At 36.5% G+C, this 144,179-nt stretch overlaps 8 protein-coding genes, 2 long non-coding RNA genes, 1 other non-coding gene and 4 pseudogenes across 13 annotated transcripts in view; 7 read left to right on the plus strand and 8 right to left on the minus strand.

Annotated features, from left to right (window-relative positions):
• Window positions 1–3,804, minus strand: part of LOC135687205 (BOS complex subunit ncln) — a 17,497-nt gene extending 13,693 nt beyond the window's left edge. The window contains exons 1-4 of the mRNA XM_065203710.2: window positions 3,523–3,804; window positions 1,232–1,422; window positions 881–1,025; window positions 434–528 (exon numbers count right to left, since the gene is read on the minus strand). Of these exons, the coding sequence (XP_065059782.2) occupies window positions 434–528; window positions 881–1,025; window positions 1,232–1,422; window positions 3,523–3,697 (606 nt within the window). The 5' untranslated portion in view covers window positions 3,698–3,804. The remainder of the gene's footprint in view (window positions 1–433; window positions 529–880; window positions 1,026–1,231; window positions 1,423–3,522) is intronic.
• Window positions 3,805–17,435: 13,631 nt separating this feature from the next.
• LOC135687506 (uncharacterized) lies at window positions 17,436–24,570 on the plus strand (annotated as a pseudogene).
• A 6,474-nt stretch (window positions 24,571–31,044) lies between these two features.
• Window positions 31,045–36,038, minus strand: LOC135687442 (uncharacterized). The gene is made up of 2 exons (XM_065203998.2): window positions 35,353–36,038; window positions 31,045–34,973 (listed from the first exon to the last, which is right to left on the minus strand). The coding sequence occupies exons 1-2, from the start codon at window positions 35,411–35,413 to the stop codon at window positions 31,504–31,506; spliced, it is 3,531 nt and encodes a 1,176-aa protein (XP_065060070.2). The 5' UTR covers window positions 35,414–36,038; the 3' UTR covers window positions 31,045–31,503.
• A 1,081-nt stretch (window positions 36,039–37,119) lies between these two features.
• Window positions 37,120–45,495, plus strand: LOC135687243 (myeloid-derived growth factor). Its single transcript, XM_065203757.2, has 6 exons — window positions 37,120–37,326; window positions 39,412–39,462; window positions 41,633–41,688; window positions 42,283–42,364; window positions 44,692–44,746; window positions 45,314–45,495. The coding sequence occupies exons 1-6, from the start codon at window positions 37,126–37,128 to the stop codon at window positions 45,376–45,378; spliced, it is 510 nt and encodes a 169-aa protein (XP_065059829.2). The 5' UTR covers window positions 37,120–37,125; the 3' UTR covers window positions 45,379–45,495.
• On the minus strand, window positions 44,656–57,168 carry LOC135687242 (mucosa-associated lymphoid tissue lymphoma translocation protein 1). 2 transcript variants are annotated; one of them, XM_065203756.2, is made up of 15 exons: window positions 57,060–57,168; window positions 55,718–55,876; window positions 55,245–55,398; window positions 54,611–54,874; window positions 53,459–53,512; window positions 52,228–52,488; window positions 51,687–51,716; window positions 50,353–50,752; window positions 49,866–49,952; window positions 49,406–49,527; window positions 48,594–48,740; window positions 47,631–47,785; window positions 46,768–46,818; window positions 46,415–46,513; window positions 44,656–46,285 (listed from the first exon to the last, which is right to left on the minus strand). In XM_065203756.2, exons 2-15 carry the CDS (start codon window positions 55,871–55,873, stop codon window positions 46,166–46,168), a joined length of 2,100 nt encoding a protein of 699 aa, XP_065059828.1. In that variant the 5' UTR covers window positions 55,874–55,876; window positions 57,060–57,168; the 3' UTR covers window positions 44,656–46,165. The 2 variants fall into 2 exon arrangements, with proteins under 2 accessions (XP_065059828.1, XP_065059827.1); XM_065203755.2 differs by lacking the exon at window positions 57,060–57,168 and adding an exon at window positions 56,886–57,045.
• A 15,653-nt stretch (window positions 57,169–72,821) lies between these two features.
• Window positions 72,822–82,637, minus strand: LOC135687410 (uncharacterized; annotated as a pseudogene).
• LOC148957735 (uncharacterized) lies at window positions 74,245–75,545 on the plus strand. Its single transcript, XM_089114581.1, has 2 exons — window positions 74,245–74,571; window positions 75,162–75,545. Exons 1-2 carry the CDS (start codon window positions 74,245–74,247, stop codon window positions 75,543–75,545), a joined length of 711 nt encoding a protein of 236 aa, XP_088970707.1.
• A 1,072-nt stretch (window positions 82,638–83,709) lies between the features above and the next one.
• On the plus strand, window positions 83,710–84,574 carry LOC148957736 (uncharacterized). Its single transcript, XR_016145129.1, has 3 exons — window positions 83,710–83,839; window positions 84,072–84,210; window positions 84,442–84,574. It is a non-coding gene; the product is annotated as an uncharacterized LOC148957736 (long non-coding RNA).
• LOC148957737 (uncharacterized) lies at window positions 84,525–85,902 on the plus strand (annotated as a pseudogene). Its single transcript, XR_016145154.1, has 4 exons — window positions 84,525–84,604; window positions 84,709–85,191; window positions 85,333–85,531; window positions 85,785–85,902. The product of XR_016145154.1 is annotated as an uncharacterized LOC148957737 (transcript).
• A 5,796-nt stretch (window positions 85,903–91,698) lies between these two features.
• Window positions 91,699–101,640, minus strand: LOC148957738 (uncharacterized). Its single transcript, XR_016145126.1, has 2 exons — window positions 95,161–101,640; window positions 91,699–94,726 (listed from the first exon to the last, which is right to left on the minus strand). It is a non-coding gene; the product is annotated as an uncharacterized LOC148957738 (long non-coding RNA).
• Window positions 101,641–105,118: 3,478 nt separating this feature from the next.
• On the minus strand, window positions 105,119–109,152 carry LOC148957739 (uncharacterized; annotated as a pseudogene).
• Trnac-aca (transfer RNA cysteine (anticodon ACA)) lies at window positions 105,667–105,739 on the minus strand. Its single transcript has one exon. It is a non-coding gene; the product is annotated as a tRNA-Cys (tRNA).
• Window positions 108,654–109,476, plus strand: LOC148957741 (uncharacterized; the record flags this gene model as incomplete). The annotated part of the gene is made up of 2 exons (XM_089114691.1): window positions 108,654–108,720; window positions 109,142–109,476. Coding segments are annotated over 2 exons (402 nt in total), but the record flags the coding sequence as incomplete, so codon positions are not given.
• Window positions 109,477–133,509: 24,033 nt separating this feature from the next.
• On the plus strand, window positions 133,510–134,841 carry LOC135688633 (uncharacterized). Its single transcript, XM_089114582.1, has 3 exons — window positions 133,510–133,748; window positions 133,840–134,085; window positions 134,616–134,841. Exons 1-3 carry the CDS (start codon window positions 133,510–133,512, stop codon window positions 134,776–134,778), a joined length of 648 nt encoding a protein of 215 aa, XP_088970708.1. The 3' UTR covers window positions 134,779–134,841.
• A 9-nt stretch (window positions 134,842–134,850) lies between these two features.
• On the minus strand, window positions 134,851–139,557 carry LOC135692760 (uncharacterized). Its single transcript, XM_089114577.1, has 9 exons — window positions 139,147–139,557; window positions 138,588–138,989; window positions 138,101–138,297; window positions 137,381–137,924; window positions 136,500–136,938; window positions 136,099–136,270; window positions 135,561–135,709; window positions 135,137–135,325; window positions 134,851–134,996 (listed from the first exon to the last, which is right to left on the minus strand). Exons 1-9 carry the CDS (start codon window positions 139,555–139,557, stop codon window positions 134,851–134,853), a joined length of 2,649 nt encoding a protein of 882 aa, XP_088970703.1.
• Window positions 139,558–144,179: the final 4,622 nt, after the last annotated feature.

Below are 144,179 nucleotides of genomic sequence, written 5' to 3' on the forward strand. Positions count from 1 at the left end.
CCTCAAACTCTTTTTCAAACAGTGATACACCCTTTCAAATACAAACATGACATTTGAAATGCTATCAGGTCTTCGTAAAAATCATAAGGTCATTTCATTTCATTTCATTTCATGGATCAAACGCCATCGCACACCATAACATGCCTAAACTTTTCATGGAAGTAAGTTACCAGCACACCGCCAAATATCATATTTCCAGGACTGTCTGTGACTGTTAAAGAAAGCATTAACATCTTCATGGTTTCAATCATAATTACAGTGGAGGCTAACAATGACTCTTTGTAAAATGCTTTAATATTGATTGCAACATTTAGATGCAAATGATTAAGACCTCATATATATATAAGACTTTATATATATATACTTTAACAATGCTGTCAAGAAACAACTAATTTAACAAGACTAGCAGAAACCAAGAGGCACTGAGGCCTACCTGCAAACTGATGATTGGAAAATCTGGAAGCTGCTTTGACTCTGATGCTGAAGACACCAAATGATATGCACTGGCTGATGCGATGGTTGTGAGAGCTAACAAAAATAAATTATCTCAGTAGTTTGTTACTGATAAAACCAGTAAACAATCTGAAACCCAGCCACTGAATTGTGCAATTTAATCTGTTTTAATTTTTGTGAACACAAGGTTGTACAAAAAATAAATTGCCTCCACCATCATAAATTCTCAATCAGAATTAATAAACATGATGTAACATTCACTTACTGTTCTATTTAGTTATTCCAAAGGTCCAACTCATTACTTGATTGAGAAAGAGAGCTATACATATTTTATGAAGAACAGTATATATCCAAGAGATAGAAAATAGTTGGCAATAAGAAGTCAAAGGAGTAAAAGCACTTTTGGAAGAACTTGGTGGTAACTAACCTTTCAATGCAGAAGTGGCGGCATCGCTTGTGATTGACGCAGTCACCTTCTCATAGAGTTCCAGCAAGTCTTTGCTTTCATGTGCAAAGTACACAGGGATGGGCACATCTGTTTCCAGAAACTGAATCTCTAGTTGCTGATAATACTATGAAAAGAAAAAAGAGTAATACAAGAATGATGTTCTGTGTAAATAAAAATGAAAAGTAAACTGTCCATGACAGGTATTCCTGGAAAATACACTTATCAACTTCATTTGGCATAGTACTCCAATTCCTGCTCATATCTCGATGTATCTCTGTACAATGTTAATTTCAGAATGTTAAAACGCTGGAAATCAACTTTGATACTCACAATTCTGTCATCTTCAGAAATGTCAGGATATTTGCTTGGCAGCAGTACAAGAAGAGCCGAGAGGCCATCATTTATCTTTGATTTCAACCTGTCTATAGTGACTTCTGATAGCTTTGCAACAGCACAACGTCTTGCTAGGTTATTTGATGAAAATGGTCTTGCTTCCAGATTGACTAAAGCACTTCTTGATCCTAGGTAGGACAAAGAGAATGATGCACTTAATCTTAAATGAATTAACACGTTGAGTAGAGTTTGAAGGGAATTTACAAGAATTTGCAAAATAGCAATTTGCCCCTACATATCTCTTCATCTATAAATGTTGCCTATTCTCCAGCTGGAAAAACTTGCATATGCTTCCAGGCACGCTGGTTTTTTTGCACGTGCACCTGGCCCACCATGTATATAATACTAGGGCCAAGTCATCATTGCTTGCAGTTCCCCAGGGGGTCACTTGAACTACTTTACAAAGGGGTACATCCAGACTTACTCACCGTTCTCAGGTGAGAACGTCATTTTTTCTCGAAAAATGAAATTGCAAAAATCAAGGTTTAATTATTCAATTTTACACCCAAGAAAACCATTTACTTCTTGTTTGTCTTGTGAATTACAGAGAGTCAGAGAGTTAATTGGTACAAGTATTATTACAGAATTTTAAAAATCCCTCAATTTTTTAAAGCTGCATGTTATTGTCTGTTAAATGGCAAAATATTGGCTGTCCACATTTTCCTGAGAATTATGCCACTGAAATTCAAAAATAAATTGAAATACGCCAGTTTAACAATAGTAGTATGACTAGCCACTGACACACCAAAAATTTGCCAGATGCAACTTATTTTGTTTCAGTTCGAAAATATACACACACACAGAAGGCCTAGATTTTCTAAGGTATTCTTCTTTCATTTTCAAAGTAGAAATGCTTGAAGCTTCTCATGGTAGCAATTGATTAAACATTTTCAGCCTTTTCCTTTCTTAAGACAATCAGAGTTATCAATTGTTTGTTCTTATTTGGTATTGGTTAGTGAAAAGGCTCTGATTTTATTTCATGTTGCAGACCAATCAATACTATTATTTACATGTTTTCATTTCCAATGAACACTTCTGTTCTTCTTCCATGTTGGCGTTGAAAACATTCATTGCCTTTGCTTGGTCTGAAGTATGCTCCATTTGATGTAGCTTATACCCTCTTTAGCAACAAATACTGTCCTTCTGCCACAGAATTCTTTGTTGAATTCAATAAATTTGATTCAATTTCAAAGTACTCACAAAATGTTCCAACTTGCTTAATTAATCTTTGTTCCAACTTGTCAAAGTACTCACAAAATGTTCCTTGTCAAAATGTTTAATGTGCTTTTAATCTTTTTTATGGTACACTGTTTCATTTACTAGAAATACTCTTTGAAAAAGTAAGAACCTGGGCAACCGACTAGCTAAAACCTCTCAGCCAGTAGTAAACCTTAATTTCAAGTGGAAAACATGCACTGTGCAATTAGAAAAGATGAGAGCATGCATGAAAATACTACTCCAGTTTGTGCTTTTCTGAGCAAAAATCCTTAGATGTGTTTTCTGCTATTCTAAAAAATTTGAAAAAATAAATTCTCGATTCTGGATTCTGATTTGAGTGCTGAATTCTGTGAAAAATTAAGAAACTTCTAGTACTGAAAAATTTTAAAAGTCTTTTTATGTTAATAAAAGTGTAGTGGATATGATCCACTTTTTGTGAAAGGAAGCTTCTCGGACATTTGAAAGGGCATGGTCCCTTCTTTCTTGGTGAGAACATCACCAAGACCATCTGCACCTGGGTCCATCTGATAATTATATGGGTAAAAATGTTCCCTGTGATCAGATATATAATATTGGGACCTGATTTACTGTATGCTATTAACAATATGCCTTTTTGACACTGATGGGTTCAACAAACACGTAACAATATCAAAAACAGGAACAAAAGAACAGATAGGTTTAAACTGATTAGACAACATAGCAATTTAATATGACTAGTGGTATCTAATGTGCTCAACAACAAGATTTTGTATTTTGATATTTTGGGATCTTATCGACACTTTTAAGCTAATAATTATGGATCTGCTAAATTTGTTTTTGATTGTTTTAGGTAAACTTTGATAATCGGGGATGGACCTCCCCGTATATAAAAAGTCTGAGTAACTCCCCTGGTCTTCTTCTTGGAGTTTAATTGCTAGCATGGGCATCATTAAATATTTCTGAAGAAGTAAAAATGTCAACATGCAAAGAAATGCTTTCCAGGCGCCAAAGAAAGTCGTTTAAATACTCACCGTATTTTGTGCCGTGCAAATCATACTGGTGCATTCTGAACACTGGAAACTCCTGAATGCCATAGACGGGGGATATTTGTGATGTGAATAGAACGAAGGGTAAAAACAGGAGGAGACACACTGGAGCTGGCAGCCCTCTTAAAAACTCTACTATGTCAGGAGTTTCACCCAACATTTTGCTGTTATTTCTCTTGTTCTCGAGCGAAAAGGTTGAGATCCAGGTGAAAAGAGAGCCACTGACCTCTTCAGCGCGTGGTGAGTGAACGAGAAGGAGGTACTTCATAAACCTTGCACAAAATAAAAAAGTCCGAAGGCATTCACAGGGCTGCAAAGCTAAGAGGACAGTCCAGACCAGAGGCTAGAATTTACGACACCAACTTTTTCTGATGTAGTTTTCGGCGTAGATTGCGAATTTGAATGTTGATCAAGTGCATGAGGGGGCGTTTCCGAGAAACAGGGGCTCAAACCCCAAAAACTAGGAGTGATTGTTTTCTCAGGTACTGACTTCTTGTGGTGATTTTAATGCCAGTTAAAACATGATTGGCTCTTTATTAGTGAATTTTGTCACTATGTAGTGATTTTAATATTGTAAATTAGGCCATATTCCTACATCATGCCATCACCATGACATCCACCTACGTCATTCATAGCATCACCTAGCACAGGACATTCCCTTCACCATTGATCACACGTTCACACATCTATGTCATGCTGATTTCTTCCCAAGTCTAGACCTTTCCTTCTCCATTGCATCATCATTACATCATCACAACACATCATTACTCAGCACATTTATTTTGTATATAAGTTAGTTAATTTGTATGTAAGTTAGTTCAGTTCAGTTCACATCAGAGTTCAGGGGCGAAACTACTGGGGGGGTATAGGGGGGTGCTGCACCCCCCAATCTTTAAAATAGCAGATTTTGTCGGGCAAATTTATTGCTGCCAGTGTATCTGTCCGGCAAATCTGGAAATTTTCTTTATGTCACACTTTTATTGCTACTTTTTGCCCTAGCTTGGTTTTTTAATTCATGGTCTTTTCCCCCATCTTTTTTTCAATCTCCTCCCAGTTGGGAAAACAAAACAGAAACGAGGCTAGGAACAGCAACATATATACATTTCTGTTTTTTTGTCCACCGATCAGCGCTTTCGTCTCGAGCTCGACACGCACATGTTTATCTTCGCCTTGAGATGAAGTCTGAAGTATTGATCGACAGCGAAAGTATAGACGGAAAGTAAAGTGTGTTTGATGCGAGAAAGAAATGAACACTGTGCATACCCCTCCCCCTACTATTTGCAAACCAAGAGAGCTTTTTTCAAAATTCTTTGTTGTGATTTCTAAATTTTCCCTTGACAAGCCCCCGCCCCCCTTTCCATTCTGCCTCGGAGCCCATGGAACACTGACAGTTTTAGAAGCATCATAAATCAAAGCATGAAGGATATACCACCTCGGAATACGATGATGAGAAAAATCAAGCAATACTTTCTTTTCCAAATGTATGAAATTTTTATCATACATTCATAAGGAGTTACACTTAGAGTTCGAAAGTATTGCACCCTTCGCAAAAACACAAAAATTGAGCTTTAATGTTAGGTGTACCTGTAAAATACCTCTAATAAAAAACTTTCCTTTGCTTGAGGGATTTTGTTATGGTGAATTTAGAGATACGTACTTTGTGTTTGGGTGTCTAAAAATGTTGAAATTACTTCCGGAGCAACCGAAAATTGAAAATGAAACTCAGAAAATGCTCTTTTTTGTTGAAACAATGTAATCTGCGTAGCTGTTTCTAAATTCCGAAATTTCCTAGCTGTGTTTTGGTGTTCCACTTTGATTACATTGAGACCCTACTTCAATCCCCTTTTTGAATTGCTTTCTTAATAGCTATGTGATTTAGAAAGTGAAAATCTTTATAGCCAACACCAGAAAAACTAGAGGCATATTTCTTGACTTTAAACAAACAGCTTGAGTCTAAAGACCCTCTCTCGGGCTTCCCGATGATTCCAGCCCTTGAGGCGATGTGCTCTAAAAATGAAGTTCATGTATGACACGCCCTGTCATCAAGCATGCCACGCCCTTTCGTCGGGCATCTAAGCTTCATACCCCCCTAATGAAAATAGTGAGGTTTCGCCCCTGTCAGCGTTACACAGGCAACACACTGTCTCTCTCACTGGCTCCGTGTTCTCTGCACGTTAAATAAGATTCGAAGTAGCATCAACGGTGGAAAGTTACAGCAGACAAGATAGGAACCAAGGCAATTCTTGCCACATAATAACGTTCCTATAACTATAAACCTAGTTTTGATGGGCCTATAAAGGGGGCCTATTATAGGAGGACCAAAAGCCGCAGAACCGTGCAAAAGTCAACCAAATGCCGCAATCCGCAATGAAATTAAGCGCGAAGACGCGGCCGCGATAGCAAAAGAGGCCCTATAAGGGGTTATTGAAATATGAAGTAATTAAAGTTTTCGGGGAGAAAATATGACTATTTAGATGTTTTGGTTTTGAAATATGAAATAACTTTGGTTCCCAATATGAAATAACAAAATAACTGAATACATCTTTGAATGTTGTGTTAGAGTTATCTATTTGATAACAGCATTGACTCAAGTGAATTTTGATATGTAGAGCTGTTAGGATACCATATTACGCCTGGGTTGCTCTTTTAAATTTCTCAAACCTTTTTTGGGTCATTTTCTCACAGGAGGCGCCTAAAAGAAGAGGCGGCTTTTCATACTTCATGATTAGTAAAAATGCCAATAGCATAGAATCTACCGCAAATAGTTTTGGCTTATTATCTCATCAAAATAGACAAAAATACCAGATAGCTTCATAGTGTTTTTATCTACATTAATTGTTCCACAACTTTATACTATGAATTCTTTCTAATACAACTAAACAACAGTTTTTTAAACCATTTAAGTTGCAGGATTGATTTGCTGATAAAATCTGTCTTCTAAATTTTCAAATCTCCAAACAGATATTGTTCATTTTTCAATATTTTTTATCTGAGGCTAGACATGTTTCCCACGAGGTTATTCTTATTTTAAACAAAATAGACGAAGACTAGCCCCTTCAGGTTGTACCCTCCACGCAAAAAACTTTAGACTATCAGTTTTGATACGTGTATGTTTTTCGAGTTTCTTTAGTTGTTCCCCAAAAACAAGTTGAGCAAAACAAAGATGGATTTCTCATCCAGTGTCCTTAGATTCCCCTCAAAAGTACCAAAGGATCACCAAAGTTCCAAAAAGAATCAATTCCCTATTTTTACCTTAGTACGGGGCCCTTTGGCTATTCCTGAACATATTCTTTACACATTTTCAATATTTTATCTGCAAAGTTTGGTTTTGAAGACTCGGTCCATTATTTATGTGAGTCGGTCCCATGTGTCCTGACATCTCCTAAAAACTTTCTACTTTGGGGGTAGAAGGGAACATTTGACAATTTCGAAATACTTAACTTTGGTAATTTGAAATATGAATTAATTGTAAGATATCATCATGAATTATGAAATAATGTCGTCCCCTCTCATCGGGCCTCGCAAAACATCACGAGACACCAAAAGCCATCTAATTGAAAAGGGGGATAAGAAGTTACTGTTTCTAATGGTCCTCACTATATTTCGCAGCAAGCTATCGTTGTATCAATACAAACATTTTTAAACATCTATTGACACATCAACGTGTTTGTACCCAAGCATTTTTTCACATCCCAACTTTTTTTAGAATACCTAATTTTTGCAGAGCCACAACATTTTTTAATTATTAAAACTCGCATTTTTCTTGCTTTGAACAAAACTCAAGTAAACCAAAAACTTGATTCTTGATGAAGCTTGAGCGTTGCATTATTCTTGAACTATTCTTAAATTTCAGCGATTTAAAGCCTTAATGTTCTTATAGACTATTTTCTTATAAAAAATGTGTACCCTGAATCATATGAATGGATTCAAATTCGAAAAAAAGCTAGCCCTACTCAAGCTCTACTGAATAAATCGGTTATTGAACCTCACTGCGCAACCAAACTGTGCCCTGACTCTGAGCCGACAAGGAAGATAGTCTCTCTTGCTATTCGACCCGTCATTGCATCACTTTTCTTGCTTCTTAGAAATAGAAACAATTTCATGAGTTATTGAAAAATTAATTGAAAGCTGAAAAAATTGCCTCTGCAGCTAGATAAAATCCAATACATGAGCCGAAAAATACATTTATTGCTATGCATATGAAAAATTAGAATTTTTTGCTCAATAGTTTATCGACAACAATACGTCATTAATCTTAACAAAACGTCTCGACAGATTTACCACTTGAGACAGCACCATGGTTGCCGTAGAAGAATGAATATCATTTTGAGTATGAGTGATTCAAGTTCACTGGAAAATGGACCTTTTGAAGCAATTTTGCCTTTACAAAAAAATTAGATGGTTTCTCTTTATATAGGGACAGAATCTCTCACATTGAGTGGTTGGGATAAAGTCTTGACATCGGGACTAATAAGGAAGGCTGGGAGTTGGGAATAAAAAAGGAACATTTCCAATAAGGCTGAAATTGGTTTTGCCGAAAAGCTCCATAGGGGAGACCATATCTTTGGTACAGTACAGTCTTTGTGCCCAATCCACATGTTTTCGCTGACCATATCATCGTTATAATCCAATGTTTTCTCTTTACATGTTAGAAGATTGGGCAATTTCATCCCCTCGTGCTAATTGTAAATATTTATTTGTAATACTCTACTTTACGGCTAATACTCTACAAAATATTTAAAAATGTTGAATACTTCCTTTCTTTGGCCCTAATCTCTAAAATCTTGGTTATTTTCCTAATATAATAAAAAGGGTTTCAAATAAGGTCATCGTTTCCATAGAAGGAACTATGTCACAGAATAGGAATTAGGCAGAAGGGGGACTTGTGCCTATCAGGTGAAGCCTGAAAAAACTTGCGCCTGCGTTAACTTATACGAGGCTTAGCATGTATCTGTCGGGGAGATTTTGAAAAAGAATGAAATTAGACAACTTTATTTGAGGCGAAATGCCCCATGATAGTGAACAAATTCAGTTATGTATCATAATTCGTTTATATCTGGTTAATGAATGATAATTTGTCATGGCTAAGTTTCTGTAATGAAATCGAGGTTAAAGGGGAATTAAAGAATTCTATTGTTGACTCAGGCTTCAAAAACAAGAAAGGAACCGACGAGAGTTACCCTTCTGCCTATTTCCTATTCTGTGACTATTTTTTGTTTATTTTGATCTCTTCGTAGCGGGAGGACGCGATTGTAAAAACTCTGCCCATATAATTCCTATCATAAAATAAGTGGAAATGTAAGGAGTTAACATAAGAGTTTGTAAAAAGTTTTTGGCAAAGACATTAGATGATTTTTTTGTGCTTGATAGTTGTATCAGGTTGTGTAGAAGCATCCCTCTCTTCTTTCGTGAAGTTAGGATGCTATGACCGTTCATATGAGACAGAGTCATCTATATAAATTTTTGCAGCTTGTACATTCGTGCAGTGATAAGTAATGTAAAGCTTGGTTCAAAAAACCTGTTAAAGCACAAGTTAGTTGTAATTTTGTTTTTTAAATATGTTGCGCGACCCCTTAAGTTTACGCGTAGACTATGACACCATATAAAACCTAAGCCTTTAAAATGTTTTGGGGCTAACTGCCACCTTGGCCCAGCTCGCTTTGCAAGACCATGTCCACAACATTAGGATTGATGGTTAATTCATTGTTTTAAATTTTTTAATGATATCCAGTTCAGTTATATCTAATTGCCTTGTCAGTAAAATTATCTTCTGAAAATTCTCTAGTCATGAATGTTACGTCAACCCCTATTATTGTGAATTAATTGGGACTGACCATCCCATGAATCATTCTGAAAACTGTACGTAGATATTTCGTCCGACTTGCGGAGACAATGTTCTTCGAAAACATTTAACTCGTGTAAGAGAACCCTATGACACCATATAAAACTGCCGAATATTTCTTGGGGACCCTTTTTGTTTATTGACCCAGTGGGAGGTACGGCCCTACTTACACAGCCATAGCAACCACGTAGCTGTAGGTGTCGGCTAGGGGGGGGGGGCAAACTCGAGCAAGAACCATACCTGAGGGGGCAGGCTTTAAAACAAGAAAACAGATATATAACAAACAGATATATTTGGATGAAATCAAGGTCATTGATTTATAAATATGCCAAATTTTCAAAATATCATTTGGAAAAACTGTAGCCAGAGAGGGGGCAAGCTGTTGTCAAAATTTTCATTATGGGGGCACAGCCCCCCGTGCCCCCCCTGCAGCTACGTGGCTGGGCCATAGAGGTACCAGTTACACTATATCACTGTGTTATCCTACCTCTTTGGTATGGGCACTATTGTTTAAATTTCCTCTCCCACTCTTGTTCTAACTGACAGCAATGACTGACAGTAGCTTGTCCATTCTTACGTTACTCCAGTTCGACATGGAGCTCTTTTCAACACCTTTGGTGTAAAGTGAAAAGCCTTGCCGCGGACCGTCTTTCATTTGAAAGCCGCAACCGTATTATAGAAGCCGTAAACCGTTGCGAATTTATACCGAAAGACGCAAGACGCACCTTTTGTTGAAACCGCAGTCCGTAGATAAACCATGTTTAAATCAGGAGGCCGCAAGTAAAAATAGGGTCCAAGCCGTGAAGCCGCAAACCTATAATAGGCCCCCTATAAAATTTTAACAATTCATCCTGTAGGAAGAAAATCCTACAAAATATTTCAAACATTTTCCAAAGAAAAGAAAAATTCAACTAGGATGTATTTATGCGGCTTTTCTGCAAAGAAAAAGAAAAAGGGGCTAAAAGATATCATTCTTCATCATTTTCTTCATCAATGAAAATCAGTTTATGACGTCATTTGTCTTTACACTTTCTTAGGCCTGCACTTTCTTACGCAATGGCATAGCGAGAGAGAGGTCCCCCATGGCAAGAAATATTTTTGAAAATGGCGTTTTCTGGCATTCAAAAGAGTTTGGGCCCCTAATTTTCCCTTCCGCAACTCATCTTTGCCCTACTCAAATCTTGCCACCCTGGCTACGCTAGTGGGCATTTGACAAAGTGAACCGTTAGAAAATGTTTAAAGTTCTGGAAGCATTAGAGATTGATGGAGAGGATTTAGGGCCGTTGCTAGCACCCTGTAGTGACCATTGTCATACCGTAAAATGTCTTCTATTGTATAATTGGGTGATGGAAATATCTGCACCCTTTTATATGCTGATGACTTAGTTTTATTAGCTAATTCTGCTGATGATCTGCAATCCCAGTTGAACGAGCTAAACCAGTTCTGCTTGTCCATTAATATGGAGATAAATACTTCCAAAACCAAAATAATGGTTATAAGAAAAAACAAGAAAAGATCTAAGGCATGCAAAATTTGGAAATTTGGTGATAAAGAGATCAAAGAATGCAATGAGTACAAATACCTTGGAGTTGCTTTTAAATCTAATGGTTCCTACAGTGCTCATGTTGATATAATTAAGCAAAAAGCTCAAAAATCTTACTTTGCTCTCTTATCCAAAAGCAACGAATGGGATGGTTTCAACCCAGGACTGTTTCTATTTTTATTTGACAGGACAATACTTCCTATTCTAAATTATGCCACTGACGTATGGAGATTTGGTACATGGGAATGCCTGGAAAAACTTCATCTTATGGCTTGCAAGTCAACCCTAAGTGTTAAAGGATCTACAACGTCTTTTGGGGTTTATGCGGAGTTGGGACGTTGTTCGTTGCTTGAACATAGACACATTAATATCTTAAAATTTTATATTCGTTTAATAAATCTCGATTCCTCCAGATATGCATACAGAGCTCTTCAAATGTTAATTAATGATGCAGATTCCGGTGTTTCTAATTGGGTCAGTATTGCCCGTTCCCTGATGACCCTTTACAGAATACATACAACAGATAACTCTTCTATCGTGAAATCAAAAGTGTCGTCCTCATTTAAGGTCAACAATTATGGAAAATTTAAAAGAACAAATTATTCTCAATAAAAGCTTTGTACATATGCATCTTTCAAAACTGTTTATAAGATTGAGCATTACTTAGATTTGATACCTAGCACAAAGAAAAGATCCAACTTTGCAAAACTACGTTTCAGTGCCCACAACCTCAGGAATGAAACAGGTAGATACGGGAAGAATCCTATTCCTAGGATTGATAAAAAATGTCCGTATTGTCAATCTTTTAATAAAACTGCTGTGGAGACTGAAATTCGATTTTTTATTAGTTTGTCCCCTTTACGAGACTGCTAGTAATTCTATGTTATCTATGATTTATTCAAAATTTCCCAGAATATCATCCCTTGACCTTTGTGATAAGTTTATTTGGTTGATGAGTCAAGAAGATACGGATTGTCTGATATCAATAGCCAATTTTATATAGCTGACTTTGAATCACGGGAATCTTTTGGGAAGTCCTCTACGTGCATATCCTCGTAACGTAAACTTTCCAGCTCGTCATCATTTTTTTTATCTGTTAATCTTTGTATTAGCTGTTTGCTGTTTTCTGAAATTTATTGTTAATTTGTAGTTATGTTCTGAGATTTATTATTAATTCGTAATTATGTCAACTTGTATGTATGGTAATTGTGTTGGCGATGGGCCATTTCGCCCTACAAGTCCCCTCGTTTTATGTGTATACGCCCAGTTTTGTAATTAAATGTGTTCAGTTAAAATCAAGACATGCAATAGTCAGTAAATTCATCAAGACGTAACGGTCACGCAATATCGTCTCTTGCTGGCTCCCTGTTTTCTGCACGTTAAACTAGATCATAAAAACGACATCGTTTGCAACAACAAAAGCAAAATTAAATATAGGAACATCGTCAACCAGCGTTCCTATAACCCATTAGAAAATTCTTGAGTTTTGCTTTCAAAGTTGCCAAAGCAACAGCTTTAGCAAACAGTGAGGATGAAATGAAGATAAGACCTAAAGAGTCTCCGCAATTCAAATTGGTACAAATTGGTACAAATTGGTCACGAAGACAAATGTCCTTCACAAATTTCAAATGACTCGCTGTCGGCAGCCGGAGTCTAAAACCTATCAGACAATTTTTGGCTTATCCAGGGCCATCTAATTTCAACCTTAAATTTGGGGCAGGGTAAAAAGATATTGAAAATCTCTGAACGCTTATCCTTGAATTGCTGGATTCATTTGTGCCCAGGGCTGTGTCCACCATCTTTTTCAATAGGTGATCAGGACATTGAAATGATCACCAACACAAGATACTTAGGTGTTCAGATAGACAGTGAACTCAACTGGGACAAGCATATCGATACTATCAAGACCAAGGCTAATCGAGCCCTTGGACTTATTAAGTATTCTAAGAAATATCTTCCATCTGACATACTCAACAAAATGTATAGAGGAATTGTTGAGCCCCATTTGAGCTACTGTTGTTCCGTTTGGGGCTGCTGTAGTGAATCAAAGCTTGACGTCTTGAAAAAATCTAAAATAGAGCTGCCAGAATTGTAACTAGCAGCCCATACGATGCGTCTGCTGCTCCAATAATTCAGAATCTTGGCTGGTCAACTATCAGTAATCTTGTAAGAAAGGAGACAGCCACGCTAACTAACAAATCTTTAAATTTTCTTGCACCTCTAACAACTCTAACAAACCTTAAATTTTCATACTTGAGAAAATTATTCGAAAAATGTTCGGATGATAGAGAACGGTTTCTGCGTTCATCAGAAACTGCTCTTAAGATACCGCTGCTAAAAACGATAAATGGCCAAAAGGCTTTTTCTTATCGCTGTCCTGTGGAACAGTCTAGAGAGAGCTACTAAATTGGCCCCCCTCCCTAAAAACCTTCAAGAACAACTATAGTCGTGGACAACTTTTATTTCATCTTTACGTTCTCTTTTTATAGCCTTAGACCCGGTTTACATTGTGCCGGATAAAATGCATCCGCATAAAACTTGTTCGGATTGATTTGCGTTTACACTGTGCTGCACAAATTTTGTCCACTTTGCCCTCCCGTTTACACTGTGCCGGATAACTGCAGTCACATGACCTAAATCATGCACAGAACGCCCAAAATGAAGTCTTCTCTGGGCAACAAAATAATAACAAGATTCCTGCCAACGTAAAATGACTTCATTCTCTCTCCAGAATCATCTGCTTCCCTTTTAGACCAAATCCAAAGATATTGTCAATACAAATTAGGCCTAGTTTGTTTTAATAGTTTGTTCATGAAACAAAATGACACTGAACTAGCAACGAAAGTAGGCAAAGCTGACAAGGATGCCAATTTTACGTGGACTGGCAAGATACTGCACTTTTAACACGAGCATTTATCGACAATAAGGCAGCCAAGATGGCGAAAGGTCTTGATTGGGAGACAGTGAAAATAAAATAGGATGAAATAGCCAATCGCTTTCGAGCAAGATACGATGTGGATGAAATTTATCCGGATAAAAGCGTTTACACTGTACCACATAGCTACCCGAACTAATTTAATCCACTTTCCTAGGTGAACTAATTTTGTTCGGATAGCCGCTCTCAAATTCATGCGGATAGCGTGAGTCTAGTGTAAACACGACGCCTATCTGAACTAATTTTGATGCGGATAAAATTTATCCGGCACAGTGTAAACGGTGGTCTCGAGGTGTAGGGGCCTTATAAAGTAATGAATTCCATTCTAAGATAGAAATCAATGAAACGTAGGAAAGCATGCCTGAAAATAGCAAAACTTTCTCAACGATTGTAAGAAATGACTACAAGAAATATTCTGAAATGCATTTTCAAATAATCTTAAGGGCCTGATCGTAAAAATTTCTGCCCGCTCCGCTCTCAAGGGGCCTCGTCTTTTACATTTGCGTCACGGTCATCAAGGCCTGCGAAACTTTTCGGTGGCCCTGCCTGTAAGATCTGCTCATGCAATTTGAATCAATAAGGGTATCTTATTACTCAAAATTGGACTTTTAGAGTGAAATCGAAGAAGGTACCCTCAGGTACCCAAGTGAATAAAATTACAACACGAAAAAGGAAGCGATGACTGACTGACGAAAACATACTCTTTGATAAACAAAATCAACTGCGTCAAAATGCCGCACCCAAAAATCTATATAATTTAGGCCACGCCTGATTTTGTCGGCAAATTGGTGACTGGCAACCCTCTTAGTGAAAGTGTTTAGTGATGACCCTGGAAGGATTTACAACTGATAAGGAACTTATATTGGGAACAGAGTGCAGCCATTAAAATTTTCATTACAAGGTACATGATAACTAAATTAATTACAGATATAAAACTTAGGCCAAATAGAAAAAGCTCGGATGAGGCATCGAGTTAAATACCCTACTAAACACCATGCATATTTTATTTCAGTGAATTGCAAACAATTTCATCATTAAGACAAGTCTTAAGATAAGATCAAATTATGCGTAGAAAAATGTTATCAGTTCAACAATAAAAGAAAGGAGAAAAATTCCAATAAAATAAAAGATACCAAAAACAGAAACATATATGCTCATTAATTTAAGAAACATCAATTTTTCCGGAAACCAGATTCGAGAACTATTTTCAAACAAAGTTAGTTTTGAATCCACCTCTTTAATAATTTGAAAAAATAATGTTTATGTTTTGATTGTTTTGTTTCCAAAAAAATAATATTAAGAGTTTAATTCCTTAACTTATTATGAACATTTTTTTAAAAATTTGCTCTTACTGTTGGCTGTGATAAAAAGCCAGACGTTGCTTGCCTTGTGCAAATGCTGTGTAATATGAAACTGGCTTAAATAGACCCGAACGAATTGCGTCAGTTTGTTTCTGTGTGACATCAAATATGAATTTTGCTGATTCAATTCTGTAGCATTCTTCAAAATTATGGAGATGGGCTATCGAAACAAAGGGTCGCTATGTGAAAGCAAAGAGAAAATGAAAGGTTTGAAAACTGATTGATAGAGCGATATAATATCAACGTGATAAAAGCCGGTAGCCAGGCCTCTGGAGCAGGGGAGGCAATCTCCCCGTGTCAAATGCAGGCGAAGTTAAAAGTGAAGTTATTGAAGAGACGGAAGAGTTAGTGGAAACAAACAATTAATCAACTTTCTCCCTCTTATCTCTATTCAGCTAGAAATCTTTCAATTATTATTATGTATTTCTCAAGATCTTGTTTTCAAACGCCAGATGCAAGATTGCACCCCTCTCTCTCCGCAAAGAACTTCACTTAGCGGTGGCACCCTCGAAGCAGTCATCAGTTTCAATTGGCACAATGTAAGGCTATGTATCGACACTTCTTCCTTGGAAGTGAGGTGCCTTAATTGGATATCTGGAGTGGTTGACATTCGCTTTCCAAATAGGATAAATCAAATTCAATTTTGAAAATATTCCTTGGATTAAACTGGAATCAAATTTCGTCCAATCAATGGGGAAGTTGGTAATCTAAATTCTGTTATCGGAAATTTCGCGAGCATAAATTCTGACCAATCATCTGATATTTCATAGCATCAATAACCAATCTTGGCTGCCTAGAGGAAACTTTTTACAACATTTCTGGTTTGACATGTAACCCTTTTCCGGCGTTCTCAAAGAATATTTCCAATGCATACAACCTACTGTAGTAGCCTACAGTTCGCGCTTCAGGTTGAATTTTAAATAAGAAGTGTAAAGTTAGATCGAGAAATTTTAAGCGTGGCATCTGTAGTTTGTGGTTACAGCAACGTTATGTAATCAGATATGAAACTTCATCTTGTTTTTTCAGCCTATTCCGACTTTATTTGCAAAATTATTTTTAATCCATCTTTCTAAATTATGTGTAAAAATTGCATGGTGTATAGGACATCGTCAATTTCTAGTCCTAAATTTCACTAACAACTTCTGATATTTCAGGCCACAACGCCGCTTGTAATTTTGGAGTTGTTAAGAGCCCAGTTGGCTTGAATGATAATGCTAAAATCTCTTCAACGTTTAATGATTTTTCAAATTTCTGAGATGATAAATTTTCAAGTTTCTTGAGATTTCGAGAGTGAAATATAAGGAAAGGCAAAGTTGCTTGAAATTTTAAAACTGTTACTTTGCAGGTTGGTGACAGTGATTTTTGAAATGTCGGTCTAAAAAATTCCTGACAATTATCAAACGATTTGAGTGGGGGTTGAGAGAAACATAGTACACAATCCAGTAGACGTTTTTGAAAGAATGCCGAATGTTGATTAGGGGCTGCACCAGCCCCAAAATAATTGGGTGGTAAATGAAGGTTTGAAGCTGATAAAGGGGGTCTGGGTGAGAAACAGCTGCAACACCGTACGAGAAATCACCCTCATTATTGATAACCAAGTTTGACATATTTTGAAACCCTCAATAAAAGAATTGAATTTTATAGGCAAAGGTTTACACAAATAAAAGCTAATAACATAATTTTTTTAGCTAGTAATGGTTTTAAACTTTATAAATGAGCTTCCTTTGTCTATTTTACCTGCCGTTTCTCGATTGATGCTAATTTGAACGAGCTTTTCCAAGCTTTTATCTGACATTGAGGCTAAAACGTGATGCAGCTGTAACAGGTTGGGCAGCAACTATACTACCTATACAGCTTAAAAAGTGTGGGTACAAGTTTTAAAGTCAATCATTGTCGAAAACCTTAAACAAGGAAGAAAGGCAAATACCACACTCTAAGAACCAACTCTTTAAAGCTGTGTTTCATAGATCATCTTGATCATCTTCATTGTATTTTCTCAATATTTACCGAACTTACGAATGATGCAACACACCATGCTCTATATCAGCTGAGATCTGAAAAGAACTGTAGCTAGCCATCAAAATGAAAAAAGTTCGATCTCAGAGAAGAAAACAAACACCCTTATGTCTTCAATCCAGTGTTGGAGAAATTAGAAAGTAAATCTTAAAAAGTGGAGTAGACACGTCCATCCCAGTCCACCCCGTGGCGCCACCTCTGAAATTTGTCGGCCTAGAACTCATGGACAAAGAGGGCACTTTGAAGTCAAGAAGTGTTTTCAGGCATCAAGAAAAGCTTGAATTACAAACTCGGAAAATATCTATATTTATCACTGTAGACACCAAGCAAACTAATTAAATATTTTGCTCCTTTAAGGCCCTCGAAAAGTAACAGTTCATTGTTCTATCACGTGCCTATAAACTGATGTATCTTCTTTATGAATCAATGTTTATAAGCCAGACTTCCTCAAGTTCATGCGTAATTTATGAACACATTTCCTTTATCTTATCTTATTTAGGACGATGAATAACAAAATGGCGGCTCCAAAACTAGCATTCTAACATTGATTGAACAAATCTTGCTGTTTTGGCGGGATTCTAGAAATAGAGTCAGCAAAAATGCAATTCCTAGCAAATTCAATTTATTTCCTACCTTTCTTTGATAGAAAAGTAACAAAATGTTGAGGAAAAATGGAAAATATCAATGTTTATGTTTCAATGCCGAAAATACAAAAGCGACCAGAAAAAGAACGAGGAGCAATAAAACATTTGGGTCTAGCGAGTCATTTGTTTGCTGAAACTGCAAGAAAGTTTGGTTGCAGTAAGTCTACAACACATGTTTGTTATTTATAAGAACAATAAGTTAACAATGGCGACTAAACTTAAAATATTGGTAGGCCAAGGCAGGCTGACTATCGGTTGTGCCTAATTGGCATCTGCAAGCTGGCGTTGTGTGCAAAGTCAATCAAAGCTTAATACTTTGTCCAATTATTTGTAGAAAGTCCCCAAGCAAGTACAAAACAAACAATGATTCTTTGCAAAGACCATTTATTTTTAAGCAAGACAATAAACCTAGCTATGTTGCAATTGTGACAAATATTTTAAAAATAGTAACATCATGGTCTTTCAATAACCCCGTCAAAGTCAAAGCCTTGATGTAATTGAAAACAACTAGTTTTCATAAAAAAATCCAAGAAATGAAATCTTCGAAGACCAAAAATAAGCTCTTTTAGAATTTTTAAGAGATTTCCAATTTTATCCCAAGATATTTCGTTGCAAAATTAATTCAGTGAGTTCCAGTGCAAATGGCGGCTGCCAGATTCCTGGAGGTCATCCGACAAAATATAAGCTAAAGCAAACTGTAATTGTCTAAAAAAGTCTATTTTTTTACAATTTATTAAATATATGCTTATTTCTGCAATTGGGTAAAATTGCAATTGAAAATCTCAACCAGCAATCTCGTTATGTCCCTCGATTTTCTATGTTGCTCCTTGACCAAAGGATTAATCACATTTGCTTTTAAGCGATCGTCCTAGTACTCGCATTTAGTTTGTGTTAAGAATGCCCTTGCACAATTGAGGTTGACCTCCATTACCTTCAGATGACCAATTCAGTAAAGGAGATGAAGAAATGTGTGGTTTCCTTTGTGATTGAATTGCTTTTGGCACTGAACATGTTTTCAGTTTTGCACACTTTTTGAAGATAAAAACATTTATGCTTCTCTCTTAAATTCATTCACTTTGTTCCATGAATATTGAAATATACATATTTCTGAAATATTTAAGTTTGTACACGATAGTAAACATACTTATATATTTCTGAAATATATAAATTCAAACATACTGAAATATATAAATTCATCATTTTTCAAAAGTCGGATGATACTATTTGAATATTTTCTTGTCCGTAAAATACATGAAATTTCAGTGAAGGAGATTCTGAAGAAGTTTTAAAATTCCTCTTATCAGATCTAAGGAAATGTAAGGAAAATCTTGTTCAGGAAAAAGCAATTTCAATTCACAATCTGTGGAAGCACTGCATCAGAGGTGAAGCTGAGACGCAATGCTAGTTCCAAAGCTTAAGATTTATGTCCAAATTCTTTGTGGAATTTCTCTGATGGTAATTGTTTATTATGAAGCGTGGTTGTTTTATACAAAGCTTCATAAAAATATGCATACACAACTTTCTTTTGACCTATCAAAATGGAAACAAAGCAGCGAGGACGCTATCAAAATGGAGATACATTTAGAGAGGACAATAAAGGTTAGGAAAGGACACCTCGACACGAATATATCCTTCACGTACAAATTCTACGAGCCAATGCATTCCTTCAATAAAGCAACATTTGTTATGGAGGGTTGTTCAAGCAGAGAAAATACAGAGAAATTCGTTCTAATAACGGGATTTATCGACTTGAAGAGCAAGACATATCGCAAAACGCTCGGAAACCTAGCTGTAGCGTCCGAGGAAAACAACGCACAGATTGAAGCAAGGCTTATGGAAGTTGTTGATGTTTTGCAGTCGAATCTTAATTATGCATTGATCGACGAGATTCACGTTTTAGTCAGAGACCGGGAGACTGCCGAATACCTGCATTCGCTTCCTTTAAAGAGAAGTGAGAAGCTCGTTTTTCGAGTAGTTAACGAGGACGTTGGACTTAAATGTCAACTGCTTTATGCTGCAAGATGTCTTCCTGGCCAGTTAGTTGCAATTACCAACCAAGATAACAAAATAGGCAAAGGATGGGATCTGCCCTGGCGTGAAGTTATCAGAGACCCTCGTACAATGTATGCTTTAACAAGACATTCATCATTAAATCCAAATTGTACAAAGCACACAAAATATTTTACATGTGATGATAGTGAAGCCTATGTTGGTTGTCATGACACATTTGTTTTCAAGGCAATGAAAGAGTGGTCTGAGAGCACTTTCGAAGAATTGAAAGGGGTTTCACCCGATTTGCTTGGAATGGAAAACCTTTTAATGTGGATCTTTCAAACAAAGTTGAAGTACCGCATCTGAACCCATGCAAACTTCTATTTGTGCATCACCATCATTGCGTTCCTATTCGTGGTACCAATCGTTCTAGAGTCAATTCTGCAGAAAGATCAGCCCTCGTTGCGTTCTCAAACAACCTGCGAGATTGATTTTGGAGAACTAATCGAAATTACCTGTCAACAAGGATGGAAGTTACCTAACATAGATCTCATTTAATAACTGTTTTAACTTTGCTTTGGTTTTAGGCAACTCCTACGTACTATCGCCAAGAAATTTACCTGCCTTCTATCAACAAAATTATGAATTTACTGTACTTGATAATTTACATGAATGGGTTAGAATTCTAAACGGACTCTATGGAGCTCATGAAAACCCTATCCCAGATATAAATTTCAAATCCTTTTTTAATGTTTTTATCGACAATATGTTCGCTGTTGCAAAAGAGATTAAAAACGGCAAGTGTTTCACAAGGGTTTTATTGCTTTTAGGAAAAATTGCAACAGGTTTTCCTATATATAGATGTAGCTACCTGACGTTACCTGGCCAATTACCATGTATTCACGTTTTAGTTCATTCAAACTAAGTTTAATCCTCATCATATGTGTTTATCAAGGTCTACTGACATGGTAATCATACCGGTATCACAAGCATAAATTGCTTATTTTGCATCATGTTTTCTTATTCATGTAGAGTATCAAGGGTCGCAAACACGAGTCATTGTCAGATAGATGTGAACCATTAGTGGGAAGAACCCTACGCGCCAAAATCCTGCCGTTTTGATACTTATGTTCACATATTGTAAGTGTATGACAGAAGATCAGGTGTATAAAGTAAGATCAGGAATTGTATCACAGAATAAAAATGACCACATCTTTATTATCCAGGCACTTTTTCAAGCCTTCAAGGAGTCTTAATAAAGCGTGTTGTGTGCTATAACCTTTTCTGAATCCACAAAGCAAAGGGAACAGTTTAACACTGATGTAATTGTAAATTTGATTGAATATTATTCTCTCAAATATCTTTGAAGCTGAGGGGAGCACACTTATTGGTCTATAATTCTCTTTACTAGTTGAATCTCCTTCTTTGAAAATAGGGCACACATTAGCCATTTTCATAAGAAAGGGAAACGTTTTATCAGAAATAGATCGGTTGAATATTTCAGCTAGTGGTCCAGAGACAACGTCTATTGCTATTCTAAGAACTTTTAGGGGGATGTTATCGGCTCCTGTTGATTTGTCTTCCTCTAGGTTGCAAATGATCTCTCTTACCTCCTTGGAAGTTACATTTTTAAAGTTAAACTTAGGAAATTGATCAACCGTTTCCTTGATTTTTAAGACACTACGGTGGTTTTCAAAGCATTTCAATTGATCTAATAGTGATAAGGCTGTCCTTTCGTCAGACGTCTGTTGCACATTATCAGATAAAGGTCGGGCTGTATTGAGGCTTTCAGTAATATTTACGAAGTGATTATTCAACGTTTGTGCAACTTTGCTTTTGCATTAGTTGACGAACATAACATCTAAATTTTCGAAATATCTTCTTTTAGTGCGTCCAATTAATTTAACACATCTATTTCTGACTTTTTTGTACCTCTCCCTATTAGAGACTGTTCTGTTTTCGTTGAACTCTCTTTTTGCCTTTGATCTCAGCATAATCAATTTTCTTATATCTTTATTCATAAAAGGCGCATTGTTTGCTCTTACTAACTTTTTCTTTGGAGGGGCAAGTTTATCGAGAACTGAAATCAGAGTTTGATTGAAAACATCGTACGATACATTTTCTTTAGGTATTTTAGCTAAATTAAATTAAAGATCCTAGTTAAATTGATCGGTAGAAAAGATTTATAGCATCTGTATAAAATAGGAGTGGGTTCAGATTTTACGAATTCAGTTTTTAATACAGTATAGGTTAGGTTATGGTGGTCAGACAAACCTGTCTCATATGTACCTGTATTTATATAGCTGTATTTCTTGATTGTTAAGATCAAGTCATAGCATTTTGCCGGGTTACTTTTGCAGCATGTTGGCTCTTTCATCAGATTAAATAGATCATAATTTTCCATAAAATTTTCCATAAGAATCTTAGAAGAACCAGGTTCCATATTAAAGTCCCCAGGTATTAAAATTTATTCATAGCTTTGTGAATAGAAATCCAATAACTTACCTAATTCATCAAAAAATTAGATGCCATTTTGGTTTGCTTTTTAAAATTAACTTCGACGGAAATAGTTTCTATATCGTTTGCCTAGTTGAGATTTCTTAATTCTCTAGCTGGAATGTTTTCATTCACATAAAGTAGTAATCCTCCAGCTCCAATTTTTCTGTCACGTCTAAAGGGCTTCCTAAACCCCTCGACAGAAAACTGAGATGTTGGGAAGGATTCGTCTATTTTTGTTTCTGAGATAAGAAAAATATCTAATTTTTCTTTTTTGATTTCCATAATACTAGAAGGTTTTTTAGGAACAGAATTTATGTTAAGGTGTCCTATAATTATCTTTTTAGGATTTTTTATTCTTATTGAACTGAAATTAGTTACTTCATTTAAAGCGCTATCTATTATTTCGATAGAGCTCTGTTTATTTTGAATTTCCTCGTTTAAATCATCATATTCTCCGTGGGTTATAAATGAATGATTAGCTTTTTGACTATAAGGGCATGAAGGCTCAATCATGGTTAAACTGTGCATTATCTTACCCACTTTTCATGTTTACTGCAGATGATTAATTATGTTTCTCGCAAGAAGTATGTTCCCTTGTCTATTTAGATGGAGTCTGCTACCGTTCAAGCTATCAATAGTAATGTTATTGTTGTCTATAAAATCCAGTTTATGTTCTCTGCATAGCTGGTAGAGTTCATCATTCTTGATTTGAATATCTTTGTTCACTTGATCGACATCTCCTCTCATTACGAAGAACTGATGCTTATAAGTGTACGCTGACTGCTATGTTGAACTTTGTTGATAATTTTTCGGTAGTTGTCTATTGTTTTATATTTTGATGCAATATCGTTAGTGCCTAAATGTATTATGATTTTATCAGGGTTTCTTGTTAAGATAGTTTTAACATAGTGTATAGCATCTTCGGATGTCGCACCAGATATCGAGTGGGTCTTTATAAATATTCTTCTTGACATCCTATGGCTTCTAGATTTTAAATCATAGAATATAGTCTATGATGTAGATCAGCTCTTTCCTCTCGGTGAGATTGCATTCTATTTCGTGATTGATACAGTATGAGATTGGCTGCTGTGTTGTTCCGGGTTGAATAAGGTTTTATTTTGATATGAGATATGTATAGGATTGACTAGCGTTTGTGATTTTGCTAAGGATTGAAAATGATTTGAGTTTGTTATAGATTTATCGGATATTGGATAGAATGGTCCAGAGTATGATTGTTGGGAAGTGGCTTTTTATGTGGATTGGTTATGCTTATGTAGATAGATTCTAAAACTGCTAGGTGGAACGACGATCAGATGGACGGTTTCGTTTTGAAAGCCAAATAAAATAGGCCATTACTAATTGTTTCTTTGCGGTCAACCCACGTGTTGTTTATAGTACAAAAAAGGCCCTTCCGTCTATTCAAAAGGGCTGCGTTCCTGCCACACAAAAAAGTTCTGTTGTATATGAATTTACGTGCCAGTGTGATTCTGGCTACGTAGGACGCACCACCCAAAGATTGGAGGATAGAATAAAACAACATGTTCCATCTAATATTAGAAACAAAACCCATCCCCAAAGAGAACAGCCACCTCGGTCTTGCAAATCTAAAATTACAACTAAAACCTGCGATTCTGCTATCGGGCAGCATTTGCTAGAAAACCCAGATTGTGCAAAAAACTATAATGGCGACATGTTTCGGATTATTGGTAAAGCCCGATCGTCGTTCCACCTAGCAGTTTTAGAATCTATCTACATAAGCACGAAAAAACCGCAACTGTGTAGACAAAAGGAGTTCGTTTTCACCTTAGAACTCCACTGGTAACATTCTAATAGGCAAGCGGCACTGATTGGTCAACCTCAACAGTCATGTGCTCGTGTTTCTGATTGGCCTATTTCGATCCACAACTGGGTATATATATTTCCTAACGTAGAGTTTTCGGTCTATGTTCTGACGTTTTAAACTCTGAAGAGTGTCAGACGAAAAGCTTTAGTTTACTAAATGTTTGCTTTTTTCAAAGCCATTTACAAGTTATGTACCACCAAAAGATTGTTTGCAAATTCCTTTCTTGTGCGCGTGCTCTGATCAATTTGGCCTAAGTTATATTTGGATTCGCTTGGACTAAAGCTTTAACGTGAAATAATTCTGAGTCAAATTTAGAATTAACTCATGGTCTAAATTCAAGTTAACTTGAGATAGTTTGAAATAGCTTGAGATAACGCGAGCTATCTCAAAATTAACCCATGTACCGATTCGGTTTCCACTTGAGATAGAATTAAGTATTGAAATTTCAGAAATCACATTTTATTTGAGTCTTGCAGCTATGGCGGGCGTCTTACAAGAACATCCTATTTTACTTCTGCTTTTGAGAATACGTAGAAGGAAAATATTTTTTTTGCTAGAAATTCCGTTCGCGATCTGCGCCAAAGTTTTCGGTACGGAGAGTCTACCAAAAAAAGATATGCGTTTGGTGAACACGACCATTTTCAACAGAATCTTAGAAATGAGAAAATGTTTCTCTTATTTCACAATTAATTTTTTTTAGTAAAGAAAACTGTTTTCAACATCTGAAGTAATACTCAGTGCAAGTGCGTTGCGTAAGAACCTCAGTGCAAATTATAGCACATTCCCCTCCCACGCATCAGCTTCTTTTGACAAGATGTTATCTCAAGTTAACTCATGAGCTTGAAATCAAAAAATTTTGTTGCCAAGCTCATGAGATAACGTGAGTTAACACGAGTTAATTCTCATGAGATAATTTCTAATGACCGTTTCCACTATGAGATAATTTTTAAACCATGTCAGATCACAAAATTATCTCAAATTAACTCACGTTAACTCATAGTGGAAGCCAAGCTTAAAGGTCAAACTTAATCATGTCGCGTCGAACTTAAAAGTGGCACCAAATATCTTGGCGCATGCGCTTTAGGTATTGTTAGTGTTTTGGCGGGTTTTCTGCTTTAAATGTAGTCAAAAACTGCAATCAAAGTTACAAAGTTTCACATCTAGAAGAAAATGAGCTCGGAAAAAGCCCTCAACAACGATGAAATCGAATCTGAATATGAGGAAGAAGCTAGAAGTAGCAGTGAAAATCAAGGGAGTGATAGCATGCAAGGTGGAGAGCTTTTCGACACCTCTATTAGGCCCAGGGAAAAAGCAGCAAGACGAAAGAGAAGTGGTCGCAAATCGACATGGCCCGAAGAAATTATTGATGACCTCGATTGATGACGAAATTATTTGTGAAGATGAATATCTTGAAAATCTAAGGCGAAAAATTACATTTATGAACAACAAACTCAAAAAACACTGAGGTTAGCAATAAAGTTGTTTGCCTTCTCTCAGCGCGATGCGAGGACCGCAGGAAGAAATGCGACTTTACTCAGTGGCAAAGCTAGCGGTCATGCTGGTCATGCTGAGCATGACTAAAAATTTTCAGAGCTAAAGACATTTATTATAACGATTAAAACTTTCCTTTACTGAAAAAATACTTTCAAAACCCCTTTCGTCCAGTTTATTCTTATTATTCTACTGCCCTTCCCCTCCTTGGTCCCTTGTGGCTAGTCATGCTCATTCTGAAGATCATGACCTGCCATAGGGTTTCTTTACGCCACAAAATAGGAATTTGGCAGAAGGGGGACTCCTGCCTATCAGGTGAAGCCTGAAAAAAATAGCGCATGCGTTAACTTCTACGAGGCTTAGCATGTATCTGTCGGGGAGATTTTGAAAAGGAATGAAACTAGACAACTTTATTTGAGACGAAATGCCCCATGATAGTGAACAAATTCTAATATGTATCATAATTCGTTTATATCTGATAAATGAATAATATTTGTGATGGCTAAGTTCTTCTAATGAAATCGAGGTTAAAGGGGAATTAAGGAATTCTATTGTTGACTCAGGCTTTTAAAAACAACAAAGGAACCGACGAGAGTTACCCTTCTGCCGATTTCCTATTCTGTGTTTGCGCAGAGAGCCCAACCGCTCCTGTGAGTCGGCTGAGTTTCAATGACTTTTCAGTTGGTATCCCTGTGGAAAGTCATGCTCATTTGGAATAGCATGACCTCGTCACTATAATCATAAACCTAGCACTGATTTGATTGGCTTAATTCTATCTTGCGCATGCTATTTTGGCCCGTTTTGGACCCCAAGTCATGCTCATTTTTTCGGCATGAGGGACCCAAATCTCCTATACATGAAGTACCTAAAGTCTACTTGTGAGCTGAGAAACATTGCTGCAAGGGGGTGGGAAAATTCAATCGAGGCTATTTCCGAGAGATATATTGTTTATTAACTGCTACAGGGATCACTTCGGTGTGGCTGAGAAAGTTAATTGTAAAATTGTAATTGAAAGCCAAAGGCCGACCCTTATATTTACTGTTGCCCAGGCACGAAACAAGTTCAAGGCGTTGATGGTAATTTGTAAAAAGGCATCCCTTACAAGGAAAAAGGCATCCCTTACAAGGAAAAAGGCATCCCTCACAAGGAAAAAGGCATCCCTTACAAGGAAAAAGGCATCCCTCACAAGGAAAAAGGCATCCCTCACAAGGAAAAAGGCATCCCTGACAAGGAAAAAGGCACCCCTTACAAGGAAAAAGGCATCCCTGACAAGGAAAAAGGCATCCCTTACAAGGAAAAAGGCATCCCTTACAAGGAAAAAGGCATCCCTTACAAGGAAAAAGGCATCCCTCACAAGGAAAAAGGCATCCCTGACAAGGAAAAAGGCACCCCTTACAAGGAAAAAGGCATCCCTGACAAGGAAAAAGGCATCCCTTACAAGGAAAAAGGCATCCCTTACAAGGAAAAAGGCATCCCTTACAAGGAAAAAGGCATCCCTTACAAGGAAAAAGGCATCCCTCACAAGGAAAAAGGCATCCCTTACAAGGAAAAAGGCATCCCTGACAAGGAAAAAGGCATCCCTTACAAGGAAAAAGGCATCCCTGACAAGGAAAAAGGCATCCCTTACAAGGAAAAAGGCATCCCTGACAAGGAAAAAGGCATCCCTTACAAGGAAAAAGGCATCCCTGACAAGGAAAAAGGCATCCCTTACAAGGAAAAAGGCATCCCTTACAAGGAAAAAGGCATCCCTTACAAGGAAAAAGGCATCCCTGACAAGGAAAAAGGCATCCCTTACAAGGAAAAAGGCATCCCTGACAAGGAAAAAGGCATCCCTTACAAGGAAAAAGGCATCCCTGACAAGGAAAAAGGCATCCCTTACAAGGAAAAAGGCATCCCTTACAAGGAAAAAGGCATCCCTTACAAGGAAAAAGGCATCCCTGACAAGGAAAAAGGCATCCCTGACAAGGAAAAAGGCATCCCTGACAAGGAAAAAGGCATCCCTGACAAGGAAAAAGGCATCCCTGACAAGGAAAAAGGCATCCCTTACAAGGAAAAAGGCATCCCTTACAAGGAAAAAGGCATCCCTGACAAGGAAAAAGGCATCCCTTACAAGGAAAAAGGCATCCCTGACAAGGAAAAAGGCATCCCTGACAAGGAAAAAGGCATCCCTTACAAGGAAAAAGGCATCCCTTACAAGGAAAAAGGCATCCCTTACAAGGAAAAAGGCATCCCTGACAAGGAAAAAGGCACCCCTTACAAGGAAAAAGGCATCCCTGACAAGGAAAAAGGCATCCCTTACAAGGAAAAAGGCATCCCTGACAAGGAAAAAGGCATCCCTTACAAGGAAAAAGGCATCCCTTACAAGGAAAACTGCATCAGAGATAGAGGAGTTTATATAAAAGCAAGGATACAGGAAATGGTTTTCCCAGCTCTTCATCTTTATTTAGAGCAGGGAGTCCGCCCAGCTGTTGCCGCCATTTTCTCTGTGTGTCGAATCGGCACTGTTTGTCGCCACCATTTCTTTAACCAATGGTCTTTTTACGCATGCGCGATTGGTTGGAAATGATAACGCACTTTTGGAGCTTTGGCTAATTCAATTCGACGCGGCAGAAAAGCGATCTTTAAAGCCAGTCGCGCAACTGCCGTTTTATGCGACAAGCCTGTGAACTAGCAACGCGTTTAATTATTCAATGCGGCAAAGGATTTAAAGCGTGAGAAGGAAGAACCGCAGGATAGGCTGTCCGCAGGATTCTGTGAATCTTGCAATGGGTGTTGTTATGGAAGATATACAGGAACAAAGCAATACGACGACGAGAATCCAATGTCACGAGATAAAATTTTCAAAATAAATTAAATTTAAAGAATTCAAAGGATTTAAAGGTTGCATTGGTGTCGCATTTAATTGACATTTAGTTTTTTTAACCACTTTAATTTATTTCGAAACGGCAGAAAGGTCACCTTTAATTTTCTAACTCGTGAATAAAATACCAACCAAACGAAGGGCAAAAAGCTCCCTCAGAAATCATGCCCTAGACATCAGAAAATCAGTCATGAGGCTACGTTCCCAAATCATCGAGAGCGAGTTGGGCCGTTGGTGCATCGGCGCAAATCGCTAAACCTAACACTGATTTAAACAGGAAGCGGTTACTTTGGAATTTTCAATAGTAACCCCGAAATTTAATTGATAAAGGGGAGGGAATGGACAAGATAAGTCTCTTTTCCCAACTATAAACTCAAAGAGTCCCCCCCCCCAATCCCGACCCTAATCATACCGTGGGAAACGTAGCCTCAAAAATCAGTAGGAAATGGAAATTAGGAACTCACCATACATACCAGCGATTGAATATGGTCCCGAAGACGAAGCGAGCCACGTTTTATTCAGGCGCCCAAAAGAGCGAGATTACGATTATAAACTCTCTACCTGAGAGAGTGCGCATTTCTTTAATTAGCCCTCTTATTCCGAGGGGATTCATTTTGCAACCCTCTACCTGAGAGGGACCATATATAGCAACCCTCTACCAGAGAGGGACAATTTTGCAACCCTCTACCTGAGAGGGACCACGCAAAGCAAGCCCCTACCTGAGAGGGACAATTTTCATTTTTGCATTTAAACTTAACCCTCTAGCCAAGAGGGATCATTATCACGTAAAGAAACAGAAGACAGGCATACAAATACACAATAAACAAAACAACATGCAAAACATGCAAGCATTTTGCATCACATTCTTATCAGTTATTTAAGGATATTTAAACGGTTAAAAGAAATAAAGCTGAAAAAATCTTTCCTAAAGAAATTCACCTATCCTTCTAGGCAGCTTTATAACCAAAGAGGCATCGCATTTAATATAGATAGAAAATAATGAGATGCAATGATAAAGTTACAAGATCTGACACTGGCACAGGCCCCCCCGCTCTGATTGGAAAAAGTGTGAAAAATGCCTTTAAAAAAATATTGTGTATGCTATTTTTACACTCAGATATTTTGCCTTTAGACGCCAAGTAAAACAAATCAAGGCGTTGTTCATGCGATTCTCAATTTCTAACTCTATCTATTGCGAAGGAGTTTCTGGGCGAGAAAAATTTCCTCAGCGTGTCTACAGTTGTTTCTCAGTTGGATACACACCGTATTCTCTCTAATGAATGCCAGGGTTGGTCAATTTCATTTTGGCATCAAATTGAGGGTGCTCATTAGAGAAGGACGCCCATTGGAGAGGGGCTCTCACTAGAGAAAGGGCGCTTGTTGAAAATAAATAGAAATCCACCAATAAAAACTGAGCTTTGAAATTCAAACGATCATTATTTCTACATTGTTTCTACGCCCATGAGGAATAATACAATTAAGTATGCCCACAAGTGAGTGACCGTTGAATGGAGCACATAGTCATTTACGCTGTGTCCAATATTGGCAACAACCAATGTTGCGAAAAACAAATGTATGTGCCCTTTTATTCCTTTTGGCCCCCCCTGTTCAAAATTGGGTCCGGCGGCCCTGTATACTCTCGCTGTTCATCAATACTTCAGACTCTACTTCCGCATCTCGAGACGAACTCGAGATGAAAGACCGAAATTTAATTATGTTGCTGTTGCTTGCCTCGTTTCTGTTTTGTTTTCCAATTGGGCGGAGATTGAAAAAAAGATGGGAGAAATAGACCATAAATCCAAAAACCACGCTGGGGCAAAAGTAGCAGTGAAAGTGCGACCTAAACAAAATTTCCAAATTTGCCCGGCCGATATACTGGCAGCCATGAATTTGCCCGAAAAAATCTGCTTTTTTGAAGATTGGGGGGGAGGGGGGCTGCAGCACCCGCCATACCCCCAACAGTTTCGCCCCTGTAAGACACTGCCTGTCACCTCTCCATCTTTTTTAAGGAAGTTCATAAAGAGCCGCGTTATGCTGAACCCCCAAGAACCCCAACAAGCTCTTTTTACAACAGCCAAATGCGAGAAATTTACTTTTTGAAGAATAAATCAAATAATCCATGGCCTGGAAAATATTCAGAACGTCTCAATATATCTGATTTAACACCCTCCCCTCCCTCTTCAGTGGAAGTCAATTATATAGATTCCGATATAATATCCATCCATAACTCCAACAGATGGGAAAATTAATTATTATCACTAACTTTAATGTTAAGCTTCATTCCTTAACGTTTTCATTTCTTTAGAGGCTTTATTCATACAACAACAGAATATCAGACAGTCCCGGACCTGTTGAGACAAAATGCAATTTTTGTAATTTTCTACTTTACCTTGCCTCTGTAGATTTGAATCCTCCCCTCCCCCTCCCCCCCCCCCGAAGCAAAATTGGATTTGTAGTTCTATCACTTTTGCTTCAAAATTATGCATTCAACATTGAATTGGGGGAGGGGGAAAGCTATTTTTCAAAGGAAAGAGAAAACATATATTAGAAGCTCATTTGAAGAGCTCAGGAAATCCGAATTAAAGCACGACTCCTAGGAAGATCAAACGTCAGATTGAAGTCACTCATATAATTAAATAATTTTTGTCTTCCATTATTAGTTTTTTAACTTATCATAACTTGTACTGAGGTTTCTGATGGAATATCGTGTTGAAATAGGAATTTAATAATAATAAAAAAAATAAATAAAGATTTCTTGAAAGGTCTAAACTATTTTTTTCCTGGATTGTAGGCGGCAAGATTTTTTCACTGGACGGTAAAAATGTCGTCTAGTTTATATGTTAAAAAAGCTATGCACGCATTAATGATTTGGGGTATCAGCTAGACCACGTCCGACGAGGAGAACAAACAATCTTCTCAAAACTACATGTTGCAATTTTGTTAATCAATCTTTCTACAAAAATTTACAAAAACTTTGTATATGGTAGCTGATATTCTAGCTATTACCAAAATCAGGAGCAAGATACAAAAGAGAAGAGGAAATAGCACGAGTATGACAACTTCAAACCAATCGAAGATCAAGCTAATTCTCGCATCAGCATTTTCAGGGGGTACGTTGCTCACATAACTGTAAGCAAAGAATATATTAATGCTGCAGAACATGACAAGTGTAGCTGAAGAGAATGTCTCGAAGAAATTAATGACATCTTTCTTGTATGGAAGATACACAAGATGATGCATGAGGAAGAAGAGGCAAGCTGTGAAGATAAAGTAAAGTCGTGTTACTGGGTTGTTAATGAACGTGAACATTATAATGATTATCAAGCGCCGGATTATCAGAACCCCTTGCCAGAATCCCGGCTTCGTGCTAATTGTTCCCGGGTTTTCTTCTTTGAAAGGCGCTTCAAACCTCAAGAGTATTTCTTGTACTGAGGATGATTCCACAGCCTGTCTTACTCGCTCGACGTCACTTGAATCTTCTGAAATCTCTTGGTCTCCTTCGCAGCATTTGTGGAAATCTTTCTTTGCATCAATCCAGAAGCAGCACAGTACTCTTTGCAACAGGCAGTAAAAAGTAAAACAGAAGGGAAAAATGAGACCAATAATAAATCTATGGTAGGACATTGCGTTGTCCTGGAGTCGGGTTATGCCAAGAACCAGTGCGAAAGGGAACGGTATTATCCAGAAAATTATAAAGAAAATGGCGACAATCTGCCACCAAACAAAGCACTTGACCGTTCCATCCATGTAAAGAACGCTGTTTCCATTGATTGGCACGCAATTCACAAAGTTCATTGTCATGTTCGTTATTGTCGAGTAGGCGAGCAAGGTTATCTGTATAGTTGTGACGCGAAGACGGACCGTGAAGGTCGAGTTAGTGTTTGGTGCCAACCTCACTTCTCCCCAGGGAAAAATCTTCTGAAAGAGGGTGTAGATCCCTTCAAAAGTGTTTATGATGACAAGCAATGCAATGACGTAGATTGCAAAGGAACGCACGAGAAAGCTCTTGGAAACTGGTGACAAACCGGCAAATGGACACAGCGTAAGGGACGACTCAGCATCAAGGGAGAAAGTAAAGATGCTTGTGGAAATCTCTTTGACTAAAACCAGAGTTTGACTAAGAATGACGTTGTCGTGGTCACGGATTATCAGAATCATTTGGTAGAAGTAGAATGTAATATTGATTATGTTGCTGAAGACGTCGCCTTGGTTAGAAGTATCCTTCTCGTCATTCTGCTGAGATTGTGAACACTCTTTATAAACACCTCCTTCCGATTGAATATCCTCTTCTACTACTTCTTCTTCTTCATCATTGGTGCATATACTACCTGTAGTTTCTTCAGCTTCCACTGCACCATGCATCGGCATCTCATCCGGTCCTTGGTCAACTTCACTCCCCTCTTTAATACTCGCTAGCTTTGTTTCCCACCATATTAATTGTCCTTTCAGAAATGCACTTATCCTATCAAGATACATAAAGAAGGAAATGTAAAGTATTCCTGACATAAAATAGATCAGCCAAAACCATCTATCTTTGCAGCTTTCCCTCTTCACACAATTGGCACTGAGCAGGTTTTCAGTCATTCCCTCTGCACAGGAACCACAAAGGGAACCCCTTCGTAGAGGGCTGCAAGAATTATAAGAAACACAATCGTCACCTTTACAACAGTACCCAAAAGGACACGAAATGAACTTAACTTCTTCTGGATGTCCGGAAATATATCCGTAGTAATTTGATCTCGACTTTATGTGACCGTGCTCGCATACGCCACCGTATCGACACCAAAAACATGAGACGTTGCGAATATCGTGAAAAACAACTCTGTCGTCGATAGAAACCAGCTTTAAATATCCGGACTGAAGGCTGTATTGGTCTCTCGGACAAGAGCGACACCCCATTGAAATCCGATCCGTCAACATACCAGGATGTCTATAAAGGCCATGAGCGGTAACATTATGTCCGACCGGGCAATAAATTACGAAATGACCGGCGATCTTTATGTTCCAAGACTCAAGAGTTGGACTGCCAGGATGCCAAATCGCAGATTCTGATCGATATGATTTATCCGGATACCATGTTGTGTTTTCCAAGAGCAGGCCTGCCGTTGCATACAAAATGTCCCCGAGAAGTGGTTTAATTGAACTCTTGGCCGAGCCACGAAACTCGCAGTTTCTTGCTGAGAAGTATCCGCGTGAAAATACCGCACCTCCGAACCCAGAACATGTATTGTTTGCAAAAGAAGAATTAATGACTTCAACATTCGTCCAAGACTCTATAAAGATAGCTCCTCCGAATGCTTGGATTGCAGAGAGCTCATTGCCAGCTGTATTATTGTTGAACTGTGTTGAATGTATTTGCAAGTGGACTCCCTCTGCGTAGATTGCTCCGAAGAACGCTTGGGCATAATTGTTGCGAAATACCGACCGAGTAAGATGTATTTCCGGTGCCGGTTGTCTGACTTTGTCGGATAGTTCCCAAGACCGAACAAGATGGAGGGATGACGCGTATCCCCCATCGTTATTTGTAAACTCAAGGCGATCCAAGTGGATAATCGAAGCTTGCATGTTTGAATTCGCCGAGAAGCTCAACAAAACACTCTGCCCTGAATTCTCTTGGAATCGACAATGAGAAAGTTTCATTACTAGTTTTCCGTGGTGCATTGAAATAGCAACGGCCTCGTTCAGTTTAATGAAGGTGCATCCAATGATATGGACAACAGCGGCGTCCATGATAATTAAGGAAACTGCGTAATAGGGGACTTGCGAGTCGTTTTCCCCAACAATGCTCGTATCTTGCATTTCAAGGGTTATCATTGATACATTCTTTGAATAAACGCAATAATGAACATTTGTTATTGAGCTTTCCGCCAGTTTGATTTCAGAAAGCCCATTGTTAGGTCCAACAACATTGATGGCATTGCACATGCGTCGCAGCACGCAGTCCCGGATGCTTACACTGACTCCTTGCATAGATATAAATCCATGTGATCCTGGCTTGCATGTCTTGCTCTTCTCAACCTCGTGCACATGCGTCTCTGCTACCTCGAAATTTGTGAACGAGACATTGATGTGTTCTTTGAAGGCCTGTACAGCAAAGCCGAATTTGTCTGTAGGTAGAAGCAAAAGAGGCCTACCTCCTACTCCTACAAACTGTAAAGACTTCGATATTGTCACTGTTTCTTTCACAGCAAAAATTGAGGATACAGACCGTTCATTGCCATCTTCCTTTACGGATAATTTTTTACTGTTTATGTTTGTATAATTCTTGTCATTGCCCACAAGTACGTGAATTTCATCTTGGTCCTTGCTTTGGGAGATTGCATGTCGAAGAGATTTGCACGGTGACTCCCTGATCTCGCATTTATTGTTTGTGTCGTTGCCATGCCACGAGACGTAAATTGTTGATTCAACTGCAATTAGACAGCTTGGCATCAAATTCTGCAATATACTTAGATAAAGCATATTGAGTTGGAATACTTTAGCATTTAACACGTTTAATATCAACAGCGACCCCTTAAATTTAGTACAAGACACAAACCAGAATACAGATTTCTCCTCATGAACATTACAACTTAAATAATTTGATTTTCAGTCTAGACTACATTTCAATGGGTAAATTTCTCTCTGCAGATCAAGAATTTTTAAAGTGAAAAGTGGCTCTAAATTTCAACTTTGAAAATTCAATCATATTGGTTAATTTGATTATTAAACGGAATCGGGCCTACACAAAAATTGATATGATGATCAAGCATGATAAAGGTAGGTAAAAGGAACATTTTAAGATAGTACCTTTAAACAGGGATGATATGATGGTATGTAGCTTTAAAATGGTGAAAAATACAGCGTACATCCAGACTTTATTTGCTGCGGTATAAACAAATCTGCAAAAATGCGATTGCCATTATCAAAGTACAAAAAAGCAACACGCTATTTGGTGACTTGATCTTTGCTCGCATTGTAACAAAGGCAGGTTTATGGGTCTGCTGGTATATAGGCCGGCAGGTTGTAGAAAATGCGAGCGAGGCGGATGAAGTGAACACTGAGAAGTCTTAAAGAAAATCCTTTTATAGTTGAGGCTTGTAAGGCAATCCTGTCAAAGTAGCACTGAGATCTTTAAAATTTGGCATGAAAACAGTTGGCTTCAAAATTCTATTAAAACATGATGTGCGCGTATTTCTATATGACGGCAGAACTTTTGACGCAATGACGCAAAATCTCTCTTCAATTCTTAAATTCTATCATATTTATACAGAAAAAAAGCATTTAAGAATCACGAATCAAATTCCGTGACGTTTATAGTGGAGCTTTCTCCAGTTGATGCAAAAAAGGCGATAGAAGAGAAGAACTCGTAAAGAGTGAGAAGATCTGGCAGGATAAAAATGATATAGGGATTAACGACCCAGCTAAAAGGTCAATTTTGTTATACCGATACAGAGGCGGATCCAGAGTGAGTTCCTTGGTGCACAGAACTCAGTCAGTTTTCCAGCATGCAGCTAAAAATAGTGTTGCCTGAAATAAGTAATATTAAAACTTAAAAAGTGAAACCTAAAAATTCTAAGTTTTATCACAGTCTCTTCAAAATCTGGAAATTGCCAGTTCCTTCTCTGTCGTGATTTAGAAACGATTTTCCAGACGCTGTGGAGGACAACAGCAGTCAGTCCTGGAACTCGGAAATAAACGTTTTTTGCCTCGGAAGTGAATGAATTGAAACAATAAACTTTTTGTTTGGAATACGGATGGAACTCAGTCAAAACTTCATCTGGAACTCGGAAATGATACCATATTTGTGAGAGAGCTGTACAACGGCCCGTACTTGATTGGCTACCTATTGTTTCTGTTCTATTGTGGAACTGCAAAACATTGAATGCGAAATGGCGACTGCAAATGTCTTATACTCATGACCATCGTAGCATTCTAGCAGATTATTAAGCGTTTGAGATAAAACTAGGAGATATCGTTAATTTTCCAGGAGTGTTAACTACCTTTGCTTTAAATTGCAATCTTTGATGGCACGGAAAACCTATGCTCAGACGGAACACCATATTTGGATGTATAGGCTAGTGTCTACCGAGGCAAAACAACAAATTGCGAGCAAAACAAGCGTTGCAAAAATTTTCACAGAGGCACTGTTTTGTGGGAAAGAAATCTAGAATCTAGATTTAGTGAGAAGATAGTACCTACCCCTCCCCCTCAGTGGCACCAAAATGCATAAATATGAATAATAATGTTGTCTTATGCAAAGTTATCAATGCATCATCTGAAAGTACCTATCCTTGGCCTGGAACTCAGTCAGGTTTTTGCTGGATCCGCCCCTGCGATACTTGTCATTTAAAAAATCTTTAGTTTCAAAAGGAACATGAAAAATGCCATCACCGAACAAATGTAGCTTTGATCATTGCAAAAAATGGTCATCATTGCAGGTTAAATTTCTCCCTGGGGAAATAACCGGCAAAATGTCCCAAGTCATAAAAAGGTACATTAAAAATCAAAGGCTTAAATTGTGATTCTTGAAGTACCCCTGTTTGGTACCACGCGGCAATGCAACACAGGGAACCGACAGTTATGCTTATCACTGTTTGTTGTGAGGGCAAAATGGCGTCAAGCAAAGTTAGAATATCGTTAGGGTTATCATGCTCAATTATTGCAAGTTTTTGCCTTATATCTCTCACAATTTTACCTACACAAACTTTGGCTGAAAATTCTGCGTCCCACAATTTTATGGCACAACCCTTTGGTCAAGAAATTTCTGAAGAAGTTGCTTTGGTGAGTAATTTATTTAGCAATACTCCCCTCCCATAAGTATTCGAATGGAAGCCAACGCCAAGTAAGTACCGGCTCAAGGTAATGGAAGAAACAGAAAACAGATTACAAACATTCACAGAAAGTCAACAAAAGTCACATCAGAATTTCAACCACTCACAAAACAAAGTATAAAAAATAATAAATTTTGTTGAATATATTCAAGGCCATCTGACTTTACTTTGTTTCTGACTTTACCTCGAATATTTATTTGGTATGGGTACGCACCAGACAACCAGACAGCACAGGGTGGGCAAGTAATCATGTTGGCAAATTTTCAAGGTAATTGATAGTGAAATATTGGCCCAGATGTAAACATTTTATCATTTACTGAATTTTAAACAATATTGCTCAGTATTTGGAGGATAATTGCTTTATATAGAGCCATTAGATCCAGGAAATCCGTAGCATTGCAACATACCCAAGGCTACTGTAATATTGATCTGTCATAGCTGTGTTATCACTAACTGTAGTATGTATTGTCATGCAGCCAAAGTGAAACATGTCGACCAAGTGCCCTTGCGCCAAAACTACTAATCAGTTAACCATTATTGTGTGTAGTTATATGTAGTTAGGTAAAGTTGGCTTGTTGTAGTGAGAGTATTGTGTTTCTCCATCATGGGCTAAGCCTTTTTGGAGACTAACATTGTAGATTGTAGCATTTACAGGGCCCTTATTGATAACAGTGCTTGTAGTACTAACAAAGTTTCCCTGAATAATTATTTCTGTTGTTATTTATTATTATTTTTCTGGATATTGAGAAGGCCTAAAAAAGATAAGGATCCTGTTAGCACCAACCAAAAAATTGCTTAAAACTTTTATTATGTTACATTGGGCATTTAAAAAAGTTTTGCAATGCTTTTTCACCTGCGGAACCTGCAGAAGACTTTACACATGATGAACTGTAGTTAAGTTATGTTTTGAAATAAATCATAACTTTTTTGCAGAAGAGGGGAAAATGTTCTTTGTTTCAGTTCATTTGCATATTGAAATTTCGCCACTAAAAATTCCTTTGGTAAAAAGAAGTGTTTTCTTAAAGGCAATTGACAAATACTAAAGGGGCTTAATCCATTTTTAAAAACCAATCATGGAGAATGGTTCCACTCACATGCTCATTTGTTGGATTTAGAAATGATTGACAGATGGCTTAAGCCACTTTTATATCTGTCCATTGCCTTTAATTCCAGCAAATAAATCTGTTTCCGATAGCTTGGCCAGGCCCCGGTGCCTTGAAAACTGCAGCTAGGCCAGCCAGAGTGAGCAGCGTCACTCGTCAAGGTGGGGAAACCGATTGTTCATATTAGCCAATCATTGAGGGGCCAGACTGCTTTAAGATTGCAATGACAATTCAAGCAGTGTACATCACATATATTATGAGCTCATTATTGAATATGTAGCATCTTGTAAAAATAATTATTTTTACACAGGGGCAAAAAAATTCATCAATGTTTTGCATTTTACCTCCTTAACTGATTTATCGCAAATTTTAAAATGGAATATCTTGTTAATCCTAATAAATCTGCCTACTCTCGGTTTCATTTTCATTTGTAAATGTTTGAAAAAACCCAAGCAAAACAGCCAATGTAAAGCAGGACTTTCACCAAAAGTTCTTTACATTAATTAATTGCAAAACAATTTGAAAAAGGCATATTAGGTTGTTTCGAGGAAAGTTTTTTTTCTGAAAACTTACATTTTTTCCTTTTTTGGCATATCTGGGGTCATGGATTTTCTTGAAAAATGGCTAGGAAGTAAGAAATGATAAAAATGGTGGTTTTTAGCTACATTGCAAATTTTGTGATTGCAATGAGGCACGATAAATGTTTTTGTTAGTTCCAGGGCATATAACTAAGCTAAGGTTCAAAGGAGATTTAACTAAAATTCTCCTGGTGCATTAGAATCAGCAATTTTATGAAGGCCTTTGTGAGCTTTGGGGTAGTGTTTAGCTAACCCCCTATTAAGGACAACGTGGCCACTATTTTGCTAGAGGGTATTATTTTATCTGATTTTTAACTTTTCTTCTTTTCATGCTTGATTTGTTTCCATTTCTAGGGGAACGTTAAATGTCAGTTTAAATACAAATGTGTTGGTGGGACTGGTGAGGTAGTTATTTGAAAGTTTTTATATCCATTTTATATCCTGCTATGAAGATGTTTAAAACTTGGTTTGAAAGATGTTTCTTGTATGAACATAAACACTTTCAAGCAGGAAGTGTCCATTTCATTAATTTTCAAACTGCCTTCGAAGTAAGACTGCCTCAATTCATGTAGAAATGCGCAATTATGATTTACAAGCCAGTCTTGATTTTGAATGTATTTTGTATTAGAATGTATTTTATTGTGTCCAGTCCATTGTGTTGCATTGCATTGTGTAGGTGAATGGAATTTGAATGAGAGGATATTAATATTCTAAAACCGCTTTAGATTATCCACAGAAAACACTATGAATGATATTCTTTAAGGTGTAAGGGTCTAGATTTTGCAAAAGCTATAACATAAAGTCTGTCATTGAAGTACCTATGTGACCTGTATGAATTAAAGTACCTTTAAGGTTATTCCAGTGAAAAAACTGATCAAGTGAAATAGAAGGAAGGTGTAGCATTAGAAACTTGCTGATTGCCATGGCAAAACATATTCAAGAAAAACTGTTTTCAAACCTTTGGTCGCTGCCCGAAGAAGAAAGAGAAAAAATACTTTGGAGGTGTGGTCTTTTAGGTCACAAGTTTATGAGAAAGCCTGTCACAGTTTGTCTTCAACATGGAGCATGTCTATGGGAGAGTATTCGAGAGAAAGGTTTCAGATAAATGTTGCTTTGTCTTTACAGTCATTCAAGAAGGGTGAAAGGCCAACACAACGTAACGCTGGACATGGTAAAAAGGTTTAGAGATAAAGGAGTAGAGGTTAAGCCAGGATAACGAATCTAATTAGATGTTCAACATTTGTTTTTCAAAGCCAGATGAGACATCATAAGTGGCGTGGCTGTAGAAGATTGTGAGCTTTCTAAAACAGAGGTAAATGTCCCTACAGTGCTCGGGAGTTTGCCAAAGCAAAAGAGAAACCAGAAATAGAAAAGGCCAACCATGAGGGCCATGCTGCTAAAATCATCGGCGTGTATCTGTAGAGATATAAGATAGAACTGCTCCACTGTTGATCAAGCAGAAAAAGCAACAAAATTAGATCACCTCCATGACTTGATAAAATAGAAACTTTCTGTGGTAAGTGAACGTGAAAAGATGAATCTATCAACATAGGCACCAGATTCTTGGTCTCGGAAACGTGTCACTGACTGTTCAATGCTTCTTAATACTGGCTGCCCGTAAACTGAAAAAATAAAGGAGAATTCTTGAAGAACCGGAAAGAGGCACCGTAAAGTATTACCAGAAACAACAGTGGCATCAAAAATAGAATTTGAAAGGGACTGTTTCAAGCTTTTGTAACTAACGATCGCGGAAAAAATTTTATTGAGTACAACGGCAGTTTTTTTCGTAGATTTATCAAAAATTCAATTTTTAAAATAAAATTAGGCTGTCTTTCAGCACATTTTACAAGTTTATTTTAGTGTGGGTAGTCGTCAAAGCGTCCAAAATAGGCCTTAATCTAGCTGCAAGGCACGTTTGTTGTCATATTCTTGCATTCTGATTGGTTAACGGGCAATTGAGAATGTTGGTCGGTCAGCCAATCAAAGATTTGGAACTTATGTTATCCATGGCTAAAATAACATTCAAGTACTGGACATTGTTATTTAAAAACAAAAAAATTATAAAAAAACAAAAATTTCCTAGAATGCTATCAAATTTGTATAAAACGATGCCTCAATTAAACTTGAAGAATAAACTTCGTGATTTAGCAGCAGCAGATATTTTATGTTTGTTATGTTATGTGGTAACAACAAAGAACCCTTCATACACAAATAGCCTTTCTGCATATCATAATGTACCCCATAACTATACTTTATAATCATTGCAAAAGTACCGTGCAACCAAAATAAAACGAGGCTTGCTAGGTTGGGCCCTGAAGTAAAGAATGCGAAAACCTGATTACCAACAAACCAAAAATATTAACCGTATCAGTAATTAACAGTTGTTCAAGATGTAGAGATTTTATAACTTGAAATAAAATCATATTTAAACCTGGCCAGAAAGGTCTGATTGAAAGCTGGGGGTAAGGAGAGGGATAAAGATAGAGCGGTTTGTCAAAGTTTTGTTTCAAAAGGAGGCTAAACCGAGCTAATTGTGTGAGTTATTGACGCTGGTATTACCAACTTTGCTTTTCAGGGCTGGGAAATGAGGTTAGAAAAAAAGGGATCGGAATATCATTGCGTCATCGACAGGTTTGTACTTTTTCTCTTAAAGTTTTTGAAGTAATTTTTATAGCAGAAAAGAATATGTTTTGTCATATGTATGTGCCACTTAAAATAATGAATATGTTTACAATTAGGAAAGTTGAAGCCACATCACTTTTATTGGCTATGGCACACAGTCCTTGGCTTTAAAGACATTTTTGCAGTTCTCACAAGAGTTGTCATGTTTGCAATCAAGAAGAAATGAGAAAGGAGTAGTCCAAGTTCTTTTATCTAACTGATAATCTAAGAGATATTACTGTTTACCGGTCTGTCACCAAGTGTTTGATGCTGTGTAAGAAGAGTTGTACATACTATTGGTGTATAGAACCGACCTTTAATGGGTTCTATACACCCGTGACTCATAATCTATACCATTTAACCGTTCTTCTTTTCTATACATTAAAGCGTGCACAGCTCTTCCCAACCGGCTTCAATCACTATATAACAGACTGTTGGAACAATCATTTTAATTAACTCATTATCTAAATGCATCTAGCTTTCGGAGGTCCTGTATTTTGATTTGATGTTTTCCTGTCCTGTATTTTGTCTTTTGTGCTACTTCATGTTTTGATTCATTTATAGGCCTGAGCAGTCATCGTATCTTTTCTTTATGATGTTCGAAGCATCAGTAGAAGGTGTCAAATTGCAAAGAGCTGAACCCTACGTACGTATGCTTACAGTGTTTCTTTTGCAGTGTGTTTTACACAAGCCCGCCCTGAACATTGCGCAAGTTGATATACAAAGCCATGCTGAATTCCTATAGAGAATCAGAAACCATTGTGTAATGCTTTATTTTGTTGTGTCAGGGTTGATCTGTGATATTTCATACCATGGAAGATTTATCTCTTTAAAACGGGATGGCCTGAACGTTTATCTGTTCATATATCAACTCCTGTTATTCTTATATACGGTGAAGGACTGTCCAAATCGTTTAGAGTTCAACCAATAACAGAAAAAGCTTGTCAATGACGTCATGATTAAAATCCTCAGCGACCCTGTTGTCCCCCAAGCAGTTACATATTCTGCGCAAAGGTCGCTACATAATTCATTAAAGAAATGGAATATCCATTCGAAAATTTGCAGTTACAATATTATCAGTTTGTTTGATTTGTTGAATTTTTCATGAAAGTTTTTCCCTAATTCACTGTTTTTAATGAGAACCAGATAATTATTGCTGAGATTTGATGTTCTTTTTATTGGATTCCGTATTTCCTCTAAAAAATTACGCGGCGTTTGTTACAAAATCCAACTTTTGGATGCATTGTTTACCAGAGGACGGTGTTTATCAGAGGGCGGCGTTTACCAGAAGGCGGCGTTTATCAGAGGGCGGCGTTTACCAAAGAACGGCGTTTATCAGAGGGCGGCGTTTAATAAAAAATGAAAAATGTGTGTCAAATGACAAGAAAAATGCGACGAAAAAAGATAAAAACAGACTTTAAACATGTTTTCTTTTCCCAAAAACACGTAATAAAGATCGTGTGAAAATTCTTTTTAATTCACAGAAGTTGTGTTCACGTTATGGAAATGTCAAGATATGTCAATGTCACTGTTTCTGTCAAGAGTCGTTGTCTTAATAAAACTTTCATGTCTTTCGAATATTTTTCTTTTTTCGACACCCATTTGTATTTCATAAAACAACCACATACCAACAATTGGTTCTAAGACCACTGAATTAAAGTTTCGCATGCCATTTCCAGTAGTACAGTTGATTTGCTGGTAAATCTGATCTGTTTTGTTAACAATAAAGCCTGATTAAAGCCTGATTTACACGAGACGAATTTCTTCGTGCGAAGCGAACTTTTTGCAGCGAATACGCAGAATTTAAGTTAGAAAATTCTCTGTGAAATCGCAGCGAAAAATTCGCTTCGAACAAAGTAGAAACCATTCCACTTTTCGCTGTGTGGTTTTCGAGTTGTAAAATAAGCCAATCAGAACAGCAATTGAAGACAGGTGACTTGTGTTTTGTTTCCTGATGGCCTACGTTTTTCCGCTTTCTTTTCTCAAACACCCTCACCTATACAACGTCAATGAAATAGGTTGGTAATTATTCATTTCCTTTTCCTCGTACACACTCCATTGAAGTAGATTCAGATCAGATTATTATTTAAAAATTTGAATTTCTGAATGAGAACTTGCTTAAAGTTGTTCTACCAATAAATATGTCTGAAAACAACGATTGGCAAGAATTTTTTCAAAACGTTGAAATGCTGCTCAACAACGACATTTTCAGTCATAAAAGATTCAAGATCTGTTCGATGCTGATGCAGAACTGGATCTCGCATGTTTGTGAGAGCATAGATGGCGACATTTGAAAATATTAAGATGTATTTTTGGTCATATGAACGTAAATCTCTTACCGAAAGATGAAACTCTCCCTTCTGAAGACGTTCGGAATACATTTTTTCTAACCCAGTATCCCTTTTTTGCTGTCTCGCACGCTTTTTTAAATAAGATTAACTTAAAAATCTTTCTGATGGCAGCACCCTTCGAACAGTCGCCATATTTTTTTTTATAACTTGCAGCGAATTTGCATGAAAAATTTCTGCCAGTATAAATTGAATTCGGGAGAATAGTTCGCAGCTAAAAAAATTGTGGCTAAAAATTAGTCTCGTGTAAATCAGGTTTTAACAAAGAGAAAATTCTCAAGAAATCTTTAGTGAAAGTCTCAGTGAAAGATATATGACTTCAAGTTGGACGAAGAAAGCGGCATGGACGCTAATTTTTGATCTGAGACTCAGCATGTACTTAAATTGTTTTTGTTTTGTTTGGCACAGGTTGGGCAGCCTTTTCTTGGTCGAGTGCTGCAAAATTTGCAACGATCTATTACTCATTGTGTTTCTAAACTGGCCTGATAGCTGAAACAGAGCTCCTACAGAGCAATATCCAAAATTATGCTTCCTTCAGAAGGTCGCAAGAAAGGGCGGGTAACGGTAGATCTGATGTCATGAAATGCAATTCTGTATTAAAATTCAATTTTTATTTACAAAACAGGATAACTCGAAGAGAATGCTACACGATGACGAATTCAAAGTTAAAGGAAATACTGGTAATATAGCATACTTATTAAGTATTTCTAAAGTCGATATAGACGAAAGCATTGATTCATAGAATGCATCCCCTAAAGGCTTCGATTATTCATTGGCGATATTGTGTGAGACCTTGCTTCTTTCCTATGTATTAACAAGTATTACTTTCTAACGCAATTGTACAGATTAAGCAGCCATGCATTTTTATGTGGGTTAAAAGCTTCGACATTTGAAATTTAAAAGAATCAACTACTAAATAAGTCGGTTGCTCCTCCAGGGTTGGAGGGGTAAGTCTGGGTTCGGCTTGTTTGCCTTTTTTCTTATTGAAATGGCTTTTTTAACAGTTTTAATTAGACTTTGACTACCGCACTTCCTGGCTGTGATATGAAAACAAGCCAGCAACAATTGCACTACCGACTGCCTTGATTTGTCAAGTACACGAGTGCAAAATCTTAGAAAAGTGGAAAATCAGCTTTTGGAGCCCTTGCAGGTTAAGTTGCAGTTGTGTTGATGTTTCTATGATATGATATTGTAAATTATAAGAGTTAGAAAACTGTTGATTGACTTGTCTTTCGATTTTGTTTCAGTGAAAAGTGGAAGTGCTTTCAAATCAAATTTGGCTACACTGGCCTTGATCGCGAAACAAAAGTAAACCAAAAGGAATTGAGAAAGAATGTGTTGAATCTTAAACGAATCATCTAAAGGTCAAGGGTTTTGTGCAATATTGCTAGTTATAAATTTATACATTGGAAGGATATTTCTTTTACAACGGTCGTGTATTTTTACTTTCAGATCTCTGGCTGACTTTTGTAGTCTCTTTTATCCGAATCTTTCTGTATTCTGCTCCCACCCTTTTACCTAGAGCTAGACAACTCCAAGCCTTTCTTGCTGCCGACATTTTTTATCCTGCCAGTTACTTACTCGTTTTGCAGTTGCCAATCAAAATATTTCTGGATTTGATGTATCTCTTACTTAAATCGGTTTCTTCGTTATGGAATTGTGGAACTGTGAAGGATTTTAGTGGCAAGAAAGCCCTATATAGGTTACAGTTATTTTCTCAACTTATTCTCTCAAAAAATTTTCAAACGGCTGGAAAATCGAAGATTTATAAAGCAGATTTGCTTTTATACCTGTGAAATGGGAAGCCATGTTGAACATGGTTGTGGCTGTAAAATTTAAATCACGCGCCTTGCTCTATGGCCGAACATGTTTCCGATAGTTGAGGATGTGCTTCGGGTTGGGTTTAGAGTCACAGCTTGTTTTCACTTCGATTATGTATGGATTTAACAACTTTTAAGTGCAGTAATATGTTTGAAGTAATATTAAAATAATTATACACTAAAACTAATGTTTACACGAAATAATTGAAATTTGAAATGCACTGCATAAACCGTAGGCCAGAGTCTCAGGAGGATGATACTCTGTGTAACCCGGTGGTTCTATTTGAACAGCGACGTTATTCCAAATTCCGACATGTTAATTATCAAACATTTATTTGTCTTTTGCTCTTTGTTGTCCATGTTAACATAGGCGGCTTCCAATGTCACTGCAACGTTGCCCTAAAAAGTTGTAACATGTGTCAATTCATTGAGGATTTGAGTGACATATGTCATCATATGTCATGTACTGCGTACTGGCAACAACAACAACGCAGTGAAGGTATTGAAATGTACTGACTGGAAACCTACCGTCAACTTTTGCAAATTCGGCAAAGTTGTTCTTAGCTCGTACAGAAGAGCTCTTCTCGGCTGCTGCGCAGAATCAGGGTTGCTTCGCGGCACAGCGTCCTTGAAGATAACAAAAGTTGTTTTCATTGATTCTCATTTCAATTGAAAAAGTTTGTTTTCATTGATTCTCATTTCAATTGAAAAAGTAGAAGTGGGGTAGAAACGATGCCTTGCATGCTGTTTGCGGAAAGAGTAATATATCTAGCGATTTTAGGAAAAGTTTGACAGGCTGCCTAGAATGTTGTCCTCATGAAAATGAAGCTTCGGGCGTGAGTGACTCAATCAAGGTCGCAATTGTCAAGTTGAGAACTTACCAGCATAATTGGAGTTTTGTAATTCATGTAGCGTTCTTCGATCTGCAATGGCTAAAAGAAAAGAGTCCAGGACTATGCATTGATGAATAAAATGATTAAATAAAAATCTATATTTTACAAAACCCGAAACATTGAGGAATGGCTTTACTGCCATAGGCCTGTCACGTTGGATTAATATTGACAATCAGAGCTTGACGTCGTACAGAGAAACAAACCTCTCATTGACTTACAAACGGGAAAAGCATTTCTGCATGGGCAGGTCTTACTATGAATCGCAAGACGGTAGTGCCTGACCGATAACATCAGCCCCGACATGAAAGGCAATCGACAGATACTAAATTGGCCTAAGCCATCTCTTTCAATCGACAATTGACCAATCATTGAACATAATACCACTCACACGCCTATTGATTGGCTAACATTTTTTTTTACAGATGGCTAAAGCCACTTGAGTATCTGTCGATTGTCTTTATCATACAAGCTACCAACTGCGACGGCGTTAAATATTTGATGGAACGGCCTGCTTAAAACGCGTTTTCTTAACACCCTGTCGGTTATTATGGTCGACAAAACCTTCGAAAATTGTGCAAATTTAGTTAAGTATACTAGGGCGTTGCATGCCCAAAAAATTGGTTGAAAAAGAAATTTCTGAACCACGCCCTTCAGGTTCTCGGAAAACGTGGGAAACGCCTTTATTAGTATTTCAAATTTTTTGGAAAAGTAACTTTTTCAAGCAGCATTTATCGTAACGGGGAGTGGGGGGGGGGAGGGGGGGAGGGGCTTTTTGCAAGAACGAAAATCGAAATCGATCTGATAATTGCGAAATGAAGAGAATTAAGCTATGGCCTCTGTTATGAATTTACCTTTGAGATTTCAAGGAGTTTGACATCGCACTCAAACGACCGCCCAACATCAACCACATGCAGAACCAGATTGCAAATGTTTGAGCAGACGGATTCAAAACTGAGCTGAACTTTGATGTCATTTTCAAATTCCAAAATCCGCGAAGCAGGTAGTCCTAGAAAGGAAAGTTGGATGTATCGTAAAGCCACGTCAGATCTCTGGACAAGAACTATGTGAAAGGTCCATGACTGTATGTCAAGGAAAATGCAAAGAGCGCTAAAATTTCGTGATAAGGGCGGATAAATTAGGTTGAATAACTGTTGAATAAAAGGTTATGGCCAAAGTTTAACTGATCATTTAAAAGTATGGAGAAGTCTCCTAACATTAAGAAATGAATGTTAGAGTGCGTGTGACCAGGGAAACAATTAGGAATTATCTCTATTAATTGTATCCGTATTGAAAAACAGTTCAAATCCATGATTCGTCTGAGCTTCCAAAGTTTTACAATGAGATATATGCTCGAACTCCTGCAGCAGCGATAAAAAACTCTTCTTCGCAACGATTCGACGGAGGAATCAAACACTGAGTTCGACTAACTAATAACGGCAAAGACAACCACAACAACATGAAGCTTACCATCCCTGCAAAAATTACTTGGAAATGTGTGCTTTATCCTTAGATTTTTTCATCTGTTTTCTCAAAAATTACTACTTCCGCCACAAAATAGTTTAGACATACGAGTCAAAAGCAAAAACGTACTTGCTAATCAACATTGTTCCAAGGAAGGGGAGGCAAAGGGGGAACCTTATGATTACATCATAGTATAGTGATGTAATAATCACGTGATATTGTTGTGGCATGGAAATCCCGGGTCTTAAAACTGGAGATACAAGAAAGGAAATGACAGTGAAATTATCCAATATTGTAACAAACAAAGAAAATCGTCTTAATTAATAAAACAAATGGAGATAAAAAGGCCTTACTATGATGCTTGAACCATTGCTCAGTAGGATCTTTTTCTAGGTCTGAGACTACAGGGTCACACAAGCTAAAACTGTCAATTGCTGATGAGTTGATCGTGGGAGACATTATTTTCGTGATGACGTTTCTCGAAGAATCCTTCGAGACATCTGAAAGAAGAATGGCCTCGTTAATATTATGAAATGAACGTTGCTTTTATTACTTACACGACTTCGTGATTGACAGGATCAACTTCTACAAAGAACTTCTGTGCCACACAAAACGTACCCTTTTAGGAGAGTGTGCTGTAGGCAACATCTGGAAGCCACACCCAAGATCACGTACATGGTCATACCATTTATACTTGCAATCGTATTAAAAATTTAATGTTTTGTATATGAAATCATTCAAACTATCTATCGACTCTAGAACAGTGGCGGACGACCCCCCCCCCCAATACTTTAGAGGACAATGGTCTTTTGTTATAAAACAATGGGAAATGTGACGTCATCTTATTAAAACAATAGGCTTGCCCCCTTCCCAATATTTTATCAAGTGTACACCCCTGCTCTAGAAGGCTGATAGAAATGGCTCATTCATAGTGCCAAGGGTTAGTTCATAGTGCCAAGTATGGAATTCATCAAAAAAACATATAGGAGAAGGGGAGGGGGCTGAGCCGACAAAAATATATCTGGTTCTTTGCAAAGTGATATCTACGCATGAATTTCCTTGGTATTTCCGAGCCCCGTGAGTGTGAATAAAATCGTACTTGGTGACACAAAAAAGTACCAAAAAAATGTGGATTACAAATCTTTGCCGATGGATGGCAACGTACCTTTGTGAACGTTAAAGAGCACTTGCTCGACTCTCAAATCGCTTCTTATGTGCTGCAACAAGTGCTTCATGTAAATGCCATTGGCATCGGTCCGTCTTTCAAATGCTTGTGACTGTGGACATCTGTTTCAAAGGAAGATATACAAAATTATTGACTTACAAACGTAAAAATCATCTTATATTGAGCAAGCCTCCCTAACTGCAAAATTTCAAAATTACACGACCAAAGCCAAGAAAAGAAAAAAATTTGAGAAATTTTAACCGATCACATCTGATATTATGGGACTTCGGATTCCCAAACAGGCAATCTTTTGATGAACTGTAGAACGAAGTTGCTCAAAAAAATAACGTTGACCCAAAATGGAAATTTTACCTTCAACGGGAGAAAACCTCGTTAATGTATCGATTAATCCCAAGAGGGCAAATTACCATAAAATCCTAAGCTAAAAGGTGACACTTACGTCGCGTAAGCAATGACACATTGGCTTCCGGGAATGAACTCCGCATCGAATGACTTTCCCGCTTTTTGCTCCGAGTCGTTTCCAGAACTGAAGATAAACAAAGATGTCACGCTGACAAAATTGCACTCAGAAATCTCTTAAATACAAGTGACATTCTTTATTGGAATATAAATACTCGCTGTTAGTCTTTTCACAAAAATAATTTCAGTTTTTTGTTTTAGTTTTTTGATAAACATTATTTTTAAAATATTTTCTCGATCAAGAAGCTACAAGTTAGCAAACATCATTTACAAGTTTCAAATTGTCAGAGATGACATATTTTAGCTTTCAGCTCGGTTTTTAAATTGTTTCTTTGCAAAAATATGGTATTTAAATAAAATTAAAATAATTTCATTCATCGAAATATCTACCATTTGATTGCATTTTTTTGCACTTTTGGCTCTCTGCAGTTGTTTGACAAATTCAAACTTAATTAGCAGTAACTTACGGCAGGCGGCAAACGTCAAGCACCATCATGTTGAACTTGGTTTTCGAGCGTTGCATCAGCGACAAAACTTGGTCGGCACAAACGCAGTTCTCCGAATCCCAATTTGTTGGTGCATCAACTGGAACAAGGAAGGTTTTTCCATTCTCTTCGTATCCATGACCACCGAAATAAAACAGGCCGTACATGTTGGGGGAGACACTGAGCAGATCACAAAACCCCTTGATAGCTTTGGTCATCTCGTCGAAGTCGAGGTCGACCATACAAAGAACACGGTAACCCATTTCCCTGAGGACAGCAGCAAGTGCCTTGGCATCATCTGCCGGATGGACAAGGTCCATTTGAGAAGACTTCTTGTTCCTATAAGCTTGATTTCCAATGATCAAGGCAACTTTGCCGCTAGCTAAAGAGACAATTGCACATCGTCAAACAAAAGCGTACAGATGCTTTATTAATGGCAACAGCATTGTTTCAAACGGGAAACTAAGAGGTATATGCGTTGATACGCGAGATTAAAAAATAGGGTTGTTCAAACGCGAGACTAAGAGATGTGTGTTCAAACGCGAGACTAAGAGATATGCGTGCTCAAACACATCACTTAGACATAGGCGCGTTCAAATGCGAGCCTAAGAGATTGGCGTGTTCAAACGCAAGGCTAAGAGATGTGTGTTCAAACGCGAGACTAAGAGATATGCGTGCTCAAACACATCACTTAGACATAGGCGCGTTCAAATGCGAGCCTAAGAGATTGGCGTGTTCAAATGCGAGACTAAGAGATACGGGCGAAGCTAAAGCTGAAATGAACAACGGCCATTTGTTTTAACCAAATAATCAAATTCATGATGCTATTTAAGAAAATGAGGTAACTCAAAGGGTGAACTCTAAAAAAAGATATGCTGCAGAAGGCCTATCAAACATAGGCGTTTTCACTGAGAATTTTTATGACTCCTTAGTTTTGTTGCCTTAAGGTTCAAATTCAAATTATCCAAAAAATGCTAAGAAGGTCGTGTGAATTCTAAATGTGGCTCAACACTATCGAGATTAATGTTTATCGGTCCGTTTCATAGTGCTTGGTGCGGTAAAGTCAGTGCAGTACACGCTTTAGTGAGCGGAATGGAACAGTACTGGGTTGAAACAGTGGGTTTGCATCCTTCAAACTACTTCAGCGCACGATTTATAGTCATGTAGCTATATTAGTAACCATCTAAAAAAATAGATCGAATCTGATAAAAATGTGTCCAACTACTTGTGATAACAGCAGAGCGACTATTGTCAACATAGATAAGGTTGATTCAAAACAAACGTCAAAGTTAGCAGAAGAACACTGAATCACTCACCAAACTGCCTGTCAGTACACGACAAATCGCCTAAGGGAAACGGAATAATTAAATAAATTGGCAATAGCAAAATTTCATGAATGTTCACGGAACTTAAATGAGAATAGAGCACGAAACCTGTCGTGATAAACAGCAAAAGCTTAAATTTGAAATCAAAGGACAGTTTTTACATACATTTGAAAGAAATAAAATTTCGCTCATTCAACAGCTCAACTGCACAGTTGAGAACCATCAAAGGAAACGAATGCTGCGGCCAGGGGCGTGATCAAACGGGGGTGGGGGGATGTGCGGTGGATGTGACTTTGAGACACGTCAAAAAGTCAGACACGCCCTTTTTTGCTGGCAAAAATCACCTCTTCACCCATCCAAACAATCTTCTTGGCTTCGCCCCTGGCTGCGGCATTTGCAACGCTTCAATAGAAAGGTTCAACAAGGTGGTAAATCTTTCAAAATTTCATTAAATTGAAAAACCAAGAAAGTGAAGGTAAATCGTCTTCAAGTTAAGTAAACGCTCTCACCAACTCTCAACTAAATCTCTTACCAACTCTCAACTGCATCAGTTTCGTAAGCATGTGGCCCTCGGGACCAACAACTCTACATGAGTAGAAGCCTACATCTTCCGGTTTAAATGGGTCAAATATCAACCTGCACCCGTTCTCTCCCGGCATTTCCTGACCGTTTTTCATCCAGTAATAGGCCAAGCCTGGTAAACTGTCGACGCCACAAGACAAAACAAAATGCTGGCCTGGGAAAACATCCATCGGCTTGAGTGCATCGTTCCGCGTATCGTTCAAAACCAAACCTGCGTGTACAAGGAAGATTCGAAAACAAATGAGCAGAGATTGCTATAAATAATAAAAACCCAGCCAGATTGAAAGGAATAAAATCAATAAAAAAGAGGAATCATCATCATTTGTACAACGTGTTAGAGGCTAGAGAGGAAATAGCGAAAAATGAGAACATGCTGCTATTTTAAAAATCTTATCGGTCAATGCAGAAGAAAAGGAGTATTAAACCTTCTATTGGAAATCTTCTGGGGGAGGAGGAGGGGGAGGAGGAGGGGGAAGAGGAGAGGGGAGAGGGTTCTTAAGGAAATCTGTCAGATATACCAACAATTATCTTTTACTTATCAATTATCTATGCAGACTGTTTATGGCAAATCTGACTGACTCTGAATTGTGAATTTTGGGAAGTCACTTCCCTGAGTATCACCTCCTCTGGTACAGCAATCAAAACCGCTGGAGAGATTGCTTGCCAACATTAAGTTTGAGGTAATATGCTCCTTAATTTGGTGGCTGATTCCTTTTTAGCTAATACTAAATCTCTTTGATGTCCAAATGAGAAATGCTTGATAACTGACTGCATAAAAGATTTGTGTTCGGAAATATTCACAAATAAAGTATTCAGTTAAAAAGACACAATTTGTAGTTCTTTAAATATAATTATCACCATAAGAAAAAATTTATTTAGATACCCCCATACCAGTGCATTTAGTTAAGCTTTGAAATATTCAAAAAACTAGAGCCTAAATCTAAAACAAAAGCTTCTTCAAACTCCTTCTTAACATAATCATTGAAAAAAATTGTGCTATGAAAAAGTGCTCCATGGACAAAAGTAAAGTAATTTAGAAATTTTATGAAACCAAGATTTATGGCAAGCATGTCCAATCTTTGATCAAACTACAAACATAAAACCGTCAATAATTTCAAACAATTCTACAACTTCTGAAGGAGAACTAGCTATTATTATAAATTGTTGGAATACTATGTTACCATCAAATCCACAGTTTCCTATCCACCGTTCTGGTTCCCTTCTTGGTTCCACCTCTACAACATATGAACTTCAAGTCAATGGCATGTGAAAACTGGTCACAATGAAAAAAAGATGTGGTGAAATCTATTATATTGATGGTACATATTTGAGATGTTTATTAAAGATAATTATATGGCAAGAGTGATTAATAAAATGACAATGCACAGTTTTGAGTCGTGGTTTTGGATATTCACAGAATGCAGCCTTCTGTTTAATTTTAATTCTTGAAACGGTTTTTGACACTATTGTACAAGCCCACTTTACCAGACCAACTGTCCAGGAACAAATTTGGTCACCTGAACAGATCTTTTTGTTTGATGTGAGCAACAACTCGCAATTGCATCAGCACTCAAGCAAATCCAAGCCTGCCAGCATTCGATCACCAGTGCAATGATGTAAATTATTAGGAATAAATTTGTCATTAATAAAAAAATTTCCAGTTATCTTTTATTTCCGAAACAAGTGGCATAGATAATACAAAGCCAGTCAGTCAAAACACAGGAAACATAAGTAAGCTAAATCAACCACAGTGGAAGAGAAAATGCAGTTGAACATCAAATCCACAGTTAATGTTTAAGAATACTATTGGGCACTTAGTAATTTTACAAATTGGCCCTGGGAACATTGTCTCAACATATAAAGTGTATGTTAAAAGGTTTGGTATATTATTTTGTGATGACCTTGCAATAATGTTTCTGTGACCTTAGTGATGTACACACAATTTAGAAAAAAATAAAAATTTATATTTTTTGGTATTTAATTTTTCTTAGAGTGCTTACAGATCATCGTAACAGTTCGTTTGCATCTACTGTTGCCTTACACCAATGTACCTTACAACAGTATTTTCTTTAAGCATTACAAACACTTCTGGCATTGTTGATTTTTATTATTAGCATTCATTATCTTTCCCTGGAGTGATTGCTCAGGCAAGAGAAATCATGCAAGCCCTGGGCAACTAGCCTAGGATATTTCTTATGAAAATGCCTGCCTGAACTAAAGATTTTTTTGGAAAGAATTTCTTTGCAACAAAGTGTTGGAATATGTAAACAATTTAAATCCCTTGTAGTATAAATTAAGGTGCATGCTGGGAAAAAAGTACAAGGGAGAATTACCTTTGGGGATGATTCGAACAGTGGCAATGTCTGAGTTGACTGCATTTACATCATTGGCCACTCTGCATACGTATTTCCCACTATCTTCAGGAGTAACATTTTCAAGAATCAATTCCTTGTCAATGCCAGTATCCAGTTCACCTTCATCAAGCTTTATCCACTGGTAAGTTGGGAGTGGAAAGCCCTTTGCGTTGCATCTTAGTCGAATGCTTCCACCTTCATGTTCAGAAACAGATGTTGGCTGTCTTGTTATTTTAACTGCCTCTGTTAATACAGAAAACAAAACCAGTGAAAGGGGCACTTTAAAACAGGTTTCTGAGACAATTCATCAGTTTTTCACAAAAAATATAAAAAAATGTTTTGCAGCAAGTTAAAACATCTTTAAATCAGTACTGAAATTATGTAAAAAAAATTTCACAATAAAAACAATTTGTCAAGGGCCTTTCTGAATAAAAATGTGTGGTATTAATGAAAAACATATCAAACAAAGGAAGAAAAAATAAAACTGTGCTATTTTGAGAACTAGTGCAAACAAAATGTTTTCCAGAATTTGAAAGCATGTTCCTTGCAAAAAGATATGTTTTCTGTAACATAAAAATTGGTATTTCATGCCAAATGCAATGACTGTAAATACCATTTTGCTTTAGAAGAAGCAGGGCCTCTTGATGGTTGATGATGGTCAAGTAGCCAATTAGCTGTTTCACAGTGAGGAGCTGGTAACCCAGTTCTGTCAAAAGCTCAGTTGAAGGGCTTTTACTAGCCTTTGAAACGCCTTCTAGCCTTTTAATCTGCAACAGAAGGTAAAAATTATACTTTGGCAGAAATTATAAACTGTACAACTTAGATGTAAAGACATACTATCCACAAAGCTGATATATTCTAAAAAAGTTAAATTTAAATTTGGATGCATGTAGCTGATAACACTTTATTCGTAAATGAATATGTCTGGGATATTGAGAGTTGATAACAACAAACTGCCTTGGCTGAAACAAATACTGTAATACCTCTATTTAAGAATAGAACTGAAAAACTGAAAAATGTACATGGCATAGGAGATGAAATGACTATTAATTGGACTTATAAAAAGAAATACCAAAGAAACACCACCTGAGGTCCTGAGAACATGCCATCAGGCAGTGCTGCTGCAAGAGCTTTCCAGTCTTTGTCTCCCTCAATGTCCAACAGTTGTGACAATTCACGAAGAATTCTGAATGGAAGCTTTCTAATTTGCAGCCGAGGATCTGGTTTATCCATCCTGCTCATCTTCTGCAGAAATATTTGCAAAATTGGAAAAAACAAATGAATGATAATATATTTGTATTTATATAAGGAAATATAAAATTGGTAAAACAATATTTAGAACTTTAAAGGCATCTTACCTGCTACTTGCCAGTCAAACTAACCTATTAAGCTTGTGTAAAGCCAAGGATTCATAAAATTTCAACAAATGATACCCAATGAACAGCACCACAAAAGCAACAGCATGAAAAACTTATAAAAATCAGCATTTGAGGACAATCTTTTTCCACTTGTGGTTAAGGCTTAATGAATCACAAAGTTTAAGAAATTATACTCAAATGAAAGCCACAACCATGAAAAACTAAACACTTTGGCTTGAGGTTTGTTTACATTCAGCCAAGATAATGTTTTTAGGAAAAAAATAACCAAATATGTCTATTAAAAGCATCTTCTTAGATTTAAAAGAAATATTCATTTGATCTTAAGAACATTTGACATGGTTTCAAGAGATCAAAACATTTAAGATAAAAAAAAAGTTTGAAACAAGCTTTCAACTGCATTCAGGCAAATGCATGTTGAACCTACATATAACATCATATTTTAAAAAGCATTCTAAATCAATATTTCTTCGCTCTTTTTGCTTTCTTCACCATGACTGTGTAAACTTTGCACAAAAATGCTGTAATCAAGATATGCTTTTCTCTGTGGAGACCCTACAAAACCTGTAGTTGGCAAGTTAACTGAAGTTGAATTCTTGCCAGTACTTGTCTAGAGTACCACGAAAGGAAATTGAAATGAAGTTTATTTAGTGCATATTTCTGCTTAATGTTAAAAGATAAAGAACATTTGAACAAAATCCAAGCTCAAAAACATCTGAAAGTGTCAAGTTCCAGATTTAAATATAAAATCTTCAAAAAGAACTAACGAACTGCTACTAGGCCTGTCAAGAAAGTACTTTCGTTTTAGTATGCGTGGCGTTTCGTTTCTTACTTCTCATTTGTCAAGGAAACAAATTTTGAAGTCCACTACACCCTACCTTAACACTGTCTTCCATACATACATCACCGGGTTTTTCAACCCCCATTTTGTTACGCTAAGGTCTTTGAAAAACGATTCGAAAATAAATATGATTCTGCCTTTGCACCACCTCACTTTTCTATCTCCTTTTGAATTCATAAAACTAAGCTTGAAACTAAAAATAGATAATTACCTGAGACAAATGTCTTCCGCATTTCCTCGAAATCCGAAGTATCGAGAGTCAAAAAGGAAATAAACCTCGTATTCACTCCGAGGGCTAGTACGCATTTCCTGCAATGAACCACTGATCTCAAAAAAAGACTGGATCGAGCAACCTCGACTGCGACTCGCAATTACTGAAGCGCGGTCTTTTTGCCTCGGCGCCATATTGGAGGACCTTATTTTGAAACTTGGCGGGAAAATCTTTAGAATTAAAGTGATGGGGAAGCAAGGTACCGAATGCGTCGCTTACGGTTGCAATAAAAGGAAAAGAAACACTAAGGACTCTAATTACGTAAGAAGTGATAGTGAGGGCAGTGACGACGAAGAAACATCTAAAAAGCGGACATTGCCAAGAACTTTCCACAGGTGTGTTAGGCCCTTTCTAATTGTTTGTATGATTTTTACATTTGCAAAGGTGGTGTTGTATCTAAGATGACGTTAAATGTCAAATTTAAGGCTTTCCTACAATAGTTTAGTCTCCTGGCCGGCAAAGCTCCCCTAAAAACAAGCACTTCACCCACCACTGTGGTACTGGTATATATGAACATCAAAGGCACGATTCGATTTTCATTTCTGTGGTGATGCGGAGGGGGCTCCACCCCCATTTTTAACTCAGGGACAATTCGATATAAGTTTTGGTAGGGGAATTATTTACTTGGCTAAGTGAGCCTATATTATGTTATTTATTTCCACGAATGAACAATTCCTATCATCCTTATAGAGTCATTCAATACTTTAATGATTTTATATATGCAATAAAGAGTATTTCACACAAATGCATGTATATTGGGTCTGGCTTTTATAAGTTCCCTACAGCACTGCCCCTCCCTAGTTTTTTTGGATGGTGTCCCTGAATATAAGGGTAGATAATTATTTTTTGTTGTCGGCCTCGATTTTGCAACTGAAAAGGCAGCCTTAAAGTCAGAAACTGAAATCATAATGAATGCATTTTCTTACATTTAATATAGATTTCCAAGTAACTCAGAAAGAAAAAGGATATGGGTAACAAATATTCATCGTGAGAACTGGGTCCCAAGTGGCAGTTCACAGATCTGTTCTGACCATTTTACAGAAGACAAGATGGACAGAATAGGCCAAATTGTCAGATTAAGAGAAGGAGCAGTTCCAACACGATTCAAGAAGTTTCCTGCCCATCTAAAGAAGGTAAATGATAAATCATATTAAAAAATTCAAATACATTTTGAAACAGATAAAGTTTTACAAATAAAAATAAATGTATGAAAAACCTTTGTCATCTGAAAAATTCTATTTGCCTAAAATTTTAATGCTCCTATATTCCTAATGTGTTGTGTTTTGTCTTCTCTAACTTTTATAAAAGCAAGTTCTTTTAATGCTAAAATTTTCAAGAACTTCAAGTCCTTAGTCATTATCTAGTACTGTTTGTTAACTTGTTAAAATTTAAAGTTTATTTACTCTCTATATAAATATAAGAGCTGAACAGGAGTTTTGTGTAATGATAAAGCTGTATAACATGGATACAGACAGATTTTCTTTGAGAGACCTTTTGCTATCAAGCAAAATTGTGTAGGTTGTAGTACTTGTTTCAAATATTTGCAATCATGATTTTGCTTATTAAATGCTTACATAAACTTTCTGTCAATATAGATACGAAAGTGCTTACAGATATATATCTAAGAATATTGACTTTAATTGTTTCTTCCACTAATTTTATAGGAAGCAAAAAAACGTAAGCCACCTAAAGACAGACAACAGTCAGTCCTGTCAGCCAGCAACACAACAGCACAACCAGCAGCATTGCCAATGAAAACCCAAACCATGACGATCCAGCAGAAGGTCCTTCAGCCAAAAAGGTTTGCTTACAGCCTGTGCAATTGGACCACTGCTACCAGTTGACTGCCTCTCCAAGGAAGTTGAAAAAGGAGCTGGACAAGGCTAAAGAAAAAATTGCGCACTTGAGACGAAGGCTAAAGACATCACAACAAAAGTCTCGCCGCCTAAAATTCAAAGTCAGGTCTTTGAAAACAGTTGTCCAGCATTTGAAAAAGAAGCAACTCATATCTTCAAGCTGTGAGCAGATGCTTACTCAGAGATTTTCTGGTGTTCCATTGGCAATGATGAAGAGGATGACATCTGGAAGCCCCTCCGAGAAGGGTGCCAAGTACTCTCCTGAAACAAAGTCCTTTGCTCTGACTCTGCAATTATTTTCTTCTAAAGCCTAGGAATTTGTGCAAAGAACATTTCAGCTTGCTTTACCACATCAGGCTTCAATAAGATGATGTTACGAAAGAATACCTGCTGATCCAGGGTTTAGTAAACCTGCATTTGAAGCCCTTCGACTCAAAGCAGAGGAAGCTAAAAAAGGAGGAACACAGGTGGCATGCTCCCTGATGCTAGATGGGATGGCTATACGCAAATACATTGCCTGGGATTGTACCAGATTCTGTGGCTTGTTGACCTGGGAGATGGTGCCAATGATGATGATTCAGCTCCAGTAACTAAGGATGCACGTGTTTTCATGGTTGTCCATGTGAATGGGTCATGGAAGGTTACTTGTGGCTACTTCTTGATTGACGCCTGCAAGGAAATGAGCGTTCCAACCGTGTAAAGCTTTGCATCCAACAACTGTCTGATACTGGTGTTGCAGTCGTTTCTTTAATTTGTGATGGCCAATCATGTCACTTCACAATGATGTCCGAGTTGGGTGCATGTTTGAACCAGCAATCATTGCAGCCCACTTTTCCAGATCCCAGTGGCAGTGACAGAAATATCAATGTGATCTTAGCCGTTTTCCTTATGCTCAAACTAATAAGAAATATTCTTACAGAAAAAGGATTGATGCTTGACAAAGATGGCAAAAAAATCCTTTGGCAATATGTTGCTGAATTGCAGAAGCTCCAGGAAAAGGAAGGATTATGTCTTGGAAACAAGTTAAAATTGGCACACATCAAATGGTATCAGCAGAAAACGAAAGTCAATCTGGCAACACAAACTTTCAGTTCCAGTGTTGCTGATGCCATTGAGTATTGCTCATCTGTGCTGAAAGTTAAGCAGTTTCAAGGGTCTGAAGCCACTGTGAAGTTCATTCGGATCATTGACCATTATTTTGATGTTCTTAATTCCAGAAACCCATGGGCAAGGGGCTTCAAGTCTGCAATGCGTGTAACAAACAAAATGATATGGGAGCCCTTCCTCGATGATGCATATTCATATATATTTGCATTGACAGATCCCACTGGTAAACCAATGTATTGCACGCAACGAAAAACTGGGTTCATTGGGTTTCTGGTTGCCATAAGGAGCATCAAAGCCCTTTTCAATGATCTGGTTGAACAAGCAGAAGCTCCCTTGAAGTATTTGCTGACATACAAATTCAGCCAAGACCACTTGGAACTGTTCTTTGGAGCTATTAGATCTTCTGAAGGCTTCAACAATAACCCAAAATCACAACAATTCATTGCAGCCTACAAAAGGTTATTGCTACGAAGCAGCATCCAAGGTGGGCGAGGGAACTGCCAGAAGCAAGAGGAAGTTGACATTCTCCATGTCATTGGTGATTCCTGTAAAGTCAATGGTGAAGAAGTAACCCTCACTGAAGCATCATTGATCAGGAAATATGATTTACAATTGAGACATCAACCAATAGTTTCAGAGCATGATTACACTGATGCACCAAACTTTGCCTACCTGTCAGAGTTCAAGATGTCTGCCATTTCATACATTGCTGGGTATGTTGCAAAAATGGTTGATAAAAGGATCATGTGTCTTATTTGCAGCAACGCACTGGGAAGCACAAAGCATGTAAGTTTAACAGCAAGCTTTCTGAATTTCAAAGATAGGGGTGGTTTATTTAAGCCAACATCAAGCGTTATTGTGGTTTGCAATGAGACAGAAAGATGCTTTCAACGAATGCTAGCAGCCACATGTGGCAAGCTTCCACAAGGCAAAGGCTTTCCAGATGCAGTCGCTTCGAGTGTTTTGGCGGGTATCAACCTATCTAGAGTATTCAGAGAGCTTGGAGACCATATGTTGGATTGTTCCTTACAAGACAATCACATCTTTGTGCTGATAAAAACCATAGCCAAGTGCTACTGTAAAATAAGACTTCACCATCTAGGAAAACTGGCAACAGAAAACATCTCAGGCGCAAAGATCAGGAAGAAGCTGAGCAAGCTAGTGCTGTTTAAGCACCAATAAACTTGGTGTTTACCAGCCTAAAATAAAAACGGTTTTTTTAAAAACCACCAAAAACACACACAATATTTAGTCCTCTGCTTATAAAGAAAATCAAAGGAGGCAGAAAATTGTTCTTATCAACTGATTTCAAAAGTCTTGTAAATCAGTAGTGTATTATGCAATATAAATAGTTGAACAAAATTTTGAGCACAACAACTATGTTATTGGCTATGTTCAAAATCTGAATGTCACCCCAATGGGGAATTTTTTTGCTCTATGTATGAGTTGTTTTCCAAAAGTTATTTTTAGAAAAAGAAATAGTTTAGAAATAGACCTGACTTTTAGAAACTGTCACGATCTGTTTAGTGTACGTATAACCCTTGCCATTTGACAGTAGAGTGCATATTTTTAATCCAATAGATAGACATTTTGAATTTTACTTCTAAAAATAATTTTGCAGGATATAGAAGGACTGAAGGTTATTTGTAGGAAGGTTACTGTACTATAATAGTTTCTAAATATTACAGAAACGAAATAACAACATACTTTCGGTGCTTCTGTCCGGCTGTTTTGCATTTGCTAAAGCAGTTCATGCATCCAAATTAAGTAAGTGACATAGAAACTGTATCTTTTTATTTAATGTTGACATATCGAGGATCTTGGAACCTTCCGCAATGCTCTCCATTAGCAAGTGCCTTTCCGCAATACTGTAGTCCACAAAATGCCAACGGCATAGCGATATCAAAACAAGCAGAGGCTCAAAACTTCTATGCAGATTTTGAAGTTACAAAACGACTCCTAATTCTTGTTTCTACCATACACAGCTAAGAATGCCAATGTCCACGACCTAAGATCTTCCCGTATTTACAAGTTCTAATGACCATTCACAACACTGCTAAGGCCCTCCAAGATGGCCGCCGCAATATTGTTATGGTCACATAGTCGCTCGATCCAGTCTTTTTTGAGATCAGTGCACTGAACTCGTAGTACCAGACGGAAATGGCGGGGAATAACAAAAGATCTGGTCTAAGCAGTGGAATATAAAGGACAGTTTATCTTTTTTGGTAGAAATACGTTTTAAGTAGTAAATGAGCTTTAATTTGTCACGTGACGTCTTATTACTCCATGTCCTTATATGGATATCTCATTAAAAATGAGCAAAGCAACATCACCCTTTGACACCGGAAATTCATTTTAGCATGCAATTGACTATCAAAACTATTAAAAGGGACTTTTTGTCGTTTTTGTAAACCTACATTGATAGTATTGATTGGTCTAAAAGAGTATTATCATTATTATTATTATTATTATTGTTCTCGAATTTTTATACAGGATAATACTTCCGTAGTGATATGCATTTATACATATTTACACTGTTTTCCTAGTAGTCCTGGCAAAATAAACAAAATTAAGATTAAAAAATTAGTTTACAATCAGCATTTATGAAATATAATTTGAAAGCGGAAAACAAATCCGGACAAGGGGGATGAAGTAGAGATGTATAAAAGAGAGTTGTAAGGTTGAAAGTTTACGTTAAAGTATAAAAGCTCTTCAGTTTATTTTTGAAAGAAATAAAATCATTTTCTGTTCGAATTTCTTTTGGAAGTTTGTTGAATAATGAGGCACCTTGGTAGTAAAATGATGCTCTTGCTATTTCCAGATTAATCCTCGAGATGTTAATCATTGCCTCATTCTTTCTGGTGTTTACATTGGAGTTTTTCATTGTAAAATAGCTGTCAAAGACAGGCATTAATTTAAGGAATTTTCATCACTGCACAAAACAGCGTAAAACGCAGATTTTTCGGGCCAATAGGGTGTGGCTAAGTTTTGACTGGACCTCTTTTGGACAGACCAACAATGTTTTACATTGTTTTCAGGGACGTTTTCAGTGTAATCATAAAATGCTGTTTTTAGGGACATGATTTCTAATCATGTTACATATTTCAATGTTCTAAGAACTGTCCAAAACACAGCCTTACTGTATATTACATACTTTTTATGTAATATGAGGTTTGTTTATATGATACAAATCAGTAACTGCTACTAATCTTTCAAAACTATACCTGGCTAGCTTTATGGATACCCAAACCAAAAACAGTTTTTTATCCAATATAAAACAAAGATAGAAATGGTATTCACTCCAATCATTGTGGCGTATTGTATTTCATACAAAAGAAGAGAAACAGGCCGTCATTTGATGGTGGTAATGGCATTGGGTCTTTTTGGCCATGCAATGCAAGAAATCCCAGGTTGTCGGAGGCCTTAGGTTAAACTGAACAAAGAAGCTTACCTGCGAGCGGAGCGAGCAGAAAATTTTGTGACCACGCCCCTTAGACTATTTTAAAATGTATTTCAGAATATTTCTAGCAGTTATTTTCTTGCAATCATTTTAAACATGCTTTTATTTCATTTGATTAATTCCAGTCTTAAAATAATTTAAATAATTACTTTATAAGACCCAACAGACCTTGGCTTATTCCTTGGAATATTAGCAATAACAGTTTTTATCTATTTCTTTTCCAGTATTATTTCTGTTTTCTTAAAAACACTTTTTGCATTATGAAGTGCGTTTGTGATTAACTGTATATTATTTTTTTGTTAAGCTGGTTTTAATTGAGTTTCACACGTAGATTGATTCTATTATCTCATTTGACTCTTGATTATAGTTTGTATTCATTTGTATTCATTCTAAAAACATTCAAATCAGTAGTATTTTGAGTATTTCTGTAGTAAGTGAAGTGCACATTTTTCAATTTATCACTGCACAAATTGGTCATCACTGCACCTTAAATTAATCCTTGGTCAAAGATAGCGCCTACGTTATTAAGCCGCATTTACACGAGCAATTTTTCCTTGGTAATTTTCCATGACAAGTTTCCTTGCCCGTGTAGATTATAAACAAGTTTTGTTTGACAATTTCTACACATTTCGCGTAGAAAGATAAAAAATCTCTTTGACAATATCTATTTGTGTTATGGCAAGCGGAGTTTATTGGTTAGCTGACGCGGCTCATTATTTGTGCAAATTTTTCTTGCCAAAATGGCCCCTTTAACGAAGAAGTAACTTTATTCGTGTGTGGGACAGCTGCAGCCTAGCCTGTGTTCCAGACCTCTAACTTTCAAGTTAGGGGTCTGGAGCACAGGCTACTGTAGCCCTACTAATGTACTGTGAATCTAAGAAAAAAAGACAGTGAAAGTGGTGGGCTCGGCCTTGGGCGAGCCATTGTCGCAGACAGATCAAAGGATTAGCAGGAAACTTGATTAGGGAACTCCGACTCACAATAAGTCCAATGGTTAAAATTTTGCGCTTGAAGTCTTTGAAATTTTCATTTTAAATCTTAGCAGGCAATCATATTTCATTGGTTTACTAAATTTTTAAATTTGTTCTGAATTCCAAAGGCTTTTGCGGCTTTGGAGAGCTTCCAAGAGCGTTGACGTTCCTTAATCGGTCCAGATTAACCTCGTGGCGGCCATGACAGCTAAGAAAAAGCAATTACTCACCCAGAAAGAAGGGTCTGGAGTTGAGTCAAATTTGTCAAGTTTACTTGTCAAGTCATTTACACGAGCAAGTTTTGCAAATAACAATTTTTTACTTGTCAAGTGCACTTGCTGAAAAACTGGCACGCCAGCTTTTGAACAAGTAAACTTGTCCAGTAAAAAATTGTCATTATTCCTCAATCAACACCAATCTACACGAGCAAAATAAACTTCTCAAAGAAAAATTGTCAAGAAAAACTTGTTCGTGTTAATGCGGCTTTAGAGTGGAGGCATTTGTACACATATGTACATATTTGCTTCATTGTTATTGTCTCATTTCTCCCAACTTTTTGACAGATGATTTTTTCTGCATGGCTTTCTATGCGTTCTATCTTTTGCTTTAAATATGGGGGTGTTGCACCATATAGCGAGAATGAACAGTACGTCAGAAGAGGAGTAATCATTGTTTGTTAGACAAGAGTACTAGTTTTTCTGTCCATGAAGGCTCGCATTTTTTCAGTAGGTGTAGTCTAGCAGAAGCCTTTTTAATAGATTCATTTAAGTGATAAGACATGTTGAGATTGCATGTTAGATTGAGACTTAGATATTTGTAGGTCTCGGTGTTATGTATTTCTTTGTTTCTGTGCATAATGTTGATACGTGTCTCCTCAAGTTTGTTGAGTTTTTGGCTAGTACCAAACATCATAACCTCTGTTTTGCCTTTCTTGGTGTTTATGACAGGGCCGGCGAAAGGGGGGGGGGCGGGACCCACGGCCCCCTACTTTTCTGCAGAGCTAAAAAAAATTTTAGGCAAAAGTGGAAATAAATCTAGTAAGATTCTGCAAGTAATTTTGCCCAGTATTCTCTTAGATGTGTCCTTAGCTTTACCTTGGTTGCTATGTCTTTACCATAGAAGACATACATAAAATTGAATATGGGAATTAGATCGAAGAAATCGGTCATTGTCTAAGTTTTACAACGAGTAACAGTTTGGCTTAGCAAATAGATCGAGAAACCTAGTCCAGAATAACTTGTTGCCAGCAAAAATTGACGAAGTTTCGTTTTTTCCATTGCCCAAACTTGGCACACAAGGTCTATTTGTTAACGAAAACTTTCTCAGAAACATTACAAAACAAGAGAAATCAGCTGTTGAAGGAAAAGCAACAACTGGAAAGATCTTTTTTGAGGTTATGAGAAATAAAGTATAGGCAGATTTGTTCTTAAAAAGTATCATCAAGAAAACTTCAGAGTCTGATCGTTTGGATAATCCATTCCTACTAAGAAAAAAAAATATCGACGAAATTATAAATTCTATTTAAACTCATTTTGACAAGCGCAGTTTGAAGGTTTTTCAAATTTTTGTTAAAGCACTTCATTTCTGAAAAAGTTAAGATCAGATGTTACAAAGTTATATCTTAACTGTACAAAATTGCTTAACTTTTCATTTTCAGTAGATAGTTCTTCTGTTGATATTTCGACGTTAATATTTCTTATTGATCCGTGTTTAATTTATTTTTCTCCCCCATCTTATTTCGGGTAATTTTAAACTCTAAAAAAGGTTTAATTACAAGCTATATGATAGTGGTTATTCTAAAACTTTGCAAAACTTTTCTATTTCAAGTCAACATCACAATAGACGAGACTATGCGACACCTTCAGTCAAAATTCACTTTAGATACAGTTTCTGGCCATCCCTAAGACACCATAATTCTAAAATTTTTCTTCCCGCCAACCATGGTGGCGGCCTTTCCTAAGCCCTTTCCAAACTTTGATATTTTTGTCCCTCCACTTTCAAATACGTTTCGCCTTCCCTGTATGACAAGCTCATTTTTATGAAGCCAGCAGGCAAATGGCTAAAAGTCTGCATTTAACTGTTTTTGGATTTCGTCTACATCTTTTCCAGAACAAAACAAAGACTGTATCATCGGCATTCATCAGCATTTTGCATTGTGACCGAGTTTTGATTGCATTGTTGAAATACAAGATAAACAGAAGCCTTCCGAGTAATGACCCTTGAGGGACGCCGCATAATATTGGTTCCGCAGAAGCACGGGGGAAAATTGTATTGCACCGGCGCGTAAAAATCATAGAGTGCTAAGTTTTTTTAGTCAGGAAAAAGTCTGCCATTATGGATTTTCATCCTCCATTATTTTTGTCATGGATACCGCGTCCTATAGTAAATTCCTGCATCGATGATACTTCAATGTTATTATTTTCACTTCGAAAGAATCTATAAACGTTAAATGAAGTTAAATTTTCTGTGTCTATCGTTGCTACTGGTTTTGAAGCTAACCAGTTTTTTGAAAGCAGCAAAAAAAATCGTTTTTATTGCAAGAAAGGATGCGAAGGATGTGTAAAGAAGACCCAGAAAACGCAACAGATTTCTTTAACCACCAAATATCCTAATTAAATTTTGGAAAGCGCCTTCGGGAAAGTTGTTCAAGGTGGCTTTTTATGCGAGTCATGTGATAGAGCATTAAGAAAGTCGATGCACACTAAGAGTAGGGGAAAAACAGTTAGTTTTGAAACTATTTCTACATAGTTTTTCTTTTATTTTCTACATAGATGATAGTTATTACAATTTATTTTCATGGTTAGAAATCTTTATAAGAAAATTAATTCCATTGAGTAGCAAGTAAGGTCTTGTAAAATAAGCAGGCTATAATTATAAAGTTGCATAGCAAATAACACAATTAAAAACAAAAGGAAAACTTTAATATTTTGGGTTTGTTTTTGGTAAATCAGGCCTATATTTCTCGCGAAAATTTTTTATATTTTTTCAACTTTTAAAAAGCTAGCTGCAATGTCGGTTATCTAAATTTCTAAACCATTCTGTTTCATTGGATATATAGAGAGAAATTAGGAAGAAGGCAAAAGTGTAGAAAAAGTGCAATGAAGACGACAATCATTTAAATGGTAAGGAAATTGAAAGTACAGCCCTGCAAAATGACAATTATCAGGAGAAGCTATCTAAAATTGAAAATGAAAATAAACTAATCTGTATAATGGGAGATTTTAATAGAAATCTGTTAGAGTATGCAAATCATACCCCAACAAACGATTTCATTAACATGATGTTCTCACAACATATACAGTCGTCGGTTCTTCATTCTACTCGCATAACAGAAACTACCTCTACACTTATTGACAACATATTTGTAAATAATGTTATAGGATCAAATATACAAAGTGGAAATATCCTGTCTCTGATATCAGATCATCTTTCCAAGTCCTGTATCATTACTGACTTCACACGTAATTACAAAAGTTTGTCTCATTCTTCCTATAACTATAGTCGCCTTGATGTTGATAACTTTCTTGCCGATTATGCAAACATGGATTTCTCTTTCTCTACTGACAAAAGTATTGGTCTTAATGATAAATTTGATAATTTCTTACTTAATCTATATAATCTTGTTGATAAACATTGCCCCCAGATAAGGCTGAATATGTCACGAACCCTCCTTTGTACGTTTCTTTTACCCCTTACAGAGGCGGATCCAGAGTGAGTTCCTTGGTGCACAGAACTCAGCCGGTTTTCAACATACAGCTAAAAATAGTGTTGCCTGAAACAAGTAATATTTAAATTAAAAAACTGAAACCTAAAAATTCTAAGTTTTATCACAGTCTCTTCAAAATCTTAAAATTGCCAGTTTCTTCTCTGTCGTGATTTGGAAACGATTTTCCAGACGCTGTGGAGGACAACAGCAGTCAATCCTGGAACTCAGAAATAAACGTTTTTTGCCTCGGAAGTGAATGAATTGAAACAATAAACTTTTTGTTTGGAACACGGATGGAACTCAGTCAAAACAGCATCTGGAACTCAGAAATTATACCATATTTGTAAGAGAGCTGTACAATGGCCCGTACTTGATTGGCTACCTATAGTTTCTGTTCTATCGTGGAACTGCAAAACATTGAATTCGAAATGGCGACTGCAGATGTCTTATACTCACGACCATCGCAGCATTCTAGCAGATTATTAAATGTTTGAGATAAAACTAGGAGATATCGTTAATTTTCCAGGAGTGTTAACTACCTTTGCTTTGAATTGTAGTCTTTGATGGCACGGAAAACCTATGCTCAGACGGAACACCATATTTTGATAAATAGGCTAGTGTCTACGGAGGCAAAACAACAAATTGCGAGCAAAACAAAAAGGAAAAACTTTGCTGTGACATCAACAGCAAACAAAGGGTATTGAGAAAGGGAGGGGGTTGCAAAAAGTTTCACAGAGGCGCTGTTTTTTGTCGGAAAGAAATCTAGAATCTAGATTTAGTGAGAAGATAGTACCTACCCCTCCCCCTCAGTGGCACCAAAATGCATAAATATGAATAATAATGTTGCCTTGTGCACAGTTATCAATGCATTATCTGAAAGTCCCTAGCCTTTGCCTTGAACTCAGTCAGGTTTTTTGCTGGATCCACCCCTGCCTTAGGCCCGTCTTGCTTACATTTTCCCGTAAGCTCATTCATTTTAGGATCTTCTGTTTTGCATATCATTATCGTAGGCTTCCCCTTGCACGCACGTAAGTAAGTCTGCATCACATTCACGCATCATAGTCTCGACATCCCCTTTCTTTGCTTTGTTTATAGGTGCGGGATTTTCCCAGGATTGTTAGACCGTAATGCCTAGTTTATTCATTGTTGTTTATTTCATTTTCTTATATCACAATAAGCATTTACGCAAGTCTCTGTTTAGTTTAGCGTCATTAAGCTTGTTTTAGCATACCTATTCAACCCTTCCCTTCCTTTCCCATGTTTTCACGTCGTACTTTTTACGTATTTCATGTCGTATCGAAATTTACTCATGCTTTTCTAATTATATATCCTCTTGCTTCAAAGTCTATATACAGCATGTAAAGTTTGAATTGAGAGAATGAGTTGAAGTGGCTCAAAGAAGTACGTAAACCTTCCGTGTTTGTTCTATCTGAGTTATACCTTTAGTCTTTAAGGACTACTGTTAGGATAACTAAAGTCTCTTAACACACGGTGTGTGACAAATAAGAAGGGATTGAAATTACGAACCAAATCATGGATTAATAATCGCATTTTAAAAATGATGAGAATTAGAGATAAGCAGGTTATTTCAACAGCTGAAGTCTACTGACTCCAAAACAGATCTAATGAGGACATTTAAAACTATTTCGAAACCGTGTTGTTAATGAGCTGAAGGAATCTAAGAAAAACTGCAATTATCATTATTTTGATGAAAACAAGAGTAATATGAAAATGCTTTGGAAAGGTATAAATAATATTGTCAGCTTAAAATCAAACAATCTAGACTCAATCTAGACAAAAACGGCTCCCAAAATAAGGATCCAGTTAAAATAGCTAATCAATTTAATCATTACTTTACGAGTGTTGCTAATGACATCACACAGAAGATCCTAAGAAACCCATGGTCTCCTTTGTCTTACCTAGCTAATCCCAATCAGGATTCCTTCTTCATTTTCCTTTCTACCACTGATCAAGTATCAGAGGTCATAAAATCTCTAAAAAATGGTAAATCTAGTGGTCCAAATAGTATCCCAATCAAATTGCTAAAAATTCTAAATCCCCACATTTCCATTGACCTATCAGTTTTGATCAATGAATCTTTTGAAACTGGTATTTTTCCTAATAAGCTTAAAATAGTGAAGGTGATCACAGTATTTAAGACAGGTCTCACCATCAAAAAATTAAATTATAGACCAATTTCCCTCCTGTCAATTTTCAGCAAAATATTTGAAAAATTAATGTATCAACGCTTCTATAGATTTTTTGAGGCATGTGAATTGTTGTTTAACTTGCAATTTGGATTTCGTAGTGGTCACTCTACTGACCATGCACAAGTTAGTTTAACTGGGAATATCAAGTCTTCCCTAGACAATAACAGATTTAGGTGTGGAATATTTATTGATCTCCAAAAAGCGTTTGATGATGTAAACCATGATATTCTTCTAAGCAAACTGGAACACTATGGAATCCGAGGAAATTCTCTACAGTGGTTTGAATCATATTTAAACGATCGCAAACAGTTTGTTTCCGTAAATAGACATTCATCTTCTATCTGTAACATAACAAGCGGTGTTCCTCAGGGATCAGTGCTTGTTATTTCTAATTTATATAAATGACCTACCAAACTCATCTAAGCTTTTAACATTGTTCTTATTTGCTGATGATACCAATATTTACTTTGAAACAGATGATCTTACTAAACTGACCAAAACAGTAAATAAAGAACTCAAGAGGGTAAAAACCTGGATGGATTGTAACAAACTTGCATTGAATATTGACTAAACTAACTTTGTACTATTCCACGCACCCAAGAAAAAACTACCAGATGTGATCCCTCTCAAATTTGGCAAAAAAATATAAAAAGAACCAAGTATGTTAAGTTCCTAGGCGTCCTTGTTGATGAACACCTTTCCTAGAAATACCATACCTGTGAACTTCGCAAAAAACTTTCTAGAACCACTGGACTTTTCTTCAAAGTATGGCACTGGATTTCCTTACCAACTCTTCTCTGTCTATATAATTTACTTTTTTCATAATTTCTTAATTACGGAATTATTGTTTGGGGTTTTACATTCGACACCTGCCTTACTCCGTTATTTCTGTTGCGAAAAAAAACCTTAGATGTTTAAAATTTAAAACACCTACAGCCCCATCTGCACCTTTATTTCATTCATTAACGATAGTCAAACTTGAAGATATATCATATTTAAACGTTCTAACATTTGTTTATAAAGCTTTAAATGAGCTCTCGCTAGTTTATTTTCACAATTATAGTACAATATTTTGGCTCCAAATTATGGAATACTCTTCCGCTCTTTATGCGAGTTGCTGCTTCAATTTCTGTTTTTCGATCTAAAATAAAAGGGTACTTTATTGACTCCTTAACTAGTGAATTTGATGAGGCTTATCTGGTTCATTTATATTTTGTATTCATATCTATATATGTATCAATATTTGTTGTTGTTTTTAATAATAATTTTCTTCGAAGTTTTCTTTTTTTTGGGGGGGGGGGGGGAGGCTCTCTCTCGATTAGTTTATCTATTTAGAGAACTCCTCCTTAATCAGTCCACAGTCTCATATTTATCTTTTTGTTTGTTTGATGTAATAAATTTTTTATTATTGTAGTTGTATTTAGTTGTACTGTAATATTTATTAGATTGTATATAAAATAGATTGATGGAAAAGAAAAATTAAAAAAATGAAAATTAAAAAATGAAATGATCTCAAAGCTTGGACACACAAACACACAATATAGGTTTCAAAGCAATGATGAAAGGGCCGGAGGTGGACAGTTCCAGATTCAGATTCTTGCTAGAAAGTAGGAGGGGGGGGGGGGCGTAAAAATTATAATTGGTCAAATATTTTCTATCATTTTTTAACTTACAGGAACAAACGTCAATTTAGAGATTAAGCGGCTTGTTTCGGCGATGCATAAAGAATTTCATATCAAGCAACAGCCAACCATTTACGATCCAACCGAATTTGCAGAGTTTTGCAAGAGAAACGGTGCGCCAACATTGTTTTATAATTTATGCAAATCCATGAATGATGTCAGGCATTCAGAAGGAAAAAAAAGGAAAAATGAATATGTTGCCATGAACGTTATTTATGAATTGTGTTATGGACGAAGCCAAAAATGTAATTATTTGCAGAAAGACCATGGTATGTATTTAAAAATGTATCATACTACGCAAGAGGGACTTGATACCGAAAAAAGAATGGGAAATACCGTAACCAGCCGAACAGTGGACCGAACAGTGGAAAACGAATTCAAAAAGTTAGCAGAAAGAAATGCCGAGTCAGTTAATAATGCAATTTCACTGGCTACAGAAAATGGGTGGTTAATTGTTTGCATCATTGATGACTACACAACAATCCATGCCAAACGCCGCCCAACTGAATCATCTACATCAAAAGTAAATAACATGTGTACCATTGTCTGTCGAATTTTCCCTGAAATAAATGCAATACCTCTTGTAACGCGCAAATATATAATCAAGGGACACGGGGCCTATTTTCCCCTGTGCATTGAAATATTGTTGTTTTTTCTCTGTTTAGTTGCTTCATCGTAAATTTGGTTTGCTCATTTGGTTCAGTAATGTAGTGACACGTAGTGTAGTTGGATTTAGCCTCGGTTTCATGTTTGTAGCTATAAAAGCGAAGCACGCCTTGTTTTCGGGGCTGTTAGAGACAAGGATAAGAAACGAAAGTAGACCGGGATAAAAGTATTTTTGGCAGCATGCTGTGGTTTTGGTTATGTGTTTGCTGAGCCTTTAAAGCTACAAGGAAATAAAGCTTGTAAGTAACAGTAACCTTGTTCTATTAGTTTCTTCATAATTTGTATCAGTTTCTTTGTTATTCCTTGTATATGCATTATTGTAAGTTTCTTAATCGTTTCGTTCATATTTTGTCGATTTAAAGTTGATTTAGAGTTGATTTGCTATATTTTATTGTAGCAAACCGCATCAGTTGTGATTTTTGCTGTGGATCCTGGGTTTTGGGCTTAGGTGTGTGTTGGAAATTCCCCTGTAGAACTGCTTTGAAGATTTGTGGCTACTCCTTTAACGTCATTCAATTCTCCTCAAATCCCATCAGGTGTCCATGTCTGTAATCTTCAAAATGAACTATCCAGTGAACAGACAATGCATAACTTGGCAATGACTTTCTGCGATCGAATGCCAGAATGGTTTGCAACAGAGCTCTTTAGTCCAGAGGCAGAACGCAATAAACTTCATGCTCATATGTATAGCGAGTCAAACAATGTGAGGAAGATGAGATGCCTTGATAACGTTCATTTGATCGAATTTACCATTCATCAGCTGAAAAGTACTTCAGACTTTTAAGAATGGCTTTGGAAATTCTTGGAACTTGGAAGAACAGAAATGAGGCAGTACATGACAGAATATGCATTGATCATCCCTGGTGATTGGCCTGCTCAGTTTCACGTAAGAAAAGTTGCTTATTCTAGATGTCCCTTCCAGCCTCCTGTTAATTGTCGAGAAAGATATGCAAATCAAAACACAAACACTCCTGTCTGGGAAAACGAAGGGCTCCATCATTACGCAAAGCCAAGAACAAGTGATGATTTACCGATCCATCTGATAGACAGTTTACCGATCCTTTGCAGGCTGCTGTTCCAATGTTAGGTCCTCTTCACGTTTCTTTAAATTTTGAAGAAACTTTGATGCAAAACTTACATTCATTCTTCAAATATATCTATGAAAGTCTTTTTCCAAAACAAAAGTTAGCAGATAAGCCAAAGCCATGGAGAACATCATTGCTCCTAGAAGTTGTCTAGGGTGGCTGGACTTTAATTCGTCCTTTATCAAAAAATCTTTTCGCAAATGCAACATCCCTTGCATGGTATACTTCTCAACCTCCTTGACAATTACATTCCACTAGTGCTCTCTTCTTACAGCGTTGTCTTTCGATTGAACTCATTTGCCATGTATTTATCTTCAATGATTTCTGTCTGGGTCCTGTTCTACAGCTTTCGCCGTTATCATTAAAACAAAGCACCACTCGTATGGATCTCAAACGTTCTATTCTGAAAAAAAACAATCTAGATTTATATCGATTTTTACAGACGCATATTACAACTACTGACGAATACCCTGTTGAAAACACTCACTTTATCATTAGAGCCCAAACTGTTGATGGTGATGATGATTCGATGCTTCAGAGAAAAGTCAAAGCAGTTTTCCAATCAAAAAGATCTCAGCATAATCATGAGGTTGCGGAGGAGAAAGAGGATACAATTGATATCGAATCAGTCTGGAAGAAATTTGTTGACATGGAACACAAAAATAGTTCACAAGAGATTGCCAATTTGAAGGCATATAATGCAACTAATGTGTGTTGCAACAAATTTTAGCATCTTCGAGTATAAATAGATAAACCAAGACCATGCCCTTGGAAGTTGCAAGCTTTCTAAATTGTTTGTTGCTGGAACATTTAGTCTTTTTACATACCTACTTTATTAAGTATATTTTACCTTGAAATACTTAAAATCTCCAAGTGTATTTTGTTGCGCCCAAAATAGATTTGATCAATATCCAATAAAATTGCGTTTTTCCATGCTAGTCAAAGTTCTCATTGATTTATGTCCCTCACAGTGTATAGGGGCATGCCGGAAAAGAAGTTAGCTGTGTGAAATACAGAAAGAGACAAACAAATTCCAACTATATACAAAACATCATGATACTATATACAAAAAAATCCCAAGATAACGTATTTATGTCGTATGAAATTACTGCTGAGTAATGAACGAAACGAAAGCATAAAAGCAATATTTAGGCCTGTTTACAACGTGGGGGTCACGTGATTAAAGTCCTGACTAGGGTCCAGACCACAGTACTTGTCAAGCTGTTAATTACCTAAAGTATCAGTCTATCGCCTCAGGCCATTCATTGTAACATTAATTAAAAAAATATCAATTTTCAGGGTCAAGAAAGATCAAGAACGGCCAACTGCAATTCTAAGGTCCCAAAATCAAAGCCGCTGCATTGCAAAAAATGCATTCATCTCGTTCGTGGACACAGAAGAGGAAAAGCCGGATCTTTTCCGATGTGTCCGAAAAATTTATGTAGTGCAGAAGGGAAAGATTATTCATGCAGATGCAAATGGCATGCGACGACAAATGGCAAAGAAAAAGGATTTAAAGAGGAGGAAGTGAAGGCGCGGGTGGTTGGCAATATTGTTGAGTATGTGCTGCCAAGTCAGCTGAGTCAGTATGGACTTCTGGGATGGGGAGAGCAAATTTCCTCGTGTACTGTTATCCCCACAATCGCCTGTTCTTCTGTTCTCCGCGGTGAGATTCTTCTTTAGGGAGATGCTTTAACAGTTGTTCCAGTAATTGTCAAAATTTACAAGAAAAAAATGACGAAGGGAAACAAGCTCTATGAAATTATTAGTGTATAGGGCGCAGCAGCTCCTATTACCGGTCGAGGAGGTTATCCAATACTCCGAGTTACAGGTGTACATGCCAGACTGTATCGTACGCATTGTTGATGTTAGCAATCTGGCAACACATCTGTTGGCTCTTCGCGATTCAGCCCCTATTTTGGCATGTGTATTGATTTGCCCACCCGACAAGTCTGTAGCATTGTGCATCCAAAACAAAACCATTTGCCTACCGGATAGCCACTATCATTACACAAATGGTGCTCTTATTTCTCTATGCGACAGCAACAACTTTTTAGAATTCTGCGAATACCCAGAATCATTTTTCAAGACATATTTCAACACCAGTATACAGGGAAGTAACCTTATTCCATTGCAGTTGATATGTACTATATTGTAACCTTCTATGACGGCACCCCTATACCTTTAAGCCTTGCTACCCTTTTTACTTTCATTCTTTAAAAGAACCTCTTTATATGAAACGAGTACTGGGCAGTCAGAAAATGTTGAGAAACTTCAGTATTAAAAAAGATTAAGAAACCATTGAAATTTGGAAAAGGCAAGAGCTCGGAAATTTCTTGAAAATCCACCAATATCATTGATTGGCTGGCATGTTATGTCGTGTTAGATTAAGGTCCGTTTGACCTATAAATCTGTTTTTACCCCCAGACATCGCCAAGCACGGGCTAATACAAAATATTAAGAAGTGAACCACCACCATAAAAGCCTTTTTTACTCGGTTTGAGCCATCGCACGTTTTTAGATCCCCCACTTTTCGCAACGCTCCGCGGTGCTTGTACACCCTGGTAGCTGGTATTCAATGGATTTTGGGAGATTCCCTTCAAATATAAGTAAAACAAAACTGCGTGATAATAAAACTTTTCGTGTTTCTAGGAAAACATTTTTAGAAAGAAACCACTTATACCAGTCGAAAGCTGAAGGAAAAAAGTGCTTACCATATTTCGCTACCCTATGTGGCCAAGTCTTTTTTCAAGATTCAACTTGTTTAAAAAGTATCATTTTTCAGCGTAACTTCTCGCACTTCTAGGAAAACATTTTTAGAAAGAAACCACTTATATCAATCGAAAGCTGAAGAAAAACTGTGCCTACCATATTTCTCTACCCCATGTGGCCAAGCCTTGTTTTCCAGATACAACTCATTTAAAAAGTATGATGTTCACTGCATTGTTATAGGCCAGTGATGTTGTCTTTTCAGCTTTGAAGCAGTAAGTAGTTGAAGCTGTTGGTTATATTGACTAGTGTTAAAAAATTAATAATTCTTGCTTCTGTTGATGTACTGAAGGTTCTATTAATTTTGCCAAACCAAAGTAGAGGATTTTTTTTGTAGTAATAATCTTGCATTTTTTGTGTCGTCTCTACGCATCGCAGCGCAGCAACACATTGCACGTGATATTTGGCCACCATTTTTGCATATTACAATTTTCCTCCGTGTTTTCCGCAGATGAGAGTTTTCCTTGAAACGAGACCTGTTCTGATGTTGAGAACAGGTAATCGCACAACCACATCTTGAGCCTTCCCTAAGATGCCATATTCAGGTAGAGTGTCGACCAGGATAGAATGGCTGATGGTATCAAAAGCTTTACTTAGGTCTATGTAAACTGCACCAGTGTAATTGCCGTTGTAATAACCATGCTAATACAGATAAGATAAACATGGAATCTTACTGAGGAAATCAAGAGCTAGAGCAACAAGTATGAATGATAGGTAGGAACAGCACAAATCAAAAGCAATTCAATGCAAATGAATCCAATATTATAAGCCTAAATTTAGCAATAAATTGTCTTTCTTGACGCATTTTTTCTTTAGCATACAGTCTCTGTAGAATGAAACCCATCTGCGACATACAGTGTCGCCAAAAAGGGGCGCGGGAGTCAACCGCCCTTGTCGCTTTTGACAGAAGGGGCAGGGGTAGCCAAAGTGCCCTTTTCACAGAGGTTTTTGACGGTACTGCCTTATTCATGACGGTGTAATAGTGGGGTAGGTAACGAATGGGTGAAGCTGAAACAGATAGCGGCGCCGCCCCTGATTGAGTTCGAAACAAAATGATGGTTACGAACGAATTGTTAGTAGCTGCGAATTATTTTTCGAATGCCCTTTTACTCAAGCCTGCCCCTTGCCCCTTAGTCGTTCCACCGTCCCTGGCAACATAGTTACCAAAATAAATTATACAGAAAGTATTGACAGAGCCGTGTCCAAACCTATGGAAAACCTTAAGGTCATATTAGCAACAAGAAAAGGCCACGTACATATTAACTATCTAAAAGCATCTTAAAATTTGAGAAATACTAAGACTTTGTTATAGATTTCAAAACTTGAAAAATTGAAACTTAGCTCGCATTAGTTGCAAAAAAGATATGGAAAGAGACCTAGTTTCGTAGCAACCTAGATTCCCTGCTAATCTGACACTGATCGTATGCTAATTATTCTAAACGTGACTTTCGGGTTTTCTTTAAGTTTGGACAATTCAGTTGTGCAGACATCGTTCAGTTGGTCAATGAAGCCAAGAATGACCTTGCGACTGATAAATGCTATCTAGTTGAACTTCGCAATGCTATTAAAATGTTTGTGTTTGACAAAGAAAGTGAAAACCTAAGAACGGAATTGTTGAAACATTGCAGCAGACTTTGGAAAAATTCAGATGCCGAGAAATTTTATTCTGAGTATTATGGTTCAGTTGCAATGAATGCTGAAAAGTTTTTCCCAAATTTACCCTTTCCTGGGTGCACACTGGTTGCAACTAGACTAGCAGACAAGATTGTCTCCCATTTCAAGACAACTAGCAGAGCAACTAGCAGTCCCAAAGAAAATCACTGAACAGGAGATGTTCGGTTTACAATATCTGGCAGGATATGTTGTGGATTCTGTTGTTAAGAAACTGCACCAAGTCTCAAACAGCCAAAAATCAAAAAGCTCTATAGCTATGTTAACATTTTTGAATTCATTGAGACTGGAAGATATTTCAGCTCAACAGCAAATACAATGCCAAACAAAAGGAGGTTTATGGGGAGTGAACAATGATTGTGTTAGGTTTTTCAGCTATGTAGAAGAAGAGTTCCGCAAGGCAACAGAATCTGGACACATCACCAAGATCAACTGCAACAAGCTGACAGAAATTTTAGTTGAAAGAGTTGATGTGGTCAATTCTTTCAGTGCCATGGAGGAAGGATCACTGTGTGAAATGGACAAAGAGACAAAGAAGAATCTCCTTGAAAAACTTATTCAGCTGTACTTGCGAGTTAGGGCATTTTCATTTGCAAAAACCAACACACAACTTCATTGCAAAAAATCCAAAGCATTACGTAAATATTTGAAATTACAGGGGTTGTAATAACTTCTAATCCAAAATAATTTAATAACTTTTAATACACTCCACTTTACATACATTCCATCAGAAAAAAATAGATCTCCAAAGGGCAATCATCATCAAAGGGCAATTATGATTTTTGTCAAAACATGTGATCCCTTGCACAGTTTTCAAAGCACCAAAACAAATTGTAATGGCAGCCTATGTCACTTGTGCAGCTTAAATACTTGGCAAAAGATAATTTTAATAACCTTATATGCCAAAAACTATTCAGTTGAAATCAGCCTAAATGTAGCTCCTTGAAGGAAATTTGTCAATGCTGTTACTCAAAGTGTTTTGCAGGCAAAGATATTGGTGTATCAAGATGCTAAAATGTTCAGTGTTTTATATGTTACTTAGAATATTAATGTTATCTTATAATTCTCTTGGAGCCAAGTTTCATGTAGCAATGATAGGTGCAGGTCAAAGCAGAGAGAATTTTGAAATTATAACATTTTAAAATCGAATTGTTTCAGAAAATCTGATGATATGTGGTTTTTCAGAGCAATTCCCAACAAAATCTTTTAACAGTAAAAAAACTACATTATCTAGTACTGGTGTATGTTAAACAAGACTAGTTGCATTTAACTGTGGTTTCTCTTTTAGTTAATTTAAGTGTCATTATCTAGCTGGACTTAGGTTTTCTTTTAGCTAATTTTGTTTCATCTACAATTGACCATGAGACTTGTCTTTTTTGGATATGTCCTCCTCTTGTGTTTCCTTTAACAGGTACGTTTGATCTTTGTATTCTGATTGTGTTATCATTGTACCCCAACATTCGCATTTCTGGATTGTCACTACGACGACCCAGAGAGCGTTGTCTACTGAAATATTCTTCAACAACATCCTGGTTAAAGCGGCTGGTGAGAACAAACTTCATTCCACTGGTTAGAAGGAACCTAGTGGCTTCAATGACTGAATACACAGCGATCTGCAAGCCTTCGTGTGTTTGCCAAGACAGAAACATTTTGTCCCTCGCGCTTTCACTGAAATTGCCATCTCTGCACATGGTGCTTGCTTTCCAATCTGACAAGTATTTCAAAAATACATTTTCAAGCCAGTGAAACCGCTCATCATTTAAACTGGTGTAAGGCTGTAGGAACTCCTTCCGCTTAAATTGACCTACCTTAGTGCTTCGGACATTGAGTGCATCAAAGAACATGTCCATCATTTTGCAAAATTCTGCAGTCCCATGTGTGTCACTGTCATAAAATTGTTTAAGTGTGTTTGCTGTAGTTGCACTTAAAACTTGTGCAGCTAATGACACATTCATTACCCCAAAGGAGGTTAGCTGTGTGTGTGAACTTGACAACTTTGGACAAAGCTTCAAACCTTTGTCCATATCATCATTTACCAACTGGCATATGTGTTGCTAAAGAAGGTACTTTCCATTGTTCCACATGTAACATGTAGATTTTCCTGTGCCAGAATGATACAGGCAGTTACGGGCGGTCTTGAGGAGGTGTGGGGCATCAGCAAAAACCATAGAAATCGTTTGGGTGCAAAAATATTGATGGATCGATAAACCACTGGTTTCCAAGGGGTTTGGTCCATAGTGGCATGCACGCGGAAAAATTTTCTGTTTGGAGAAGCTCCATCTGATACTGAGGCAATTACTGGTAGCTTGCAGGCCTATTCCAAAACAGAAACAGCTTTCCAGAAAATAGGCATGAGCTGGTATGAGGCTACACCACTTGTAGCAAAATATGCTAGGTTGTATTTTAGGTCACATGCAAGGCCTCTGACATAAAATACCAAGGCATGAGAAGCTAGGTTATCTTGCTTCTCAATTGTGGCAAAATTGATCTCTGGATCACCAAGGTCCACATAACCAATCAGTTTTCCAGTATGTTTATCAAATACTAACTTTGACTGCACTTTCATTTCGTCAAAACCAAGAACCACATATCTTTGAACCCCTTCAAGATTACGTGTTATTCTGGTAAGCTCCTCTATCACACTAGGATTGAATCCTGCTGTAGGAGTTATTGCATTCCTATAGTCTCGCAAAGTCCTCCTACTTGGCAAGGTCAGCACATTTCAATCCCTCAATTCATCATAGGCTGAGGCTGATCTTGCTGCCAAGGACAGACAAAATCTCATTATCATTGGGTGATAGCAAATAGCATTATTCTTACACTTGAAAGCTTCTTGTTGCTGCTCCAAAAAAAGCTTCATAAATGGTGAAAGCTTTTCAATATATAAATCATAAATGACATAATAAGCTTCACATCTTGGTTTAATTCAGAATCAAGTGACAAACTGTTTGATTTTATTGACAGCCTCATTTCATCAATTTGTTTTTGCAATTGACTGCATTTAAGTCTATGTTCCTGAAGGGTTAATTTGAGACGGCTTGGGTGAGTGATGGATACTGGACCTTTAGCCTTTGCAGGGATACACAACTTAGTTGTTTTTTTGTCCAATACTTTGGTAAGCTTCCTTTCAACTGTTAAGCATATCTTGCATTGGTCTGAAGATTCACTCAGAATGAAGCAATCTTTTGGCCTGTTGTATATGACTGTGTTCACTGGAAGAATGGATTTTTCTTGCAAACTGACTTTGTAAGGAATAGCATGAACCTGTAACTCACTTGAAGGTTTTGCAATGCCCCCACATATCTTATGCTGCTCAATCTTTCGAATCAGCTCTGAGACAGGAATATTTTTCAAATTTTGTTCAGATTCAGTGTAAATTGGATGACTTTGTGGCAGCAGCCAACCATAGATGTATAATGTGTATGTCAAATTGTTGCCAATTACCAATTCAAATTTTGGAATCATACATTCTTCTTCAAAGAACTTTAGTCTCAGCTGGTTACTCACTGACTCTTGTTGCCAAGCTGGAATCTTAAGTTTAGCAGCCCTTTTTACTACTTCTTCCAAACTTTGGTAGAGATCAGTTTTTGCCTGTTCCACCACTCGGTCTTGAGCTACACTTGTATGTTTGTATTCTTTGATGGGCTTCAATGGGTGGAACTTCTCTGGCAAGTTCTCTGTGTGTAAAGCACCAAACCGTAGCACTTTCCTGCCAGTGTCTAATGGATAAAAAGGAATTCAACTTATTTTGTAGCATACAAGTAATGTGTTTTCTGTTTAAATGCATTAAATACAGCAGAATCTAGCAAGTCTTTAGGAAACCAAACCCCACAATATAAGAGAGTTACAAATGGTCATAAAAACCACCAAAATCTTCTTCAAAACCTTTTTGGGAAACAGAAAGACTTTCTCTTGAAAAATTTAAATAACTAAGCTTATCGTTACGTCGTATATATGGATAACTTGAAAAATGATTTGAAAAATTAAATTGCTACGTTCTAATTTGGCCTAAGCAAAGCAGACGGGTTGTGCATTTGTTTTTTGTCTAAGTAGAAGCGTCACACCAGACTTATTCTTAGTCACACCAGACTTACTTGTGAATTCAATATCCTCCAATTTTTAGTGCCTCGCGCATGTCCATACATTTCCTGATGCCATCAGCTGCTTGAAGTTGGAATCTTCTTCGTGGTACTTGGTTAAGACATCAAACACAGCCTTCCTCCACAAAACATATCGCTCACTTGATCGCATGCTGACTTGAAAAATCCCTAAACCACTATACTTTGCTGTCCTGCTGGCACCACATTGTGGAAAAGCACAATTCGCTCCCAGCATATCTTCGATTTTATGAAATATTAATTCATCACTCCCTTCTCGTCTCGATCAATTTCAAAAATTTGTACGCTGTTTCACTACGCGTTGCTATGTGCCCTGTTCGTTGCCTTGCACCCACATCGGCACGTGACCTATGCGTTTTTGAACAATAAGATAATACAATAGGCTTCCAGAAGAAGGTGAAGATAATGTTTGGCAAGCTTTTTGCTAATGGGCTATGATTGATAGCCAACCAAGGAGTGCGAGAATATACAAAACTGCAAATTCAAAACATCTTGTTCTCCGCCCAGTTTCCCAACAATTTCCAACAACCTATGCACCCAATGCAGTCACAATCTATATCATTTCTACACAATCCAGAAATGCACATTCCTGGAGCCCATACGTCAAAGCCTGTTGCGAGAAATCTTGAATCAGGAGACATGTTGCAGACTTGAAACTTTTAAAATTTACTAAGAAATATATGCTGTTACCTCTAATTAATCGCCTTTCAGACTTTCATATATAGCCTCACACGTCTCTGGGATAATTTTACTCATCGTACACTTTGGCACACGGTACAAGTATTCCATATCTTGATAAAAATTTCCTATAATCTGTATAAAAAAATGTTTACAAAAGCATATGTTAGATTCATGCCAATTTTTGCAGTCCATCAAATATTTATGGTTAATATTAGCACTAAAGCTATACTTAGTGTATTTCAATTGCAAAATTTCTTTATTTGAATTTTTGAGCTCTTCCAATATGGAATGAATTTGGCAGAACCTCCCCCAAAAAATTAAAATGGAATCCTATCAGCAGGGTGACTCTAATTTTGGATAGAAGCTGCCAGTATTTTGATAGTATTGCAAAGGATACAGCTACAAATTTTGTAAAACTTCAAAAAAACATTGTTAAATTCATGTTATGCTTGAGCAGGAATTTATTTTTTGGCATGGTTCAGTAAACCCTTAGCATTAGCATTGTCAGCATGTTTCTTTCAGCATGATTCTAGTGTAAATCTTGGCTAAATTACTTCAAGTTTTGAAATAATCTTTCTTTTTTCTCTCGCAGTTCATTAGAAATGCAATGAAAGAAGCCAACAGGGAACAAGAAGAGGACTTTGATGGTGATGATGGGGATGATGATAATAATACCGAAGATGAATACATAGAACATGATAATCAAACAATCTAGCACAGGATGGAAATAGCACCAAGGTGGATATTTTGTTGTTGAGAATTTACCATACAGAAATGTATGTATGTCTTTGTGTATGCATGCATGTTTGAATGAATTACCAGAGGTGATTTTTGACGATGTTATTACTGGCTTTGCTTCTTATGTGTCCTCCTGGACTGAAATCCTTTCACTAGAAGTCGAAATGACAATATATGCCAAGCACAATGCTTTGTATTATTACATTTACATGTAGACTTCCTCTTTTTATAGATGGAGGATTTTGCAAGTCAGACGCCTGGTTGTGTAAGTTGTAAATGGCTTTTGAGCAGACACAGGAGAACACGCAACATGTGGATAGCCAAGAAGTCTGAAGTTCATAAACTTAAGGAAGAAATTGAGACTAAAAATGGTAAGTAAAGAAAAACTAGTATCAATAAATGCAAAATGATTAGGATCAACATTTGCTTTGAGTGAGAAGATAATGGAAATAGCAACTTCCAAGATAAAAATTAATATAATTATTTGCTGGGATAAAGATATTTTAAATACATCTGCAACAATTATTAGCCTTTTTTGCAATAACAAATTATGAAAATTTATATTGCCTGGTTTCAACAAGACTGGAATTTTTCATTTTTAGGAATATTATTGAAGTTGAAGAGGTCAGAAATGCCGACAGATCTTAGTGCGTCTTTTGCCAATTTAGAGTCACCAGTGTAATCAATGGAGGATATCTCTGAATCAGAGGACGATTTTGACGTCGAGGAAGAAACAGAGTCCCAAGCTGTTGGATATGATGGGAAGTGATGATGACATAAGGTTGTAAAATGATATGAATTTTATTTCAATCAGGCTTTTTAAGAGCTTGAAAGGCAAAACATCAAGATTTTTCAAAATCCTAAAATCTGTGGAATATTATTAAATGCTGGTCCAAACATTGTGTTATAAAGGTAGATTTTTTCAGTACTTATCAGAGCAAATGTTGCAATGTAACCATTCCTCACTCTTCAGCTCATCTGGATTTTGTTTCATTTTTCAGTGAGGAGAAATCTGATCATCAAAAGGAACCCAAATTTATTGTCTTCTTATCGCAGCTTCTTCTTCTGTTCAGATTCTGCCCTCTGTGCAAATCAGATGACCCAAAAACTACCATGCAGAGAGTTGGAACTATGATTGAGGTGAAGACTGTTTGTCAGAATGAAGACTGTTTAGGAAATGAAAAAAAAGGCAAAGTCAACTCCTTTTTCCTTGCACAAAGATTCCTGCTGCAAACCTCCTTTTATTTTTTGCAATACTTGTTGGTGGTGGTTCAGCTACTAAGGTTCCACACATCTTTAATCATATGGGTCTTGTCTGCATCTCGTTATCAACATTTTTCAAACATCAAAAGGTGAACAGTATTTACATTTTTAAAAACCTGCTCACTGTTTACATTTGGATGACAAGCTGTTTGTGTGTAGAAACGAAATGCAATAACTTGCAAGAACGTGAGGTGGTTTAAAAAGAAACAATGTCCCCATTCACTTTTTAGGACTGGCTTTTCCCAGTTGTCTACCAATACTGGATAGATACCCAAAAAAAGAATGGTTTCATCATAAACAGAATCTGGAGAACAACTGGTGGTTTCTGGGGATGGAAGGCATGACAGTATGGGTCATAGTGCCAAGTTTGGAGCTTACAGCCTATTCTGCTGCAATACATCACAAATCATACACGTTTCTCTTGTTCAGGTATCTTTCTTTTTCTTGATTCTAACAAATGGTGTTCACAGAAAACTTTGACTATATGGTTCAATGACTATCAACTATTCTGTGAGTATAAAATAATTAAAATCATAAAATTTGTGGTAAATTCTTTATTTCATCATTTATACATTAACTGATTCAGTTTCCTCTTTGATAACAACAAAATACATCACAGCTCATTATAACATTTTAACATAAAAGCTAATTTTTAATTTCTGATGTTTTCTTTTATCCACAGTATTTATCTTTTATACTCAATAAAAGCACATTGAGGTTGGAAGTAGTACTGCCATGGAGCTGGAGGGCTTCAAGCGAAGCTTTCAGTTTCTAGAGAACAATGGATTTGATGTGACAACATTCATCTCTGACAGACACTTGTCTATCGCAAAATACTTTAGAGAGGAGCGGAAAGATGTCTCCCATTATTTTGGTATTTGGCATTTAAAAAAAAGTAGGTGTTGTTTAGAGATTATTTGCAAATTGGTCACTAGAGTCCAACACTCTGTGCAATAATGGTCTCTATGCAGAATGATTTTTCCAGTCCAAGTTGCTTGATGATTATGCTAATTTCCATTGCCAAATAAGCCAATCTCACTCCCCTGTTAATCCTCAATTAGTCCACTTAATGGAAAGTAAATATTATATTGTAGTTCAGCATCCCTAGCCTTTTCCTTTGAACATAAGATAATAATTGCTAATTGAACTTAAGGAATCTTCTCTTTTATGTTTAGAAATTTGAAACATTCTTCTTCGCATTTAAAATACCAAAGACTGTGGAGACTTGTCAGAATGGATCAAAGCTCGTGAAAGGCATTTGTACTGGAGTGCTACATCAACACATGATGGCAATGAAGATATCATCTGGGCAAAATTTGTTTCATTCCTTTGGCATATTTTCGATGAGCATACTGGTTTTGAAGATCCTCTTTTTGACTATTGTGCACATGGAGTAGACATTGAAGAGAGAAAATGGCTAGAAAAAGATAAAATGTTTGATTTGGTCTTGCTTGGTCTACCTAGAGAAATTATACCAAAAACTTGTCAAAGATGGTAACTGTTTATTGATCTTTCTTTTCCCTGTAAGGAATATAATACAGACACTAGGCCCTCCCCTAGGAGATACTAAAAAAGTTGCTTTGACTGCTTGAAGGGTAAATCTTCCTATATTAGATAGCATACTTATATTGCCAACTTGTTTTTCTGTTAGATTTTTCCATATTATTAATATACAAAAATTTGACACATGTGCATATAATGTATGTTTAAATGCACTACCTCTCTACTCGACAGATACAACTTTATATGAAAAGCTGAGGCAGGCCTTGACCAAGAAGAGCCTTCAAAATGGGATCAAACAGTCATCTCCACTTTCGCAGAACAGTGCACTAGAGAGTTTCCCTCAGTATTGAACAATTTTGCTCTAAAAATCATCGCTTTTAGTTATACAGGAATGTTGATTAGGTAGGTTGAATTAAACACCTGTCCTTGTGATATCACTTTTCAAGAATGTGTTGAGATAATTAAAGTGGCATGATCATTATTTATACCCTTTTGGTTGCATAAATATTCTTATATTTTTAAGGCATATTTTGGCCATTGTTCACTTCAATTTTAACTTTCACGTGATGTACAAACAACACAGGATGGATCTGGTACACCCCAAGTTAAGGTCACCTGCCCAAAATTCAATAACGGAGAAGCAACTGTCAATGCAATCAGAGTAAAACAGAGATTTGGTATGAGCATTTGAAAGTCACTAGCATATAATTCTGTATAGTCATATCTCAATTTGGAATAATTCATTATATTTGAAAATACAGAATACACTCAAACATTAGAATCAGCATTGAAAATAGGATCAGCAACACAATAATGTAGTACTGACATTGTATTCCCAAACATAGATTACGTCCTTGATATTTACATTGGTGGATGCCATAGCTGCTAACAACCTGGATGCTACAGTTGAACATTCAAATAAACTTGCCCCTGGTCCAATGTCTGCAGCAATAAGAAAAGAAGATAGGTTTGCTGCCATTGAGAAGCATTTTGCCTGTGAATCAGCAGTGACTGTTCCGGTTCCTCCAACAGCATCAGGTACGAAATTTGCTTTATTTGTAAAAGCAGATTTCAACCATATTTTTACCATTTTATCATGATAATCAATGAAAGCTCTAACTATAAGAATGGTTCTTTTTCTATCTTTTCAGTCGATGAAGTAGCGAGCCAAAAACAACAGCAAAATCGATGTGCACCCCCTCAATGTTCTATCTGTCATAACTCAATGAAAGGTCACAAAAACATTTTGACATGCCCAAGAAACCAATAAATAAATCCCTTAGCTGAGTCAAACAAAGGTGCATTTTTCTAAAACTATCTTAGAAGTGGTTTGCTTTTTTGTTTTCAAGTTTGCCAGTTTGCGAATTAAAATAACAAACTGTTAGTTTCTGTCCAGAAATCAACACTTAAAAAATATTGCTTCAACACACACTGTTTTCTTGTGCCATGCATGCATATATTCAGAAGAAAAAAGTACTGAATTGGGAAACATTCAGAAGGCTTTGTGAAGCTAAGTTCTGCAAAACTTGCCAAGATAGATTTGATAGATAAGCTTTACTTTTTAATTTGGTTCAGTATGTGTTATAATAACCAATGTATGCAACTACAATAACTATCTAGAAACTGTTGTACATACTTATTTTCATCACCAGTGTTTTTGTAATGGCTTCGATCTGCTGCCTGTATCGATCTGCTGCCTGCCTTAGAGACCATTTACCGAGAATTACTGGTTCAAATGCTGGGTGCTCAGTTACACATTTTGGTACATCATTGAGATCTGCCAGAATATTTTTGTCTGAAAGAGAAACATTGACAGCTGCAAGGTCACTGCAACAGCAACATTCTCTTGGTTTTGCAAGTATAATCAAATTGCAATTACCAAACTTGCACCTAAGATATAGTAAAAATGAAAAGTTAACAATAAAGTATTATAAAATATACAGACAGAAAACGTTTTAATAGTGTCTACCCTCTGCCTTTTTTTGTTTGTTTCTTAATTGAGTTGTGGATACAAAAATTTGACAAACCTCTCAGTTCAGTTTTTCATTTTTTGAATTCCACTACATACAATTTATCAATTACAAGACAAGCATACATCTAAAATACAAGAAATTAATACAATATACCAATACAAAACATAGACACAAGATAGATTGTATGGAGGGAATTACTTACAGGAGGAGCTCTCTCAGTAGTTAGACTAATCGAGGAGAGAACACCCCCTATTATAAAAGTATCTCATATAAAATTGATTTCTTTAATTGACATTATGATGTTGACAAAACTACTTGATGGGCAGATGGTGACATTTTGGATATCCACTTTTCCAAAATTTAGTAATTAGTTTCAAATAGGAAAGCTTTGATTTTTTGACGAAAACTATTAACAGATGGAGATTGTTTTAAACCTCTGAAAATGGCAAAGCTTTATTATTGTTTTTATTATTTTTATATTTCCTTTGCCAGTCAGCAAAATATTATCCAGTTTAAGTGCTCACAAAAATTCAGAAGCATCTAATAATATAATCAAATTGCCCCCCCCTGTATATGCCCCATCCAATTAGCCCCTACTAGGAAATAAACAAAACCTATCCCTACATCTTAATATTTACAATGCATGATTTAGCCAATGATAAAGAACATCTATAAACAAGAAACTAAAACAAACAAAGCATTTTCACCACAACACAATTTCTATGTTGCAAAAACGTTGCAAATTAATAAGCCCCATGGGTCAAATTAATTTTTAGTCAGTAATGTTGAACTTTAGCCTGATTTATTATATAACGTCATCTGCTGCAAGTGTGTCGTAACTTTACGGTAGCCATAGACTCTAAGCCCATCTCAAGTTTCTCCAAAATGTGTTGCAAGCAAAGAGCTATGGGTAAGTCATGAAAACAATCATTTAAGTTGAATGAGTGAAACTAGCTACATACTAATTTTGAAAGACGAATCCTTACCAATGCTCTATAGAGTTCTAAAGTGATGATGTCTTAAAAATCTATTTTTACAATTTTTGAATTTGGCTCAAATAGCCTGAAAGAGCATCATGAAATACCTCTAAATATGCACAATCAGCCAAATGTGTTACGAATCGGCTGAGATATGGCCACATGTGTATTAGCTCTTTCCCAATTAAACCTTTGTATTTTGGTCTCTGTTCATAACTTTATGAAAAGAGCAAAAATATCAGTGATTCGTTAGCAAACTTCAAATCTTTCATTTGCAATATCTCAACTGATTTTGGACAAATTTGACTAATTTTGCATACCTGGAATTATTTCATGGTGATCTTTTATGTTATGTGGGAAAATTCAAAAATTCTAAAAATAGGTTTTTGGTGACGTCACACTTTAGAACTCTATTGAGGTTGTGCCATTCAGTCGCAAAACTAGCATTTCTGTCCTCTAACTTTCCTCCCTTCTTCTCCTGAAATAATTTCTGTTGATACCTGCAAAGGTCCAGGTAAGAGAAAGCAATCTTCAATTAAAAGTTTTGCAGATTACAAAGACAAAAACGTCATCGTGGCTAGAACAACACAAAAGGGAATTTAGAAACCTAACTAAAACTCTGACTAAAAGGCCCTTTTATACATAGGGCTCACAAATCAGAAGTTCCTCTTGCTACTGCTTGTCTGGGAGCTTCTTCAAAATTGGTATAATGTTTCTGCAAAGCTAGCATCTGCATCAAACACCTTTGCCTTTGGTACACCATCATCCTTCAGGGCTTCAATTAGCATGGCATAATAGGAATCGATAAAAGGTTTTTCAATTTCCTTTTTCCGGAGTTTGATTTGGGTCTCCTACCTCCTACTGGGGTGGGTGTAATGCTGGCAGGACTCTCAGGAAGAACCATATCAGAGGATCTTCAATATTGGGGTTGCTGGTAGTCGGCCTGTTTGTGACAGAATCTTTTATGAAAGTCATCTGATGAAACATTTTACATTTCGGTAGTTTTCAAGCTGCAGCCCCAGAACGTGTTATCAATTCAAAATTTGTGAAACCATCGTTTAGATTTTTCCAAACTTTCTTTAAAGTGTCCTCGGAAAATCAGAATTCCAAATTAATCAGAATTCGAAAAAATGCAAATCCTTAGAACTCAACAGTGGCGTAGCTAGCCAAATAGCAGTGGTCATGCCCTCCCCTCAAATTTGAAAAAATATGGGTGTGGCCAAATTTTACCACGCCCAATTTTTTAGTTGATGAATTCCTTTTGGAAATTTTAATTTTAAGGCTTGTGACTTATAAAAAAATTGTGATTAACTTTTGGAATGAGCTTTTCTTATTTCATAGCAATCATCTTGTTACACCATGAAATGACCTTTATCTTATAGCTGTGACACTGTTTTGGTTTGTTGGTAATTTATACAGACAGAGTTCTGACAATTTCCAAACAGAACTATACAAATTCCAAATTTCAATTTCCAAATGACAATTTCCAAACAGAACTATACAAAAGACATTAAAAAAACATTAGTTTAGTATAGTAGATAAACTTAGCTTAAATTAAAAATTGTTTTGTTCTCCTAATTTCTTTCAATTTGAAACTGAATGGGAGCTTTTTGGTCATCTTTTCCACAAATAGTCTTATTATCAATCTGTTGAAGGTATTTCAAAGCCATCACGATTAACTAACAACCCCAATAGAATTGATAGATGAATAAAACAAATTGGCAAATGAATATCCAATGTAAATATTGATATGAAATATAGGAAGCTAAAATAATGGATAGGCCTAGTTGCAAAATGTTTTCTGCAAAGTTAGACTTAATAGAAAAATACCTTGCAAAATAAGTTTAGCTTAACAAAAACATTGATGTTTCCACATATACTTGTGGTAAATATCCACATGATTGGATTGTCCTTACTAAATCTAGCAAACAAGGGTTGTAAATGAATAATTTGATCTTGTAAATTTTCAAATACATCAAAAGTTGTAATAGTGAAATAAAACTGTGTAACTAACAAGATCAGTAACATGCTTGACTTGTCTCTGGTCATTTTATTTCAACAGCTATAAGTAGTAAAAAGTACTTTCAACTAAAAGTGAAGTCAGTAGAGCTTTGAGTTTGACTTTAATTGGGTGTAAAAACAGTGTTATTGCATGTGATAATAAACAAAAAATTGAAGAATAACTTTAAGCAAGTTCTGGCATTCCCTATCCATTAACTACAATCTTATTGTCCTAATCATAATATAGTAACAATGCTTTTGAAGGGCTTAACAGTTTCTGAATATGCTGCTAAATGTCTGGAAAGTTTAAGCTCTCAAATCTGTTGGTTTGGAAAATAACACTGCTATCTCCTCCATCCATCTCCAGTGAACAGAATCAAGATTTGGCATTCATTAAATCAAGAAGATTCTCTGCAAATGTTCATCTAGTAACAATTGATTACTGAAAAGGCTGAGAGTTTGGTTTGGTTGCATAAAATGATCCTGCTCGCTGATTTTATGTCCAAAAATGGCCTTTCGTGCCTGTCACTTCTCCACATAGTGCAACACCATTAAGGCTGAAAAACCCTGCCATTGCCATAAAATGTTCTCGAGATTAACATGAGTCGTGTCTGCTTGGCAATAAGCTTTTGTTTGCATTTTACTTACAGAGAATTACCTCCCAGCTCGTGGAACAAGGCATAGCAGCGCCGCCATCGATGCCTCGCATTCGCGTTCACGAAATAACACCGGACGGTTCTGATGATTATAATGATGGTCATGCCCTCTCGAAATGGCATGACTAGCCTTTGTTCTCTCCTGCGTCACTCCTATTGTTAGGCATGACCAAACATAGGGAACCAGCGTTATGGGCATGACTAAAACACAGGGTTTGGTCATGCTCATAGTTATGGGCATGACTAAATTGGAAACCCTCTGTTTTAGTCATGCCCGACAATAGAAGAGCGCCTTCGGAGGGCTCCATATTCTTGCGTGGAACCATAGGGCTCCAAAGGCGAATGGCCTGAGCTATTTCATCAGGAGAATAGGACTTTATTCTTACGAAAAAATAATTTTTTGAAAAATGTTAACTCTGAAAATAGATGGTCATGCCCGGCATGACAAGCATGACCGCTAGCTACGCCACTGGAACTCAATATCAACTTTTTCAATCTTTTAGTGATAGTATGTATGTATGTAAAATAGATGCTACAAAGTATGTTTTGTCATTAAAAATCAATGTTAGTGAGCCAGAAACACACATTGAAAACAAAATACAAACGATGACAAAGAAAGGGAGCCAAAAGGCTGTGAAAACTGATGAAATGCACAAGGAAGTACGATTTTACATTGTTAAGAGTAGGCCTAAACATGTCATGAAAATTGAAGAAAAAAATCAAAAGTTACCCTCTTTTTCAAATTTCTGACTCAGTTCCTGCCAAGATTGCTGCTTTTTAGGGCCACCTTTATAAGAACGGCATGAAGTATCCCAGAAACATTTTATTTCATTTCATTTCAAATGTTTAAGGAGGGTAGATTCCGTCTCTTCCCCGACAATTGTATCGCCCGTGCTTTCATTTTCAAACACAAGATAATTTGAATTTTTTGTAGGACATTGACTTTGCTGAAACTTGTGTAAAATCAACATGACTTCTGGCTTAATTGTTATTTTTTCCATACTTTTTCAAGATACTTTTTCTCAGCGTAGAAGAGCGTGGAGTTTATTTTTTGGATAAGCGCCAAAGAAAACAATAAACCTTAAACAATGAGGCATTTTACATAAACCAGACAAGTAAACAAAGCGTCTAATTGGTTCGTGAGAATCTGGTCGCAGAAAAGTCAAAATCTATTCAACTCCCAAAAGCAATCGCGCGATCGCCAGGGCAATGGGGAATCACTGCTACTGGTTTACTTGTGCATGCCCAGAACAGTCAGGCGATCGTGTGACCAGATTCGCCAAAGTGGAAACCCGTCATAAGAGAAACCTATCATTTTTGGTGCAAAATGGTCCAGGACTGAGTGGAATGCCTCTATGCAACTAGTTTGTGTGAGAGGTTCTGCCTGTTTGATTCCATCATCAATCTTGTATTCGTCAATGCAGCTTTCAATTTTTATATGCTGGAGATTCTTAAATGAAGAAGAAACAAGTTTTTTATCAGTCAAATTCAATAAGAAGATTAGAGAAGCAGGCATGTTCAGAAGCAGGGAATAAAGATGGGGAAGGATCAGTAAATGCAACAAAAAAATAAACCAACTAAGTGAAAATGGAAATAAATATGATGTTCAAACTTCATTTGAATCCAGCATTTGAGCTTCTAAGACGAAAGTTATTAGCAAAAGAAATACAAAATGCAATGCTACCAATAATAAACTGGAAATTTAATTGCTGGAGTGAGGGGGGTGTTAGATAGATATACAGGAAATGGATACCCCAAATATTTGAAAACAATAAATGACGGCAATACCTTTATCAAGCCATGTTCTGTCACTTATCATGTATCTCAATAATATGCGATAACAAGGATTTGAACATTGTCAATATCAAGGCTCCATCACCATCTGGTGTTGTGACTGCACTCCAATGCAGGTGCTTGATGCAGGGCTGAATCCAGTCAGAAACTCCAAAACAGCTTACAGTTTTTGCAATTTTGTCAAAAGTCTTTCTTATTTCTGAAAGGAATTGACTATAAATTAAAACCTTAAATTTCTTTAATTTCAAACTAACAAAGCAAGCTAAAATCTCTGAAACATTGCTTTTAGCAATTCTTTTTATTTGATATTACTACTTTTGTTACTTTGCTGTAAAACTGTAAAATTAGAATATCTAATAGTTTTCCAACCTGTTTTTTGTCCTGGTTTTATCTCTCATGTAGGTTTAATTAACTTTTTCCAAAATGTCATTATTAGATGTGTCTAGGCAACAAAAAACGTTTCTTTACACTTGTCAAATATGCTTTAATAGATGGAACAGACAGTATTGGCTAATTGTATGTTTCTGGAGACATATATTTAAGATGCCAAAGATGAAAATAACGTTTTATTTTTCTTTCTTCTTCTCTCATGTGTTTGGCAATGGTGGCATGCTTGTCAGAAACAAAGGTTTCAGTTTCGAGATTGTGTTTCTTCAACAAGTTGAGGCATCTTTTGAATCCTTCATATTCAAGACCAGTGCTGTTTCCAACTTCATTTCTCTAAAAATAAGTTAGTTAGTTAGTCAGTAAGTCCAAGTTAAGGAACTCTTCAAGGAACTTTACCAGCAATAAATACACATACCAAAAAGGCCTGCTACAAAATGTTGAGCAAGATCATAATAAGAGATTAGTACAAACTAGCTATACACATTATAAATATCAAGTCACGAATGATCACATAACTGTACCAGTTTGAAATGTATTATAGCTGGTTGATTGTAAGAAATCAGGGAATATGCCCCATATTTAGCACTGTGCCCCATACTATCATGCCTGCCATCACCAGCTCATTTTCAAACAATGTTCACACCCAGTCAGCTCTTCCAACTGATTTTTTTTCTATTCTTTCCAAAACAAAGAAATTGCTGGAAATATCTTTTCCTGCTTTTTACAACATCCTACTCATTATATTTTGATGCTGAAAGTATACTGACCTTGAAATACGAGCCATTCCTATGTGGCGAAACACTCTCTCAACTTTTCCCCATGTTACTCCAGCTGTCACTACTGCAAAGGTCAACAAAATATTGGCAGCAGGAAGTTTTGTTTTTTCAAAAAATGGCTGACTTTTCCAGACAATTTCCCTTTTATTGCACATACTGTCTGCATAGATTGTTTTCACTTCCACCATTGTCCCATTTTGCCTTGTTTTAATGAGTGGATCGTCTGCTTTGCATGCAGGACAGAAGGAGAATATTGAAGAACGGTTGAAAAAGGAGTATATTGAAGATAATAATACAAAATTTAGAAGAAAAATATAAACCCATCACCTAGACAGCAGACAGTAAGTCAGACTGTTCATCTTCAGAGTTGGAAAAGTTGTAGCCATTTTCAAGATTCACCAATAAATGGCAATTTTACAAGGAAGAAAAGCATCACTGAAATTGAGTTCTTTAAATGGACACAAAAAGCTGCTCGAAGCGACAGGAAATGTTTTAAGTTGTCCCATTTGCCTTGTTTTAATGAGTGAATCGTCTGCTTTGCATGCAGGGCAAAAGGAGAATATTGAAGAACGGTTGAAGAAGGAGTATATTGAAGATAATAATACAAAATTTAGAGGAAAAATATAGACCCATCACCTAGTCAGTAGATAGTAAGTCAGACTGTTCATCTTCAGAGTTGGAAAAGTTGTAGCCATTTTCAAGATTCACCAATAAATGGCAATTTTACAAGGAAGAAAAGCATCACTGAAATTGAGTTCTTTAAATGGACACAAAAAGCTGCTTGAAGCGACAGGAAATGTTTTAAGTTGTCCCATTTGCCTTGTTTTAATGAGTGGATTGTTTTGTATGCAGGGCAGAAGGAGAATATTGAAGAACGGTTGAAGAAGGAGAATATTGAAGATAATAATACAAAATTTAGAGGAAAAATATAGACCCATCACCTAGTCAGTAGATAGTAAGTCAGACTGTTCATCTTCAGAGTTGGAAAAGTTGTAGCCATTTTCAAGATTCACCAATAAATGGCAATTTTACAAGGGAGAAAAGCATCACTGAAATTGAGTTCTTAAAATGGACACAAAAAACTGCTCGAAGCAACAGGAAATGTTTTAAGTTGTCCCATTTTGCCTTGTTTTAATGAGTGGATTGTTTTGTATGCAGGGCAAAAGGAGAATATTGAAGAACGGTTGAAGAAGGAGAATATTGAAGATAATAATACAAAATTTAGAGGAAAAATATAGACCCATCACCTAGTCAGTAGATAGTAAGTCAGACTGTTCATCTTCAGAGTTGGAAAAGTTGTAGCCATTTTCAAGATTCACCAATAAATGGCAATTTTACAAGGGAGAAAAGCATGACTGAAATTGAGTTCTTAAAATGGACACAAAAAACTGCTCGAAGCAACAGGAAATGTTTTAAGTTGTCCCATTTTGCCTTGTTTTAATGAGTGGATCGTCTGCTTTGCATGCAGGGCAAAAGGAGAATATTGAAGAACGGTTGAAGAAGGAGAATATTGAAGATAATAATACAAAATTTAGAGGAAAAATATAGACCCATCACCTAGTCAGACTGTTCATCTTCAGAGTTGGAAAAGTTGTAGCCATTTTCAAGATTCACCAATAAATGGCAATTTTACAAGGGAGAAAAGCATCACTGAAATTGAGTTCTTAAAATGGACACAAAAAACTGCTCGAAGCAACAGGAAATGTTTTAAGTTGTCCCATTTTGCCTTGTTTTAATGAGTGGATTGTTTTGTATGCAGGGCAAAAGGAGAATATTGAAGAACGGTTGAAGAAGGAGAATATTGAAGATAATAATACAAAATTTAGAGGAAAAATATAGACCCATCACCTAGTCAGTAGATAGTAAGTCAGACTGTTCATCTTCAGAGTTGGAAAAGTTGTAGCCATTTTCAAGATTCACCAATAAATGGCAATTTTACAAGGGAGAAAAGCATGACTGAAATTGAGTTCTTAAAATGGACACAAAAAACTGCTCGAAGCAACAGGAAATGTTTTAAGTTGTCCCATTTTGCCTTGTTTTAATGAGTGGATCGTCTGCTTTGCATGCAGGGCAAAAGGAGAATATTGAAGAACGGTTGAAGAAGGAGAATATTGAAGATAATAATACAAAATTTAGAGGAAAAATATAGACCCATCACCTAGTCAGTAGATAGTAAGTCAGACTGTTCATCTTCAGAGTTGGAAAAGTTGTAGCCATTTTCAAGATTCACCAATAAATGGCAATTTTACAAGGGAGAAAAGCATGACTGAAATTGAGTTCTTTAAATGGACACAAAAAACTGCTCGAAGCGACAGGAAATGTTTTAAGTTGTCCCATTTTGCCTTGTTTTAATGAGTGGATCGTCTGCTTTGCATGCAGGGCAAAAGGAGAATATTGAAGAACGGTTGAAGAAGGAGAATATTGAAGATAATAATACAAAATTTAGAGGAAAAATATAGACCCATCACCTAGTCAGCAGATAGTAAATCAGACTGTTCATCTTCAGAGTTGGAAAAGTTGTAGCCATTTTCAAGATTCACCAATAAATGGCAATTTTACAAGGAAGAAAAGCATCACTGAAATTGAGTTCTTTAAATGGACACAAAAAGCTGCTCGAAGCGACAGGAAATGTTTTAAGTTGTCCCATTTTGCCTTGTTTTAATGAGTGAATCGTCTGCTTTGCATGCAGGCCAAAAGGAGAATATTGAAGAACGGTTGAAGAAGGAGAATATTGAAGATAATAATACAAAATTTAGAGGAAAAATATAGACCCATCACCTAGTCAGTAGATAGTAAGTCAGACTGTTCATCTTCAGAGTTGGAAAAGTTGTAGCCATTTTCAAGATTCACCAATAAATGGCAATTTTACAAGGGAGAAAAGCATGACTGAAATTGAGTTCTTTAAATGGACACAAAAAGCTGCTCGAAGCGACAGGAAATGTTTTAAGTTGTCCCATTTTGCCTTGTTTTAATGAGTGAATCGTCTGCTTTGCATGCAGGACAGAAGGAGAATATTGAAGAACGGTTGAAGAAGGAGAATATTGAAGATAATAATACAAAATTTAGAGGAAAAATATAGACCCATCACCTAGTCAGTAGATAGTAAGTCAGACTGTTCATCTTCAGAGTTGGAAAAGTTGTAGCCATTTTCAAGATTCACCAATAAATGGCAATTTTACAAGGAAGAAAAGCATCACTGAAATTGAGTTCTTTAAATGGACACAAAAAGCTGCTCGAAGCGACAGGAAATGTTTTAAGTTGTCCCATTTTGCCTTGTTTTAATGAGTGAATCGTCTGCTTTGCATGCAGGCCAAAAGGAGAATATTGAAGAACGGTTGAAGAAGGAGAATATTGAAGATAATAATACAAAATTTAGAGGAAAAATATAAACCCATCACCTAGTCAGCAGACAGTAAGTCAGACCGTTTATCTTCAGATTTGGAAAAGTTGTAGCCATTTTTAAGATTCACCAATAAATGTCAATTTTACAAGGGAGAAAAGCATGACTGAAATTGAGTTCTTAAAATGGACACAAAAAACTGCTCGAAGCAACAGGAAATGTTTTAAGTTGTCCCATTTTGCCTTGTTTTAATGAGTGGATCGTCTGCTTTGCATGCAGGGCATAAGGAGAATATTGAAGAACGGTTGAAAAAGGAGTATATTGAAGATAATAATACAAAATTTAGAGGAAAAATATAAACCCATCACCTAGTCAGCAGACAGTAAGTCAGACTGTTCATCTTCAAAGTTGGAAAAGTTGTAGCCATTTTCAAGATTCACCAATAAATGGCAATTTTACAAGGGAGAAAAGCATGACTGAAATTGAGTTCTTAAAATGGACACAAAAAACTGCTCGAAGCAACAGGAAATGTTTTAAGTTGTCCCATTTTGCCTTGTTTTAATGAGTGGATCGTCTGCTTTGCATGCAGGGCATAAGGAGAATATTGAAGAACGGTTGAAAAAGGAGTATATTGAAGATAATAATACAAAATTTAGAGGAAAAATATAAACCCATCACCTAGTCAGCAGACAGTAAGTCAGACTGTTCATCTTCAAAGTTGGAAAAGTTGTAGCCATTTTCAAGATTCACCAATAAATGGCAATTTTTCAACGGACAAAAGCATGACTGAAATTGAGTTCTTTAAATGGACACAAAAGACTGCCTGAAGCAACAGGAAATGTCTTAAGTTACAAGTAATAATTTCGGCTGTAAAAAACCTGAATATGTAGCAAGTGAAAATGTCAGCATAACTGGAAAGAACTTCGCCAGAAAATCAAAACAAGAACAAATGACAGAAGGAACATGAGGATTCTACTCACTTTGAGGTTGCATAGCAAATAGAACTATTTTGCATAAAATTAAATGATATTTAGTTTTGTTTTGTTTTTTCAAAAATGAGAGATGATTTCTGCACATGTAACCTGTGAGTATGAGGGTATTAGGTTTGTTGGATGTGTTATGCAAAAAACGTAAGTGACAAAAGAAGTAAAATTGAAGTTTCTGCAACCATCAGGGCCAGCAACATCATTCTCTTTTCCAAAAATGATGACAATTCACAGTCCAACATGCAACAACACTCTAGGTCCTGTATCCAACTACCCTTGGGCCAACAGATGCATTGAAAAAGTTTAAGGCAACTTATTGTTTTCAGCATGGGGCATGAAATATTTATAGAACATTAAAAGACTGCATAGAATTGAATACTTTTTAAATTAAACCTGTGACTAATGACTCTTTTAACAATTTTTTAACTCCCAGTTTTAACACATGCATGGAAATGGTATCTGCTGTTTCAATTTGTTTAATGTTATCCTTCTGAAAAAGTTTGAAGCTCTATCATAAAAGAAGATTCTTTAGTTTTGCACCATGATTATGTTCTAATTAATGAAGCTTGTCAGGCGTGGATCCAGATAAAAAATTGACTGTTGCAAAGTCATATCATATGACCACACTCTTTTTTTATGGCACGCCTTGGTATCATTTTTTTTAAGAGAGGAGGAATGCACCCTAAAGGTAGAACTACCATTATTTGTATGAACACTTCCTTAAAATGGGGCAAAATCGTAGCAAGAGAAGACAACAAAAATGTCAATGCTGATTTTCAAATTTGTAATTATTTTCACTACTTTAAATCAAATTTGAACACAAGGGAACTCATCAGTCCATATTTGTAAGCCAAAATTTATACAAAGAACATTTTTATAATTCGCCTTTTCTGTTCTCGAAGAACAATCAAATTTGATAACGAATAGCTTTTAAAACACTACGATTAAATTCCTGGCCTAAAATAGCCTCATATATGATTACATATGTTTACTCAGGTTAACTTTCATTTTAAGAGACCCAATTCATGAAAGCAGCTGCCTTTGAAAATGTATTTACAAAACCTTAAAACATTGTTCAGCTCCCTTAGAAAAGAGATTTATGATAAAAAAATCGATATGACCCTATTTCTAACTTTCTTGAGCATTTTCACTAACATACTCAAAGCTGCACGATTAATTTGAAACAAAATTGCATTATCTATTTACTTTGGATCAGTATTGAGAATGTCAAGGAGCTTCATGCGTCGAGGGTGTCATGAAGCAAAATGACAAATTTTTTCATCTGAATCTATCTCAATGTCTCTATATTTCGTCTGTATCTACCTCAATGTCTCTATGCACATGTAGCAAAGCAAGGCCATTCATTCGATTTGCAGTCATAGTGCTACGCAAATTCGTCGTAAAACTGAGATCGACCTCTCAAAAGTGCAAGTTATCACTGGCAGTGTTGCCAGGATTTGCATTGCAGTATATATATTAGGAATAGAGATCTTGTCAGTGGTAGGAAGAAGATCGGCTGGCTTGCCCTCGATTCGAGAACAATGGTCTTCCCACATACGTAGTTCGTTACTTAGGTAGCATGATTCAGGTAAGTCAGCCCACACATCTCTCTTTTAAAAAGATCATCAGCTTCTTGGTCCAGTCGACCGCTGAAACAACTTTTGATGGGAAAGCATAAAAACTGTTCAAAACGGTGATGTTCCTGTTGGAAAAACGGGTTTGTATTTGTGTGATCAAGTGATCCAAAAATGACAGGGTAACAATACGTTCGTAATATTGGCTAACGCTCTCAGCTGGTACATTCTCACGATTTGCCTGTCTTGGAACTGTACTAGGTCGGGCAGGATTAACACCAACAGAGTGGGCTAACTCTTCTGCTTTGCTATACCCTTGCTTGTGAGAAACACTCTTCTCATTTCTCAAACGCTACAACTAAGTGTTAAGCAGAGCTACTTTGGAATTTGTAGTAACAGCATCCAACCAAATAGACTGAAGCTGTTCAGTCAGAGGCCTAGTAACCTCTAAGCAGCAAGAGATGACAACCAGAAAAATAATGAATTGAAATGACGTAAATGAAACGAAAAAAAACTGCTGGCACCGCTTACTGTATCAGCATTCCAAGAACGATTTTTGTTGAAAGTCATGGCTTCTAATCAAAGAACAATTGGCATAAAAACTTTGTTAAATATAACCTGACCGTCAATTCGCGCTAACCATCTTCTTCTACATACATCAATTAGGTGAGTGTGACAAGTAGTTGGGGACAACTCCTTTATTTTACCCTCCAAATGAGAAAAACGCTTTGGGCTGTTATTGAAAAACTCTGATACTGCACAAACTTGTCCCATCATGTTACTTACAACTTGAATGGAACATGCCTTAGCCACATAAAGATTCAAAATATCAGCCCCACAATGAACATATTGTGCGTCTGGATACCTGTGTTGAATTCTTGCAGCTGCCCCAGAACATATACCTGCCATCTTTCCAGCCCCATCGTATCCCTGGCCTTGACAAAATTGCATATCTAAGAACAGTTTCTCAAAACCTTCAAGAACTTTATTTGAAATGGCTTCTCCAATTATTCTTTCGTCACATTCAAAAAAACCAACAAAAACCTCACGTATCTCAGACTTCCAACAACAAACTGTATCGCAGGGGCAATTTGTTCCCAGTTACTTGCGTCTGTAGCTTCTTCTGCGAATACAGAGAAATATCTGGAAGCCCTAATTTCGTCCGTCAATTTCTCTAGAATGTAGCCTTGCCAAATAGAATTGAGCTCCATGGATGGTTTTGGAACAGTAAGCGGCTGATTTTGGATCATTGAGCATGTGATCCTCAAATAGAGAATTTTTGCCATAGCGAACCAAGTAGTTAAAAAATTCTTGCAAATTACCAGGATTAATACCCCCTTGGTCATAATACTGGGAGTCATCTCTATGACCTCTTAAAAAAAGAATTTGTCTTCTAAAATAAATGACTCCTCCCACGATTGGTTCTAATCTTCCCCTGTTGAGGCTTACTTGGTCATCAACAAGATTATTCAATTGCCTATCAATAGGCTTCAACTTTGCTCCATAGACAGGCGAAGTCCGATGCAGAGGTGCTTTTTGGAGTGTGCACAAAACCTATTTGGCCCATTGGACCAATTTGTGCAAGGGGATTTCCACAAATGAACCAACTTTGATGAATTGTGGCTATTTTTCATCGGAGCAAACAAAACACCCTAAATGCAGAGAGCACCATCCAAACTTTTAGAGTATGACAACCAGGGGAAGTCTATCAACCAGCTGTGCAAAAAACTTATGACCATAAGTGTCAAAAGGAGCTTAGCTGAAAATCGGAGCTTAGCTTTGAACAGTTCAGAAGCAAATTATATTTCTCCTCATCACTAAGGCTTTGCACATTCAAATAATGTTTTCCAATGTCATATTGCAATGCCAAAATAGAATGCAAAACTGGAACCACATCAACATGGCAGGTCAAAGAGCATAATTGTGAATTATCACATTTTTTGTGATGTGGATATTTTTCAGACTTAGGTACCTTTGCTGAAAAGTGGTTTTCCTCTTGGTGCATGGACCACTAGATCTTATACCTGACTTAGATTTGATTACATGACTGCTTCTGACAGCTCTTTGCATTAAGTTTATTGAAAAGAGGGAAAGTGCTTTAAATTCTGTGGATCTATAATTGGGAAGCTTCAAAAGAATGAAATGGTCTTTTCTTTTCTGGAACCTTCATTGTCTTCAGGTAATCTGGGGGCATAGATGCATAATGAAAAAATATGAATTTTGCTGTCTCAATTTGCAGAAACACTTCCAGGCCGAGGGCTCAGCATTCTGTTATGAAGTCCTTCATAAACATCAGCAAAAGTGTCTGTCTCAGTGGGAAATATGCATTCCTGTGGTCGAAGCAGTAATACACAGCAATGATGAAAAAGAAAAGTTTTTTGGCAACATTAACTGACTCTGCCAAAACAGCTGCATTTCTATCACCATTGTGATAAGATTTGAAACCAACATCAGATAAAGTGTTGGTGAAAATTGATTCTTCGTTTCTTTCTTTGCCATTCAAGACAAATACCATGTATAATAGGATGATAGGCATAAAAAGAAGAATTCTGAAACATCTCAATACTTGTCAAGCAACAAAGATAGAATGACAGCGACCCATTACCGATGAGTGCTATGGAGGAAACATTGAACAGACAGCTGCCATTTCTAGTAGTTCTGTGAAAACATTGCAAACAGAGAATCAGAAGAGATCTTGTCATGACAGATTGACACACAATAGAGATTTAAATAAAGGTGGCATAGCAAAAGTCTAGAGAGTTCGCTGTAAAAGAAGGCATGCATAAAGGGGGGCTCCAGGAGGCCTGCAAAATAAAACAACATTAGTTGTCGCATGCATGCAGTCAAAGTATACCATCATACATATTGTATTAAATTATATATACAGAGTTGGGTGAAGATTTTCTACTTCAGACAAACCGGGCTCTCAAATCAGGATTAGAATACTACTTCACATTTCTTTTATTTATACAAATAAAAAAGGTTAAAAACCAGAAATATAATACCTTGACCATACTACTAGCTCCATATTTAGCTCCACCGGCGTCCTGTTCTTCTTCCCCTATCTTACCTCTCGTGTTGTTTTTTTCTGCAGCCAAGTCTTCCATGACGCTATTTTCTGCAGCCATTCCAAAAATTTGTCTACTTGATTTTTGGAGACTAAGTTGTGCTGAGATTTAAGGCTTTAGGTTATTTAAAGTGATATCAGGTGGACAATTTCTAAAGCTTTCATTAAGTGATCAAAATAGTTTTCTTGCTAAATAACATAGACACTTTGGGTGTGGATGATTCTTTTCATTAATTTTAAAAGCAGAATAAACGTTGAACATTTTGCCTTAATTTTTTTATTGTCATGTGCTTAGATCATGAGTAAATCAGAATTTAAAGGTATTGAATCATGGTAAATAGGCCCTCTCTATAGGGGGTCATTTGGTTTCAGCGTGATCGCTGGTGTTTCATGTGATACTTGCATTCGTTGTTGACAACTTGCTATTAATCGAAATGGTTTTGTCAGTCGGTACAAGGTGAGTTCATGTGACCAGTTCCAGGTCAACCAATAGCATGGCATTCATGAAAATCATGACTCAGCGGATTTTGGCACTTAGGGTATACCCAATCCATTTTATCATGACTCAATGCCTTTAAGTTAAACAAGTCATTAACATCAAATGTAGTGCAACTCACCTTGTGTCAGTATTGAAACTTTAAATTTAAAGTACACTGCTAACGTCACTTTCTCAGTCATAGTTTTTTCATGAAAAAGAAGCTTTAAGCAGTTTGCTTCAAAATTCAACAATTTTCGTTCACGTTTCTTCAACAAAGTGACACTTTGTGGCCATCTTTCATGAATAATGAGAGAATCTTTTACAGAAGTGTTTTGAAGCAGTGCTTAAAAGTGTGTTTTGAAGCAGTGTTTTGCTGAATTTTTCCCCTCAAAACAGCAAACCAATCATTAAATTTTGCGTAGCTGGTGCTGCTGGTAACTAATGGAAATGGTGCTGCTGGTAACTAACAGTTATACTAATGGAATATCCATGCATCGATTCCAAAAAAGATGAAGAAACGCGTAGAAATTAGAGCACAAAGGCACAGATTTAACTTCCCACCCACCTCCACTTCCCATTTATGTTCTGTACATTTCGCATCCATTATTTACTTTCCAGCGTTTTCTGTTTCCATTGCAAATTTGATTGAACAGCAATTGAAATGTTCAAAAATTGAAAAATAGTGACTGTGATACAAAGCTGTAAGAAGTGAGGACACTGTTATAAATTGTGAAGTCAGGCAATAATACTTGGCAAACATCCTGCGGGAAACATTTTGGTTAGTTTTGGATCGCTGGTTGCAGGAGCTTTGATAAGCAAAACCATATTGATTTTCGAGCACATTGGAATTTCAATATGTAACATTTGTACCTACATCAGAAAAATTTCTCTTCCCTACAATTTTAAAACATTGGCAGGCATATCAAGACAAGCTGGTAGAAGTGGCAAAAGCACAGAAAGACTTGACTTGACCAGGAGATGACAGATTTGCTACTATGGGGCATTCAGCCAAGTACTGTGTCTATTATTAATAGAGAGTGCGGGAAAATAACCGACCCGAGCGAGGCTCGAACTCACGACCCCTGACTTTGTACGTCAAGTGCTCTACCGCTGAGCTATCGGGTCGTGCTTTCAAGCCAACACCCAAGGCCGAGTCACTCACCCGCACTGCCCCTCACTTTTACCAGATACACAGGGGAGCCATCGCAGCTCCATCACAAAGTGCAGAGGACCTGAAGAATGAGAGAAGACTGCCCACACCAGGAGGGCCATCGCAGCCCCAACACTGGATAGGGTTGAAGAGAAAGTTTACAGACAACAGGATTTCGAAGATTATTTTACCAGATTATTCCTCTGCACTTTGTGATGGAGCTAATGTCTATGACCATGAGTATGAAGTCTAATTTTCCTGAGAGATAGTAACTGAAACCCTCCTTCTACATGAAGTTGTCCCAATAGGAGGGTTTCATGTGTTCGAGACTGCCTTATACTGCCTTCAGTCTAGCCATACATTAATTTCAGTCTATGCTTCACTAACCGTGAGCCTCAATGCATTGTCAGGCTGAAAATGTTGTCTGTGCAAATAATGACTGTATGGTTGTACCCCAACACTATCAGCCAAAGTTGCTACATCCCCACTGACAACAAATTTTGATTAAACCGACCTTGTCTGGTTATACATAAAAAAACATGCTGCACTGTTCATGCTGCAGCCTCATTACATTTCTGTTGTACTTTTTACCAAGCAAGGAACCATTTTTAATATTTAATATGGTTGTCAACATTCAAGAGACTCAACACCACATTGCCTGAGAAAGAAGTAAAAGCAATGTAATTTTTTTAATCAAAGCTTCAAAAAGTTATCAGTGATATCAGTGATACTAATCTATAGACAATATATAATCAGAGGGTCTCAACTAGTGAAAAGTTATATTTGTTTTCCATGCAGAAGCTAGATGAAAAAAGGAATGTACAAGTATGTATTTAGCATATACCATGTAAAAAAGGAGAAGCAAATAATATTTAAAGTCTACTACTTCTCAGCCAACTTTGCCAAAATGGAGTTAATTGCAGTATTTTGTTGCTGCATCTGCTGCAAAATTTGTTGCTATTGCTCCTGCTGTTGTTGCATTAAAGAAGTCATTTGATGCTGTTGGCTGATTATAATTTCTTCATGCTTTTCTCTCTTTTTCCTCTTCTCTTCCCTTTGCTCCCTCTGAAACTGTTCTCTCTTCTTCTCGTTATCTGCTTCCTCAATTCTAATCTCCATCTCTTTTTTTCTTAACTTTATTTCTTCTTTCTGATTCTCATACAACTTTAATGCCTTCTCTTATAAAAATTCCAAAGTATTTTCACCTGACCGTTTCCTTTTATTCTCACTTTCATTTTCTAGCGCTTGTGTCTGACTGAGCATCTTCATTGACCAGTGACTGTTTCTCACATTCTCGGCTGTCTCCTTTTCTCTCTCTGTTGTTTTCTTATCTTCAGCTTTCCTGGCAAGTTCTTCCTCTGCTGCTTCTGTAAACCCAATGATATCTTCCATTGCTTGGTCAAGCTCATTCTCTTCTACTGCTTTTCCACTGGCCCTTTCCTCCTGTGCCATTCTTCTTCTAAAATCCCTCTCTATTTTTGCAAATCTTTCTCTTACTGCCCTCTGGTCTACATAAAATTTTTGATTTTGGCAGTCATTCAACCTTTTTGCCACTTTGCTCCAGCATTGCCCCCTCTCTCTGCTGCCAAAAGGGAATTTGAAAGGTTGTGAAACCAGGATCTCTCTTAACAATAGAAGGTCATGTTCCTGGCTCCATACCATCTTAGGCCTGGTATAAAAGAAGCAAAGTGACAACCCAATTACAAGTAACAAACATGCTCAAGTTAGCAGTTCTTTTGAAAAGATAACCAGAGAGAGAGTTAGAAATAAAATAGGACGATAAAACTCTTTATTTTCATTTTTGGCTATTGTTGGAACATAAAGGACTTAAAAAACATTTATTTCAGGTGTTCAACAACTGTTGAAAAATTTATGAATAAAGAACTATACAAGGAAAAGGGTAATTTGGAAATACAATCAAAGGTTGGTCAGAAAGTTCTCTAGCAGTCATCAAGAAATAATTTCTGTCCCAATAAACAGTATCTGACCTGTACATTTCATCCACCTCTTTCACTTCAATAGAAAGTTCTATTCATCATCACCACTTGGTAGGCCTATATTTCAGCTAACATATACTCACAAACAGCTTCAAACTAACCTGTGGTATTTCTAGGCAATAGTCAATCACAGTTTTTCAATATTCAAGATTATAAGAAATTCAAGGCAGCTATACAGATCTTTAAATGCCTGCAAAAAAAACTGCCTTCCAAAGGTCAGGACGGAGGTTGTGAAAAAGTCATCTCGTTTCCAAGGCCCTTCTTGCTTCAACGACATCCCAATTGACATCCGCCAATTAACATCGATAGTTCAATTCAAGAATTGATTTAAAGAACATTTCCTCAGCAACTAGCTTACTTCAGATCCACTAAAAACGATTTTTACCCTTTATTACCTTCATTTTTTAACTTTTCATTTTTAACTTGTAATTTCAGTTAATCAGAACAATCGATGGTTCATTTTCATATAGAAAGGGATATCTGTTGTTTTCGGCCTCTGAAAGTTACTGCAAATAACATGCCACTGGTAGATCAACATTCAAATCATAAGTAAAATCAATCATAAGATCCCTGATGTAAAGAGCTTTTCGTTTTAAATATAGTCATCCTATATTGAAAAAGAATAGGCCTACTTCAAAGAATCAGTTTTTGGTGCCTCTCAACATACTTGACTAAATGTAATCATGCATCATTACTGTGGTAAAAACATATAAAGATCACATTCTTCAAGGAGATCGAAGAAATGATTCATCTGGCTTCTGTGCACCATTTTGTGTACATGTCACCATGGAGTTGATAACCAATGCAGTTCTCCAAGAGAGAGACTGGTAGCATATCAACAAATATGGAAAGAGAAGGCCTCACCCGTACATTGCTGCTTCTTATGAAATGATTGGATGTATCAGAAATTACCACTGATGCTTCAACCTCAATAATGAAAAGGATTCAAGAGCTTAAAAGTACAGGCATTTTCCCATGTTATTTAATAATATTATGCAACATTTTTTACCCATTCAGTTTTGTGGCAGGTTCAACTGGGTTGAGTAGCTGATATTCACTTATATTTGGATTTCCAACCTCTAGCTTTCTTCTTATTTGTTTTTATGGGTTCAATAAACCATTCTGAAACATGTTACTTGAAAAAAACTTATAGTTATTGCCAATGAACCATGAAAGAAAGCCTTTCTCGTGTTTTTCGGCCGATACAATATTCATCTAGATCTAACAGATTCCTCCTGCTGTATCAGCGGCTTTTCTCCATAGTTCATTATTGCAATTGTTAATACTTTTAATCTTTTTATATTAACAATTGAATGCTAACTTGCCATGTTTATTTTGGACTTAAGAATTCATAATTTAAGAATTCATTATATTCTTAAGAATTATTTTCATTTCAGATTCACACCCTGAACTGGCTAGATCACTGCCTTGATATTTGGCATACTGCCAAAAATATTTCTAAGAAATTGCACAAAACAGCACAAGACAAAGCTGCAAAATCACCGAAACCATTGATTGCTGTAATAGTCAACCACTTTTTGTTTGCTTGTCAAGTTTCCAATGGTGATGCTGAAAAGTTGAAAGATATTTGGATTGGTGTTTTGCATCATGTATGCAATGAACACATATGGAAGGAATCTGAATGTTTGCATGGCCCTCTCTCGTCAGCTGAGCCAAAGGTGTACCTCTTAAAGAATTCTGTCGCTTTGGAATAGCTGAGATCAGTGGTACTTGACAGAAAGCTTTTGTCAAACTTGTCGTACTATTCAAAGTTCAGGCATACAGACATGATGTAGATGTCAACAGTATGCTGATGAAGTTTGCCTCTAAAAGAAATGCATACGACTATCCATATTTCAAGACACTGATGGCTTTGGCTGCTTTTGACCACAGTATACATTTGAATCCACCTTTGGCTCTCACATGCGATGGCAAGCAGTGTTTTAAAAGAAAATACAATAAAAATTCTAGGAAATTTACTGCTCAACCTGTTAAGGAACAGAAAGCTATAAATATATACCATACTGCCTTGCAAAAATTGTTGTTGAAACTAAAGAAAAGAAAGACACATCAGTGAAAAGGCTTGTCAGAGTTCCAAACGACCCTAAACTGATATCCCTAACTTAAATCTTAATCAACAAGCCACTATTTACAAGCCAAGTAGTTGCAGAGAAGTTAACAAGGATTGAAAAAATGACATTATTAAACTTAATATCTTTTGTATATATATATATTCAACGATATTTTTTATCTTGATACAGATCTTACTGGCAATTAGATTTCGTTGTAAATGTCATATGATCTGCCCTAAGATCACATCGTGCAGTTATGTTAAGCTCAAGAACATCCCTGTCCAGACACAGCTTTCTAAACATATAATATGAGGTGACACATATTGTCCTCTTACAAAATTTGCTTTCTTCTTCTATTCCCATTTCAGTACACACCACATTTACATCAGGGTAAGGCCACTGGTCTGTTAGCTTCAAGATTTGGACTTTGAATCACATGCACTAAATCCTGCACAAATTGAAAGCTCCCTTCTCCAGTCACAGCAAGCTCTAGTATCATATTGTGCAGCATCTCAACTGGAAGGACATTTATCATATTCTGAAAAACGAAAGTTACTCTTGTCATTGATCATTTCAGTTCAGTTTTGTTTTAATTTTAATTCAGTTTTCATTTTCAAAATTCTACAACAGACAAAAATATATTAAATAAACAACACTTGATAAAATTGTAGCAACAAAGTTAGCACAAATTAATACAGTATCACTTAATGTGTATGGAGTGGAATTTCTTAGGGAGGAGTTTCCTCAATGGGTTGAAAAAGAGAGGAGAAAACAATACATTGACTCTTTGTTTTCTTTAAATTGTTTCTTGTTCCATATTTATATTTCCATCTTGTATCATTCCTTCAGGTGCCCGCTCAATTTGGTCAATAGATCCTGGCTAAAATTAAAATATTCAACAGATTTGGACATAACTTATAGTGTTGTATTTCCAGTTGGAAGATTCCGGAGTGAAAAGTTTGACATGTGACAGAAAAAAGTCTCTTTGCAAATCCTAAATAGGCACTGCAGCGGTCAAAGGTTTAGGACCTCGTTCAAGAATTTCATGGGTGGCAACCACTGAGTGCTCACTTCAATCACAGAATAGAAATGACCAAAAGGGTCACTCGTGTCGGCATCCTTTGTTGCAAGTTCACTCGATTTTTCTGGCGCCGCGCTGTCTGTACATACAGTTCTCGTTTTTAGCCGTCATGAAAGGAGGCTAGTTGTCTAGGATGTTGCTCAATCAAAGGCGTGTTGAAGCAAATTTCAAAACAAGCTCCCTTGAATATCACTGGGGCTGCACTTCATACCATCATGAAGCAGAGGCGCTTAGTTCGTTATGAATCGTGAGTTTGGAAACGATATTTAAATTCCCTGTTAGCTAATAATCAATACTACAGGCCTACTACAGTTGTGAGATGCGAGACCACCATTGATAGAAGTATTTTCCGGTTATAAAGCAATATATACAGGGCAAGATACTAGTTTAATTCTGCTTCAGATCGTTGAATTTGTTTTCCTAGTCCCATCTCACATTATTGTGTTGTTTTTCATTGATGTGCTTTGTTCGTGCTTATTGTTTGACATACTATCCTCGTTTTGGTGACGCATGCGTGAAAAAACTCAGGCTGAATCGATTGGCAAAGAGTGACCCTTCTGGTCATTTCTATTCTGTGCTTCAATTCACTAGTACTTTCAATTTCTAAATGGTAGTTGGTGCATGAAGTTTGCCTCCATTGGGAATTATATCTTCTCCTGAGGTCTTTAATCTCAGTATCTTATCCAAAATGGCAACTTTGCGCTACCTGAGACGTTTTTGCTCAACCAAACCTGAAAGGAGTTATTTGAACCCATGTTATAATTACAGTTGTAATGTGGATAGTGCCTTTAAGGTTACGGTAAACGTTTGCTGGATGAAAACATCATTTTTTCGATTTTTTCATATTCAAGTAGCCGAACTTTCAAGGCACACAATGACACCAAATTTGAAACAAACAGAAATTTTGAAAGTGGAAAAAATCCCATGTAAACGAAGGTTTCCTTAATTTCTTTATCAAAACTTTTAGTTGAGGCCTGAAAATCTCTTGACCTTTTAAGCCGATTATCGTTGCTTTGCGGTTGTAGTGGCATGTCTCATTTACAATATCGCATGGCACATCCATATACCCAATGTACGGCCGTGTTTATTTAAACAGGCTTATTGATCTTAAATCTTCAAGTGACTTGACCCGGATTACACTGTGGTTTACGAGTGTATCTTGCAAGTGCGATCAGTAAAATCCCGTTTTCTCCGCACTCGAAATTCCTCTACATGCAGGTACGAAAAAGCTATTATGTACCCAAGGAACCAATCGAATGGCTCGAAAATTTGCACACGGCCAGGGCAGACGTTGGGCAAACAAAGTGTGTCTCAAAATTTGTTTATTTTCTCTGGTCTGTCTTTTATACCCAAATACAGCTGCGGGAGGGTGGAACAATTATTTGCCAATTTTTGACAGGGCATAGTTTCAAGAAGAGGAGGAATTTAAAAAATCTGAGACACACTTTGGTAGCTTAGGACCTGCACTTCCTGCTAGTCTAAGTCAGATTTTGTTACCTCAAACGCAAGGGTACATAATAGCTTTTGAAGGTGGTACACTTTTTGACCAGTAAATTCGCATGGAAAATAACATTTAACATTATTTGCCAATACTTTTTATCTGGCTAGATACGCCATAATCTTGTGCATCGAATGATATATAGTTTATCCAGATTCCTTGAGCCGTTTGGCCTTTAGGAAGAAAAAACCAATTTTCGTGTTCAAAACGTTTACCGTAACCTTAACAACCACATGGAAACTGGTTGCTCTACCTACATCCAGCTGTGCAGTTGCAATTTCATCATTGTAAATAGTATGTGAAGCTTCTAACAGAAAAATGAGTGCTAACACACATTTCACGCTGGAAGTGCAAACATATTAGGCACAAAAAAGCAATGTGATTATGTGATGTAGCGTTGAACTGACAATGCAACAAGGGAGAAACTTGATACGATTTCAAGCTTGTTTAGGCAGTGGAACAAATTCAGAAACGTCTTCCTGCTTTCGAATTTGTGTCTCCCTGCCATTCCTCCGTCTATCACATCTCTTGAATAAAATTGAAAAAGGTACCATTAACAAAGCTGTCTCAAAACGTCTGGCTATTTGATCATGCTCTGGGGGTCTTCGAACATTTGGGCCATATTGCTTCACTTTTGCTCTTATCATCAGAATGTTTTTGATCACACAACTTATTAGACTGATTGTGATAGGAGACTACATTCTGTTGGTCCTAGTTTTTTGAGAGTGATACAACAATTGACTTGGTGGGAACTTTTGCACAAGGCATTTTTTTGTTCAAGACACTATGTCCAGTCAATCAATCGTTCAGAGATAACAATAGGCTTTGCAGCGTGTCTCAAATCTAGAAAACATTGTAGATTAGCCAATTGTCTCAGTAACAATAGGTCTAATGTGAACTATTACAAAAAATAAAGTCTAACCAATAGGAATTAAGATGGCCAGAGGAAGGCTCCAGGACATAGTGCCTTTAAATTCTTGGTTCCACTGGATACCAGCAGGTACTGCTTTTCAGTTTTTGATATCAACACTTGTTGTTTCACTGCGGGCACATATTTCCACATTGTCTTTCTCAAACTATGTCCACTCATTCCATTGAGGTAGACTATTGAGTCTAGAGAAAAGGAGAATCACAACATTTCTCACCTAATTTTAATTAACATCATAATCTTTACTCTCTTTTTCTCCAATTTCCTTGTTGGTGTTTGCATCTGATTTTTTCAATTATCTTGCGTTTTTTCTTGTTTATTTTCCGAATCGACTTTGAACAAGGGTCTTTTTGTGGTCTTTCACTCGTTTGTCATCTATATTATTTGATTCTTTTGTTGCCTGCTTTATTCCCTTATAAAGAGTTTATTATTTTTGAAAACCCTTGTCCAGAACTCGGTTAAACACGTTTTTACCACACACTACTTGTTGGCATTATGGATCCCACTTCCATTTAGATCTCTGATCTTAGCATCTCATTCAAATTCTTCCTTACATTCTTGCCCACATTTTCGCTTTACTTGATCTGAAAAGAGTTATTTGAATCCATTCTATAGTTGCACTTGTAAAGAAACATTGATTTTGAAACTTGTAATATGCAATCTTGTTGTTAATAGCACCCAAATGAGTGGCAACGCACAATTTATTCTGGAATTGTTAAGCCAATGGTGTACATGTGCCATGTAGAGCTCAATCAACTGATTTACTTTCTTTTTGTGTTTTGAGTTTAAAAGCAGTTACTTGCTTTGAAACAAGTCATTTTCAGTCATTCAGGGAGAGCATATGTAAGGGTGATGAAACCCCTATAGGATATGACAAGGTGGAAAACCCAATTGCCTTTTTTCTGATCTTGACAAGGATAAACTTGATTGCAGAGCAAAAAGAATTAACTTCACTCAATATACTTTGAACAAGGATCTATTTGAGTTTCATCTGAAGAAATAAAAAACTTCATAAGCATTCTGCTAAGAATTTGAATTGTGCAAATTCCCAGGTACAGTATCCACTGGAAGAGCTGCAAAAGATATGATCATGTTGCCAATACAGGTTTGAAGAAATTAAAAGGTTCCCCCATTTTGTTGACTATCCAACACAACATTGGCAAGGGAGCCCAGATCTTCTCTGTTTGAAAAAAGGAAAAAAAGCCATCAAACAAAGCTTAAGGAAGACAACTCTGTTGATGAAAAGATTATTCCTTTCAAAGGTCGAAGTACCCTGAAAATATTTGCCAAAAAGACCAAAAGATGGGGAATCCTGTTGTTATGCTGTGATTTTGACACAAAAGAAGCTCCTAGTACTTGTGCCTCCTCTATAGAAAGCTTTGGATATGATGCTGCTGATTTGGCTTTAAAGCTAGCTTTTTTCTGCCTGAGGGTCAAAATCACAAGATGTATTTTTATAATTATTTTAACTGTCTTGAGTTGTCACTAAGACAGAAGATTAAAAGTTTTGGAAAGATTAAACTCTTTATCAGGGGAAACTGAGAGAATGCCAAACTGAAGTCTGAAAAGAGTTGAAAAGAGTGTAGTAGCTTTTTTGATGGCTCTTTGACAAAAATTCAGGTTTAACTACTGTATGTTGGTTCAACAACAAAATTCTCAAGTTTGTATCAAATTATGACTATATGTTGGTAAAGCTCAAATGTTGGTAAAAAAAGTGTTCTGAGTGATACAAAACCCAGTTGATGCAGTAAGGAGATGATCATCAAGTGAAAAAAAATGTATTCAGATATCAAGACCATCAACTACTGAGGCCTACAACAGATGTATTGGATTTGAAGATTAATTTGATATGTTTTTAGCAGCTTACAGGTCGGAGCACAAGAGGAGAAAAAGCTTTATGAGAATTTGCATTTGGATACTGGGACAAATTCTTATAAAGCCATTGGTTTTATATAGAAACCTTGCAATGCACAAGGAAGTTTCAAAAGGAAAGGAAACTGACTTGCTAGACTTTAATTCACTTGCTAGACTTGCTAGACTAGCCTAGCAATGAAGGCATAGAAAGTGTAAAGACTAAGAAAAGCTCCAGATATGCAGGGACCTTGAGTAACCCCCTGTTTTGGTGGAAAGGAGCACTGGCCAGTTCACACACAGGATAGACCAAAGTGTTTCCTATATGGAAAGAAAACAAAACGCGAATGCTAAAAATGTTAAAAAAGGTTGTGTTTACCTGAGAAGAGTATTTCTTTTTGCCTTTTCACAAGAACTAATGGATGTTTCTAGCTCAAATGTTGGTAAAAAAAAGTGTTCTGAGTGGTTTTTTCATTGTCAGTATCAAAAAATTAGGCAGATATCCAAAGAACAACTTTCATGTTTCTCAAAGAACAAAGAACAAATTCGAATTCAGATATTTTCTTTCGAAACAAAGCAATGTCACTTTTAATTTTAAACTCTAAACTTTCTTAAAATACAAACTTGATCTGATTCCACGCTTCTTCCTCTCTTGTTCACTTTCTATTAAAAAATTCAGTAAAGTTCTATAAGGTATCTAAATAAGAGAGAGGTCAACTTCCTCACATCAACAGTTTTCATAATATGACTTGTACATCAATGCCACTTCTGGAGGTTTTTATCGGTATGTTCCCAATTAGGTATGTTGGTGTGGATTTTATTTCAATAAAAAAATCGAATTGATTTCAAATACTTAAATATGTTTTGGAAAGTTTTGTTGCTGCTGACAAGCAAAAGACACATGGATATAATTTAGAATTGAAGATGATTTTAGACAATTATATGATGAATTTTGTGATACATTATATCATCATTTGAGTTATCAAAATTATATTTACAGAAATTGGGCTGCCTCAAAAATATCTTTAACATAAATATAAGTTGGCTTCGCCCCCCTCCCCCCAAAAAATATAATAGGTCTAGTTGTACCTATTACTTTGAGTAGTCTTTAGAATGAAGAGCAAGACAGAAATAACATGCAACCCATAGCCAGAATATAAACTTACTGATCATTTATAATTGAACAAAGGCTATATGTGAAAGCGAGGTTAGAACGATGTGACGTAGTGTACAGTCCTACTACAGCAACACTTTATTTTCTTTCTTTGTCGAAGTAGATGTTCTTTTCCAGTGAGTAAAATAAACTGTTATATAAAAAATAAAATAAACTTTTAAAATAAACTGTGAGTATAAAAAATAAACTTTTAACTATTGTAGATCGAAGATGTGATATTTCCACAGGACAAAAGCCCATCCTGTGTGGTACTGTTGGTTTGTGCCAATGATGTGGCAAGCCACTGCATCATGAAAAGAGCTGAAGCCAGCTTCAGTGGTCTCTTGGACACCGTGAATAAGAAATTTCCAGCTGCACAAGTACTTACTTCTAATTGACGCTCATACGGTTCTATTTTGCTATTGAATTCATAACATCTTATTTCACAACAATCTATAAAATGCCATAGTTACCGCACCTTGATGAAATTGATGCTACACAGTCATTTTACGAGAATTATACCTGTTTTGCCAGAATTTTACCAGAATGCTCCTGATAAACCTGTATTATCTTCAGTTAATGCAACAAGTATATCCATTCCCTCTTACTTGTTCTTGAAAACTTATTGTGGTATTGCTCAAGAAATTGCAATATCTATATTATCGAAGCTTGACTACTTCCAATTACAATAAAATGATGTAGACAGCGTTTGCCAGAAATAATCTACGGTCTCTAAATGCAACAACCAACATTTCCTGAGAATGACAAAAGATTGTGGTCTCGTTGAGATGGTGTACTATTAGCAAAGAAGGAGGGCTGGAAATGAGTATTCTCTTGAATCAACCCCAAAGAGAGAAGAGACCCAGCAGTGCCCAACATTTATTTGGCGTGAAAAATCACCACCCTCTAGGTATATTTTAGTGATTTTCTAATAATGGGGGTATTCCACGTCTATTCAACACAGATATGATACCCATGTACTTAGATTGATTCATAACTTTAGGCAGGTAGTCCCTTTTAAAGTACTTTTAAAATACACAGATAATTTCAGCTCAGTACCTTGTATTGTTTCCGAGTTATGAGATGTTACATATTGATGACCACACCCTTATGCAAAGAAAGCCACTGCCCATTTTTTACAAGAAATGGCTGTAGAATAATGGTCTCCTATCAAGTTTTATATTTTAGATACTGATAAAATTACGCAATCTGATGGAACTTGCTATGGAGATTCCAACTATCAAATGCAAAATTCTGTAAACCTCACAGTTATCATTCTACAGGTGATTCAAATTGAAATAGTTGGTCAAAACTTTTTTGCAAACATTGCATTATTTAAGTGCAAATAGCCAAAATGGGTCCAAACAGATCATGATGAAATTTGTCATGAATCAAGTTGATATAATGCTTAAGGAGACTATGAAGTTTCGTGATGGTGTTTTGTATGCTACTAAAGATACACATTGTTTAAAAAATAGGTTCATTGTGTTTTTTGTGCACAGACGCTGACATGTTTCAAATTGACATAATTAGCATTGTAACTTGTTCTTGACCTGAAAATTCAGAATCAGAGTGTAAGACAAATATCATAAATATGGACAACTCATTTATATCCAGAATTTCTGGAGTCATGAATTGTGTGCTATCAGAATAAGGATTTTGTAACAGAGCCACTTGTAAGCCTATACGATGAATAATAAAATAAGATTTAAATGCTAAGCAATAATTGAAATGTTTTTAGATACAAATAGGTTTTTAGATGTTCTTGAGAAGTTTCAACATCTTTTCATCGTCATTGCTCAACTTGTATTGCCTTCCAGTGGACGTAGACAGGAACTGCAGATCTTGAATGACTTGTTCATCTGGTTACCAGCAAGTTTCTTCTCTCTCTGGCCAAAAATATGACCTTGCGGGACATTTAGGATGGAGAAATCTAACCTTCACTTCACCCTTTATTCGTTTCTTCAATTAAGCCAACCCAGTACTGGAGATCATATTTACAAATAACAAAATAGTTAATTGAAGTTGAAACCTTTCTGAAGCCAGAATTTAAATGTTCTCATCAAGTAATCTTTTGAACATCTTGTTCCTGGACAATTAACACACCAATGTATCATGCACTCTCTGTTTTTCTGTTGCACACAATCATTTCAATAATATCATGATAATATTGTTCCAAATCTACTGCCTTCAGTAGCAGCTTTACATTCTGATCAATTGAACAAACACAATAAAAGTCTTCAACAAGCTGGATAATTTCATTTGGTAAACATTTTCCCCTCTTCCCCTCTTCCATAAGATGCCCTTCTCTTTTCTTATTTTAAATGCACTTCTAACTAGATAATTTGATACATTGGAAAATTCAGCAGTCTTTCGTATTGACCAAGATTTTGGTGTCAGGGTTAAAATTTTTATCATTTCTTTTTGAGATGAGGCCATTATCTTCTCTTTCATTAGAAAAAGCAAGCCATCAAAATCTTTTGTTTTCTGTTCACTTTTGGTTAATGTCTTCTCCTCCCCTGAACTTAGATCCAATTCTCTAGTCTTGACATCTATAGCTTTTGCCATTGTAATTTGCAGATCCAGCTGTTTTTGCCTGAATCTAGATCAAACCTGAGCTATCTTTCTCTTTCTGTGGGCAACTCTTGAATGAGATGCGACAGCATGTAGTTTTAGAGGGCTGATGTCTTTTTAATAGGTCAAATTGTGGCTGTGCATGAATAACAAACTATTAATAAATTAGTAATTGTCTGATTTCACGAATCTTCATCTTTATAATCTTCATTCTTGGTTTACACTGCCTTAGGCAATCAACACAATAAAAACAAATCTTTGTGCGTCTTTTCTCCAGCAAAATGAAAACTAACTAACTACAATACAGGGCGTATACACATAAAACGAGAGGATGCTACAAGAGTTGATTACGTTACTGTGGTTACAGAGACAATGGAAGGTGTTAATGACATTGATACAATGGAAGACATGGTTATGTTTGACAATTGTCGCTACATAGCTCCCCCCTAGAATGGAAACAATGAGAAGCATTCGTTAAAAGAAGTAGAGATAAAATCAATAAAAGAATTATTATAATGTTCTATATATGAAGTTCAAATTGTTAAACAGCAAGCAAGTCAATATTCAAGTCTTTTTCCAGAGCGAGTTGTTGGGCTTGGTGATGATGTGAAGGAGTAGTAATTGGAGCAGATGGAGCGGAAGAAGGTGCTGTTGCTATTTTAACTGCAAGTGGAGGAAGTATGTCTGTGTCGAGGTAGGCTGGTTTTAAGCGATCTACGCTGACAGTTTGTTCTTTTGAATACTTGAAAATAGTGAAATGATTGGTATGGGGACGAAGAATATTAAATGGCCCGGTGTATGGAGGATCAAGTGGTTTGCGAACAGCATTGGTGCGGAGGAAAACATGGGTGTAGGTATGGAGATCTTTTGGAACATGGGATGTGATGATTTGCAGACGTGGTGAAATTGGTTTGAGTGATTGCATGGCGGATTGGAGACGATCTGCATAGAGTGTTGGGTTCAAATCATTTGTTGAGATGCTGGAGTGATGAGTTGGCCAGGTAGACGAAGAGATGTGCCAAAGACGAGCTGAGATGGCGTGCAAACAAGGTCTGCTTTGACTGTGTTACGGATGCTGAGGAGAATAAGCCGACTGATTTCGTAAATCTTGAAGCATTAGGGTAGGCTTTGAGTGAAGATTTAAGTTGACGATGAAAGCGTTTGATCATTCTGTTGGCACATGGGTATGCAGTGGTGCGAATGCATTCTATTCCAAGGAAAGATGTAAGTTTGGCAAAGAGGGAAGATTCCAACTGGGCACCGTGGTCGGTTGTTATCGTAGACAGAACACCAAAGGAAGAAATCCAATTTGAAAGGAGAGCAGGGGCAATTGATTCAGCTGTGATATCAATGAGTGGAATGGCTTGTGGCCAGCGAGTGAAACAATTGATTATGGTGAGCAGGTATTTGTATCCTTGTGATGGTGGAAGTGGGCCAACGATGTCGATGTCTAGGTGGTCAAAGCTTGCATCAGGTGTGAGAAAAGTTCCAAGCGGAGTAGTGGTGTGGCAATGAATTTTTTGTTGTTGGCACTTTTGACAGGAAGGGGTCCTCTCAGGAATGTCTTCGTTGATGCCGGGCTAGACAAAACGTTTTGTAATCAGGTGTTGAGTAGCACAAATACCTTGATGAGACAGAGAATGGTGGCTGTCGAAGACAATTTGGCGGAAAGATGTTGGAACATACAGTCTTGGTGAAGCAGTGAAAGTGTCACAGAGGATGGTACCAGGAAAAAAGCAATGGAACATCTTTCAGATAAAGAGATGATGTACTGTGCAAAGATGGAAGTTCTGGGTCTTCTTGTTGTTCTTTAGCAAGGCGAGCAAAATCAATCATTAGTTCATTTTCCAAAATTCATTTAAATTGAAGACTGTGACGTCACTATGACATGACAGCCACGCCCAATCTGAAAATAATCACCCCAAAAGATGCCCCTTGCAAAAAGCTTCAAAATGAACCTTTGGCCCCTAACATACTCTATATCGTCTAAGAGTTATGACAATAATGCCTAGAAATTGCAACACAAAATGGAGGGTCGGACTTCCTAAAGCTACTCTATATTATTTGTTAGTTATGACAATAAAGCTTTGAAACTAAATCACAAGATGGATCTTCTATTTCATTATATGCATAACTTAAAATTGGAAATTTTTGCAAATTTATTTACTTTATAAATAACTGCAAATTCTAATCAGGACCCAAACTTGTCTAGTTAATTCAGTTAGAGAATTATATTGTGTGTAAGAAGTTAGATACAGAAAGAGCAAAAAAGGATTGTTTCAAAATTCTCTATAATTATTTAAACACAACAATTCAAAATTTCAACGTACAAAAAGTCTAAACAGAAATATAACATATAAATAGAAACATTAAATTCAAACTGATACGGACATCTATGAAGAGTGAATGAAATTAATATTCAAATAATCAAGAACTTTTTGTCAGATAAGTTATATTTTGAGCATAAACAGGCAGGTAATGTTTTTGTTTTTTCCATTCTATCAACATCTCAAACAGCCAAAAATAAACCCTAAATTTATACTGATATGCAAGTATGAAGATTGAATAAAACTAACATGCAGAATATGAAGGAATGTTGGTCATATAATTTTAAAGAAAACGACAATTTAAAGTTTTTTCCATTCTATCAATATAAATGTCTAAATAGAAAATTTGTGTTTTTTTCTTTCATTTTGAAATTTCATAATTTAAAATATGAAAAGAAACAAACAAACAGCGGAACATTTAAAACAACAAAACTATTACATATTTAACATTGGAACATATTTAAAAAGAACAAAACTATTTATTATTATTAACAGTCATATTCGGAAAAGTTCCTGAATAAAAATTATTACAAAAGGAGGGAAATTCCTTTCTATAAAAAGGAAATTCCCTCCTCTGCTGCTCTTTTCTTTTCTTCTTGATGATTTTGATAAAAATAGTCATCCCTGGTCTGAAAGAGAATTAGAGAAATAAAAATTGAATATATTGGCCTGTACATTATATTAAAATATTAAAAGATTTATTAACAATCAGAAATGAAATATACCATCTTCAAATAATTTCAATAATTTAAAGAATGATATATTCGCAGCATATAAATTGAAAAATGAACAAATTTTTACTGTGCAACAGTAGGATTTACAATTGTGATAAGATAAATACCTAAGTTCCTTGAGCTTCTTTTTTTCTTTATTCAATAATATAATCCCCTTGATATTTGTAATATCGAAAATTTTCGCCACAGTTCTTCTCATGTTTACAATTTTTTTTCGAATGGTATTTCCTAAGAGAATAAGAATGTGACTATTAAGTTTTACAATACAACAGTAAAAAATTTTTTATCTAATAAATACTGTAAAATTTGAAACGAAATTCCCAATGCAAAGATTGACCATCAACTACATGAAATTTATTGTAAGCAAAGTCTGTATATAAGTCATTAATTTTTAATGTAAGTTACAAATATTTGAAAGGAAAATACTTGTATATATTTAGTATTATGAAGTAAGCAAATAATAACCTTTTTTCATTTTTAAAACATACTGTGACGGTTTCTGGCCGTTCTTCTTGACTTGCAACTTCCATGGTTTTTTCGTAATATCTTCTTTCTGAAATTTCGCTACAATGTATTACAAGGAGTCAAATTTTTCAACTATTTATACAACTTTGCACACAAAGAACTCTAATTTTCTAAAACATTTGGTGAAATTGCAAATTCGCCTGGAAAATTTTTTTATTAAGTAACACAAAAATGGTGGCCAAAGCCATTTAAAAGTATGAGAAAATGCAAAATTCCGTCAAAAAAAGACAATATAAATCTTTTAGATTTAGTTACAACATACCTTTCCAAAGTAGGAATATAATGAATGCTCTATAATAGCTCAGAGAACAAATCTATTCGAAAAAATAAACATACCTTGAATTTCGTGCAAAAAAAATTTTCAGGACTCAAATGTTGTTACATAAAAATGGCGTGAGCAAAGAGTTAAAACGCGCGAAAAATAATTCCAATTTCGAACGCGATGTATCTTAATGGAATCAACAAAATACTTCCAATGCAACAGAAAGTCCTCATTAAAGTCCAATTATTATGAAAATATAATTCAATCCATTCAAGGGCCAAGTCGCACACGAAACAGTTAATAGCATTGATTCCATGTGGGATAAAGCATCAGCTACTGGATTGTTGGATCCCTGGATATGACGAATGTTGTTGGTGAACAGTGAGACATAATCAAGATGACGTGTTTCTCGCTGTGAGTAGCGATCTGGTGAAGATGACAAGGCATGGGTTAACGGTTTGTGGTCAGTTAAGACATAGAATTGACGTCCCTCAAGGTAGTGGCAAAAGTGGCGTATGGAGAGATAAATTGCTAGTAGTTCGCGGCCAAAGGTTCTGTATTTGACTACAGCTGGTTGAAGGCGTTTTGAAAAGAATTAGATTGTCTGCCAGGAGGCCCACCGACCCATCAAGTAAACAAAATAGGTTAACAGGCAAGGTAGCTTTAATGTCTTTAACTGTCTGAGAGTAAGGCTTTTCTTTCAGCAAACATATCAATAACATCTTGCAAATCATTTTCAAGCTCGCTCAAATGATAGCAAAGACAAGATATTAGGCTGAACTTGTCCCATTGTGGTCCTCGTGAAATTTTTTATGAGGTTGAGTTTGCTGAAGGATCTTTTTGCACTCGCAACAGTAACTGGAAGGCAGCAAAAAATTCTCAATGCGATGAAGAGATTTGGAAAGAGACTCATTAATCTCAGGCTTATTTAGGAGATCTAAGGGGCTCAAACAAACGTCTCCAAACTTTAATTGATTGAGATGTCGTATCTTTTTTTCTAGAAGATCCAGAGAAACATCAGTAGCATAGTTGGCTGCAAACTCTTTTACAGTGCTGTTAAACCTAGTTTCTTCTATTTCCACGTATCGCCACAAGAAGCTGAAAGTTGAGGCAATATTTTTTGTTTCTTGAAATCTCAGTGAGATCCCAGCCAAGACAAGTCAAGCACAACATAGAAGTTGTTTATTTTGAATTCGTCTTTGTTGGACATTCCCTTCGACTTTTTTTTTCTTTTATTCTCAAGGCCTTTTCTTTAATATCAAGTTCCCTTTCTTTTTGTTCTAACCTCGTTTCCATCAAATGCTTCTCATTCTTATTTTTGTCTTTTCGATAATCAATCTTATCTGAGCGTCTTTTCCTCTGTTTCTAACAGCCCTCTGGTCTATAGAAAATTTGTGGTGACTTGTGGAATTCAAGTTTTCCGCAATAGAATACCAGCACTGGCCCCTCTCTACTACCCATTTTATATTTATATCGTTCTAGAACCAGAATCTCCTGGCATAAAGCAACATCATTTGCAGTTGTCCTGTGAGCGAACCATGAAAACGAGGCTACGATATTGATAGGTGTGGCAAATTGGAATTTATTATTATTATCTAAACGCTAGCGCACAGACGTATCTACAATGCCTGCCAAAAGTACTTGGAACACCCACCAATTTACGCTGCATTTGATATCTTTCATTCCTTTCATGAAAAAAATTTGCTACTTCCGCCCCCTTCCCCCTCAAACAATGTTGATGATTTAGAGAAATATCATAAATGAAGCGCAAAAGAAAGTGCTTCCTAAAATCCTAATCCGTTTGATGGTAAACCAACATTGTTCCGTGGGGGAGAGGGGGATGATTGGTTTTGACCTTGGAAATTGATGTCAGTGTTCCAAGACTTTTGGCAGGCATTGTCTGAAAATTATCTTGAAAACAGCAATCTGCGATATCAAAACATTGTGCTACCCTAGGGTTTTCGATGGTGCTGATCTCACTGCTACTAATGAAAATTCGAAATTTTCACTCTTTACCCAGTTAAAAGGGGGGGGGAGGGGGTTGGGACTCTGAACGATTGATATAGTAGATATCCGAGTATTGTTATTTGTTACAAAAACATTCTACTGATTTTTTCCGTCAATATCATTTAAATCATTATTGAATACAGTTATTTTGTGCAGAATTCGATCATCGGTTTAAGAAAACTATCAATCTTCAAAGGAAAAACAGTACAGTTTAGTGCTTTTGAAAAAGTGTTTTTTTGCTGAAAAGTCCCCTTATTTATGGTTTAATTGTTGATGAAAAAACAAAAAAATTCATGAGAATGTCTACAAACCATGCATGATATAAATAATTGCGAACAACATGCTGGTGAGAAAATGTTCAAATGGCTCAATTTTATCCACCATAACCCTCTCAAAACCATCTACGAATTTAATAAATTTGCTAAGACTATGCTCCTTCGCATTCACATGTGGCAACATGGTAGCGCTCATAGACACCCCATTCCCTATTATTTTCTATCTTCCCTTGTCCCAGTAATTGGAAAATGGTTTGTGCCAATTATAATTGTTCGTTTTCCATTGTTAAAGTATGCTAGGAATTGAAAGAACGCTCCTTTCCTAATGGGCACGTGATGTAGTATGAAAATGCCTATTGCCAATGGTTACCAACGGTCTACAGCCACGGTCTACAGATTTAAAATGTTCATAAAAATCGTATTTTTCAAAGAAAGTAGACGAAACCTCGTCAGTAGGTGTGCATGGCTAGTATAAAACATATTGTAGGTTTTCAGATCGATACAAGTTGTAAAACTGAAGAAATTCAGGAAAGTGTCAACGGTCTACACTTTCTGAGAATTGAATTTGAAGTACTCTAGATCTTATTCTCCTTTTGAGTGTAGACCGTGGGATTTTCGTCATATTTTGCCGTTTTCTTCATGGAATTCATACAAAGGTTAATTTTATCTTTGAGGGGTATTATTATACACCTTTTGGGTGAATTTGGGGGCAAACCTCCCCCTGACAAGTCAGAAAATTGCGAAGAAACAGCCACGGTCTACACAACGGTCTACAAGCGTTCATTTCCGAGGGTGAGAGTTGCCTTGCGGGGCCTTGTCCTTCACATCGACGCGCGCTACATTCGATGAAATAAGATATTTTGTTGTGGCAAATGTCACGCAAACAAATACAGCAATCAATTAACGATGAAATAATCTGCCTTGCGCTTTATGAAGATAAAAGTAGCAGGTAGAGTCTAACTTAAAGGCCATTTTGGCAATGCAGTAACAGTAGGGAAGAGGGCTTTCTTTGTAGTGCTTCTGGGCCAAGCATTTAGGAGGGCAGGAAGGCGAGTGGATGTCAGTTTTATTTCAGTTCCCTTACCAACCAACATGGAATAGTAGATCAATCAGTTGGGAACTCTGATGTGGGAAACATGGGGTTCCTTTCTACAATTTAGGTAAACACTCTGAAATTTGTCATTTGGGCACTGAATTGCACAACAAGGGCCTATATGAATGACAACTTGTAAATCCGTGATAAAAGGAGAGCAACTACCCGACATAATTCTCAAATACGACCTTATCTATAATTAGAAACATGAAACAGAGGAATCGATGTCACTTTTATAAAATTGCATCCTTTCCATTTTTAGATTATTTTCTAGCTGCCACTCATATTTGTCTCCTTCATCTATCCCATTATTTCTTAGACAGCCATCTGGCTACGAGCCTTTGAAAAGATTCAAAATACAATCTTGATCCTATTTATTGGAAATCGATTTTGATTTTAGCAATTTTCACCTTAATTGAAATATGGCATTTAGTTTTATGGGGGTAGCTTACCCCCACCCCCGAAAAATAACAATACCCCCATATCTCCTTATCGGTAACACGTACGATGTTGAAAATGGCAGAAATGGAATCAGCAACATCAAAAACCTATAGGAGGATATTGGTTTTGGTGGAATATCTAATAAGCTTCAAAATGAAATTCAGACAATGCCTGCCAAAAGTACTTGGAACACCCACCAATTTACGCTGCATTTGATATCTTTCATTCCTTTCATGAAAAAAATTTGCTACTTCCGCCCCCTTCCCCCTCAAACAATGTTGATGATTTAGAGAAATATCATAAATGAAGCGCAAAAGAAAGTGCTTCCTAAAATCCTAACCCGTTTGATGGTAAACCAACATTGTTCCGTGGGGGAGAGGGGGATGATTGGTTTTGACCTTGGAAATTGATGTCAGTGTTCCAAGACTTTTGGCAGGCATTGTACACACTATTGAAAACATTCATTCGAAAAAAAACTCTTGCGAAACGTCGTTAGATTGACATTCTCACGAAGATTAAATCTTATTCGAATCATTCTTGCTGTACTGTTTTTCTGATGATTTTATGGTATTTCTAAAGACAACCAGGTGATTTCTTTCCATATTTCTCTCGTTCGTCAAACTATCAAACTATTTATCTTACATTTATTCTGAATATATACAGTCCTCTAGAACTTAACTCTTGCAAACCACTCTGTGGTATTTTTTACCCTACAGCGTTTACGCTCTTTATGTTTATGTTTACGCTTGGATCTGATTCTAAGTGGGGTTTCTTAAAGTCCAACTCATCTTGGGCCTAAGTGGAATTTAACTTAAATATAAATAAAAAGAAAAAAAAAGAAAAAAAACAAGAAACATAGACATTTTTCTGCAAGTAACATGTATAATATAATACAAAATTACAAAAAGATACCTTGTTCAAATCAAATGTTGTAATGAAACATTAAAGGCACAGAGGAAATGCTAACATTGAATTACCATCACAATTATTTATATGCAAGAAGAACTAAATCGGTTTCAAAAGTCTACCTATTGGTTTGAAAAATTGAATAAACAGTGACTAGGGCTTCTAGAATGCACTGAAATTGAAACATTTGGTGTATTTCTTGGTAAATGTTGATAAATATGATAAATCATCATCATTATCATTAGCCTTTCACACCACTGCTGGCGGATGGCCTCCACATCTTTCTCCACTCATCACGGTTTTGAGCACTCTGGGTCCACGTGCTGCCTGCCTTCTGCTCGATCTCATCTCTCCATCTTTTCTTTGGTCTTCCCTTTCCTCTCTTCCTGTCCCACAGAGTCCATTCTGTCGTTTTCTTAGCCCATTTGTGGTTCTCCATTCGTGCTACATGTCCTGCCCACTTGCCTTTGGCTTCAATCACTTTCTCTATGACATCCTTCACCCCCGTTCTTGATCTTATCTTATCTTATCTTATCTTATCTTATCTTATCTTATCTTATCTTATCTTATCTTATCTTATCTTATCTTCGATCTTATTAAATATGATAAATATCATGACTAAAATAGGCTACCACGTGAATAGGTTGAATGTGTGAATAGTCAATTGTTAAAAGATGTTTTGGGAAATAAATATCAAAACATTTCATTGATCAGAAAATTACAAACTTCTATTAGATGTTCTTCCTTCTCACACATTCTATTAGAAAGGCATCTGCGAAGTGTTGATAAATAATTAATCTGATACACGGTTTTGTTTAAATCAAGAAATAATTGTGTTGAATTGATTCGCGAATCCAAAAGGAACTAACTTTTGAATTCAACTCAGAAAATTATTTTAACATTTGATTTCTTCCCACTGAATGTGCTCATCTTTGCTTTAAAATTATTGGAAGAAACAACGAGTTCTGAATAATAAAAAAGTCCATGCATTAAGAAAGCATCTACTCAAGCAACCCCGGTTTCCATTTTCAAATTAGAGCCACGGATATAATCTGGCGAACTTTTTAACTTTTGATGAATCGACTACGGTAAACTTTTAAATGTCTAATTTTTTTTTTTTTCATAATTTATACCCACACCGACAAAAAATCCTGAACCCCTGCAAACGATTTCCTTGTCATCCAAATGTTCCTCTTTTTTTTTATAGCGAAGACTAAAAGATTAATGATTGCATAAAATAATCCTGCGATTTTTTACACTAGTGTTCCTGGTACATCATATGGGACTTGATTCATCTTTCCAAAAACCTTGCAGCCACATTTACCTCTTGTAAGTTACCTGAAATCAGATAACAGCAAAATCTATGAGGGAAAAGAAGTACCACATTGTAAGCAACATCAGTCATAATGTGCCTTTTGCATTTGCTGTCATATAGCATTACACTTATTAATTTATGTATACTTAGTAACCTCTAGTGACTACAATCGGGCAGCATTTTTACTACTACTCTGAATACCAGGGCCACATAAATTTGAGTGTGGCAACAGAACTCAGAATTAGAGAAGCAGTGAACTCAGAAGCAGTGTCTGTCTGAAAGAAAAAAGAAAGACGTTCCGCTTGGTTTTCTATTTATGCACTCAAAATTTTGTGGCTCTGATACCTAGGAAATTTCTATGCAGTTTTTTAAGATCTGAAATTACTTGTTTGGTAACCAAAAAGTGAACAATTGTTTGAAGCGCTAATAATTAAGAGGGGCACAGGAAGAGAGGGAAAGATATCCTACGTAAGGGGCACTCCCCTGAAGCTCTTAGCCAAGAACCTTTTTTAGAAGAGCTCCTCTTTGTTGGAGATGTGAGCATATGGTGCTCTTCCCTCCCTTGTAACAAGGCTTTGGAATATATTATTGAAACTTACCGTCTTAAACTTTTGACTTTTGGCAATACGTTCTTGGACTGCATTTAACTTTTTCTCAACGTCTTGAGATTCTTGAACGATAGAGACTGTCAGTTTTTCGTATTCTTCCAGTTTGTGGAGATACCACCCAAGACCTCCACTATTTTGCAACTCCTCTTCAGAAATATCATTCCAACCTGCCCGATTGGTTTTCTCTTCCACAAGAAACTCTCACCACCACTGACGTTCTGCTGCTGTGAACCGTTCGTTGCAATATTTTACATCGTTTTCTATTGCCTCCATTGAAATTTGAGAGGCATATGTTGCTCTCAGTAAAGTTGGTTCTCCGTTTGTATTTCCGGACAAAACATGGAAAGGCTTGCCATCCGAGTCGCAGACCCAATCTCCTTCTGATGACCAGTGACGATACCACATATCAACTTCGCTTCCATCGTTGGAAAGCTGAAACTTAAATGCATGTGGCCTGCTGTGCTGTTCGAGATGATTAATGAATGGGATCAACCAAGTTTTGATGTCAAACATATAACTTAGTCGTTCAGTGTTGTGTGGGTGATCATAGGATATGTCAATTTGTTGCATTAATGCTGGAATTGTGGCTGTGCTATGCTTGCTCAATTTAAATGCAATTCGGCTGAACAACTTAAAAAAAATTATTTATATTAATAATTTCACCTTAATGGAGCATTATTTCAATTCAATCTGACAAAAAGCCATGAATCCTAGGTAACAAACTACAGGAAGAGGGGCGAAGTTGCTTTGGGGCTTAAGCTTTTGGTGCCTGTCGACTACAAACAGATGTCCTGAATGAGTCAATGGATGTACTATGTATATGATAATAGTTCTAAGTAAAATTTGGCTAAATTAATCACATCACCATTGCTACAGATTTTATAGAAAGTGTCCTGTGAAAATTACATGGACCGTCAAGATTTTGTCTGATGTAATCATTACACGTTGCATCTTTTTTGCACGAATTGTATTAGGTCCGAAGAAACATTTTTGTTGCACGATCTTTTGCATTTCTCACCAAGAATTATCTTTAAAAAATAAGTTTGACAATTTTGGAATAATTGTAGGAGTGGGAAACAAAACTAGCAGATTCTGTTCATCATTGCTCTACTATACTACTACTTGCTAGATGATATTATAATTTTTGCAAATGTAAATAGTTTGACTCAAAAGAAACGTTGTTATGAGTTTTCTTCCGTGAAATTGCGAAAATAGATAAAAGAGAATGAAATCTTACGTTGTTGCCAATGTCGCCGAATGGTCTATGTCTTTTACCCTCATATTCACCATACACGTCTAATTCCAGCTACATTTACAGAAATAAATATATACAATCATCAAAAACTGATTTTAACTTTCTTGATTAAATATTGATTAAATGCATAGTGTATTTCAACCTAAAGTTCTGATAATTATTATTAATTGCGTTGCTAACTATTTTTTAAAGTTACATTGCATAATAACAGGTTCTGGAAAATGAAACGACTTGCCTCTATTTCTTTACAGCTTGTTTTACTCTCTGCCAATGTTTTGCTTTCTTGCTTCGTATTTTCTTTTACTTCATTCTCCTCTCTACTTTCCAAAATTTCAAACGAGACCATCGTGAACGTGCTTGATAACCTTCTCCCTCTCTTAACAAGAGTGAATGCTAAGAACTTTCCTGCCAAAACGGTTGGATACCCGCTAGCACATGTTTACATTTTGTTTAAATCCATTGTGTGACCCAGGAATCATATTTTCACATCGACCTTTCTCATATCGCTGCAAGTGGTCTGCACTTAGATATGATTTCAGCGCTTGGATACCATGAAGGGCACTTGGATTCATAATAAAGGGCACTTGGATACAAAAAAGTGCACTTGGATACAAAATAGTGCACTTGGATATCAGCATGGCTGCATTGCGGGACCACAGGCTGTATGAAGGGATCATGATTTTTTCTGTTTCTCTTTTCTAAAACTATTTTTTGTCATGCTCCTCTGGAAAATGTTTTCAAAGTTCCCTATGAAATATGCACCTATGCAAATTCATTTCTTCTATTTTTTTAGCATACTTTTTACGAATAAATTTTTGGGTTTGATTTTTTCCATTTAAGAATATTATTACACTTATTTGTTATATAAGAAATCTACTGCAAGAAACGAGTGCTGACCAATATGAAAAAACTTGTTATTAATAATAATAATTGTTATTTTCTTATTGTTATTTTATATTTTTAAAATAAGGAGCAATTGAATCTTATCTTATCTTCGATCTTATTAAATATGATAAATATAATGACTAAAATAGGCTACCATGTGAATAGGTTGAATGTGTGAATAGTCAATTGTTAAAAGATGTTTTGGGAAATAAATATCAAAACATTTCATTGATCAGAAAATTACAAACTTCTATTAGATGTTCTTCCTTCTCACACATTCTATTAGATGGTCTGATAGAAAGGCATCTGCGAAGTGTTGATAAATAATTAATCTGATACACGGTTATGTTTAAATCAAGAAATAAATGTGTTCAATTGATTCGCGAATCCAAAAGGAACTAACTTTTGAATTTAACTCACAAAATTATTTTAACATTTGATTTCTTCCCACTGAATGTGCTCATCTTTGCTTTAAAATTATTGGAAGAAACAACCAGTTCTGAATAATAAAAAAGTCCATGCATTGAGAAAGCATCTACTCAAGCAACCCCGGTTTCCATTTTCAAATTAGAGCCATGGATATAATCTGACGAACTTTTTAACTTTTGATGAATCGACTACTGTAAACTTTTAAATGTCTAATTTTTAATATTTTCATAATTTATACCCACACCGACAAAAAATCCTGATCCCCCGCAAACGATTTCCTTGTCATCCAAATGTTCCTTTATTTTTTTACAGCGAAGACTAAAAGATTAATGATTGCATAAAATAATCCTGCGATTTTTTACACTAGTGTTCCTGGTATATCATATGGGACTTGATTCATCTTTCCAAAAACCTTGCGGCCACATTTACCTCTTGTAAGTTACCTGAAATCAGATAACAGCAAAATCTATGAGGGAAAAGAAGTAACTCATTGTAAGCAACATCAGTCATAATGTGCCTTTTGCATTTGCTGTCATATAGCATTACACTTATTAATTTATGTATACTTAGGCCCCGTTTACACTATGCCGGTACGAAATGAAAACGGTATGAAAACGTGCTGTCTTGGCCTTCCGTTTACACTGAAACGGGATCGTATCTGGTATAAAACGAAAACGATTTTGAAAACGGAACGAAATGAAAACGGTACAAAACGTTTTAGTGTAAACACCTGAAAACGGTACGATTTCATACCAGATTCTCATAGAGGCTAGCTTTTTATCCAAAGTGAGGCCATTTCAAAAGTGCTAACATAACAAAGTCCAAGCGGCCCCAAAGCGGACTAAACATTCTCGATTTATTAAATTCTACAAAGTTTTCCTGAGTTCACCAATCATCAGTAGAAATGCCAGTTAATCGAAAAACCGTCGCTCTTTTAATTGGGGCTTTGCAGTTCAATCTTGGCTTAATCTGTCGTCAGTTGACATTATATGCACAGAATATGCAGAAGATTTGTGAACTGATACTATCAAGCAGTCACGCTGGCAAACCTATGACTAGCAAGACATGCAAACGGAAAAGAAAACCACGAAGGTTCTGGGTAAGGCGGGGCAGAACGCAAGTTTGGTGGAATAACTTCAAGGAAAATGTGATGGTGAAAGAAGAATGGAGGGAAAACTTCAGAATGTCCAGAGAGACATACACTGAACTTTGCGATGAATTAAGGCCATATATTCAAAAGCAGAGGACACACTTAAAGAGGATATGACACGAAAATGCAAAATTCTATTGTAGATCAAATCCTTGATGCTGATTTCAAAAATTAAATCGAAAAATGCTAATTCTTTATAGATTTTCTGAAATTAAGGGATTTAGCCATGAAATTTTGTGAAATTCATGTCCCAGAGGACTGGGTCGGGTTTTGAGGACGTACGCCCGGACGTGACGTCAGGTGTTGGACATATTCTCTAGGGTAAAGGTTTGAAAGCAAGTACGGTGTATCGATTAACGTGAAGGCACAATTTATAATTATGTCTACAAGCGAATCAGGCTCTTCTATGACATCGAATCATTCTGCAAGTGATGAAGAACTATATGGAGCTTATGGCGGAGATTATCTGCCCTACTTAAACGAGCCTTTGGCTAGTACGGACGACGAAGGCGATGATGGGCCTAGGCCTATTGACGGAGAACAACCGGAGGATGAAGATGGGATATCTCCAGAAACTTTTCGCGAAAGACAGACAGGGAACCTAACTGTAGATCAATGGTGAGTGGTTTTTGTTTTCGCTGTTTTTTAAATAGTTCAAATTATCCAACCTTTCATGTCGGTACAAGATACAACTGCAGCTCTTTTTTAGGTGTGTGTGCGGCAAATGCTCAGCAGCGAACTTGGAAAGTGCCAGAGAGTACCGTTGCTGCCATGAAGTGGCACCTGCTTATGGAAAAGTCGTTTTTAACGGCCAATCCGATGAAATAAAGTGTGTGACCCTTCATGAAGACTACAGGGCTTTTACAAATATAAATGTCCTTAGAAACGTTGGTCCATTGCTTCGGAAAAAGGATGGAAAGCCCTACAAGAAAAGGGCAAATGTAACAGAAAATGAGTATGTACAAAGTTTTATTGTCAAGTTTAGGCTGAAATAGATAGACATCAAATTTGATTCTTTTTGTTGATTCATAATTGATCTCTTTTAGTGAAAGAAGTATGTGTACATATATAATATAGTATTTACTAGTATGCTAATTTATACTAATAAACTAACATTTTATACTGATACTACATATATTGCATAAATATATATATATAATAACTAAACTTTTGTTTCACAAAAAGCAGAAACGTTATAAAGAAAAATGTTTTAGAAAGACCATGGCAAAAGACAATTTATTATTTTTCTGGAACGCGTTTCGTCCTTTTAACGAGGAATCATCAGCCTATTTAAATATCTATGTGAGTTCTAAGTTAATTTACTGTAGACATCTCTAATTTGAAGTTCATTTACTGAATATATATATATATATCTAAATATCTGAATATATATATACATATCTAAATATTGTATATAAATTTATATATGATATTTATATATACACATATATATATATTATATATTGGTATTTTTTTCTGTATCAGGTATCTTCGTGCAGTTTCTTATCGCTGGTTAGCACGCTGGATATTTGGATACATGGGATGGGACAATACACGGCCTCTGCCTGCATGCATTTATCATAACGTCCGTGAAAAGTTTATGTCTAACCAGAAGATTGGATATAAAAATGCAGAAGAACGTAACTAATAACATAGATTATCTTTATACAATTAGCTTTTGTTATATTTAATTTCATGCAAGTGTATATAATTCTTTAAGTCATTCTTTGCATAAAGTCTTAGAATGTCCTTTCATCAATTGGCCACATTTTTTGCATGAAGGGGCCTTTCTTTTTGGCAAACGATCAGTTCTGTTGCATGCTTGCTCAGCTACCAAATCTTCTTGGAGTTTGTATTGATCATTTTCTGGTAAGATAAACATTGATTATTAAATTTAGAATAAAAAATGGCAAAATTTTTCATCATACAGTTTTAATGATTAATCAACAAAACTTTAAATGAAAAGGCAAATAAAACGTTATTTTCTGGCCAATTAAGTATATTACCTGAAGGGTATAATGGTTGAAATAGTGTTCTCCTTTTTTTATATTCTTTTACAGCCTCTTTCTTACTTTTTGTTCTTTCAAATCTGCTCACCAAGGATGCAGGCATCTTATCAGCATACTTTTTCCAAATCTGGCCAAGTTCTTCTTCGTTTGATTTAAATAAAAGTTCTTTTGTATGCTCAACGTAATCTGTAATAATTTTTTTGAAAATATAAAAGCAATTATTTTGAATATTAAACATAATCTGAAATAATTTCTGTAAAAATGTATAAAACTAATATTTTATCTAATATATTTAAACTAATATCAGTTCTTGAAAAATACAATAGCATTTCTCATCTCCCATTTCTCAGGGCAAAATATGAATTGATTTTCTTTATATGGCAAGATTATGTAGATTATATGTTGTATGCTGTCTACTCACTGTAAGATGGAGGGACTGGAACAGGTTTTACTGCTTCTTCGCCAAGTTTATATTTAGGATAAGAAACTTTGAAATATTCCTTTCCATTTTTGTCTTTTTGTGCTTCCCTGTGCAGGTTTTCGTTGAAATGTGAAACTGCCATTATATGCCTTGGAAAAAATATAACAGTTCTTTGTTGGGTATTTGGATACATTTTCTGTTTGACTCACAAATGAAGTTTAGTTTTATTTTGTTGATACTGATACAAATAAAAATTATACATTTATGTAAAGTAGGCTGTGTTTTTGCTAGGAATGGCATTCAAATACTGTTGCACACGTTGGCACTTTCTTAAACTCTCTAGAAGTACAATTTACAGGAAGCAACAATATCCAAAATTTAAATTTCAGTTATTTACTCAGTGTTGACAAATTTTCTCAGCAATTAATTTTCTCCAAAGATAGCTTGGCAGGTAGTAAAGATAGTATAGTGAAAAACAATACAATGCATAATGCTCAGTAATTTTTAGTTAATGATTGGTATCTCTAGTCATAAGTACCTGCACAGAGAGCCAATCCAGGAGTAATGTGTCATCTTTGGGTGCCATTGGTTCAGTGTAGAGTGGTATCCCTCGAGACAGCTGGTTTGTGCATTTGATGACAATTTCGCAATGTCTTGTAGAAGGCTTTGATTCATTAGAATTGGCTGAATCTTGTCATATGCAGTAGTTCCTGTTGAATTACATATATTTAATACTATTATTTTATGTTAGCTGTTAAGGAGAAGTATATGGGAAGTTTAACAATCAGCACAATTGTTTATTTTCTTAGGTTTCAAAATTGAAGCAATATCATTTAGGGAACTTTAAATGGTGTTTGCCTCTCTTTAAAAAAAACCATTAAATTATGAAAGGGGCTACATTTTGTATAAAATGCAGTGATTTGACAAAATGATACAAACCATTGAGAATCCATCTACGTTTATGATCTAGTTCTCCGTGTGCACACCTCTGAAACAGTTTGTCTTCGCGGTTGTTGTGCTTGTTCTGGATGTGATTTGAGAAAGCCTTCCATTTTGCGACAATGAGTTTCCCAAAACCTTCCTTTGTCGATGTTGCACACCAGTAGAGGTGGTTGCGGATTGTTGAACACCAGGTACCCAATATCTCACAATTTCTCTCCTTGCTAGCTATTGTTACCTTCTTGGTTAAGGTGCGTGCAACATGCCAAATATCATAATAATGATGGACATGTGGTAAAGACTCCCTTATCCATTTGGCCACTCCTCTGTGTCTGTCTGATATAAAATTGGAGACCTCTATCCCGGCATCATTCAGGTATCCGAAACATCGCTTAGCACCAAGCAACTCCATATTGGAACTACCTTTGCATTCATTTGACTATACAGGAAATAAAATAAAGAGGGTGAAAATGTACATCAGTTTAATTCAAAGTTGAAATTGATGTCAGGTTATTAAACACACAAATATGAAGATACAAGTTTATGGTTGATGACTTATAACAACAGTATTTAATTTTGTCTACAAATAGACACATTTGAAGTCCAATCCAGTGCTTTCTCTTGGTTTTATAAGGTTCAAGACTTGATATTTGACCTTATTAATGATTTTTTAATGCTAGATATTTGATTCCATTTGAAAACAATCTTATTAATTAACTTACTTTAAAAATTAAGTTTCTATCTGTTTGGCTTTTTTCATGTGGCATGTACCGAATTATTCGAAATAAAGAAAGGAAATTGTTAAGTTTGGGCTTTCTGTAACAAATCACTTACTAATAAATTAGATTGATAGAAAAAATGGTTTATGATTTTTCCATTACCTGAACCAATTCAAAGTGTATGATTTTTTTTATATTGTCACAATACATCGTGTAAGTGCCATATTTTGCTGAATGCCCCATCGAATCGAATCGACCATCGCCACATAGGACAATGTCTTTAACACCATGAAGCTCAGTCAGCAATGATGCTCTATATAGCTCCCAGTGACGGAGAATTGCAGGGAAAACAAACTTTTTTTGATGACGGAAAAAAGTATGTGCACTGTAAGTGGCAAGGCCGAAGTGTCTGAAAATTAATAGCAGTTTGCTGATTGATGCTCCTGCTGTAAGAGTGCTGAGACTAAGCGAGATGTTACCAGCTGGATAACGACCAAGAACGTATGGTTGTGACCTCCATTTCCAACAGTCTTCCCCACATTCGATGCAACTCTGATAAACAGTTACCATTGTCCCATTCTGCTCCATTCTGACTCCTGGCTTAGTTTTTTTACACTTGAAACAGAGGATTGAAAAGACTTGTAGTAGCATTGTATAAAATACAATAAACTTGGGTTCTTTTTCTGGAGTTGCATTTTGGTCAATTCTGCGATAAAGATACAAAAAAGATATATATTAATGCATTTCCCTGACATTCCCTACATCACATAAAAATGATAATTTTGTCAAAATATTATACAACATATGGAAGGGAAAAAAGGACTTTTTGTTATTTGTTGCTTGGCTAATGAAAAATTGGCTCATCAGAATATGTAGCATTACCTCACTTGTTGCCTCTTTTTATGTGTATCATCATAATCATAATCATCAAAATCAGTCCCATCACTATCTGACATGTCACTAGGAGAACTGTCTGCTTCATCAACTTTCCATTCGCTGTCCTCGTCTTCTGATAAATTTTCATTTGACTCTTCAGCATGAAGTATATCCTCAACAGGAATAGGGTTACCGCTATCTTCCTAGAAAATAACAGATTAATAGATACGACTTATTGTACTAGCATTTCCAAGCCTTCTCAGTGGGATGTGTGTACAGAACCCCCTTCTCTTGGGCATATATCCAGAAAAGGCTCATTGTCCTTGGCTTCAAATTTCTAACTATCACGTTTTTCTAGATGACAGGGTGAAAGCCCACTGACTTTTTGCATATATAGTTTTAACAAATTTACTTTGTGAAAACAGAAATTTAAAAGCTCCTGGAACAGTCTAAAGTCGAGAAATGATGCAGATTTATCTTTAGCTTTACTTACATTCTTTTCGCTGCCTTCCCGTAGTGTCATTATAACATGTTTTAGCCTGTTGTTCTGACGTCTTAGGTTCTGAATTTTTTTCCGTGTTTCAGTGCATTTCTTGCACATCATTGCCACCTGTATTGCCGTATGTGTTCTAATATTTCCTTGAACCTCTTCTCGTTGAGGGGTTATGCATGTGGGGCATGTGTGTACGGGGGCACCTGTCAGATGAACTTGGCACTGCAATGGAACAACGTCTACATGTTCTTCAGAATCGTTGTGCTGTTCCCCGATGGTGAAAGAGTCTCCAATTGTGAACGCATTTTCGCCTACCTCAACCTCTTCTATCTCTTCATCGAACTGTCCTGAAGCACATTCATTTTTGTTAGCGTGTTCGTGCTGTTTGATTCCTCTTAACAACTAAAATTGAGGAAATGGTAAATTTTAAGAAACTAATATATAGTTTGTTAAAAAACTTTATTGAAAAAATTACGAAAACCTTGAATTTGAGAATGATGAGAGTCATTTTCATAGAGACTGTACATAGATAAAGCTCAAAGGTATATTTTATACTCACAGTTCTTCTGTTTCTTGCCACCTTTGAAGACGATTCACTAAATGCCTGGTTTCGTCCTCGTGTGTCGAATACAGTTGGAATACCATCCTTTTTTAAAGTCCTCTTCGTTTTGGAACTGTCAAAACCAGGAAGCTCTAAAGCAAACGGTTTTTCATAGCAAGAGCGCTCAAAATGATCTGAGCACAGGTAAGGGCCGATCGAGTAGGCTTGGTGATTGAAATTGGCACGATGTCTTCTGACGAAACGAATCCATTGCCTTCGCAAATCGAGGTTTTTACTTGGAAAACGGTGCATACTAATACCTGGCGTCAAACTACTGTTTGTACAGCTCTCCCCATTTGGTAATCCGGCAACGCAATATTGCCCCCCACGTTTCACTTTTTTGTTTGTCGGCCTTGTAGATTCTTGCATACTTATTGATTTGAATTCGAAATCTTGTTTCAAATCTCGTTGTTTTGAGCTGATGTTCTGAACTGAAAACTGCCTGAAAGCATCTTACGCCCCTATTTTATACTTTTGTGAACTCAAAAGGTTTTTTCAATTATTAAAAAGTCGGAAATCTCAATAATCAACGCACATAATCATGCATACAAAGATTAGTATGGAAGTTGAGGGACGTGACGGCATTATTGTGCAAGCTATTGGCAAACGTAAATCCTCCAAAAATTACCTTTACGAAATTTCCTGAATACGTATTCAACAGTTATTCAAAAAAGCTGATAATTTGTCACAGAAGTAAACAACAGGAAATTATTGCAAGCGGATTTCATTTCGCACTTAACGTGTAGGTGGCAATCTAACACAACAAAGCACGCTTATTTTGTCCAACATCTGACGTCACAGACTTCTGGCGCCAAATTTCTGACCGCGTTCAAATTCTGCCATCGAAGTATGCGAAATTCCGAATTTAAAACCGAATATTTCATGAACTAGATATCGTATCGAAAAAAGGAAAAAAGTTTTGAAATCTGCGCGTTAAACTTGGTTGAAATAAACCTAATATTATTTTCGTGTCATATCCTCTTTAAGAGAATCTAATGATGTGGAAACCCAAGTTGCTATGACTCTTTATTACATGTCAGATAAAGGGCGGTACAGGAAGGTAGCAAATTCGTTTGGAGTAGCTAGATCTACTGTTTCAATGGTGATACGCAGAGTAACCAAGGCTATATCACAGCATCTTGGATCAAAATATATCAAATTGCCAGTTACTCAAGCAGAAGTTGAACACCATACCAAAAAATTTCTCGAAAACCACGGATTTCCACAATGCATTGGAGCAGTGGATGGAACTCACATTGAAATCAATCAGCCAAATGACAACTATACAGATTTTTTAAACCGCAAGGGTAGATACTCATTAAATGTTCAGGCTGTCTGCAATTATCAATATCTCTTCATAGATGTTGTCATTCAGTGGCCTGGCTCAGTCCATGATGCAAGAGTTTTTGGAAATTCCAGCATAAGTCATTGTCTTCGCTCAGGGAAAATACCAACCCAAGAAAAGGAAATTGTTCCAGATTCCAAGAAAGTACCAGTTTGCCTAATAGGTGATGCAGCTTACCCGATACTGCCTTTCTTAATGAAAGAATTCCCATCTGGTGGGAAAACAGTCCATGAGCAATTTTTTAGCTATCGATTGTCATCAGCACGGATGACAATTGAATGTGCATTTGGCAGATTGAAAGGACGGTTCAGTGCATTGAGGAGGCCATTAGATATCAAGTTGGAATCAGTCCCCTATTTTATTCATGCTTGCTTCATATTACATAATATATGTGAACTGAAGAATGAGCCCATTCCTGAAAGTTTGGTTCAAAGGTCAAAGGAGGTTGATAAAAATGCTCAGCCTCCTTTAACAACACATAGAAACAACAATAGTGCTGTGGAAACTGATGGGAAAAAAATAAGAGACATTTTTGTTAAGTATTTTGACTAATGATATCATGCTAACAAACAATTATAAGTTTGAGCTTTAACATGAAACATGAAACTTCAACACTGTCTAATATTTTTGCTTATAAGTTGACATAAGTGATTTCATCATCAGATTCTTCAAAATCTGCAATATGTGTTCTTCTTACTTCCTGATACGGTCTTTGGTTGGCACTTTTAATCTGATCCAGAACCCCTTGGCTTCCACCTTGTGCAGGGGTGTATTGCACTTGTTGCAGCTGGTTGAAGGCTGGCTGAGGTATATAGTGTGGCTGACTTAGTGCTGCAGTTAGGGCATTTGTGAGATTGACAAGAGAATTTGTTAAAATATTCATTTGTGCTGCATTAGATTGATTTATTTCCTTCATCTCCGCAAGCATTTGCTTTTTAAAAGACATGTCATCTTTAGCCAACTGCAGCATTTGCTTCTCATGCGATAAGGGCTTTCTCAATTTAGAATTTCGAGTCTCTTTCAAATGTTCAATCATACTCCTCTTAGGCAAGGGTTCTTGTCCAAATCAAATCCGTTACTACTTTGGGAACATTCAATATCACCATCATTCCCTGTAGTATTGTTGCCAGATGGTTGATCGTTGATGGGGGACGATGAATCGAACAAGCTTGTGTCTATACCCCCAACAACTGATTCGGCTGCTGGGCTTTCACAACAAAGTCCTTCACTTTTGGCTTCTTTTGGATATCGTTCGAGAAAGATTTCTCCAATTTCGGTGTACTTCGTCTTGATACACTCCCAATCAAATCCTTGACCAGCCTTGTCGGCCTTATAATGAAGTATTACTTCAAGCAGAAGTTGTATCTCCTCATCGCTCCAACTAAACAAACTATTCTTCTCTTCTGGAGATACGCCTTTTCTTTCTGGAGGCATGTCAATGATGAATATATTACCAGCTTACTGATGACGGATGAACGCAGGAAAACTTTGTAGAATTTAATAAATCGAGAATGTTAAGTCCGCTTTGGCGCCGCTTGGAATTTGTAATGTTAGCACTTTTGAAATGGCCTCACTTTGGATAAAAAGCTAGCCTCTATGAGAATCTGGTATGAAATCGTACCGTTTTCAGGTGTTTACACTAAAACGTTTCGTACCGTTTTCATTTCGTTCCGGCATAGTGTAAACGGGGCCTTAGTAACCTCTAGTGACTACAATCGGGCAGCATTTCTACTACTACTCTGACTACCAGGGCCACATAAATTTGAGTGCGGCAACAGGACTCAGAATTAGAGAAGCGTAGCAGTGTCTGTCTGACAGAAAAAAGAAAGACGTTCCGCTTGGTTTTCTATTTACGCACTCAAAATTTTGTGGCTCTGATACCTAGGAAATTTCTATGCAGTTTTTTAAGATCTGAAATTACTTGTTTGGTAACCAAAAAGTGACCAATTGTTTGAAGCGCTAGTAATTAGGAGGGGCACAGAAAGAGAGGGAAAGATATCCTACGTAAGGGGCACTCCCCCGAAGCTCTTAACCTCTTTGTTGGAGATATGTGCCTCTGGTGCTCTTCCCTCCCTTGTAACAAGGCTTTGGAATATATTATTGAAACTTACCGTCTTGAACTTTTGACTTTTGGCAATACGTTCTTGGACTGCATTTAACTTTTTCTCAACGTCTTGAGATTCTCGAAAGATAGGGACTGCCAGTTTTTCGTATTTTTCCAGTTTGTGGAGATACCACCCAAGACCTCCACCATTTTGCAACTCCTCTTCGGAAATATCATTCCAACCCGCCAGATTGTTTTTCTCTTCCACAAGAAACTCTCGCCACCACTAACGTTCTGCTGCTGTGAACCGTTAGTCACAATTTCTTACACCGTTTTCTATTGCCTCCATTGGATTTTGAGAGGCATATGTTGCTCTCAGTAAAGTTGGTTCTCTGTTTGGATATCCGGATAAAACATGGAAAGGCTTGCCGTCTGAGTCGCCGACCCAATCTCCTTCTGATGACCAGTGACGATACCACATATAAACTTCGCTACCATCGTCGGAAAGCTGAAACTTAAATGCATGTGGCCTGCTGTGCTGTTCGAGATGACTAATGAATGGGATCAACCAAGTTTTGATGTCAAACATATAACTTAGTCGTTCAGTGTTGTGTGGGTGATCATAGGATATGTCAATTTGTTGCATTAATGCTGGAATTGTGGCTGCGCTATGCTTCCTCCATTAAAATGCAATTCGGCTGAACAACTGAAAAAAATTATTTATATTAATAATTTCACCTTAATGGAGTATTATTTCAATTCAATCTGACAAAAAGCCATGAATCCTAGGTAACAAACTAATGGAACAGGGGCGAATTTCCCAAAAGCTTTGGGGCTTAAGCTTTTGGTGCCTGTCAACTAAAAACAGATGTCCTGAATGAATCAATGAATGTACTATGTATATGATAATATTTCTAAGTGAAATTTGGCTGAATTAATCACATCACCATTGCTACATATTTTATAGAAAGTGTCCAGTGAAAATTACATGGACCGTCAAGCCAATTTTGTCTGATGTAACCATTAACTATGAAAGAAATATCGCAGCCTTCAGTAAAGTTCGAACTGAAAATAACATTAAAGATAAGATTATACCTGATCAATATCTTCATGAGTATGACCCACCATCAAAAATGAGATAATAAAAAAGCTATACTCTTAAGGTTATAGTACACTCTTCGTTCAGATCTACAACAAAAAAATGATTTGGCGTGAGGCTTTGTTTGCTTCAAAAGGTTGATTTTACCAAGTTATCATAGCAGCTTTTTATGATTTTTAGAACATACCTTTGAAGGTCATTGTGACTCACCTTAAGACTTTTGACGTCTTCTCTCGTAAGGATGAACATTCCTTTTTCAGTTCTTTGATTGATGTGCATATTCCACATTTTGTGAATTGGTTTCTCTAAAAAGGAAAAAGGCATCATAAATGCCCGGAGCTCTGAAACCAGTTGAAAAGGGGGAAGGCTCATGCCTAAAGATTCTGCATAAAAACCCTTTAGCTTCGATGGAAGATTAATTGCTTCTCAATTGTAGTAAGAACATAAATTTCAACATTTTGAGGGTGCTTCTTCAAGTTGCTAAAATTAAAAAAAACAGGATT

The sequence above is a fragment of the Rhopilema esculentum genome, chromosome 20 (genome assembly GCF_057945365.1).
Source record: "Rhopilema esculentum isolate cy_ngs chromosome 20, ASM5794536v1, whole genome shotgun sequence".
NCBI classification, from domain to species: Eukaryota; Metazoa; Cnidaria; class Scyphozoa; order Rhizostomeae; family Rhizostomatidae; genus Rhopilema; species Rhopilema esculentum.

Coding starts and splice junctions, on each gene's coding strand:
- LOC135692760 (XM_089114577.1), bottom strand. CDS start 139,557: ATGCAAGAATCTACAAGGCCGACAAACAAAAAAGTGAAACGTGGGGGG. Junction 137,925..138,100: donor AAAAAGAGGCAACAAGTGAG/GTAATGCTACAT, acceptor TCTTTATCGCAG/AATTGACCAAAATGCAACTC. Junction 134,997..135,136: donor TCAACCATTATACCCTTCAG/GTAATATACTTA, acceptor TTATCTTACCAG/AAAATGATCAATACAAACTC.
- LOC148957735 (XM_089114581.1), top strand. CDS start 74,245: ATGGATCTCAAACGTTCTATTCTGAAAAAAAACAATCTAGATTTATAT. Junction 74,572..75,161: donor AGGCATATAATGCAACTAAT/GTGTGTTGCAAC, acceptor ATCAATTTTCAG/GGTCAAGAAAGATCAAGAAC.
- LOC135687243 (XM_065203757.2), top strand. CDS start 37,126: ATGCTTATCACTGTTTGTTGTGAGGGCAAAATGGCGTCAAGCAAAGTT. Junction 37,327..39,411: donor TTTCTGAAGAAGTTGCTTTG/GTGAGTAATTTA, acceptor TTCCATTTCTAG/GGGAACGTTAAATGTCAGTT. Junction 39,463..41,632: donor GTGTTGGTGGGACTGGTGAG/GTAGTTATTTGA, acceptor TTTGCTTTTCAG/GGCTGGGAAATGAGGTTAGA.
- LOC135687242 (XM_065203755.2), bottom strand. CDS start 56,933: ATGGGGGTTGAAAAACCCGGTGATGTATGTATGGAAGACAGTGTTAAG. Junction 55,399..55,717: donor GCATGTTCTCAGGACCTCAG/GTGGTGTTTCTT, acceptor CTTCTGTTGCAG/ATTAAAAGGCTAGAAGGCGT. Junction 53,513..54,610: donor TGTTCGAATCATCCCCAAAG/GTAATTCTCCCT, acceptor CATATGTTGTAG/AGGTGGAACCAAGAAGGGAA.
- LOC135688633 (XM_089114582.1), top strand. CDS start 133,510: ATGTCTACAAGCGAATCAGGCTCTTCTATGACATCGAATCATTCTGCA. Junction 133,749..133,839: donor AACCTAACTGTAGATCAATG/GTGAGTGGTTTT, acceptor GCTCTTTTTTAG/GTGTGTGTGCGGCAAATGCT. Junction 134,086..134,615: donor GCAAATGTAACAGAAAATGA/GTATGTACAAAG, acceptor TTTCTGTATCAG/GTATCTTCGTGCAGTTTCTT.
- LOC135687442 (XM_065203998.2), bottom strand. CDS start 35,413: ATGTACGCTGTATTTTTCACCATTTTAAAGCTACATACCATCATATCA. Junction 34,974..35,352: donor CATATCATCCCTGTTTAAAG/GTACTATCTTAA, acceptor GTCTAATTGCAG/TTGAATCAACAATTTACGTC.